The sequence below is a fragment of the Mustelus asterias genome, chromosome 11, assembly GCF_964213995.1.
Source record: "Mustelus asterias chromosome 11, sMusAst1.hap1.1, whole genome shotgun sequence".
NCBI lineage: Eukaryota > Metazoa > Chordata > Chondrichthyes > Carcharhiniformes > Triakidae > Mustelus > Mustelus asterias.
Window position 1 is genome coordinate 94,532,569 of NC_135811.1, and position 143,196 is coordinate 94,675,764.

General features: G+C 44.9%; 1 protein-coding gene across 1 annotated transcript; it reads right to left on the minus strand.

The window, feature by feature from the left end:
• Nucleotides 1-32,130: 32,130 nt before the first annotated feature.
• On the minus strand, nt 32,131-112,905 carry rnd2 (Rho family GTPase 2). The gene is made up of 5 exons (XM_078223985.1): nt 112,616-112,905; nt 111,932-112,019; nt 55,627-55,736; nt 38,483-38,617; nt 32,131-34,122 (listed from the first exon to the last, which is right to left on the minus strand). The coding sequence occupies exons 1-5, from the start codon at nt 112,754-112,756 to the stop codon at nt 33,871-33,873; spliced, it is 726 nt and encodes a 241-aa protein (XP_078080111.1). The 5' UTR covers nt 112,757-112,905; the 3' UTR covers nt 32,131-33,870.
• Nucleotides 112,906-143,196: the final 30,291 nt, after the last annotated feature.

The following is a 143,196-nucleotide window of genomic DNA, read 5'->3' on the forward strand; positions in this document are numbered from 1 at the left end:
CCCTTGTACTCTATGAATGGTATGCTGTGTCTGTATAGCATGCAATAAACAATACTTTTCACTGGATACCATTACATGTGACAATAACAAATCTTCGTTACAAATTGAAGCTGCAGAATTTGCAGGCATAATAAACTGCTTACTGTGATCAAATTCCATTTTAGGAATCATGGCGGACGGGATGGGACAGGACCATGCAAAGATCCTTTGACCTCAGGCGGGATTTTCTGGTCTTTGGGTGAGCACATCCCACCCTCCACTTCTCAGTTTTGACAAGTGGTCATGGAGCAGGAGAGTCACAGGAAATTGGCTAAGCAAATGGCTAGCAAAGTTCTCCCATCATTTGATACGAAAACAAAATTCAGCACATGCATTAGTCCAGAAAAACCAATGGATATTTCTTTACGACAATAAACTAAGCTAAATTCAAATGTGCTTTCACTATTGTTTTACAATTGCTCAAAGAAACAGAACATACTTGGTTCAATCCTAATAAGTATTGCTACTGAATTCACCGCATCAGTAAGAAAGGGCGATCGTTTGGCATTCTCAACATCACAGTTTGCACTAACTCCCTTAAGAATAAGAGTTGCTGAGGTTGTGTGTTCCATGCAAAGCACATATAACAGCTCTGACTGCTTGGCCTTTCATTACCTGGAGAGCAATTATCACCCGGGTGAGTCAACCCCACATGATTCTACTCCTGGTGATGAAGAAGAGATCGGCGCCAGTTTAACAGAGTTACTCATCATCCAATGAAAGGGGCAGTAGACTCCCAATTAGTTAACTAGTAAGTCAAAATGCAACTAACATTTCAATGAGGAATGGGTGTTCTTTCTCCTTGAATGTACTGAGGATTAAGCTATTATAAAGCCAGCAAATGAACAACAAGCAATTGATGTGCATGTTTGTGGGCCCCATAAAGTATTCATTGTGCTATTTAAGCTGGATATTTACAGAAAGTGCTTGGAACTTTGCCAGGAGGCTGGAGAATTCTTTAGCTCAAACCTCATTAAAGTTTTATTTTGTCCTTTGTGGTCTCACAAGATCTGATTTTAGTGCAGTCCTTATAGGATTTTAATTTAAACAGAGGCCCAGCCAGGTTTCGAAACCTAAAGCAAATAGGTACTTTTCTGGTTGCAACGTCATGGAATAAACTACAGGTACCTTGACTAACTTTTGAATGCTTTCAAAAATGTAAAGAGAATAAATTATATAAAATTCAATTACACAAAATAATCTAAGGATAGGTTAAGTGATCCATCATTTAGAGAGGGACACATTAGGAACACTTCAGTGGGTAGAAATTGTAATGTTCCAATATATTATGGGGTTTCTGTCAATACTTTACACTCAAAAAACCCCACAAAGGTTACTCAAAGATGGCCACCCAAGGACCACCTGACTTCTCTTGTGGATTGATCCATCCCCCTGCCTCAAGAGGGAACAAAAGGGATTTTCCAGACTGATACTGACTCAATGCCTAATTCAAAAGGGTAATTTCCAATTGAATGGGATATTCAGACACAAAGACATTAACTATCTCAAACTCTCAAGGTGTAAATGACATCACACAATATGTATAATTGAATTAGACACCCACCTTATTCGGAAAAGGACTTTGACTTGTAAAAGGTCACAAGCCATAAGCATGTTTATTCCCTGCTTGTAAAACAAGCAAGCGTCTGTCCTTCAGACAGAAAAATCTATCGGACAGCCATTGAATCAACTGCACATCAACTAGGCAGTGAAGGTAATAAACAGCCATGCCCTGAAAATTGGAGAAGCAATCTCCCCATCCTGTTTCCAACTGCGCCTGAGAACTAACCTCCTGGAAAGTTGGCTACAAGAAGCTTTGCAGCTTACTGAAAATCCTCTGCTTTACAAGACTTTCACTTCAACCACAGCATCAATTCATCAAAGAAACTACAGCCTGCTACGAAAGAGACTGAGATGATAATAAATTGTATTTGTATTACCTTTTTTCCCTGTCATCTGTATCTATTTTATGCACAAGTGATATTATGGGTGAGGCAAATAAGTGAGATGTCACATTTTAAACATCAGGGCAAATGTGTGAAAATAAATAATCTTTCTTATTTTTGAATTCACAAAAACTTGCTGCTGGAATTATTCAAATTGAGAGAATTGTTCTGAGGGCAAGAAAAATTAACACCCCTCACATATCCCAGTAAGGAAACATAAACATAAACATCCTGTCCATAACTAAATGAATTTCTATAATGTGTTGATTATCATAGGTGACATTGTAGCCACATTAAGAGGGAGTTTAGATTTTTGACTGTGTATTTTTGGAAGTTAGTACCTGTGGGGGAACGGTCTTTGGTTGATTGAAGATTGTAACATTTAAGGTACACAATATACTTAGCTTGAATACATTAAATTGTGCCTAAGAACGTGGGTGAACCGCTTTTGGGGGATATTAACAGCCACACAGATTGTTTAAGGGACAGAGTGAACAGCAGTCTGTGGGGACTGGACAGGGAGGAAGGTCGGCGCTATGCAGTCGAAAGGCTGCCATTAACTCCATGCTGATGAGGGTGCTGGGACTTAGAGAAGCCTCAGAGGCGTTGGTAGCTCCGTGTTTCTAAGAGCTGGGGCTCAGAGAGGCACAGGAGTAGTGGTTGCTCAGTGCAGCTAAAGGATGTGGCTCAGGGTAGTCCAGGAGCTGTATTTTCTTGGTGCAGCTGGAGAAATTGGGGCTCGGGAAAGCACAGAAGCAGTGTGGCTAAGAAGCTGAGACCATGCCTGTGTTTAGACACTGGAGAGCACCTTGGCAAACACAGATATGCAGTCTCAGAATTAGGTCTTCTCAGCTGTAACAGAAGGCTGGGATGGCTGGACCTGGGAATATATCTAAGCAAGTGCCGAGTAGTTGATGATTATACCGTGGCGGCACGGTAGCACAGTGGTTAGCACTGCTGCTTCACAGCTCCAGGGACCTGGGTTCGATTCCCGGCTTGGGTCACTGTCTGTGTGGAGTTTGCACATTCTCCTCGTGTCTGCGTGGGTTTCCTCCAGGTGCTCTGGTTTCCTCCCACAGTCCAAAGATGTGCGGGCTAGGTTGATTGGCCATTCTAAATTTCCCCTTAGTGTCCCGGGATGCGTAGGTTAGAGGGATTAGCGGGTAAATGTGTAGGGATATGGGGAGTAGGGCCTGGGTGGGATTGTGGTCGGTGCAGACTTGATGGGCCGAATGGCCTGTTTCTGCACTGTAGGGTTTCTATGATATTCTATGATACCTCTGGAACCCAGATGGTGTAGAGCTACTGTCACCTGGGGATCAGGAAATGAGCTGAAATTACTCATGTTTTAAAGAATCTTTGTGACTGATGTCTGGGTGGGTTCCTGAAATATTTGGGGATCTTTCAAAGTTGTATCTGCCATTTAATATGCAGTTTGTAGTGTAGCCAACCACAGTTTACCTGTTAATTTATGTTTATCTCATGTTACAGCACAAGATAGATAGGATTGGCTGTTTGCTTTGTTGACTCTTGTATAGTAAAATTTCTTCTGTTTGTTTCAAATCATGGAATTGCATGGCTTTATTCTCTGAGTAAGTAACTGGGCTTTTAAATTTCACCTACTTTAAAGAAAAAGTTCCTGGTCCCTAACCAGTTCTTTACAAGTGTGAGGGTCTTATCTGGCAATTCACCAATGTTAGAGGTCTGGATGATAGCAACATGGGCAATTGCTGAGTTACTGCCAAAGTATGCAATTTAGCCTCTGGAGCTGGTTCCATCATTCAATGAGATCATAGCTGACCTATATCTTGACTCCATCCGCTCGTCTTGATTTTTATATCCTTTAATATCCTTGTCTAGAAAATAAAATCATAGTTTTGTGCAGAATATGTAAAGTGGTGAATAGAATCTGATTTCCACACAGGAAACATTTACATATTGAGAGAGATTTCTGTTAAGTCCATGCATTCTGCTTAATTATGCTGTAACTCTGTGACAGATAATTAACAGAGCATGCAGATACTGATGTCGCAATTTGACTTCTTGTCAAGCAAAGACATAACATTTAGGTGGGCAAAGGGGATTGAAAATCCCTAGCTCTAGGTTCGGATGAAACTGATATGAAGGAACTTGTGGGTATGTCTGATTGAACCAAATTTATTGGCGATGACACTGGAGTTGTAAAATACTGACTTTTAAAGCAATTTAAATATTCACCATATATATTACTATCAGATTTTTACGATAAGAAAAAGCATCTCTTTGGATTGTGATAAAATGTAATCAAAATTGTAAGACCCCAGCGAGGGTTGTACAGATGGAGCTCCTTCTGAATTTATTTTTAACATTGCCAGTTAACACATCCCCATGGTTTCTACGAAACAGGCTTTTGCTTTTCTTGTGTGGCAGTGAAATGCGTTTTGGATCACCTCAGAGACAAGTTCAAATATTGCTAAATGTCACACTTTTTCCCATTTGCAAATCCATTTCAATTTGGTGTAAAATGTCACAATGAAGACCAAATCAAAACATTTAATCCATTTATACAAAAACACTGCTCGGGATAATCCAGATCCCGCCTACATTCTACAGGAATGCACCCATAATATTGAAGTAAGAAAATCTCAATAGTGGAATTCTAAAACCAGGTTAAAAGAGGTAGGAAAAATATAAAGTGGATTCTAGAGATTACCACTTTGGCTTGGTGGTTAGTACTACTGCCTCACAGCTCCAGGGAGCCGGGTTTGATTCCTGGCTTGAGTCACTGTCTGTGTGGAGCTTACACATTCTCCCCGTGTCTGTGTGGGTTTCCTCCGGGTGCTTCAGTTTCCTCCCACTGTCCGAAAGGCATGTTGGTGGGTACATTGGCCATGCTAAATTCTCCCTCAGTGTACCCGAACAGGTGCCGCAGTGTGGTGACTAGGGGATTTTCACAGTAACTTCATTGCAGTGTTAATGTAAGCCTACTTGTGACACTAATAAATAAACTTTAAAATTTATGTATAATATTTTAAATATCTTATATTTCTACACATTTGCTGCTTACAAACACTTGCTTTCTGCTGTCATAGAATGCTACTGTGCAGAAGGAGGGCACACGGCCCATCGAGTCTGCACTGACACTCCGACAGACATATCTAACATCTTAACCAGGTCCACTCCCAGCCTCTTTCCCTTACCCCACATATTTACCCCACTAATCCCCCTAACCTACACATCTTGGGACACTTGGGATGGACGGTGGCGCAGTGATTAGCATTGCTACCTCACAGTGCCAGGGACCTGGGTTCAATTCTGGCCTTGGGTCACTGTGTGGAGTTTGTATGTTCTCACCGTGTCTGCGTGGGTTTCCTCCGGGTGCTCCGGTTTCCTCCCACACTCTAAAAATGTGCGGTTTAGGTTGATTGGCTATGCTAATTTGCCCCTCAATTTCAGGGATTAGCAGGGTAAATACGTTGGGTTACAGGGATAGGACTTGGGTGAGATTGTTGACAGTACAGGATCAATGGGCTGAATGGTCTCCTTCTGCACTGTAGGGATTCTATGACTAAGGGTCAATTTAATATAGTCAATCCACCTAATCTGCACATCTTTGGAGTGTGGGAGGAAACCGGAGCACCCAGAGGAAACCCACACAGACACGTGGAGAATGTGCAAACTCCACACTGACAGTGACCCAAGACTGGAACCCGGGTCCCTGACGCTGTGAGGCAGCAGTGCTAACCACTGTGCCACCGTGCCACCCAAATGGTAGTAGTTTCTCATCATCTATCCTACTAAATCATTGACTCAGCTTGATCACCTTCAAACTCGATAGAATACGGCCCAAATTTATGCAAAATGTCCATAAGCCTTGGTATCTTTTTAGTGAGTCTGCACTGTACTTGCTCTGAGACCTTGCGATGTCCAAAACAACACAATATTCCAGATGGCGTGTAACCTCCCTACTCCTGAGACTATCAGGAAAGACCTACCTACATCTGACTATAGGGTAACGGAATATGACCCTCCTACCCCTGTCTTTAAAGTTAAAGTTTATTTATTTATCAGTCACAAGTAAGGCTTACATTAACACTGCAATGAAGTTACTGTGAAATTCCACTAGTCGCCACACTCCGGCACCTGTTTGGGTCAATGCACCTAACCAGTGCATCTTTCAGACTGTGGGAGGAAACCGTAGCACCCGGAGGAAACCCACGCAGACACGGGGAGAACGTGCAAACTCCACACAGACAGTAACCCAAGCTGGGAATCGAACCCGGTGGGAGGGGTTCCCTGGCGCTGTGAGGCAGCAGTGCTAACATCTGTGCCACCGTGCCTCTCATATATATCTATATAAACCTTTTCCATTATAAGTTCCCACGCACACAATAGCAAATGCCCACATAAACTTGTGACACTTTAATCACATTCTCCAGCAGTGGTGACATTGTAACAATAATCTGATATGAAGGAGAGTCATTTTCGACTCAAAATGTCAACTCTATTTTTCTCTCTCTATCAATGCTGCACAGACCTGGAGAATATTTCAGTTTTTATTTCAGATTCCAGCATCCGGAGTATTTTACTTTTATTATTTTGTTGTGTTGTAACACCTCAGTAGGGCCTCTCTCAGCTCCTTAGCTCTGCACTGCAGAGAAACTCTGACGTCCAATTATATTTAATTATCTTTCTCCCAACATCCCAGACATTTTGATATTTAAGAGTAAATTATCATTTTATAAATGAACTGCTATATGTAACATAAGAACAGATTATAATTCAAGATGTGGACTGGACTATAACTGTGCACCCTCGTCTATTTCTTCCACATTGTCTTGAAATCCTGGAGTGGATTTTATGGGGTGCTGGATTACAAAAGAAGTCCAACAGTGTGTCAACCAGAAACCCGGCTGCCCTGCAGCGATAATACATTTGGTGCAGCCTTAATCGAGCCACACAAGGAGTTGTGAATCTATGAAATTCCCTGCCCAGTGAAGCAATTGAGGCCACCTCATTGGATGTTTTTAAGGCAAGGATAGATAACTTTTTGAACAGTAAGGGAATTAAGGGCTATGGTGAGTGGGCAGGTAAGTGGAGCTGAGTCCATGAAAAGGTCAGCTATGATTTTATTGAATGGCGGAGCAGGCTCGAGGGGCCAGATGGCCTACTCCTGCTCCTGGTTCTTATGTTCTTAGGTTCACCCAACGAGTGGTGAGCCTGTGGAATTCATTAGCACAGGAAGTATTTGATGCCAAAACATTGAATGTCTTCAAGAGGTGGCTGGATATAGCACTTGGGGCGAATGGGATCAAAGGTTATGGGGAGAAAGCAGGATTAGGCTATTGAGTTGGATGATCAGCCATGATCATGATGAATGGTGGAGCAGGCTCGAAGGGCCGAATGGCCTCCTCCTGCTCCTATCTTCCATGTTTCTATGTTTCTATGACTGGGACTTCGGCCTCCGCCTGGGAGGAAGTTCTGCCCGAGAGAGCTGCTGGCCAATTTAATTGGCCAGTGATTCTGTAGTGGTCAAGAGCTTCAGGTTTTTAGGTGCCAGATCACCAACAACCTGTCCTGGTCTCTCCACACTGACGCTATAGCTAAGAAAGCCCACCTCTACATTCTCAGGAGGTTAAGGAAATTCAGCATGTCCGCTATGACTCTCAGCAATTTTTACAGATGCACCGTAGAAAGCATCCTTTCTGGTTGTATCACAGCTTGGTATGGCTCCTGCTCTGACCAAAATCGCAAGAAATTACAAAAGGTCGTGAACGTAGCCCAGTCCATCATGCAAACCAGTCTCTCATCCATTGACTCTGTCTATACTTCCTGATGCTTCAGAAAAGCAGCCAGCTTTTCCGAGACAGCGGGAAGTGTAGACAGAGTCAATAGATCCGAGGCTGGTTTGACCCCACACACCCCGGACACAGTCTCTTCTACCTTCTTCTGTCGGGAAAAAGATAGAAAAGCCTGATTCAAGAACAGCTTCTTCCCTTCTGCCATCAGACTTCTGAATTGACCTGCCTTATATTAAGTTGATCTTTGCCTACACCCTAGCTATGACTGTAACACTAAATTCTGCACCCTCTCCTTTCTTTCTCCCCTTTGTACTCTATGAATGGTATGCTTTGTCTATAGTGCGCAAGAAACAATACTTTTCACTGTATCCCAATACATGTGACAATAATAAATCAAATCAAATCAAATCAAATTGAATAGTGGCCATTGCCAGGACTACAGACTATCCATGAAGAAGAGTCATGGATCCCCAACTTCCTGACATTCCCAAAGTCATGGATTTGGTCGAGCCTGGCTGGCAGATCTCAGCGAGGATTCGGGGAGGGGGTGGAGGGCATGTTTTAGAGACCATGGAAGGAGGCTTAAAGGTGGGGAAGGGTGTCTCCAATGGGCAAAGGGGACCTCCCAAGTGAGGTAACCTCTCCTTCTTGCCTGTCTGTAGTCCATTCAATGAAAATTGCTGGGTTGCTCACCTTGTTCCCGCCTTCTCCAACCAAATGCCGTAAATTGGCTACATAAGGGTCTCATTAGATCTAAGGGCTGTCTGATGCCTTAGCTGCCTATCACAGAATGGGAGACAAGTCAGAGATGGGTGGGCAGTCCACCGTTTTATTTTATGAACCCCAGGCTTGAAGTACACCAGCAGGGGGTCATAGAATTCAACCCCCATTGTTCAATAGGAGATCGATTCATTCCCTATAGAAAGAATTCTGCCTGCGTACATTTCTTGTCAACAAACTTTACTTCCTCCTATTGCCAGCACTTTCCGTCACGTGCTTTCCCACTCTAAATTATATGTTCACCTTTCCCATTTAATTTTCCTTTGCCAACCCGCATCTATCACTGTTCAATTACAGGCTCCAGCCACTGGGTATTATTAGCTGCAGCCAAGTATTATAAAGGTACAGTATTTCCAAATTTAGTTTATTCACAGACTGAGACATTTATGGTAGCAAGCAGTAACAGCGATTGCTGCAATCTATCCAGCAAACACAGCAACTTGAACCAATTCAGGGAAGGATTGAACAGGTAAGTAGTCAACCTCGGAGGATGATTTTCTTTCCAGGTCTCTCAAAACAAACAATTGGAAAGCACTTCTTAAAAGGGAACACCTACCCAACCCGAGTCTTTCTCAGAATTGTGGGCGGTATGGTGGCACAATGGTTGGCATTCTCGGCTTGTCTGTGCAGAGTCTGCATGTTCGCCCTGTGTTAGCATGGGATTTCTTTGGGTGCTCCAGTTTTCTCCCACAGTCCAAATGATGTGCTGGTTAGGTGTATTGACGATGCTAAATTCTCCTTCAGTGTACCCGACCAGGCGTCGGAGTGTAGCAACTAGGGGATTTTCACAGTAACTTCATTGCAGTGTTAATAAGCCTACTTGTGACACTAATTAATACTTTAAATGGAGCCACGAATTGCCTCTGTGATGGTTGGGGTTGGGGTATTAAAACATGGGCAAATATTCTTAGTGTTCAATTTGTGTGCTCATGAAATCTTTTGAAGTATGGTTTCACTTTTGAGAAGAGGCTCTGTGAGATATTAGCATTCTGCTCCATAAATGGACAGCAGATTCCACGGCACAAAACTGTACCAATGGCAACCTGTGAAGCTTCAGAAGTGCTGTCTGTTTTCGAATGATCCTGACCAGATGATATCACGGTCTAATAAGCCAGTGATAAACATTAATTGTCCTTAGCATCTGGAAATGTTCACTGATTGTTTCTCCAGATGTAAACATCTGTTAATAATCAACAGAGTTTGTTTGAACGGCTACTTCTTGACATACTCCATGAAGCCAATTTCCCAGTATGCAGGCACAGGTTTAAAGGTTATCCCTTCCTTCAAAACAACCTGTTCTTAAGCTGAGAAACGCAGTCCATTAACAATGGACAAAAAAGATCAACTTCGGCCACATTATAGAACTGAGGGGCACTCTCTTATTGAAGGCTACGTCTGAAATATCCAGGCAGATGTAGCCAAGTGAGCAATGCATGCCCATAGGTCTGAGGAATGAATAACCACAGGATGAGTGACAATGAAAAAGTATCGAGAATATACTTCCTCAAAGTATATCAAAGTATATAGGGTGGCACGGTGGCACAGTGGTTAGCACTGCTGCCTCACAGCACAGGGACCTGGGTTCGATTCCCAGCTTGGGCCACTGTCTGTGTGGAGTTTGAACGCTCTCCCCGTGTCTACGTGGGTTTCCTCCCTGGTTTCCTCCCATAGTGTGGAGATGCCGGCGTTGGACTGGGGTAAACACAGTAACAGTGCCCTGTTTCCACTCCAGGTTTCCACTCCATCTGACGAAGGAGCAGCGCTCCGAAAGCTAATGGTATTTGCTACCAAATAAACCTGTTGGACTTTAACCTGGTGTTGTTAAAACTGTTACTGTGTTCCTCCCATAGTCCAAAGATGTGCGGGTCAGGTGGATTGGCCATGTTAAATTGTCCCTTAGGGTCAGGAGGACTAGCTAGGTGCATGGGGATAGGGCCTATGGGGATCGGGGCGGGTGCGGCTCACAGAACAGAATTCTCCGTTGGCCTTGGGCGTGATTTTACAAGCCTCGGCCGAGTGAGATCGTAAAATACCGGCTGCTGGCATTGAAATATGCTTTTATTGCCACTAAATAGATCTTGCAAATTGCACCTTCAAGATATGCACTCACACAAGTTATATGCAGCATTCACGAACCTAACTTTCATGTCTCCCCTTGTCAGTCCATGAAAATGTGGCATGCGCGTGGACAATTTGAATCAGTTTACAAAAAGAAGCAGAAGAACTCCTCCGTATTGCAAACCCCACCAAGGTGCCTGTCTCTGCGCTGCTGGAGGGTGCGGGTGAGCACTGTGACGGTCCTTCCTGAGGCCCCTCATCCTCAGACATGCTTTGGAGGCTTGGAGAGTTGCTGGGCTGACTCACTGGTGCCTGCAAAAGACAAAACGGCAGTCTTAGTGGATCAGCTGAAACTGATTCAGAGTTCATGGCACTCAGTGTAAATCGTAGCATTGGGTGAAGTGACGGCACTGAAATCCCTAACAGGTTGTTGCAAGAGGACGGCACGGTGGCACAGTGGTTAGCACTGCTGCCTCTCAGTGCCAGGGACCCAGGTTCAATTCCAGCCTCGGGTGACTGTCTGTGTGGAGTTTGCACATTCTCTGCGTGGGTTTGCTCCGGGTGCTCCGGTTTCCTCCCACAGTCCAAAGATGTGCGGGTTAGGTGGATTGGCCATACTCAATTGCCCCTTCGTGTCCCAAGATGTGTAGGTTAGAGCGATTAGCGTGGTAAACACTTGAAGTTGCGGGGAACAGGTCTGGTGAGATTTCCCCTTAGTTTAAGGTGGATTACGTGGGGTTACTAAGATAGGGCTTGGGTGGGATTGTTGTCGGTGTAGACTCGATGGGCTGAATGGCCTCCTTCTGCAGGGATTCTATGATTCAAAGAGGCCAAGCTCTGTGTCACCACAGGAGTGATCCCAATCTGCATCAGCCTCCTCAAACTCAGTGAGGTCGATGACCTCTGTCATCCCTCCCCCTGTCTGGGCTCACTCGCGCTTGTGCAAGTCTGCAGTAAGGTGCCACAGGGATCAATGCTGGGCCTCAACTATTTCCTAAAGATCAATGACATGGGGGAAGGGGCTGAAGGGATTGCTAAATTTATTGATGACACAAAGATGGATAGTGGAGTAAGTTGTGAAGAGGATATGAAGAGTCTGCAAGGGGATAGAGATGGATTAAGTGAGTGAACTAAAATAAGCAGATGAAGGGAAAATATGGGACCAGATTCTCTGACCTCCCTCGCAACCGCGATTCCCCCGTCCCGCTGCAGTGAATGGAGATTAGGCTGAGCGCCAAGTCCGCCATCCTCGCTGACAGCGACGGCAAGGTATGAACGGCCGGAGAATTCCAACTGTGAACTTGTCTACTTTGGCGGGAAGAGTAGTAAAGCTGCATAATAATTAAATGGTGAGAGATTGCAGAACTCTACAGTTGAACAGAGGGATCTGGGTGTCTTGGTACATGAATCACAAAATGTTAGTATGCAGCTACAGCAAGTGATTAAGAAGACATTGGAATGTCATCCTTTATTGAAAAGGGAATGGAATATAAAAGTAGGGACATTTTAGGGGAAGAATAAGAGGTGACCTTATTTAAACATAGAAGATCCTGACAGGATTTAACAGGGTGGATATTGAAAGGATGTTTCCCCCGTTGGTAGATTCTAGAACTAGGGGACAGAGTTTAAAAATAATGGATCTCCCATGGACAGAGATAAGGGTTGTGAGTCTGTGGAAATCTCTTTCTAGGGAGCGCTGAAGGCAGAGTTATTTAATATTCTTAAGGCTGAATTAGATAGATTCTTTATTGATAAGAGAATCAAAGGGTTTAGGAGTGGACAGGGTAGTAGAGGCCACAATCAGGTCAGTCATGATCTTGTTAAATGGTGGAGCAGGCTGGAGGGGCTGAATGGCCTGCTCCTGCTCCCAACTTGTTTGTTTGAATGTGATCAATAATTTTGATTAGGTTTATTTTCAGTACTGTGGCACAGTCAGAAAATTGCAGAGATTCAAACGTGGAATGGTGGGAAAGTTGGTCATGGAAGCAACAACACATCCACGGAAGTGAAATTGGCGAGAAAGCGAAAGTGGTATTGGAGTTGGGATGTTCGTCTCCGAGGACAAAACTGTTGATAGTGGGCTTTCTTTGATGAAGGGTGCCATTTTTCAAAGGCATCTGGAGAGGACCTGAGTGAACCATTTACAATATCAGCAATCATGGGGGGCTAGGAAGGATGGATGAGCATTCTGTGAGAACGGGGTGAAGGGATTAGATAATCTGTCCATACAATAATGAGGGGCATAGATCAGTTAGATAGTCAATATCTTTTCCCAAAGGTCAGCGAGTCTAAAACTAGAGGGCATAGGTTTAATGTGAGGGGAGAGAAATATAAAAGGGTCAGAGGGGCAATTTTTTCAACAGAGGGTGGTGAGTGTCTGGAACAAGATGCCAGAGGTAGTAGTAGAGGTGGGTACAATTTTGTCTTTTAAAAAGCGTTTAGACAGTTACATCGGTAAGATGGGTATAGAGGAGTATTGGCCCAATACAGGCAATTGGGACTAGCTTAGGGGTTAAAGAAAAAGGAGCGGCATGGACAAGTTGGGCTGAAGGACCTGTTTCCATGCTGTAAACCTCTATGACTCCATGTCTCATGGGCAAAAGAATCTCAGAAACTGCATAAGGAAGGATACAGACTGGAGAAAGACAACCAGGGATGGGGAAAAGGCGAACATGAGGGGAACTTTGACATGGTGGACAAGGAGAAAGTTGCACAGGACATTGAAGAGATGAATCATTGTCATGGAGTCATAGAGTTGAACTCAATGTTAATGATACATGAGTTCCTCACACATGTTTTTGGTGGAGAGGCCACAGAAGGGGGGTCGATACTAGGTTTACTTTGGTTAAACAGAATGAGCATTTGTAAGATCCAGGCACTACAACAGCATTTTTTAAAAATGTATTTTTAATGGGGTGTGGGCATTGCTGGCAACAAGGCCAGCAACTGTTGCCCATCCCTAACTGCCTCTGAACTGAGTTGTTTGCCAGGCAATTTCAGATGGGGCAGTTAAGTGTCCACCACATTGCTGTGGGTCTGGAGTTATATGTAGGTCAGGGCAGTATGGTGGCACAGTGGTTAGCACTACTGCCTCACGGCACCAGGACCCGGGTTCGATTCCCATCTTGGGTCACTGTCTGTGCGGAGTTTGCACGTTCTCCCTGTCTCTGCGTGGGTTTCCTCTGGGTGCTGCAGTTTCCTTCCACAGTCCGAAAGATGTGCTGGTTAGGTGCATTGGCCATGTTAAATTCACCCTCAGTGTACCCGAAGAGGGGCTAGAGTGTGGCGACTAGGGGATTTTCACAGCAACTTCATTGAGGTGTTGCTAATTGTGACACTAATAAATAAACTTTAAACTTTGATTTCCTTCCCGAAGAGAACGAGATGGGGTTGTCCAACAATCAATAACAGTTGTCAAGGTCACCATTACTGAGAGAATCTTTATATTTCAGATATATTAATTTAATATAAATTTCACCCACTGTGATTTGAACCCGTTCCCCCAGATCATTAACCTGAGCCTCTGGATTGCTAGTCCAGTGACATTACCATGGTGCCACCATCTCCTTGGGCAGTGCCATCCTGACATGGCACCTCCGAAAGGGTTTTTTTTAAACAGAGAACTGTTTTGTCAGGAATTGTGCCAAATGGGACTTCCCCTTTAACATCGCTTTCCATGACTTTCTTCCTTTGCCACATAATTTATTCATTAAATCAGTCCATGAATTGGATCTTTGTGGATGCAAATCAACAGTTTCATTCTGAAAGCACTTATATTGCTGTTTAATTGCATTTCACCAATTTGATTGTTGCAATTATGATACAGATTCTGCAACAATCATAAGTTGCACGTCTGGGAATTGGCGCTGCAATGTAACATTTGCTACAAAATGATGTATTTTACTGGTTCCATGATTGTTCTGTCGATAAATGTTCTTGACGTACAAAACTGGGCCATGCAGACCAAGAAGGTATCAGGTTCAGTTCCTGCTTTGTGATGGGGAGAGAGCTCCACTGTAGCCAGAATACTGGGAGGGAGGGGATAGTACAATCACTGTCAGTGTCCTTGGGACAGGGAGTCGGAAGAAATCAGCCAGGACATTTAATTCTGCTTGCTATCCCGTGATTCCTTTTCATATGTGGGCAAAAATAAGTACAAGATTTGCAATATATAAGCCAATTCCATTAATCGTGTTTTTAACAGTGAGCTACTCTCCCAGAAATCTTACCGGTGTTGCACAGCCCAGGATTTCCCATCCATTAAATGGCTGCACGTTCATGGGTTCCAATCCCTTCAAGGTGGATGCCCTTGGTAGAAATAGCCCTTATGTCCCCATTTATGCTTGAAACATGACCACTGAATGGGGGGGATCTAAAGGAGGCAGTGAACTATGACATTGGATTACAACCTGTCACTACTTTCAGCTCAGGAATGGACTTTCCAACAATTGACAATGGTTTCATAGTCATCAGTAGATTCTTAATTCCAGATTTTTTTAATGGAATTCAAATTCCACCTCCTGCCGTGGTGGGATTCGAACCCGGGTCCCCAGAATATTAACTGACTTTCTGGATTACTAATCCAGCGATAATACCACTAAGCCATTGCCTCCCTTCAGTAAACAATCTGTAGCATCATCGAGATCCCTTCACTAGGGGAGTAGTGAGAAGAAAGAAAATTGTTCTAATGTAGATCTCCCAGTTCAGCCCTTCTGAAGAGATCTGTGACTTGTCAACGTTAATTTAATCCAATAAATCATACCGATCCATCTTGATTCATAAGCCAGCACCTCTGTGAAAAAAATTCTAAAATAACTAATTATTAAACATCTTGATAGGAAATCTGGTTGTAAAGTAGACTATTTCAATTTACCACCGCTAATGTTGGGTTTCCCAAAGGAGCTCATTTCGACATTAATGTAAGTCATTAAAAAAGGTTTGTTTTTGTAGTTATGTTAATGCCCTAAAATATCATTAATGTATAATGAACTGCAAATTTAGGCAGCTGAAAAAGCTTATTGTACTAATCCTCTTTCTTTAGAAAAACAGAAGACACTGTTCTACACAGTATAGCACTTAACTTGAGGGTTCTAATAGGGTTCTAATATAAAGGTCATCCTTTTCTTCAGCTCCAGCACTTCATTTCCTTTTCTTTCTAATGTACTCGCCTGCCATGCAAGTGCCATACCTTATTAACAAACCAGATCCCTGATTTTTATTGATGCCATTTTTGAATGAGACCATATACAAAGTGGGAAGGTGATCAGTGATCTTTGTTCCACCCCTTCACCGATCGAGGCTTGCTGTGTAAGGAATATGTACCTGTATTTGAGCATTCCACATCATCGTATTGTGTTGGAGTGGCTACAGCAGACCGATGGTGTCTTTACAGCCGTCATTGAGATTTATTCTTTATTAATGTCACAAGTAGGCCTATATTAACATCGCAATGAAGTTACTGTAAAAATCCCCTGGTTGCCAGACTCCGGCGCCTGTTCTGATACACTAACCTAACCAGCACGTCTTTTGGACTGTGGGAGGAAACCCATGCAGGCTCGGGAAGATCAGCAGACCATGCAGATCAGCACGGAGAGGGACCCAAGCTGGGAGTCAAACCCATGTCCCTGCCATTGTGAGGCAGCAGTGCTAACTACTGTGCCACCTGTGCCAGAGATCAAGTCTTATCAGACATTTTGACATATTTCCTCTTTTTCAATCACAGAATAGGTTTGGATGAAGGCAACCACTTTGGGGCATTTAATCTCATTCTTCCACATCACATACTGCTGTTTCATTCAGTGTTTTAATATCCAGCTGAACAGATGGGGATCTGGCTTTTGCATGTTATTAATAGAGGAACATTCGCTATGACCCAGCTCTTGTTCAATGCTGCACTGGATCCAACATGGCATTATTTCTTCACTGCCCCCATCGGGCCTAAATGGGAGGCAAAAGTTCAACCAACTGACCCAACGGATTGAATCACATTCAGGGTGGAATTTTCCATCCTGGATAAGTCCAGTGCTGGGCAGGAATGTCAGCGTTCATTCCTGCTGGGTGGTGGGGCAGATGAATACACACAATCGTCTGCTTTTAAACTCATTAATTATGCATCCGGAAGGAGCTTGGTGAATTTTGTGGTGAGGCCGGCAGGAAGTCACCCGCGCACCATTACCTCATTGGGTCAATGATCCTGCTGCCATATTTAAAGGGCAGTTGGAAATACATTCACTCATTACAGTCCTGGTGCTCCACATTACTCCTCCAGAGTCCTTGCAGCCATAACTCGTATTGGAGTACCATAGAATAATAGAATTCCTACGATGCCAACTGGCCCATTTAGTCTGCATCGACCCTCCGACAGAATATCCCACCCAGGCCCTCCCCTCCTCCCCTTCCCCTGCCCCACCCCCACAACCCCACACATTCATCATGGCTAATGCCCTTAACCTGCACATCTTGGGACACTGTGGGGCAATTTAGCATGACCAACCTAACCCATACATCTTTGGGCTGTGTGATACATTTAGTGAGCATGTCTTTTCCAGGTTTCTCTTCATCTCAAAGCCAGCAGGCAAGTACTACACCCTCCACCTTGCCTCTATCTAGATGTCAAATTCCCACCCCACCCATTCCAGACAAAGACATCTCCCAGGACCAGAGGTGGGTGTTCCTCCCGTTCATACATGACTGTGTATGGAGACATTGCTCAGGGTGATGAGAACCATGTGCAAGAAGCCTCATGCGGACACCTTTCCGCTTCTCTCCATCACCCTCGAGACTCTATAGCGAGACCATTGCCTTGGCAGCACAGGAAGACAAAACATGTGATCCCTTGTCAGCCAAGACCATTCACACGGGAGGATGAAGGTTTGGAGCTATGCGTTTGCTGCCCTCCACCAACTGTGCCCATTGGAGGCATCGACCTCCCTTCAGGCCTGTTTCTCTGACATCAGCTGGTGGCAAATGGCACAGAATGAATAGCAACTCCACGCCTTGCTGGGGTCTCGATGTTAAGAGACCTCCATAATTGTGAACAAACCTGCTGCACTGTGAGCTTCCCCATGAAGAGGAGATCACAACTGAATATCTTTGACATCCCATTCCTTCATGGTTATTAGGGTGTCCCTTTAGCCGGCCATTTCTCTGACCTTGACTCCCACCCACCTCCTCCCATTTCCTGGGTTCTCACTGACTGACGAACTGTATAATCAATTTGCAAAATCATCTTTCAAACTCATTCCACCAACTGCTACCCTCCAACATCCCCCCATCACCATAGACCTACTAATATCACCATTCCTCTCCCCTCTTTCACTGTTGAATCTTCAAGGGCCCTACCAGGATCCACCTCCACCTGCCTTTCCCCCTTCAGAGCCAGCACCCATTACTGTCCCCATGCCTTCCATTATCCAAATTACCTGTCTCCCCACCCCTCCCTCACCCTCCCAATGAACCTCCCAATGAGAGTTTCATCTACTAGGCTCTCACTTTGGACCTTCCACCCTACTATATACCACTCCCCACTCTGTGAGTTTCCTCTTATCACTGTACTCTGACTTCTCCCCACAGGACCCCACTGTCAACACAACTGCCCCTCACCCTCTAAGACACTTCATCCTCCCTTCCCCATACACTACCCCCCTCACCTCCCATAAGCCTGACTCTCCTGCCAACCTTTAATCTAACCTACAGCAAATCCCACCCCAACTTGCACTGTCTGCCTCACCCCTCGCACCACCTTTCAGCCTCTCTTGCCCAGCCTTGGCAATGTGCTTGTTATTGACACTCTGGTGAAGTTCATAGAATCATAAAATCGCTACAGTGCAGAAGGAGGCCTTTCGGCCCATCGAGTCTGCACTGACCACAATCCCACCCAGGCCCTATTCCCATAACTCCACATATTTGCCCGGCTAATCCCCCAATACTAAGGGGCAATTTTGCATGGCCAATCAAGCTATCCTGCACATCTTTGAACTGAAGGAGGAAACCGGAGCACCCAGAGGAAACCCACGCAGACACACGGAGAATGTGCAGACTCCGCACAGACAGCGACCTGAGGCTGGAATTGAACCCGGGTCCCTGGCGCTGTGAGGCAGCATTGCTAACCACTTTGCCACCGTGCTGCCCACTTGTGTGAGGTTCCCCCCAGTCTATGGCCCTTGAAGTCATTGATGAAGCGAATATTGCCAGGTGCCACCACTTATATACATTCAGGAAACAGACCATTAGGAATTCGCTGGTGGGGCACTTAATTTGCCGGCAGAACATAATTCCAGTGAGTCAGCCTTTTCACGAGATCCAAATGCAAGTCAGATCAGTGGGAAACTAAGCCTGCCCCATCAAAGTCAGGAGAACAAAATTCCAAACTCCTTTCCTGTCGGGGGGAGACTTTTTCTATCGCGCCAAATTTAGTGCCCCCACCCATCATGATTCCCGCTACAGGCGGGAGAGGAAAATTCCACCCAATGGATCAGAAAGCCACTAAACTTGGGATAGGAGAATAGAAGTCAATCAGGAAACAGTAAGGAGGAGAGGTCAAGTTTTAGTTTGAAGTGCAATCGGTCTCTAGCAGAGATGGAAAGAGGGCAGAAGATTAATAGTTTTGAGGTTCTAGGAGAGAAGGAATCGGAATCGGGGGTGGTGCAAGGAGGCTGCTTTGTCTACTTCTACCTTCATTCTCAGCATCACTGACTGATATCCGCAATCCCGCCAACATCTCTTTGGGTAGCACTAACTAAATCAGGCATGGCCTGCTGGGATGGTAGCCCTGATAATGGAAACTTTTAAAAGGAAGATGGGTCTTGAAGATTTCCAGATGGGGCGGTGACTATCTCCTCTGGCCACTTGCTCAGGGATTCTCCTTGGGAAGAGTCATAGAATCCCTAAAGTGTAGAAAGAGGCCATTCGGCCTGGTTCATCGAGCCTGAACCAATAACAATCCCACCCAGACCCTATATCTGTAACCCCATGTATCTACTCTGCTAGCCCCCCTGACACTAAGGGGCAATTTGGCATGGCTGATCATCGTAATCCGCACATCTTTGGACTGTGGGAGGAAACCGGAGCATCCGGAGGAAACCCACACAGACACGGGGAGAATGTGCAAACTCCACACAGATAGTGACCCAAGGCTGGAATTGAACCTGGGTCCCTGGCGCTGTGAGGCAGCAGTGCTAACGCCAGAAAGATTGCTGATATACCGGGCCCTATTTTATCACTTTGATTCTAAGTGCTGGGTGGACATGAAACTGGGTGTGTTTCAGATCCGACTTTTAGACCCGTTCTCAGGCGTCCCCATGCACACTCTGCCTGAAAAAATATCAGCGATTCTGAATCGCGCTGCAGAAGCCTGTGGATGGGGCTTAACGCACCCAAAATCCTGCAGCTCCGATCAGCGTCTCCAACTGCGCATGCGCAGGAAGAAAAATAGAATAACGCTCCCCTGCCACATCGCTCCTGGGCCGGATAATGTCTCCCCCTGGCCCCCACAAACATTGCCCCACCCCCACAACATTACTGACCACCTTATCCCCCAAACCCCCGCCACCCAGACCGATCACGGCCCCCTCCCCTCTTCCCCCCACTAATCACAGGCAGAGTGGCAACGGACCCCCCCTTCCCCCTCACTGATCACAGGCAGAGTGGCAGCGGACCACCCCTCCCCCCGCCTCACTGATCTCAAGCAGAGAGCCATTGGATGGTCGGCATTTACCTCCTCACTAACTGGAGTGCCCAAATCGGACTTTTGTGGAGCATGTCTCTTTTGCGTTGAATCTGGATGGGCGAACACGGTGGTAGAGGGGGAAGTGCCGGTAAGGTTGGGGGTGCAGCCATTAAGTCAATTTAAACACATGCAAATGCATTTAAATGGCCATCGCACCCGTTTCGGGCGTGGTCCCGATCGTGGCCATTTTCGGGCCTTGCTAAAGAGAGAAGCAGCGTGAATCACACTACTTGCCTCACGCCCGACTTTACCAAGTTTTCACGCACGAAAACGGGCGCAACTTGATGGTAAAATCGGGCCTACCGTCTTGGAAACAATTGGTCTTTGTAGTTTGTGTAGATGACAACCTTGTGTTTTGTCATTGGCAGAGGGCACCATAGGTTCTTATTTCTGTCAATCCCCACCAGTCCATTCTATATTTTATAGAACATGGCCAGTCTCGTTTTCTCCCCCATTTTGCTGTAGCGATTCCCATTCCAAATCTTTGATCAAGGATGTGACATTGGTGCATTTCCCATGCCGATTCAGGCAGCTCGAGCCTTGATTTTCTTTTTACACAATAAGGGAAGGAGAACAGCACAAAGGATGGCATGTGTCAAAATGAAGATAATTTTACGAGACAGAAAATACGGCAGCAAGAATTTTAGCATTTTTTATTTGGCACAAGGAAAGCCCATTTGTACTGTCCAAACGCTTATTTTTTGGAAGTAGTGTGACAGACAAAAGCAATTGGCTTCCCGCGTCTCTTCTCACTTGACTCTCTGTCAGTTTACTTCAGCACAAGAAGAGAGATTTCACAGCTCAGCATCCACCTTTGACAGCGGTAGTTTTAAACTTTGCTGTGAGTTATAGTTGTAAACATAGAATATAATTATCAAGGGCCACAGCCTGGCTTCTTGCTGCTTGAGCCTAGAAAGAACATGGAGCCACTAGTCATGATTTACAAGCTCTGCGCACAGATAAAATACAACGAACTTCTCGGCTGCTCATAAATTGCTAGCATTGCATTACATTCAAAACCAAATATTACAGCGTATTTTGGAAAAGGACCCGACACTCCCTGGACATACTCTCTTCCAACTTCTCCCATTGGGATAAAGATACAAAGACTGAGATCATGTACCAACAGATTCAAGAACAGCTTCTTCCCTGTTGCCATCAGACTTTTGAATGGACCTACCTCGCATCAAGTTGATCTTTCTCTACCCTATCTATGATTGTAATACTACATTTTGCATCCTTTCCTTCTCTATGAATGGTATGCTTTGTCTGTACAGCAGGCAAAAAACAATACTTTTCACTGTATACTATACACAATAAATCAAATCAAATCAAATCAAATCAAATCTTGCTTGAAAGGCCTGTTGGGAACAGCGGACAGTTTGCAGGTGCTTTCAACTTTTGAGTCTTAAACTCTTACATTAAGAACCAATGCCAAGCTTATCCCATGGCCAGACCGCATTTGGTGAAATCCATCTCAATGGATAGTCTAGCTCAGTAGTCAATCTGTAAGAATTGGCCAATGTGCTTACAGTGAGAACTCCCCTCCTCCATCACCTCAGACTGTTAGACTCGTGTCAATGAGTCAATATAAACGTCTGTAACTGCTAGAGCACATGATTTTCTAGTTTCTCTTGAAACTCAGAGCCCCACCGCACATCAACAGACTCATGTGTGTGATCACATCATAATACGTGAGATTTTGGCACACCCAGTGACGACTGGATTCCAAAAAACAAGTCATCAGAAGCATGAGTAAGGTGATAATGGTTATTGCACTCACTGCACCACATGTTACACAATAACTTTGCATTTTTTTTGGGCAGATGGTGCAGTAGTGTATTGTTACTCGACTAATAATCCAGAGATCCAGGGTAATGCTCTGATGACCCGAGTTCGAATCCCACCATGGCAGATGGTGAAATTTGAATTCAATAAAAATCTGGAATTAAAAGTCTAATGAAACCATTGTTGATTGCCGTAAAAACCCATCTGGTTCGCTAATGTCCTTTAGTGAATGAAATTGGCCATCCTTACCTCGTCTGGCCTACAGGTGATGCCAACATGTGACTCCATAACCACAACAATGTGGCTAACTCTTAGCTGCCTCTGAAATCATCTAGCCACTCTGTTCAAGGACAATTAGGGATGGGCAATAAATGCTGGCCCGGCTAAAGCCACCCATGTTCCATGAATGAATAGGGGGAAAGAAATCACTAAACCAGGGAGCTCAATCACAATAACCTTACACATCCTACAATAAGGCAAAGAGAGCCTGAAAACATTTAATGTAAATCCGTATTATCCAAAAAAATCGTAAATAAACATTAGATTTTATACAATTATCTTGGCTGCCATATTTCTAAGTAGAAAATATTGTTTCACTTTGGGACATGTATAGTTGAGACCCGCGGTCAATAAAGAATTTGGTCTAAAGAAACACTTGCTTTTATAAGACGCTTTAAGTCTGATCAGCCATGATCTTGTTGAATGGCGGGGCAGGCTCGAAGAGCCAGATGGCCTACTCCTGCTCCTATTTCTTATGTTCTTATGCTTTTGTGCCCCTTGGAGGTCCTAAAGTATTTTATAGCTAATTGATTACATTGGAAGTGTGCTCATTGTTATTTTATAAGGCAGTATGGTGTGGAATTTGTGCACAGCAATGAGATCAATGAGCAGATAATATTTTGGCAGTGCTGTTTGAGGAACAGATGTTGGCCAGAATGTCAATTGCTTGTTTTTTTTCAAATGCGCCCTCAGATCTTTATGTCCATCTGAGAAGTTTAACATTGCAACCAAAAGCCATCAGAGTGGCCCGGTGGCATAGTGGTTAGCACTGCTGTCTCACAGCGCCAGGGACCCGGGTTCGATCCCCGGCTTGGATCACTGTCTGTGTGGAGTCTGCACATTCTCCCCGTGTCTGGATAGGTTTCCTCCAGGTGCTCCGGTTTCTTCTCACAGCCCGAAAGACGTGCTGGTTAGGTACATAAATTCTCCCTCAGTGTACCCAAACGGGTGCCGGGGTGTGGCCACTAGGGGATTTTCACAGTAACTTCATTGCAGTGTTAATGCAAGCCTACTTGTGACACTAATAAATAAACTTTAAACTTTTACCCAGCAATGCAGCAACCTTTCCCCTCTTTCCCTTGCTACCTCCCCCGTTGTGCTACGATGAAGTGACACCTGAATAGATGCGTTCAAATTACAAAGAAAAGCTAGGGTCCATAAAACTTTGGACTCACGGATAAGAATGTAAGTTATAAGAGGTCAAGTGGAGGTCTTGTGGAACAGTGGGTAGTGTCCCTGCCTCTAAGCCTGAAGCTCTGCATTCGGGTCCCACCCCAGGACTTAGCCTCAGAAGGTGCGTTCATAACACAAACAGGTTGAGTGTCAACCTGCAAATCCATCCAAACAGACCAATGGCTGGTGGTAAGAGCAGGAGAGACTCCTGGTCAGCCAAGCTTGATGTGGAGTGCTGCCCCTCAAGCTATAATCCCCTGGTGATAAGACTAGTGACCTGTTCTTGGAATTACTAAACAGGTGGAAGCCTGACTTAGTGCACAACTTGGAGTGGGAAGAGGATTGGAATTGGAACATTGTCAACAATAGGACACTGATCACTTTTAAGGAAGTAATGACCATGTATCCATTTTAATTGTCTCAACCAGTAGCAAGATATTTTAATGTCTGTCCTCAAGAAGGATAGGGCATGGTTATAATCTAACTGGAGAACTCTTGGATCCCAATTACAGATGGTCAGTTTTCCTCCATCTTATGATTTTCAGAAACAGTAATTCCTCATTTGTTTCATTGTAACCTTATTGACAGAAAAAGGCACAGATATCTTTTCAACACTACTGTCCCCTCTCCCTTCTGTCCCTCAGCTAAGGTGCAGCCGGCAGACACTGCTATTGTTCTCCTCAAGCCACTGCCAGAATGGCCTAGTGCCCGGGTCTGGCAGTCTCAGCTGCTCCCGCTTTCCTCCCATATCCACTCTGCTCCTCTCACCCACTCCTTTCTCTCCCTCCCCCCCCCCCCCCCCCACCTGCTCTTACCTCTGAAGTATCTGGTGTCTGCCCTCAGTACCAAGGAGAACTCCTTCAGTTCCTCCAACACCGAAACCATCTTCTGCCGTCAGATGTAGCCCAGTCGCTCCGAAACCAAGCAGCTGGCTCATTTGCATTTATATCTCTTCTACTTTTATTCATTTATTTTATTTTAAAAGTGATTTCATTTAGGAATGGAGGAATTTAGGAATGTACAGTATTTCAGCTCAGTATAATGCTTTAATGTTTATTTTTCCTGAGGAGAATTGTGCAGAAGAACCTAGCTACAGTTTTTAACATCAGTTGCCAAGGGAAAAACTGATTTGTTTAACATTAATAAAGTCATACTTTTCAGTGACATAAACACAACGTTAAGTGGGGATTTAATGTACTGTTTGTCTCCGAGTATCTCAAGCTGCATGGATTTGAAGCAGTGTCCAAAACAATCAATATTATCAATGCTATAGGGGAGGCGGTGTGGCGTCATGGCATTGTCACGAGACTAATAATCCAGAGACCCAGGAAAGTGCTTTGGGAACCTGGGTTCGAATCCCACCACGGCAGATGATGAAATTTGAATTCAATAAAAATCTGGAATTCTCAGGATACTGATGACCATGAAACCATTGTCGATTGTCAGGAAAAACCCATCTGGTTCACTAATGCCCTTTAGGGAAGGAAATTTGCCGTCCTTACCTGGTCTGGCCTGCACGTGACGCCAGACCCACAGCAATGTGGTTGACTCTTAAATGCCTTTGGCCCAGCCAGCGACGTCCACATCCCATGAATGAATAAAAAGAAAATCCAGACAAGATTGGGATATGGAGATCATTTCATCCGGGATACTTTTGCTGCAATTTTGCGGGGTAGAGGTTCCAGCAGCACCAGTGGAATTGCGACAGAATACCCGCCCAGAGGTTTCACATTGATCTAGCCGCATCCCAAATTAGATAGCACCAATGTATGTAACTAGCAAAGCCAGAGCACATGACTTCCTGGTTTCTGTTGAAACTCAGAACACCACTGCACATCCACAGACTCATATACATGATACACAAGATCTGGACATATCACGTGACAATCAAAAGGAAATATTGTCAGAATTATGAGCAACACGGTAATGGCTATTGTACCTCACCACTGTAGGCCTCACACTGGGGTGGGGGTGTTGGCAGCAGTGGAGCCTGATATTTATCTTCAGCGATCAGTTGTCTCTGTAGGAATAGCAATTTGTCCTTCTGGGGTTGAAATCTGTTCAAGCCACTCTGAGGTCCCACAATGGAAGCCATTCCTGCTGTCAGCATCCATTGAATCATAGAATCCCTACAGTGCAGAAAGGGGCCATTCGGCCCATCAAGTCTGCACCAATCACAATCCCATCCAGGCCCTATTCCCATAACCCCATGCATTTACCCTGCTAATCCCCTGACACTAGGGTCAATTTAGCATGGTCAATCAACCTAACCCGCACATCTTTGGACTGTGGGAGGAAACCGGAGGACCCGGAGGGAACCCACGCAGCCATGGGGAGAAAGTGCAAACTCCACTCAGTGACCCGAGGCCGGAATTGAACCTGGGACCCCGGCGCTGTGAGACAACAATGCTAACCACTCTGCCACTGTGCTGCCCAAGGGGTTATCTGGAGCACTTCTACAGAACATTCTCAGGATACTGTCATGACTAAGTGGTGGGGGCAAAGAAGGCGTCCATTTCTACAGGACCTTCTGAAGAATCTTCGAATCCTTACCGTGCAGAAGGAAGCCATTCGGCCCTTTGAGTCTGCGCTGATTCTCTTATCCAGGCCCTCTCCGCTGCCCTATCCTCATAATCCCGCACGTTTTACCAAGATTAATCCATCTAACCTACACATCTTGGGACACGAAGGGGCAATTTAGCATGGCCAATCCACCTAACTTGCACATCTTTGGAATGAGGAGGGAGCCGGAGATACTTGGTGCACTTGGGTTCTTCACCAGAAACCAAACCTTCCCACACTTCCAACTTGCATGATTTTTCTCCAATTTGTATCAAGTAATTGTGATTTACCCCAATATCATGTCCACGTGCTATCAAGAAATAGCTGAAGACACTGGATACTGCAAAGGCTCTGGACCCTGATAACATCCCGAAAATAGAACTGAAGATTTGTGCTCCAGGAGTAGCCAAGCCCCCGACTCAAGCTGTTCCAGTGCTGCTACAACATTGGCATCTCCCTGATAATGTGGAAACTTGCCCAGGTATGTCCTGTACACAAAAAGCAGGACTAATCTAATCCAGCCAATTCCTGCCCCATCTCCTCTCAATCAGCAACAAAGTGATGGTGTTGTCGACAGTGCTAGCAAGTGGCATTTACACAACAATAACCTGCTCACTCATGCACAATTTGGTTACTGCCAGGGCTACTTGGCTCCTGACCTCTCCATAGCCTCGATCCAAACATGGAAAAAATAGCTGAACTACAGATTGTGAGGTGAGAGTGACGGCCCATGACATCAAGGCAGCATTTGACTGAATGTGGCATCAAGGAGCCCTAGCAAAACAGGTTAGTGGAAATTGGAGGACAATTTCCACTGATTGGCATGGTGGCACAGTGATTAGCACTGCTGCCTCACAGCTCCAGGGACCCGGGTTCAATTCCCGGTTTGGGTCACTGCCTGTGCGGAGTCTGCAAGTTCTCCCTTTGTCTGTGTGGGTTTCCTCCGGGTGCTCCGGTTTCCTCCCACAGTCCGAAAGACTGGTTAGGTGCATTGGCCATGCTAAATTCTCCCTCAGTGTACCGAACAGGCACCGGAGTGTGGCGACTCGGGGATTTTCACAATAACTTCATTGCAGTGTTAACGTAAGCGTACTTGTGACTGATAAATAAACTTTACTTTATTGTGGAGTCATACCTAGCAACTCGCCAAGGCTCTTTCCACTCTTTGATATCTAGAAGAACAGGACAGCAGACGCATGGGCACACCACCACCTGCAAGTAGCCCTCCAAGCCACACACCATCCTGATTTGGAACAGTTCTTCACTGTCCTGGGATCAAAGTCCTGAAACTCTCAACCGTGCAGGTGTGTGCGAGTACCTGCAGCAGATGGACTGCAGTGGAGTGGTTGAGATGGTAGCTCACGACTATCCTGTCAAGGGCAATTAGGGAAGGGCAACAAATGCTGGCCTTGCTAGTGTCACCCATGAAAGAACAATAATAAAGTGATATTATGGAGACTTTCAAACATGAAGAACAAGATTTATTTTTCTCCCCCATCAGCAGCTGGCCAGCCCACCAACCCATTTTGCAGCCTTCACTAAAATAATTTAAGTTTGGCTTTTCAATCTTTTTTCTTCTAATTCCACTACTAAAGTGATTAAAAGTAAAATATTTCAGATACCATTTAATCACAAGAAGATCAAAATTTATTTCCTGCAACAGTAACATTGCAGAAAGGAAGTTGGAAAGCAGCACATACAAACAAGCTTAGTATTAGCCTGTAGGTGCTCTCGGCAGGTGTTTGCTGTTGTAAGGGCACATTCCTCTACAAAAACCAACTAGCCCCCCACCCCCAGTATTCATAGTTTATGTCCCAGTTGCTTTTAAATTTAAGTTTATTTATTAGTGTCACAAGTACATTAGCACTGTGAAAATCCCCTAGTCGCCACACTCCAGTGCCTGTTCGGGTACATTAAGGGAGAATTTAGCACGGCCAATGCACTTAACCAGCACATCTTTCGGACTTTGGGATGAAACTGGAGCATCCGGAGAAAACCCACAGTACACATGGGGAGAATGTGCAGACTCTGCACAGGCAGTGACCCAAACCGGGAATCGAACCGGGGTCCCTGGCGCTGTGAGGCAGCAGCTCTAGCCACCGTGCCACCGCGCCATCCCCAGTTGGGGAGCCTTTTGAATTCATGTAGATTTTCCACTCTTAAAATAGTTTCCTTTAATCAGCAGAATTTTAAATGAGATAAAATAATTAATGGTGGACATTGGAAAAGATTTCCAACAAATTCAGAGGACGCTCAAACATTTGGAACTGTGCCAGAACATGGTAACTTCTCGTCCAATCTCAAGTCTTTTTGATAGGTTTTCAGGAATTGGATGGACAGAAGTTGGGAGCATAAATTGGAGTTTGCATTTGTGACGAGCGAGAGTCCGGCTGATCGAAGACCCTCGCATTAGCTGCCTTGGATTTCCATTGACCTGGGGAAGAAACGCGTTAACACATTTGCATGAAATTCCTTTTGTCTGATCTTTTTAAAAGAGTGCGCTAAGGAGTTTATTTTAAATGGTGTATTAGCCTTGTTAGAACAGCAGACAGTGTAATTACAGACATGACATTCATGCATTCGTGCTGATATCGCACAGTGAAATTTCAATGCACAAAGAGGTAAACCTTCCAGTGACGGATTTTAAGCGGAAAGATCAGCGCCGATACAAAATGAGAATCCCATTTTGAACCTGTGACCTTTGCGCCAACAGTACATTTGCACAAAAAAAAGGAGAACACTTTGCAGTGATTCTGCAGCCGTAGTTTAAACACAACCTCAAACCAGAGCGAGGGCCTGACTGGCACTGTGCAAAAACCACCTGAAAGAGGGATCGCAGACCGTGCTTCAGTCAGCGGAAGCCTTGTTTCACACCTGACTTACCCCTCTAAATTCAGCAGGAGCCGCAAAGTGGTTTTGGCTTCAAACCAAATGTGGAACGTGAACATGTGGCAGATAACCGTGTCATCTTGGCAGTGAAGCAAATCGAAAGATGGGATCATTTGAATAATGCAATGTAAATATCGTGGCAAAGTGACAACACAGAACTAAAACAAAAATCAAATTGTCGAGATAATTTGTAATAAATGACTTTGAATTAAAAGGAAAAGGCCGCAACAATAAGAACAAGAGGAATTTGACCCTCCCCAAAGTTCAGACTTTGCTGAAAGATTAATGCTCAGATCGATTGGCTACTGTGAGTGAGGAGTGAAGAAGTGGGATTTCCTCTTTGACTGACCCATTATTAAATCAACCCTGAAGCTCACAACAGAAAGGACACACCCCTCAAATCGAATCCCTTCCATTTGAGAACCATTTCATTCCCATTTGAACTGATTCAGATTGGCAGTGCCTCCTGATTAAGTTCAAGGGAAAGCTTTCAAAGTGGAGCAAGCCTTTTACAATGACAGAAATTCAGTAACTTTGTTGCAGAACTCAAAACAACAATGGGTGTGAAATAGTGGAGTTTTTGAACTGCACCTTGCTTGTGATCAAGAAAGATGAATGGTCTGACTCGCATGCAGCACAAGGTCAGGGTAACTTAGATCACAAAGCCATGGCAAGATGCGACTTCTGTGAACTTACTGGGATTTTATGAAATCGATTTTAAAACCCACAAATTTAATGAAGACATTTTGCCACAAAGACATGAAGCTGTTCATGAGGGTCTAGCTCCTATAGAAGCATAGAATCCTACGAGGAGGCCATTCAGCCCATCGAGTCTGCACCGACCGCAATCCCTCTCAGGCCCGATCCCCATGCATTTGCCCTAGCTAGCTCCCCGACACTAAGGGGTAATTTAGAATGGCCAATCCACCTAACCCGCACATCTTTGGACTGTAGGAGGAAACCGGAGCACCCGGAGGGAGCCCACGCAGACGCGGGGAGAATGTGCAAACTCCACACGGACCCAAGCTGGGATTCGAACTCGGGACTCTGGCACTGTGAGGCAGCAGTGCTAACCATTGTGTCATCATGCTTCCTGTAACATATTTGAGAGTAGATTTCCACACTAATCCAAAAGGGTATCAACTGAAAGATAAACTGCGAAAGCTGGGGCAGGGGGAGCAGTGGAGTCTTGTTTGAAGAGCGGAAACTTTGGGCAGGATTTTCCAGCCCCATCACCTCCCCCTTCACGGTGTGTTCTGCAGCCACAGAGGCGGCCCACCATTGGCTGGCTGGTGGGATATTCCAATCCCGCCACTGTAAATGGGTTTTCCCCTTTTTCTCACACACTGCTGCTGGAGAAACGGTGGCGGGGAAGGGGGTGGCGCCATCAGCAGGCCAGGAAGATCCCACTGCTGGGAATTGCTGGGAAACTTTGCTGTAGGGTGGAATTGTACAGCCCTGCCATGGTGGGGGCGAGGCCGGAAAATGCAACGAACCATTCAAATGTCCATTGTCTTCAGCAAGAAGAGCTGGAAAATCCCACCTATAAACTTGTTCTTTAGGGACAGGTTTATGATTTCATTTCAATTACCTCATAGAATTAGAGAATCCCTACAATGCAGAAGGAGGCCATTCGGCCTGCACGTACAACAATCCTACCCAGACTCTATCCCCGTAACCCCTTGTATTTACCCTGCTAATCCCTGGACACTAAGGGACAATTTAGCATGGCCAATCAACCTAACCCGCACACCTTTGGAGTGTGGGAGGAAACCGGAGCACCCGGAGGAAACCCACACAGACACGGGGAGAATGTGCAAACTCCACACCGACAGTGACCCAAGGCCAGAATTGAATCCAGATCCCTGGAGCTGTGAGGCAGCAGTGGCAACAACAGTGCCACTGCGCCACCTCAAAGATAACTCTTCTTAATGGGCAAAACCCCTCCCTCTACCTGGGAAAGACTTCTGTTCAAATTGCCCCAATTTGGCACACGTTGAATAGGCAGGTGTTAGCCACAGGTGCCCCCCTCTGCAAACCCTGCTTATCGAAAGGGCTTGCAGTCCCGTTCATTTATCTTCATTTAAAATGTGCTTCAATTTAAAGCAGAGCAAATCTAACAAGGAGATGTGCTCTGTTTTCCCAGTGCAAGTGCCAACAGGTGACTGTTTCGTAAGCTTATAATGAGCGATTACCATGGAATGTATGTGTAGATGAGTTGTCATGCGCCACGGCTAATCATCATTGTGCTAAAGGGGATATTCAAGCATGCAAAGAATAATAAATACCGGGGAGTGGCTAGATGCAAATTAAAGCTAGATTTCCTGCATAAACTGGAGGTGAGAAAGGTCAATCAGTGTCCCCGCTCCCATTTAAATCTTAGTGGTTGCTGTATTGGAAGCTGGGAACAAGCCTAAGTTGGATGCCTCTCACATCCAGCCATGGTGGCACAGCGGTTAGCACTGCTGCCTCACGGTGCCAGGAACCTGGGTTCAATTCCCGGCTTGAGTCACTGTCTGTGTGGAGTCTGCACGTTCTCCCCGTGTCTGCATGGGTATATTCCGGGTACTCCGGTTTCCTCCCACAGTCCAAAGATGTGCGGGTTAAGTGGATTGGCCTTAATAAATTGTCCCTTAGTGTCAGGGGGGCTAGCTAGGATAAATTTTATGGGGTTATGGGTTAGGGCCTGGGTGGGATTACAGTCGGTTTGGACTCAATGGGCCGAATGGCTCCTGCTGCCCTGTAGGATTCTATCCTTGTATAGGAGCTAAACCGTCATGAACAGCTTCATGTCCAGTGTGAGGGGGGCTAGCTAGGGTAAATGTATGGGGTTATGGGGATAGGGCCTGGGTGGGATTGTGATCGGCGCAGACTCTAAGGGCCAAATGGCCTCCTTCTACACTGTAGGGTACCTATGATTAAGTCAGCTTGCCAAATCCCATTGTTCAGGCTCACACACAGAGAATAGACCATTTGGATCAAGTGCACCTGGGATCATATTGCAGCCTAAGTCAGCACTGCTGGCCACTCTAATCCCAACTCCAAAAAGGAGGTTGTAACTCACTTCAAAATTATTTAGTGTAAAGAGAGAAAATGCTGGATATGCTCAACTATTGGTTATTTTATTGAAGGTGCATTTTGTTTCAAATAAACGATAGCTTTTAGCTACCGTGCAGTATACAGTGAATCAACAGCGTGATGACAACGCTGAAATGTCGCTCCAGCCCTGGGTTAAATTGACCAGAAAAATGCCCGAACACGACAGGAACTGTTAGAGTAATACAAGAATCCTTTAACCGTTCTCCAATTGGTAACACAGATCAAACGTTATTTAGAGAGTTATTTATCGTCAAGTTGCAAACACCAAAGCAGTTGGAGCTCGAGTGACAGCACTCAGTCCGATATCAGAGCACTTTGAGCGCTGGTGTGTGCGGTCAGCTCCGCCTCACCACACGCCCTTGAGGAGGAATGACAAGGTGGTTCGATACTCAGCTCAAGTGCGTCGTGAAATGATCATACAATTTCATCCCAGCGGAGCAAGTCTGGAGAAGACTGTCACAGGAAGCTTAGGTTACATGCAAGGGTCACCTTTGATTTTTTTTCCTTCACTTGCAGTTGTGCTACTGAAGTGCCCACGGGCAAATGATAAAAATGTAGCTATTTTAACCAGGAATTGTCCATGGGCTAACTCTGACAAATAATGCATTGGCTACTTAAGAGCTTTGTCTTCAGGAGGGCCATTCATCAGTGCCAGTTGCTGATACAAATCCAACCTTGCGCCCCTGAACCTCGGCGAGTCTCTCGAAGCTTTGGACGAGGGGACAAAGTCATCGATCCACTGATCAGTTAAACTAATTTATTAATGCGGTATGTTCTGAGGTACTTCAGCTGTCTGGGTTGGGGCGCTGAGCATACGATTGAGAAAGCAGAATTTGCCACATCTAGGGTTATCCATTCAACTGCAGATTCCCAAATGGAAATTTCAATCACTAATATTTTTAGTGTGATGCACGGCCACAGGAAATCTACCCCGATCTCTACACATTTGGAAAGAGAACTAATTTAGAAAGAAACATTTAGTGCTTTATTTCTGTAAAGGAGTGCTTCAGGGCCTTTCTTTAGCAAACACTAGGGAATAGGCCCCCACATGTTGCGTCTCTTTACCGTACCACAGTGTAGCCTGGTACAGGATCAGTATTAAGCCCACCATTAAGGGTGATGAAGGCACAGTTACACTAGAGGGAATTTAAGTTTTTTTTTTGTAAGTTCTTTATCATTAAGAGGAATGTGGAGTTTCTCGATGAACTAGAATGATAAGTGTGCACAAAGGGCTCTATTCGAGTCCACGAAAGTTCCATAGAAATAACGGCGTAATGCTATAATTCTGAAGATAATGAATCAAAATATTATATTTGGTGCGTATTTGTTAGAGTCCAATAGAATTTGTTTTAAAAGGCAATACCCCAAAGTGACTATCATATATTTTTACTACACAACACAAAGTCTATCACTGCCATCAATCGTTCGCGCAGTCCCTGTAGAAATCCAACTTTCAATACAAACAAACAGCCCACATCTCCCTTAGCAACACAGTATCACAAACATTCAAACACTTGGTTAGTCTTCCTCTTCATTAGTTCCTTTCCACAAGAAGCCAACACAGCAACAGTCAATCTGCAAGCCTCATAAATAAGCAACAGCTTTCTGGATTCAGAAATAGCCAGATTTGAGGCCTAGGCTGAAGGAAAAGCCTTGGATACCGACCTTGGACTAGGCAACAATCCTGTTGCTTCTGTGCCAGTTACTGTACAAAATGCACAATAAATACAAGTAATTATGAGTCCGTTCTTCACATCACTGAGCAACTTTTAGCACGGTCCTTTCTGATCTCGGAGTCATCCACCAGTATGTCAGTCCGCCCAGGCATTTGCGACACCCTCTTTAATCCTCGCTTGGAATTGCTGCGTTTCAGATTTTTTTGCATCTTATTTACAGAAGCCAGGGTCGTAACGTGAAAGACGTCACGGACACTGTTCTCAGAAACTTTGGATGAACATTCCACGTAGGCCGTAGCTCCTATTTGACGAGCCACTGTGCTGCCCTGCAAAAAGGAAAAAGGGAAGGAGGGGGAGAAGAAAATACCATAATGTCAACCTTCACTGCATAAGGAAAAGCATGAAATGTATGCTTCACATTTAATTAACCTTCATCCATTATGTTGTCCAACACAAGTAATTTGAGCACAGCATGAAATGGCATCCAAGCAGCATTAATTCAAGAGCATGTCAAAATAGCTGAAGTAAAGCTTAGGCTCACTGTGTGTTTTTAACACTGCTTTTGGAATTGGGTGACCTTTGCGTCTTTTTTCTTCAAGAGAACAGAAGCTCGCTTGTGAGAAACGTATTACGGTGAAAATCTAGATTAAGTCAAGCTTGGTCTTTCCCTCCCAGCGTCCCATCACTCTTGCCCCACCTTCCGCACAATAAGGAGCGCTGAGGATCCCATTTAACGTTCGTACGTGAGCGTAATTCCATGCTCTTGGGTGGGGAGGAGTGGGGGGGGGGGGGTGGGAGACGAGGGCCTTTGTGAGGGTGAACACCCAATTAAAGGCTCAAAACAGAATCATCGCCTTTTCCACTCGATTGGGTAAACTTTTTAATGACCACGCTTCGACAGAACAAGTGAAAAGAACGAACGTTTATACACGGGAATTACTCAGTTTGTCAACAGATTACACTGAGGTTTTATTTATTCGACAGATCTTGCATCAATTCAAGTTATTGCTCGAATCCCTTAAGGGGGGAGTTCATGGCTGTTAAGGGAACAGCTATTGCGGTTCATACTAACGGTATGCTTTCTCTGTGAAAAAGACAGGAACATATTTTAATCCAAGCGATGGGTTTGTGAAAAGCTGGCTGATATATAAATAAGGCCAGGCTTCTGTGCAAAGAGATTTGTGCAGGGCGTAACAATATTAGTATAATTAGTGACAACCAGCCACCTGTGGACTATCATGTACTGTTGCAGCTGCTGGAATTAAAAAGCTGGAATGCAAAATAGCCACATACTTTGTTAATTGTGAGATGTGATAGACTGGTTCTACAGTCAGTTTTACTGGTTGCTTGTTTATTTTGACGCCTTACAGAGGGAGACGCGAAGCAGCGAAAATAAAAACCATACCAAATGAATTGTGAATAGAGATGTCACTGCACAATGTTTTGAAACTCCAAAAATAACAGTTATTGAGATGGAGTATATCGGTGTTACTTGCCAGCTACCAGCTGCTGTTTAACACTCAGTACATGAGCAGTCATGAAATTCGAATAGTCAATATTTTACTAAGAGTGCTGACATCCAGATTTTGATTTGATTTGATTTTGATTTGATTTATTATTGTCACATGTATAAGTATACATTGAAAAGTATTGTTTCTTGCGCGCCATACAGAGAAAGCATACCATTCATAGAGAAGGAAACAAGAGAGTGCAGAATGTAGTATTACAGTCATAGCTAGGGTGTAGAGATAGATCAACTTGATGCGCGGTAGGTCCATTCAAAAGTCTGACAACAGCAGGGAAGAAGCTGTTCTTGAGTCGGTTGGTACGTGACCTCAGACTTTTGTATCTTTTTACGGACGGAAGAAGGTGGAAGAGAGAATGTCCGGGGTGCGTGGGGTCCTTAATTCTGCTGGCTGCTTTTCCGAGGCAGCGGGAAGTGTAGACAGAGTCAATGGATGGGAGGCTGGTTTGCGTGATGGATTGGGCTACATTCATGACCTTTTGTAGGTTCTTGTGGTCTTGGGCAGAGCAGGAGCCATACCAAGCTGTGATCCAACCAGAAAGAATGCTTTCTATGGTGCATCTGTAAAAGTTGGCCAGAGTTGTAGCTGACATGCTAAATTTCCTTAGTCTTCTGAGAAAGTAGAGGCGTTGGTGGGCTTTCTTAACTATAGTGTCGGCAGGGGGGGACCAGGACAGGTTGTTGGTGAGCTGGACACCTAAAAGCTTGAAACTTGAAAAACTTGAAAATCGCACCAGTCACAAAAAATAAACGAACTCCAAGAGTTCGGGGCAGCACAGTGGTTAGCACTGCTGCCTCATAGTGCCAGGGACCCGGGTTCAATTCTGACATTGGGTGACTATCGGTGTGGAGCCTGCACATTCTCCCCGTGTCTGCATCGGTTTCCTCCCACAGTCCAAAGATGTGCAGGTGAGGTTGATTGGACATGATAAATTGCCCCCAAGTGTCAGGAGAATTAGCAGGATAAATATGTGGGGTCACGGGGATAGGGCCTTGGTACAGTTGTGGTCGGTGGAGACTCAATGGGCCAAATGACCTCCTTCTGCACTGTAGGAATTCAATGATAAAGACCAGTATGATAGAGGGAGTGGGAATAATTGGTTGGCTTTTTCAAAGAAGAGGCACTAACATGATGGGGCCGAATGGCCTTCTGTGACGCAAGATACTTTTTAAAAATATAAAACTCGCCAAAGTGATTACAAGAAATAGTCTAATCTTGTGGTTCACATATGTCGCTTAGACATTTTAAACAAAAGTCTGATGTGAAGGAGATCGAAAGGTAAGGGACTGAATTTAGCCAAAAGGCAGGGAATGTGAGTAATTCATTCTACAAAGTGCTTACTGGAGGTGGGGTGGGAGGTGGGCATGGTTGAGAGCGGTATGCAGTTTTATCACATGGAGCTAGATTCACAGAGATTGAAAAGGCTACAATGGCATTGTGTTTTCTGGGATTACTCATTCAGGGACACAGCCAGAATATATGCAACAGTGCCTGCACGTCAGCTCCAGAAGCGTATACACCGCTCCAACGAAAAAGTGATTTCGATGTCCAGAGAACTATAAGTGCATTGTAAAATAAAAATTTACAAGCACCAACTGGGAAATGTCACCGTGTTATGGATTAGCCCTCAGTGCGCTCAAGCTTCTTCACAGTTTTCAAAAGACGCACGCATTTTCTATCACCCAGCAGCTGAAATGGGGATGATTTATAACGCATTTCAAATGGTGGTGGCGTGTAGAGAACCTACACGGGCTTGACTGGACTCGAGTGGACAATCAGCTTTCCCATCCACTTGTACAAATGACCAATTACTCAGAGGCACATCTCATTAAAACGGGTTCCGACATTACTAACAACCTGCCCCTGCGCATCCTCCATATGCTGCTGTTTGCTGTCTCTCCAGTTTTCTTATTTAATCGCAGCGTGGATGTCTGCAAGAGCAACTCGGCCAGTCCCACACCCCCTGCACCTTTTCTCTTTTCAGATAATGAACCAAATCTCTTTTGAATGCCTCAGCTCAATCTATCCTCACCACACTCCTAGCCAGAGCATTCCAGATCCTAACCACTTGCTACACAAAAACATTTTTCCTCTTGTGGCTGTTGCTGCTTTTGCCAATCGCCTGGCATTAATGCCCTTTTGTTTTTAATCCTCCTGCCAACTGGAATGTTTTCTTCCTCTCTACCCAGTCCAGACCTGACATGATAGTCATCGATTTCAGGAAACATAGTGGAGGACATATCTACATCAACAGTGATGAAGTGGAGATGGTTCAGAGCTTCAGGTTTCTTAGTGTTGAGACGACCAACAATCTGACCTAGTCCCTCCACGCCGATGCTATAGTTAAAAAAGCCCCCCAACGCCTCTACTTTCTCAGGAGGCTAAGGAAATTTGGCATGTCCACTACGACTCTCACCAATTTATACAAATGCACCATAGAAAGCATCTTTTCTGGATGTATCACAGCTTGGTGTGGCTCCTGCTCTGACCAAGACCACAAGAAACTACAAAGTGTTGTGAATGTAGCGTAGTCCATCACGCAAACCAGAATCTCATCCAGCGATTCCATGTACACTTCCCACTGCCTCAGAAAAGCAGCCAGCATAATCGTGGACCCCAGGCACCCCGGACATACTCTCTTCCACCTTCTTCCGTCAGACAAAAGATACAAAAGTCTGAGATTACAGACCAACCGACTCAAGAACAGCTTCCTCCCTGCTGCCATCAGACGTTTGAATGGACCTATCACATATTAAGCTGATCTTTCTCTTCACCCTATCTGCAACGACAACACTATATTATGCACCCTCTCCTTTTCCACTATGTACTCTATGTACAGTATGCTTTGTATAGCACTCAAGAAACAATACTTTTCATTGTATCCTAATACAATTGACAATAATAAATCAAATCAAATTTTGAGCATCTCTATACCAAATCCCCAATTAACCTTCTCTTCTCCAATGTACCCACGTTGCTGAATTCCTCATCCTTGGGACATTCTCGTGAATTGTTTCTGCATTCTCTCCCGCCTTCATAAAGTGTGAGGCACAGCTTTCCCTGAATGACCAACCTCAGAGAGACAAATGTTGCCAGCTTGCCTCAAAAGTTCAGTCAACTTTAGGTACAGGAAGACGGGGAGAAATAAATACTCTTGTACCTGTTCATGTGTAACTGGAATAAGCCGCTGCTTTGAAAGTTCCCTCAGCACATTCAGATCTGTCCTCATGTCGATCTTACACCCAACCACCAGCACTTTGGCACTGGGACAGAACTCTTGAGTTTCACTTTGCCACTGGAAAAGAAGAAGCAAAATGGTTACATCAGACTGTTTAGTGCTGAGATGAAGTAAGCTCATCTCAAATCATCCACAAGTTAAACTATTACAATGCTCCAGATTGTTAATTGCCTCAGAAAGGGGGTAATCTGATACTTGCAAGATAGATTGGAGTTTACTCTTCATAGTATCATAGAATCCCTACAGTGCAGAAGGAGGCCATTCAGCCCATTGAGTCCGCACCAAAAACAATCCCACCCAGCCCCTATCCCCGTAACCCCACATATTTACCCTGCTAATACCCCTAACTTACCCATCTTGGGATACTAAGGGGGAATTCAGCATGGCCAATCTACCTACCCGCACATCTTTGGACTGTGGGAGGAAACTGGAGCATCCAGGGGAAATCCACTCAGACACGGGGAGAACATGTAAACTCTACACAGACAGTCACCCAAGGCTGGAATCGAACCCAGGTCCCCGGCATCGTGAGGCAGCAGTGCTAACCACTGTGCCACGTGCCACCCTTGCCATCTCATTATGGGAATATTCTGCAATGCACCTTCCAAGCTTTGAGTACGTTTGTGTGGGAGACACATGTTTAAAGTTAGCTACTAAAAGGTCAGTCCCAAATCGGCCAAGGTCTCCTGAGTACAGCAGAACTCACGGGTCAAGGACTGTGGGAGACTGGGTAAATGATCCGCCCATTACAAAACTTGGTGTGCAAACAATGCTGGATCAACATAACTGACAGGGGACGGCTCCCTCAGGACAGAACCACAACAAGCAGCGAGATTGCAGAACACACTACTGACAAGGGGGAGCGGAAGTGAATAGCATAGGTGCGTTTAGGAGAAAGCTGAATCAACGTATGAAGGGGGAAAGGATAGAAGGATAATGTTGATAGGGGCAGATGAAGAGGATAAGAGGAGATTCCTATAAACACCAGCATCGATGACGCTAATTGGAGGTATAGGGTTTGCAGTTTCATCAGCAACTTTGATTGTTGATTGTATTTGTATGGAGTCTCGCGATGAGAGTGAATTCATCTGAAGCGATTACGCTGTCTAGTCCAATTTAGACCTGCTCATATCCACAAGTGGATTTCTACACAGTTCCGCTGGTCAGACCTGCCGGCACGGAACACACCAGGCCAATTAACCCTCTAAATTGCAAAAAAAGCTTTTAAAATATCAGAACCCGCAGGAAGCCAGTGGGATCGGTGTGGGTAGGTCAGATTTTAGCCGTCTGTCCCACAGCTGTAGCACCACCACCACACGCACTCCCAGCCCCTCCCACCCCCAAAACAAGTGACCAAGGCTAAAATCAGCCATTTCGACTCTCGAAGGACTTTGGCTCCTCCAAAATCTACAAGATTCCTTTTATGGATGCACCACAGAAAGCATTCTTTCTGGTTGTATCACAGCTTGGTATGGCTCCTGCTCTGCCCAAGGCAGCAAGGAACTACAAAAGGTCATGAATGTTGCCCAATCCATCAAGCAAGCCAGCCTCCCATCCATTGACTCTGTCTACACTGCTCGCTCGGCAAAACAGTCAGCATAATTAAGGACCCCGCGCACCCCGGACATTCTCTCTTCCATCTTCTTCCGTCGGGAAAAAGATACAAAAGTCTGAGGTCACGTACCAACCAACTCAAGAACAGCTTCTTCCCTGCTGCTGTCAGACTTTTGAATGGACTTACCTTGCATTTAGTTGATCTTTCTCTACACCCTAGCTATGACTGTAACACTACATTCTGTACTCTCTCATTTCCTTCTCTATAAACGGTATGCTTTATCTGTATAGTGCGCAAGAAACAATACTTTTCACTGTATGCTAATACATGTGACAATAATAAACCAAATCAAATCAAAGATTGACAACCGGAATTTACACAAACATAAAGTACTGGACTTTTAAAGAAAAAGTAGCAAACAAACTACATAACGTTCTGCCTCTGTGTGGAAACATCCTACCTTCACCCTGATGTTAATAAGTGACCAAGTAACTGCCTCAGATATCACGCAATGCTATTTCGCATGCTTTGCTTTTGTTTGACACTACAAAAAGGGTTCAGAAATAAAATGATTCCCCTCAACAGTTACGAAAATGCCTGGGCATTCTGCTCTGCAGCACTACTTTCTCATAATGCAATTTACATCATAAAATTAGTGTTATGTCTCCAGCCCTAGGGAGCCTTGCATAATGAACCATGACCTGGATAATGACCCAAGCTCTCAATTATCCTGCTGTTGGCTCCCATAAGTGTTGACAGTTCAGGAAGCTGGAAAGGGATGAGAGTTACTGTGACCCCCCCCTAGAAAGGGGCACTGGAGTCAGGAATTTGGCATGCTGGGTCACGGATCATTTATAGAGCAGTTGATTTGTGACTGGTGGGTGTCCTGACCTCTCTTCTCCACACGTCTCATCATTTTCTTTGAATCCCGAGCATCTTGGGCCTCAAACAGCTACCCAGAGACTCTCGTTCCATTGACCCATTGTGGAATTAGCAGTTCATTGGGCATTGTGCGGGAAAAGGCATCAAGGCACGTCATGGCGAGCGGTCATGTGTAATGACAAATGAAGAGACGGTGCAGGACAGCTGTGTCGGCAACTGCGAGCCCGGTTTACACAGCTCCAGTCGCTTCCTGCTTACAGGAATATAGCTGATTACTGATGTCCAAATGCCACAACACGAAGAGTGGCAACTACTTTCCTGATAAGTGTAGGAGAACCACACAGAATTGCCAAACAATCAAAGTGAAACTTGCAGCATTTGATTCAAAGGACTGTCTGTCAATCAAATTCCCTTGTCATGGTTGGGTGAGAGTTCCCAGCAGCTTGCTAGGGAATGGGATGGTGGGGCGGGGGTAGTGTGTGGAAGAAAGGAGAAGTGGGGGACAGGAGAAGGGATTATATTAACACCACCCAATATATCCGGGTCATATCCTAACTCTTTCAATGAATTATTATAACAGGGGCATATTGCCATCATGAGCTAAACTTGGAATGAAACAGGAGGAAGAGACAATGAATTATATCAATTGCAGCAATCGGTCTCCCTCAGTTCTGAGCGCAGCAGAAGAAATGCAAAGCAGCAAGGTGGCACAGTGATTAGCACTTCTGTCTTATAGCACCAGGGACCTGGGTTCGATTCCAGCCTCGGATGACTGTGTGTGGAGTCTGCACATTCTCCCCGTGTCTGTGGGTTTCCTCCGGGTGCTCCCGTTTCCTCCCACACTCCAAAGATGAATTGGCCATGCTAAATTGCCTGTTAGTATCAGGGGGGTTAGTGGGGTAAATACATGGGGTCATGACGTTAGGGCTTAGGTGGGTTGCACTGTCAGAGAGTTGGTGCAGACTCGATGGACCAAATGGCCTCCTTCTGCACTGTAGCGATTCTATGATTCCGCAGTGGGATGAGAGGCCACATTTCACATTCAGACCTCCGATGCAGAATGATGCAGTCAACAAGCAACACTTGAGATGGTGAAATTTTTAAAGTTTATTTATTTGTCACAAGTAGGCTTACATTAACACTGCAATGAAGTTACTGTGAAAATCCCCTAGTCGCCACACTCCGGCGCCTGTTCAGGTACACTGAGAGAAAATTTAGTATAGGCAATGCACCTAATCAGCACGTCTTTCAGACTGTGGGAAACCCACGCAGACACGGGGAGAACGTGCATACTCCACACAGACAGTGACCCAAGCCGAGAATCAAACTAGGGTCGCTGGCACTGTGAGGCAGCAGTGCTAACCACTGCCACTGTGCCGCCCTGAAAGTTATCCCAATGTTTATCCTTAGCACAGTGGAGGACACCAGAGTCACTTATTCCTGCAACTGCTGCCAGGCTGTAACCCGGGCCACTAACTTTGCATGGAATTCCTGGAATCCCACTCGATAAAAACAAAATTAGATTTACTCTGTCATCATAAGTTATCAGTGCTGACTGTGACCGCTGACTGCAAGCAAATCATGTAAAGCTTGGAAAGACTTGCCAGAGAAGGTTAGTGTCAGGACCGAATTTTAAAAGTCAAAAAGACTCAGACTTCCCAGGGAAGTAGATCAGTGATTCCCAACCAGTGTCCCCTGAAGACCTCCAAGTGTGCCATGAAAAAACATTCAAAGTCATTGAAAATTCGTGTAATTAAACTAAAACTAACCTTCATGTTCAGCTCTGTGTTTGGGATCTCCAAGACCCAATGAATCTTGGGCCTCCCACACATGCGCCGGTTAGGAAAGAGCCGTACATGCGCGGTTTAGATTTTATGATGGTCAGGCCCATGCGTATGACCAACGGGACTTGGAGCTGAAGGCAAAGGCCTCTATGTGCCCACACAAAATGCAAAAACTCAAAAAGGGCGCAAAAACCTTTGGAGAAGCGAGAGAGACAGGGAGAGGCTAAAAGCGAAGTTTCCAGTAAGGGAAGAAGACAGAGAAAATAGAAGGAGTGCCTCAAAATATTCTGATACTGCAGAGGTGTGCCATGACATAAAAGGTTGGGAACCATTGAAGTAAATAACAGAAGGTTTTAACTGTGCAAGTTGTTTCCTTGCCCTCTTCTGCAGGCAAAAGGTCTTTGTGGGTTGGATGGTTGGTGGTGGTACAGTTTAATTATACTGATATTTGTAATTCACACAAGTACAGTGGCAGTGGTTAGCACTGCTGTCTCACAGTGCCAGGGGCACAGGTTCGATTCCCGGCTTGGGTCACTGTCTGTGTGGAGTCTGCACGTTCTCCCCATGTCTGCATGGGTTTCCTCCGGGTGCTTGGTTTCCTCACAGTCCAAAAGGTGTGCTGGTTAGGTGCATTGGCCATGCTAAATTCTCCCTCAGTGTACCCAAACAGGCGCCGGAGTGTGGCAACTAGGGGATTTTCACAGTAACTTCATTGCAGTGTTAATGTAAGCCTACTTGTGACACAAATAAATAAACTTAAACAACTTAATTGGCCATTATTTGTACATGTACCACAGTGAATTTTATTGGGTTATTTGACTGTAGGGGAACAGAGCCCAGCCTGATCCTGTGCTCAGTTGACATCCAGCACCTGGAGGTCAACAGCAGCAATGCTGGCCAACTTCTCTCTCCCCAAGATTGGATACTGATGTCAACCCATGGCACCTTCATCTTGATCTTGCCCGACTTCAGTTACTTTAATGCAGAATGGGCATTTGCAAATTGGCAACCTCCTTGCTTTCATGGAGCAACCAGGTATCAGGGGAGTCTTTTAATTGAGAAACTCAGTAAAGCGTCAAGGCTTAATGTGCAAGACATCTTAAAAGGGTCAAGTATTACAAAGAAGGCAGGGCAAATCTGGAAACAATTTCCAGGTAACTTACAACTTTAGTTTAGAAGTCTGAATTGTAGGGGGAATAAGTTAAGAAATTCCACAGTGCTGAGGGTAGGATGAATTGGGTCAGGACACAGCCGACAATTGACGACAATAAAGTAAGGGTGCCAGGAAGAGAAATAGCTTCCTGTGTTTGCACGGTTAGGAAGGTTAAGAGGACTGAGCATAATTCCATTGCTAAACTAGATTTTTAAAAATTCACTGCTGGGACATGGGCGTCGCTGGCTGGCCAGCATTTATTGCCCATCCCTAGTTGCCCGAACGCAGTTGAGAGTCAACCACATTGCTGTGGCTCTGGAGTCACATGTAGGCCAGACCAGGTAAGGACGGCAGATTTCCTTCCCAAAAGGACATTAGTGAACCAGATGAGTTTTTTTCCGACAATCGCCAATGGTTGATTCTTAATTCCAGATATTTTTTATTGTATTCAAATTCCACCAGCTGCCGTGGTGGAATTCCAATCTGGGTCCCCAGAAAATTTGAGGAGTTTCTGGATTAATAGCCTAGCGATAATACCACTGGACCATCGCCTCCCCCAAAGAAATTTGATCAAATACTCTTCATAGAAATCATAGAAACCCTACAGTGCAGAAGGAGGCCATTCGGCCCATCGAGTCTGCACCGACCACAATCCCACCCAGGCCCTACCCCCACATATTTACCCGCTAATCCCTCTAACCTACACATCCCAGGACTCTAAGGGGCAATTTTTAACCTGGCCAATCAACCTAACCCACACATCTTTGGACTGTGGGAGGAAACCGGAGCACCCGGAGGAAACCCACGCAGACACGAGGAGAATGTGCAAACTCCACACAGACAGTGACCCGAGCCGGGAATCGAACCTGGGACCCTGGAGCTGTGAAGCAGCAGTGCTAACCACTGTGCTACCGTGCCGTCCTGTCTTGTCTTAACTACAGTAGTTGCTAGCAGTTGTTAGACAGGACAAGACCCATTTTGCTTCCCGCAGATTGAACCAAGATGAGAAAATGGATGTGGGAGAACAGATTTAGCCATTGTCCATTTCTGGTGTGCTTTATCACAGAGGACGGCTGAGCAGCAACCTCATTACAGAAAAAAAAACAGAGCTCGTGATAAACCCAGAAAGTAACCCCAGCTGCTGAAAGAGATTAACACAGAGGGACAGGTTATTGACAATTACCGACAGAGGCCAGAGGAAGTAAATGCACACCATCCCTTTTCTCCACAGGGACTCTATGCTCATTTCCCACATGTTGGCCATGCCTAGGCCCATCATGTCTAAGCTTCTAATCTAACCAGGTCTCAGGAGACCTCAACAAACCAACTCAGGCATGGGGGAGTGGGGAAGGCGGGGGGGGGGGGGGGGGGAGACACATACTGGTCACAAACTGGATCAAACGAGCTGCTGACAGGAACTAACCTTCCCTCACAGTTGCCAAAGCAACAGTTTGAGTTTATAATTTATTACATTTAGTGCAAATGAGGACAATAAGGCCGACAAAAGCCATTGAAGCTCAGGTATGGATGGGGCCCATTACGACCAGCCTTCAATCTTTCAGGGACACATTATCAGAATTTGATTCACACATCAATTCCTAACCCTTTAAAATTAAGTGTTTTTCCTTTATTAAAAGAAATGCACGGCTGAACTGTCATCGAATGAACACTTCACACAAATCTTTGAGGTAGTTTATTTTCAATTTTGAAATTTCAAAGTTGACTAAACTGCTTCATTGTCACACATTCAGTGACTTCAGCTCATCAACATAATTACATCCCACAAATCACCATCAATTATCCTTTACACCTCTTTTAATTTGTACCTCTGAGCTGCCGATACATAATACTGAAATCATGATAATAGATTACTTCATGTAATCTTCTCCAGGTAGCATCCTCAATTATCTGAGGGTTGTTGAACTGTGCCATGATTTTATGAGAGGGAATGATGAGGAAGCAGGTCCAAAGTCTATCTCAGCCGGAATGGGAATTGAACCATGTGCTGTTGCCATTATTCGGAACCACATGCTAGCCATCTAGCTAACCGAGCTAAACTCCCTCCACCCGCCCCCCCACCTCCACCCGCCCCCCCACCTCCACCCGCCCCCCCACCTCCACCCGCCCCCCACCTCCACCCCCCAGTTTAAGTGGTCTTCTTCATGTTAAATCTCCTGCATTGCCCCAGTGGTTAGCACTGCTGCCTCACAGCGCCAGGGCCCCGGGTTCGATTCCCGGCTTGGGTCACTCTCTGTGCAGAGTCTGCACATTCTCCCCGTGTCTGCGTGGGTTTCCTCCCACAGTCCAAAATACATGCTGGTTAGATGCACTGGCCATGCTAAATTCTCCCTCAGTGCCCGAACGGGGAGCCGGAGTGTGGCGACCAGGGGATTTTCACAGTAACTTTATTGCAGCGTTAATGTGAGCCTACTTGTGACACAAATAAATAAATTTAAACAGTGTGAAATGGTAATATATCTCCACTGGTGAGCTGAACTAGATAGTTGTGGCCAGTTCAAAGGCCAGAGTTGATGTGTGCACTGTATTTACTGCACAGAATATATTCCATGATATTTGCAGTAAATTTTCAATTGATATAAATGAAATAGCTGTATTGTTTGGTAGCCAGAGGACAGAACAGTGGAAACAGCATTATTAATTTTATATTTGTACCAGTTATGCAAATAATAGTGTGCATCTGTACAGTGCTGAAATATTTAAGATCAAAGCTGAATAGATTTACTGCAGTAAAAACAATGGTGTTCATCTTTAGTATGCTGGTGGTATCATCACAGTTATACATGCAAAAGCTGCCAACATTTTTTTTCTCCTCCATTTCAATAGAAGCTGAAGCCCTTTCAAATGAAGGCTATCCAGACCATTATCGCAGCTGGCATTTACAATGGAGATTCTTACAAAACAGTGGTTCTGTTTTTAAGTGGGAGCTGGAGGCAGTGGGTTGGTTTGTTTGCTGGACAGACTACAAATTTCTCTCGGTTTTTCCGCATGTACGCCCACCTTTGTGCCCCCCTTCCCCCCCCCCCCGAAGAGAATGTACGAGACTTTCAAAACTTGCCAACGATATAACTCAGCATCAGTGAAAACCAGCAGCTACAAGAATTGCCATAACACCAGGCCATGTTTTCAATTGCCAGCAGGGTTGGCAACACACTACAAATTTTCAATGGGGAGATGAGGGGTTCTTGCCCCAAATAAGCAACTTATCATGATCCCTGCGGAGCTTCTGAATGGGCTGGGAGAGTGGGAGGGCAATTTTCAATGCAGGATTTGATGAACCCGAACAGTCCAGCACATGGTGGCGCAGTGGTCAGCACGGGACCCGGGTTCAAATCCCAGCTTGGGTCACTGTCTGCGTGGCGCCTGCACGTTCTCCCCGTGTCTGCGTGGGTTTGCTCTGGTTTCCTCCCGCGCTCCAAAGATGTGTAGGTTGGGTGGATTGGCCATGCTAAATTGCCCGTTAGTGTCAGGGGGTCTGGCTAGGTTAAATGCATGGGGTTATTGGGATAGGGCCTGGGTGGGATTGTGGTCGGTGCAGACTCGATGGGCCGAATGGCCTCCTTCCGCACCGTAGGATTCTATGATTCTATGCACATTTGTGCACAGCTCTTGGGTACAATAAACTGAAAGTTTGATTTTATACACAGAAAATCCTCGGGACATGAGAAATAATGTACTAGATCATGTACATTCCCTTTATTTTGGCCGCACGGCCATTTTCAAATGCTTTAATGCTGCTAGCCCTCTGAGGAACTGCTTGCTCCAATCAGCAAAGCAGAGGCAGGCCCCATCATGGCTGCTGTCTGCATTTGATGCAAGCGCTCTACAGGCAGCTCCTGCCTGCTGGAGATGCTCAGAGCCACAAACTGGGTAGTGAGCTGGCCTCTTGCCCAATTTGGCATTACCATTTCACAATAGCGCAGTGTGGCGGTATACAGTGTTGGCCAGAAACTATCTGGGATATCAGTTTCCCGCTTTGAATATCCATGTTCTTTTTTATATAATTGGAATCTGCTCATCAGCCAACTTGCACAGCGTACATAAAGGTACAGAGATATACAATCTGCAAAGATTTGGTTCAGAGTAAAGCTGACTTTTACTCAGAGTCCTGTGCTATGGGCATATTTTGTATCCAGCTGTTAAATGTATTTATTTTATGAAACTTTACTTTTTTTAAACAAGTTGGTATAAAGAAATTTGTCAGCAAAGTTTAGGAATTCTTGGGAGGAAGCTTTCATTCGCATCCACTTTAAAGTTCTAAGTTTATTTATTAGTGTCACAAGTAGGCGTATATCAACACTGCAATGAAGTGACTGTGAAATTCCCCTAGTCGCTGCACTCCGGAGACTATTCGGGTACACCGAAGGAGCATTTAGCATGGCCAATGCACCTAATCAGCATGTCTTTCGGACTGTCGGAGCAAACCCATGCAGACACGGGGAGAACGTGCAGACTCCGCACAGACAGTGACCCAAGGGGGAATCGAATCCAGGTCCCTGGTGCTGAGGCAGCAGTGCTAACCACTGCCACCATGCTGTCCATTTAGGACAAACCCTCCTGTCTATTGCAGTTCGGGTGAAATTAGGAGAGGAAGCGAAACCTCTCCGTCAGTTATCTGAGCTGATTTGACATCCAGTGATTCCTTTGTTTGGAATTAAATCTATTAACTGCAACATACTGCAATCGTAACGCTCTTAAAATGTTGGTTTTAAAATATGGATTTTCTGATCACTGACATTTTTTTTTAGAATATCTGCAGATGCTCCCTCCATCACTGTCAGTTACTGCCTCTTTACACTTGATTTATGCAAGTTATAAATGCATCAAATGCTAACATAACACACACTTCTACGCTGTTAACAAAATCTAACAATGTTTTACTAAGGAGCAAAATAATCTTCAGGGTAAAAGTGGATCTCATGAAAAATAGAAAGTTGCATTATAATAAGAAGATCTCAGGAACATAGTCAGATGTTCTTACAAGTTGGCTCTGTCAGGGAGCCTAGCACAGCTCAAACTATTAATCCTGAGATGCCTGTCAGGAGGGTGTTAGAGACACTTATGTTTGAAACACTGTCGCATTGATCTGAACACCCTTTGTCCACTGTTCTGCTCTCTCAGCTTCGGCAGTTCCTTTGTAAAGCCCAGTGCAGCAGGAGTGATTGGGCAAGAAGGATTTTCTACATACTTAGTAGCTGGCAGGACTTACTGGGTCAACAGGCCAGAGACTGCTGCCTGCATTGCTGAGAAGCACAGAGTTTGGTTTAATTTGACTTCTAATACTTGCCATTTAAGGCAAGGTATTTCTACCCTTAACCAGATGCTTTTGAAAATGTTCTAAAATATAAAATCAGAACAAATAAAGGTCTGTAGAGTTTTCTTTCACACAAGGACACAGAGAAACATGTTTTAGTGAGGAGCTGAAGGAAATTAGTATTAGTAGCGAAATGGTTTTGGGGAAATTGGTGGGATTGAAGGTGGATAAATCCCCTCCTGATAATCTTCATCCCAGATTACTGAAGGAAGTGGCCCTGAAAATAGTAGGTCCATAGGTGTTTATTTTCCAAAATTCTTTTGACTCTGGGATAGTTCCTACAGATTGGAGGGTAGCTAATGTAAGCCCACTATTCAAAAAAGGGAGGTAGAGGGAAAACAGGGAACTATAGACCAGTGAGCCTAACGTTGGTACTGGAGAAGTTGCTCGAGTCTATTATCAAGGATATCATAACTCGGCATTTGGAAGGTATCATCAGACAAAGTCAGCATGGATTTGCAAAAGGGAAATCATGCTTGACGAATCTATTGGAATTATTTGAGGCTGTAACAAAGTAGAGTTGACCAAGGAGAGCCAGTGGATGTGGTTTATTTAGACTTTCAGAAGGCTTTCGACAAGGTCTCACATAACAGATTACTATGTAAAGTTAAAGCACATGGGATTGCACGTAATGTCTTGAGATGGATACAAAGCTGGTTAGCAGATAGGAAGCAAAGAGTTGGCATAAATGGGTCTTTTTCTGATTGGTAGTCAGTGACTAGTGTGATTCCGCAGGGATCTGTGTTAGGACCCCGATTTTCACAGTAACTTCATTGTTAATGTAAGCCTGCTTGTGACACTAATAAATAAACTTTAAACAACTGCTCACATTATAGATTAATGACTTGGAAGGGGTAACTGAATGTATTATCTCCAAATTTGCAGATGATACAAAGTTGGTGGGAGGGTGAGTTGTGAGGAGGATGCAGAGATGCTTCATGGTGAATTGGACAGGCTGAGTGTGTGGGTATAATGTGGATAAATGTGAGGTTATCCACTTTAGTAGCAATAATAGGAAGACAGATTATTACTTGAATGGGTGTAAATTGAGAGAGTCTCAACGAGACTTTGGAGTCCTTGTGCATCAGTCACTGAAAGTGGGTACACAGGTACAGCAGGCAGTAAAGAAGGCAAATGGTATGTTGGCCCTCATAGTGAGAGGATTTGTGTATAGGGATAGGGATGTTTTGCTGCAATTGTATAGGGCATTGGCGAGGCCACATCTGGAATATTGTGTGCAGTTTTGATGTCCTTATCTGAGGAAGGATGTCCTTGCTATAGAGGGAATACAGCGAAGGTTTACCAGGCTGATTCCTGGGATGGCAGGTCTGTCATATGAGGAGAGACTAAGTCGGTTAGGATTACATTCACTGGAGTTTAGAAGAGTGAGCGGGGATCTCATAGAAACTTACAAAATTCTAATAGGTTTAGACAGAGTAGATTCCGAAAGAATGGTGGGGGAGTCCAGAACTATGGATCATTGCTTGAGGAGAAGGGGTAAACCTTTTAGAACTGTGGTGAGGAGAAATTTTTTCACCCAGAGTGTGATGAATGTGTGGAATTCAATACCATCAGAATGTAGCTGAGGCCAAAACATTGTCTGATTTCAAGACTTCAGTAAGAAGTCTTCTTACTGTGTTTACCCCAGTCCACCGCCGGTATCTCCACATCATGACTACCATCGACACTGCAAACTGCCGGCTCCAAGTGGAGAGGATCTCCAAGAAGATAAGACTTCTTACTGTGTTTACCCCAGTCCAACGCCGGCATCTCCACTTCAAGACTTCACCCAGCTCATAGCCCTGTAGCTTACAACACTGAAGATGCAAATCCAAGCATTTCTTTTAAAAAAGAGTTTAGGCTCTCAGGCTCCACCTCCAACTCAGGCAGCGAATTCCAGACACCCACCACCCTCTGCGTAAAAAGGTTCTTCCTCATGTCTCCTCTACAGCTACTGCCACTTATCTTGAGTCGATGTCCTCTGGTTCTAGAACTCTTCATCAAGGGAAATAACTTTTTCCTGTCCACTCTATCTCTTCCCCTCAATTTTGAACACCTCTATCAAGTCACCCCGCAACCTTCTTTGTTCCAAGGAAAATAACCCCAACCTATCCAATCTCTCCTCATAGCTACACTTCTCAAGCCCTGGCAACACTCTTGTCAGCCTCCTCTGCACTCTCTCCAGAGCAATTATGTCCTTCTTGTAATGTTGTAACCAGAAGTGCACACAATACCCGAATTGTGGCCTCACCAATGTTTTATACAAGTCCAACATTATATCCTGACTTTTAAATTTTACACCTCTCTCAATGAAGGAGAGGATTCCATCCGCCTTCCTTACAACCTTGTCTACTTGAACTGCTGCCTTTCGGGGCCTGTGCACTTGTCTCCAACCTATTTGAGGTTTTACCTGTTGTGGGCGGCACGGTAGCACAGTGGTTAGCACTGCTGCTTCACAGCTCCAGGGACCTGGGTTCGATTCCCGGCTTGGGTCACTGTCTGTGTGGAGTTTGCACATTCTTCCTGTGTCTGCGTGGGTTTCCTCCCACAGTCCAAAGATGTGTGGGTTAGGTTGATTGGCCATGCTAAAATTGCCCCTTAGTGTCCTGAGATGCGTAGGTTAGAGGGATTAGTGGGTAAAATATATGGGGGTAGGGCCTGGGTGGGATTGTGGTCGGTGCAGGCTCGATGGGCCGAATGGCCCCGTTCTGTACTGTAGGGTTTCTATGAATCTCTGTAGGGAAGCTTTGAATGGGCCACACCCCCAGCTTCCTAGCCAAGAGGGGGCGGCGGCAGCAGGTGCCAAGTGCACGATAAAATCCAGCCCCTTGCTTTTGGCGTTGGTGGAGGGATTAGTAAGGGACAGCATACCCAACTAAACACTCTGCTCTTTTCGTAAGCGACATTGGGATCACGTATATCTCCTCAGAGGTCAGATGTACCTTGTTTTGCCATCTGTTTTAAACAAATTGAGTAACATTTCATTGTAGAAGCTTATCAGTTTACAGCACAATGTGGCCCATCGTATTTACGCTGAATCTTGAATGGGTTGCAATTGTACTGCCCAGCAATCTCCCAATATCCACAAAAATAAAATACTACAGATACTAGAGATCTGCAACATAAACGGAAAATGCTGGAAATGCTCAGCAGGTCAGGGAGCGTCTGTGGAAAGAGAAACAGAGTTAGTGTTTTAGGTTGATGACCTTTCATCAGAACATGGTTACAACTCCATCTCTCCTCACAGAAGCGACACGGTGGCACAGTGGTTAGCACTGCTGCCTCACAGCGCCAGGGACCCAGGTTCAATTCCCGGCTTGGGTCACTGTCTGTGTGGAGTCTGCATGTTATCCCCGTGTCTGCATAGGTTTCTTTCGGGTGCTCCGGTTTCCTCCCACAGTCCATAAGATGGGCGGGTTAGGTTGATTGGCCATGCTAAATTGCCCTTTAGTGTCAGGGGGACTAGCAGGATAAGTATATAGGGCTATGGGGAAAGGGGCTGGGTGGGATTGTGGTCAGTGCAGACTTGATGGGCCGAAGGCCTCCTTCTGCACCGTAGGGATTCCACGATTCTATGAAGCTGCCTGACTTGCTTTAGTATTTCCAGCATTTTCCATTTTTAATCATCCTGGACCTTCCTCAGCTTCAAACATCTTGAAAGGCCATTTGAAAGCAATATTAAAAGTCACTCTGTGAAAATTATTTGCTTACACATTTATGATGACATTTCCAACACTGCAGCACTCACTTAGTGATGCACTGAAGGATTGGCCCAGAAAATGGTGTTGACCTCTCTGGACTGGGACTTAGTCCCACTGTTATGTATTTAAGTGGCTGCAGGATTGCTTTAAGACCGGGTCACATGACTTGACCATGAGGTCATTGGGGTGTTGCACAAGCTTTTGTCTTGGTCTCATTTTCTGTTCTGTACACAGAGCAGCTCTTTCAATAAATCTATTGTGTGTTACTTCGAATATACGCGTGCAAACTACATCTATTTTTATTTAAAACCCGCAATCCCCAACATAGTTAGGACATTATACCTACAGTCCTCACAGAGGCAAGAGTAATACCATTGAGCCAAGGCTCCAGCCCTTACCCTACTCTTTCTTATCACCCAAAGTGACCTATTTGATTAACACAGGGTCTGCAGGCACACTTGACCAAAAACCCTAAAGCAGCAGAAACATAGAGCAGTCCACATCTGTAAGAGAGAGGCCAACATTTCTTTTCTGACCTTGCGTCAGAACTTAGCATTTTCTGCTATCCAGCACTTGCAGTTTGTACCCTCTGGTGCAACCGTGAGTGATATGTAAATGCCAGCAACGCATGGACTCGAATCAGTGAGCATAGAAAAATGCTCGGAACAGAAGACTGTGAAAACATACCACCGAGAATGGCTTCTAAGCTTGCTTCCTGAAAGCTATGAATGGCTGTATCGTGAGATCTAACCCTTTAAATCATAAGAATGCATCATTTTCAAGAGGTCATCCAAAAGCATGTTCTATTTTTAACCTCTCCTCTCTTGTGAGTTCACATTTCAGAAGAACAGAAAGGTTCAGGATTTTATTCATGGCCCTTTCTAAAATTAAAATTTGAACATTTTATTAAAGATAATAAAAATCAATCCCAGAAGGGAATCTGTAAAAGATTTACCTTGCGTTACCTTCAAACTTTACTCTTGACAGGCTCTGGAAGTATTTTTAAGATTTACTTAAAGGTTTACACACAAAAAAGTGACTTTTAATATTAGGAGTACCACTTAAACACAAATGCAGTAAAATGTAACTGTGGAATTATGTTATAATGTGGCCCATCATATCTGTGCTGGCTCTTGAATGGAATGATCAAATGGGCGGCACGGTGGCACATTGGTTAGCACCGCTGCCTCACAGCGCTAGGGACCCGGCTTCGATTCCGGCTTTGGGTGTGTACACAAACCCTACAGAGATTCTCCCAGTTTCTGCATGGGTTTCCTCCAGGTCCTCCAGTTTCCCCCCACAGCCCCAAGATATGCAGGTTAGGTGGACTGGCCATGCTGAATTGCCTCTTAGTGTCCAAAGATATGTAAGCTAGATGGATTAGTCATGTTAAATGTGTGGGGTTACGGGGATAGAGCCTAGGTATGATAATCTGTCAGACAGTCATTGCCGAATGGCCTCTGCTGCACTATAGGGATTAGATGATCCTATGAAATACTCTCTCCCAATTGCCCTAGATCTTCAGAAGTTTATTTATTTATTAGTGTCACAAGTAGACTTACATTAACACTGCAATGACGTTACTGTGAAAATCCCCTCGTCGCCACACTCCAGTGCCTGATTGGGTACGCTGAGGGAGAATTTTAACATGGCCAATGCACGTCTTTCAGACTGTGGGAGTAAACCAGAGCAGCCGGAGGAAACACACACGCAGACACGGGGAGAACGTGCAGACTCCACACAGATGGTGACCCAAGCTGGGAATCAAACCCGGGTCCCTGGCGCTGTGAGGCAGCAGTACTAACCACTGTGCCGCCCTGTAAAAAACTGCAGATGCTGGAAATCTGCAACAACAACAGAATATGCTGAAAATACCCAGCCGGTCAGGCAGCACCTGTAGGGAGAGAAACAAATTTAACGTTTCGGGTTAATGACCTTTCATCGGAACATTGTTATTCGTTACAACTCCATTTCTCTTCACAGAGGTTGCCTGACCAGTTGGAGTATTTCCAGCGTTTTCCAAACCCGGTGTCTTCCCCATCTTCGAGCTGTTTCGAAGGCCATTCAAAAGCAGTTCACTCTGTGGAAGCGACTTGCTTGCCACATTTTAAAAATTCATTCATGGGACATGGGCATCGCTGGCTGGCCAGCATTTATTGCCCATCCCTAGTTGCCCGAGGGCAGTTGAGAGTCAACCACATTGCTGTGGCTCTGGAGCCATACGTAGGCCAGACCAGGTAAGAGTCAGATTTCCTTCCCTAAAGGACATGAGTGAACCAGATGGGTTTTTTTCCAATAATCGTTTCGTGGTCATCAGTGGATTCTTAATTCTAGATTTTTTTTTAAGCTGAATTAAAATTCCACCATCTGCCATGGTGGGATTTGAACTCAGGTCCCCAGCACATTAGTTGAGTTTCTAGATTCGTAATCTAGCAATAATACCACTAAGCCATCACCCCCCCATGCACAGGAGGTTCACTACTTCAACTGGTGAAAAATAGCACAGACTGAAGTTTTATCCCAGTGAGCAAATCAAGCTTGTTAAAATGAACACACAAGGTAATTCCTGCCCTCCAGCTGCGCCTAATTCTTTTCCTTTCAAATAGACACACACCCGACTTACCTACTTCCTTAAAAATGCTCAGAGACAGACACCAACCTTCTTTAAAACACTGTCGAGAGTCTCCGGACGACTGATGTCAAAACAGATTAGCACAGCATCCGAGTCAGGGTAGGCTAGCGGGCGAACGTTGTCATAATATGCTGATCCTGGAAGGAAAGGAAGAAAGATGTCAGAATGAGATGTATAAGGAGAGTCATTTTACACGCCTTGTGAGAGCGCCTGTCAGGGCTAAACAATAGGCAGTTTCTTTTTTTAAAAGAAGCACAGTTAAAGTGAACATAATTTTTGCATCAGGTCAGAAATCAGCAAAACAAGATCACTCAACGAATCTTTTGCCAAAATGCTTGGATTAGGAAATCCATAAAGTAGGAGGTGAATGGCTGATTGGATTATATATTTCGGTGGCTACAACCAACTAGTTATAGAGGGAAATGAGTTTGATTTTGATACAGTGTTATTAAAAAGAAACAAAATTCACATTTGGTGGTATTTTATGCTCGTCCCCATGCTGAGTTGGGAAAGAGGAAGGGCATTTAAATCAGGCAGAAGGTTAGCAGCTGGGACCTCACCACATTCTTGCCTCTACCCCAGTTAGTCTGCGCTAGGGAGATTCGTGGTTGGCCTTACTGCCCTGCTGCCAGTTGAGGTCCTTGAGTAGGCAATTAATGCCCGATTAATCCCATTGCAGCAGGTATTAACTCAACAGCAAACAGCCAAGCCACCATGAAGGGAGCACTACTGCGGCACAGGGCTTAGCACTGCCGCCTCACAGCACCGGGGACCCGGGTTCGATTCCCGGCTTGGGTCACTGTCTGTGCCAAGTCTGCACGTTCTCCCCATGTCTGCGTGGGTTTCCTCCGGGTGCTCCAGTTTCTTCCCAGAGTCCGAAAGATGGGCTGGTTAGGTGCATTGGCCATGCTAAAGTCTCCCTCACCCTCCTGCCATTGCCACCGAACCCAGTTTCCCGTCCCCAGAAACCCCCACCTCCGTGTCCAGGAATGCAATGAAGATCCTGGATCGCCGATGGGTGTCTTTCCACCAGCAGCCACTGCCTCTCTGGTGGCGCTACTGAGCAAAAGAACTGTCATTCTGTGATGGACTAACAGCTCTTGAGGTGTAGCACTTCCTGTCCCGGGGTCTTTGATGCCATGGAGACAAAGATCCAAAACACCGACATGTGAATTAGGAGCAGGAGTAGGCCACTTAACCCATCAAGCCTGCTCCTCCATTCAATAAGATCATGACTGATCTGATTGTAATCTCAACCCTACATTCCTGCCGACTTTGATAACCTTTCACCCCCTTGTTAGTGATTAATCTGTCTAGCTCTATCTTAAAAAAACTTTCAAAGATTCTGCTTCCACTGCTTTCTGAAGAAGAGAGTTCCAGAAACTCACAACCTTCTTCTGTCTTAAATGAGCAACCCCTTATTTTTAAACAGTGACCCCTAGTTTTAGATTCTCTGACAAAAGGAAACATCCTCTCCTTATCCAATCTACCAATCCCCTCAGGGTCTTAAAAATTTTTGATCAAGTCGCCTCTTACTTTTCTAAACTCCAGTGGATGCAAACCAAACCTCACCAATCTTACCTCAGGAGACAACCTGACCATTCTTTGTATTAGTTTGGTAAACTTTCTCTGAACTGCTTCTAGTGCATTTATATATTTGCTTCAATAAGGAGACCAATAGTGTACATAATACTACAGGTGTGGTCTCACTAATGCCCTGTTCAATTGAAGAGTAACCTCCCTACTTGTGTAATCAATTCCTCTCACAAACAACAACATTCTATTAGCTTTCCTATTTACTTGTTGTACCTCAATACTAGCCTTTTGTAATTCATGTACTGGGGCACTCAGATCCCTCTGCACCTCAGCACTTTGCAATTACTCACCATTTTGATAACAAACTTCCTTTGTATTCTCCCTGCCAAAATGGACAATTGCACATTTGCTCACATTATACTCCAGTTACCAGATTTTTGCCCACTCACTTAGCCTATCTATGTCTTTGTAACCTTCTTATATCCTCTTCACAATTTACTTTCCCACCTATCTTTATGTCATCAGCAAATTTAGCAACCACACCTTCATCCAAGTCATTTTTATAAATTGTAAAAAGCTGAGGCCGCACCATTGACTCCTTTGGCACACCACTTGTTACATCATGGTGCACCAGTGACCTCTCAATGGCCAGAATGGCCTGTAATACAGGAAGGCCTTCCGAGGAGGTGGCGCCGCAGGTCTTTCACTGGCTCTCCAGCCAGTGGCCAAGACCCCTGTTGTCTCCATAAAACTCCCTCCATTAAATGAGCTTTCTCTTTTTCAAAGAAATATTGACCACTATCCTTTAACATCACAGTAACTACAGCCAAAGATCAAATACCCACCGAGACATACTAAGAACTTTAATTAGACAACCATAACATTTTTTGGTAATTAAAACATCAGTATTTTCCTTTGCCTATAATTGTTGTTCAAATTACACTTCAAAAATGTCAGAGGCGGATAAAAGTCTATCAAAGGCAATCCCTAATCTAGAGGGTTGAAATTGGCAATATTTTCTTAGATTTCCACCTATAAATTACCAGGAATTGGGAATAAAATAAAAGAGACCTTTGTTGACTTTTCCACCAACTTGTACTCGATTGGGAAAACCAGTGTTCACTGTAACAACTCGTACAATAATAGCTTGCACAAATTAAACAGCTGTCATTTGTGGCCTATACATTTCATAATCATATCTCTCTAATTAGCCACAGATACTAAAGACAACTGCAAGGCTACTAATTTCTGACTTTAACTACCAAAGCAAACAAATGCCGAAGACAGAAATGACTTTAACACGAAACGTCACTGTAGCAATCGGCCTCCAGCTACAGACACAAACTCATCCAGTAGACATGAAGCAGTAGCAATAAAAGGCCAGTTCACCCTGCACAACAGTGAGGTGATGGATTCAAAACCATAATTAGGGTTTACATTTGGCAGTTCCTTCCAACTGTGTCAAGTGTGCGACAGTTTGGGCATTGAAGAGATGAAACATAGAAACTAGAAGCAGGAGTAGGCCATTCGGCCCCTTGAGCCTACTCCACCATTCATTATGATCATGGCTGATCATCAAATTCAATATCCTGATCCCCCCTTCCCCCCCATATCCCTTTAGCCTCAAGGGCTATGTCTAATTCAAAGAACAAAGAACAGTACAGCACAGGAAACAGGCCCATCGGCCCTCCAAGCCTGTGCCGCTCATTGGTCCAACTAGACCATTCATTTGTATCCCTCCATTCCCAGACTGCTCATGTGACTATCCAGGTAAGTCTTAAACGATGCCAGCGTGTCTGCCTCCACCACCCTACTTGGCAGCGCATTCCAGGCCCCCATCACTCTCTGTGTAAAAAACATCCCTCTGATATCTGAGTTATACCTCGCCCCTCTCACCTTGAGCCCGTGACCCCTCATGATCGTCACCTCTGACCTGGGAAAAAGCTTCCCACTGTTCACCCTATCTATACCCTTCATAATTTTGTACACCTCTATTAGGTCTCCCCTCATTCTCCGTCTTTCCAGCGAGAACAAGCCCAGTTTACCCAATCTCTCCTCATAGCTAAGACCCTCCATACCAGGCAACATCCTGGTAAACCTTCGCTGCACTCTCTCTAAAGCCTCCACGTCCTTCTGGTAGTGTGGCGACCAGAACTGGATGCAGTACTCCAAATGTGGCCTAACCAGCGTTCTATACAGCTGCAACATCAGACTCCAGCTTTTATACTCTATACCCCGTCCTATGAAGTCAAGCATACCATATGCCTTCTTCACCACCTTCTCCACCTGTGCTGCCACCTTCAAGGATTTCTGGACTTGCACACCTAGGTCCCTCTGTGTTTCTATACTCTTGATGGCTCTGCCATTTATTGTATAACTCCCCCCTACATTAGTTCTTCCAAAATGCATCACTTCACATTTATCTGGATTAAATTCCATCTGCCATTTCTCCACCCAATTTTCAAGCCTATCTATATCCTGCTGTATTGTCCGACAATGTTCATCACTATGCGCAAATCCAGCCATCTTCGTGTCATCTGCAAACTTGCTGATAACACCAGTTACACCTTCTTCCAAATCATTTATATATATCACAGATAGCAGAGGTCCCAGTACAGAGCCCTGCGGAACACCACTGGTCACAGACTTCCAGCCGGAAAAAGACCCTTCGACTGCTACCCTCTGTCTCCTGTGGCCAAGCCAGTTCTCTCCTCATCTAGCCACCTCTCCTTGTATCCCATGAGCCTTAATCTTCTTAACCAACCTGCCATGAGGGACTTTGTCAAATGCCTTACTGAAATCCATATAGACGACATCCACGGCCCTTCCTTCGTCAACAATTTTTGTCACTTCCTCAAAAAACTCCACCAAATTTGTAAGGCACGACCTCCCTCTTACAAAACCACGCTGTCACTAATGAGATTGTTCCGTTCTAAATGCGCGTACATCCTGTCTCTAAGAATCCTCTCCAACAACTTCCCTACCACGGACGTCAAGCTCACTGGCCTATAATTACCCAGATTATCCTTGCTACCCTTCTTAAATAACGGTACCACATTTGCTATCCTCCAATCCTCAGGGACCTCACCTGTGTCCACTGAAGAGACAAAGAGACAAATTCCTTCTTGAAATCAAACAATGTTTTGGCCCCAACTACTTTTTCTGTTGTAGTGAATTCCACAGATTCACCACCCTCTGGGTGAAGAAATTTCTCCTCATCTCAGTTGTAAAAGGTTTATCCCTTATCCTTAAACTATGACCCCTAGTTCTGAACTCTCCCACTATTGGGAACATTCTTTCTGAATTTACCCTGTCTAACATTGTTAGAATTTTGTAAGTTCCTATGAGATCCCCTCTCACTCTTTTAAACTCCAGTGAATGTAATCCCAACTGATTTAGTCTCTCCTCACATCACCAGTCATCCCAGGAATCAGCCTGGTATACCTTCACTGTACTCCCTCTGTAGCAAGGACATCCTTCCTCAGATAAGGACACCAAAACTGCACACAATACTCCAGATGTGGCCTCACCATTGCCCTATTCTATTGCAGCAAAACATCCCTATCCCTGTACTAAAACTCTCTCACTATGAAGGCAAAACATACCATTTGCCTTCTTTACTGCCTGCACACTTACTTACATAGAATCCTACAGTGCAGAAGGAGGCCATTGGGCCCTTCGAGTCTGCATCGACCACAATCCCACCTAGGCCCTGTCCCCACAACCCCATGCGTTTACTCTAGCTAGTCCCCCTGAGGGGCAACTTAGCATGGCCAATCCACCTAACCCGCACATCTTTGGACTGTGGGAGGAAACTGGAGCACCCGGAGGAAACCCACGCAGACACGGAGAATGTGCAAACTCCACACAGACAGTGACCTAAGCTGGGAATCAAACCCGGGTCCCTTGCGCTGAGAGGCAGCAGTACTAACCACTGTGCCACCGTGCTGTCCTTTCAGCACGAGGACACCAAGGTCTCATTCAGTATCCACCTCTCTCAATTTAGAGCCTGCAAGATGAATTGAACATTATTTTTGTACTTCTGCTTTGTGGATTTCTATCAAAGCTTCTTTCCATCAGCACAGAGCTACAGCAGTTATTTTCATTTAAATACATGGCTGGGATTTTCTGGTTCTACCCACCACGGGACTGGGCATTCCCACCTGAAATCAACAGACCTCTGCCTGGTCCGTCAAAACGTTCTGGGAAAATCCGTTTTTACAGTCCACAATTCGATAAGAGTGGGGGAATGTGACTGGCTGGCTTGGTCGACAGACAACAGGAAGAGACATGGGGAGAACATGCAAACTCCACACTGACAGTGACCCAAGCCGGGAATCGAACCCAGGTCCCTGGCGCTGTGAGGCAGCAGTGCTAACCACTATGACACCATGCCTGCAGCAAGCAATCAGGAAGGCAATTGTCATATTGGCCTTCATTGCAAGAGGATTGGAGTACAAGAATAAACAAGTCTTGCTCTAATTGTACAAGGTTTTCGTGAGACCACATCTGGAGTTGTGTGTGCAGTTTTGGTCTCCACATTTAAGAAAGGAAATACTTGTGTTGGAGGCAGTATAGCGAATTGTTCATTAAATTGGTCTCTGTCATGGGGGGATTGTCCTATGATGAGAGGCTGAGAACATTGGTCTTATATTCTCTGGAGTTAAGAATGAGAAACAACCTCAATGAAATCTACAGAACACTGAAGGGACGCGATTGTTTCCACTGGTCGGGGAATCGAAAACATATGGACACATTCTCAGGATAAGGGGCCAATTATTTAGGACTGAGATGAGGAGAAATTCTTCCCTCAAAGGGTTGTGAATCTTTGGAATTCTCTACCCCAGAGGGTTATGCATGTTTAATCATTGAATATATTTAAAGCTGGGACATACCGATTTTTGGTCTCAGGCAACTCAGGGATATGGGGAGGGGGCAGGAAAATGGAATTGAGGCCCAAGATTAGATCATATTAAATGGAGGGGCAGGCTTGAAGAGCCACATGGTCTATTCCTGCTCCTATTTCTTGTCTGGCCTTCTTCTGTGTGTTAATGACTCCAAACTCCAGGACTACAGTTGGAATTTTACACCCCTCCTGGGCATGGATTGACAAGTGGGGGCATGTAAAATTGGACGCTATGGTACTGGCGTAAAGCCTATCCATTACCTACAAGAATTTTGCCGGCAGCAGGGGAGATGCCAGCATCCAATTGTATGGTTTACCAGGCTGATTCCTGGTGTGGCTGGTCTGTCATTAGAGGAGAGACAGACAACAGGAGTTGTATTCACTGGAGTTTAGAAGAGTGAGGGGGGTCTCATAGAAACTTATAAAATTCCAACAGGGTTAGGCAGGGTAATGGATAATTCCTCCGATGGGAGTTGTTAATGCCAAATGGCAAGGTTGGGGTGTAGGGGCGGGTGAGGGACGTAGTGCCTCCCGTTCAGTCACCACACCAAAGTAGTCCCTGCCGCTCAATTGCTCCCTCTGCCCTACCAACGCCAGTACTCCCCAACCACTCCCGAGCCTCTTCGCCTGGGCTGACTAGCCTGGCCCCAGTGAGACCCCAGACTGATATTTGCCCGGGCTCCATGCTGCCCCTCCTCCTTTGGACTGCCTGCAGTCCCAGCAGTGGCCACCAGTGGCAATACTGGGCTAAGAGAGCTGCCAGCCATTTGATTGGCCAGCAGCTCTCAAGAGGTGGGTCCTGCCCTCCTGAAAGCCCGCCTCAGGACAATTAACGACCACACGGACATTAAACAGCTGCAGGGCGAACTGTCCAAACTCCTAAACCCACCGCTGCCAGAATTGGTTTGAGTTTTTGGGGCGGCACGGTGACACAGTGGTTAGCACTGCTGCCTCACAGCGTTAGGGGCCCGGGTTCAATTCCAGCCTCGGGTCACTGTCTGTGTGGAGTTTGCACATTCTCCCCGTGTCTGGATGGGTTTCCTCCGGGTGCTCCAGTTTCCTCCCACGATCCAAAGGTGCGCAGGTTAGGTTGATTGGCCATGATAAATTGCCCCTTAGTGTAAGGGGGTCTAGGACTGTAAATATGTGGGATTACGGGGATGGGACCTGGGTGGGATTATTGTCGGTGCAGGCTCGATGGGCCAAATGGCCTCCTTCTGCAATGTGGATTCTATGATTCTATCAGCATATGGTTTTGACTTTTCAGATGTTCATGACAACCTTCTATGAACAATATTTTCTGCTTTCATTTCAAAGTGTTTTCACCTTGACAAATATTCACTACTCGATTCTGGCTAATGTAGATGAGTACTGGGGATTTTCAAGCTGTGATCGCGACACAGCATCAATCCATCTGACAGTTCGAGCCCCGGTCACACTCCAAATGTCACACTTTGGTGTAAAACAGTAAATCACAAACAACAACCTTCAGAAAAATGTACAAACAAGCAAAAGAAAACCAGCCATTTCCTGGAGATTTTTTCCTGACCTTGGGAGGTATCTGGTCTTTCCTCCAGGAAGGAGCCAAACACCATAAGACCACAAGACCATAAAACATAGGAGCAGAATTAGGCCACTCGGCCCATCGAGTCTGCTCCGCCATTCAATCATGGCTGATATTTTTCTCATCCCCATTCTCCTGCCCTGTCCGCATAACCCCTGATCCCCTTATTGATCAAGAACCTGTCTGTGACCAAAACCTTGGTCATCTGCAGAAACTTCGAATAGTGATTACATTTGACATCAGCTCAGGATCTATGTAGACTGCTTGCTTTCTGGGAATAGAGGAACAATGACATTCATACAATCCCTATAAGGCAGAAGGAGGCAACCTGGCCCATCGAGTCTACACTGAACACAATCCTAACCAGGCCCCATCCCCACATATTTACCCTAGCTAGTCCCCCTGACGCTAAGAGGCAATTTAGCATGGCCAATCCACTTAACCCACACATCTTTGGACTGTGGGAGGAAACCGGAGCACCCAGAGGAAACCCTCGCAGACATGGGGAGAATCTGCAAACTCCACACAGACAGTGACCCAGGGCGGGAATCGAACCCGGGACTCTGGCACTGTTAGGCAGCAGTGCTAACCACTGTGCCACCGTGTCTGCTCCGACTCTCCGACAGAGCATCTTACCAAAGCACCACCCCTCCCACATTTACCCCACTAATCCGCCTAACATCTTGGGACACTTAAGGGACAATTTGCCATGGCTAATCCACCTGACCTGCACATCCTTAGCAAGGGATAAAGCGCATTACTACCCAAATGCCACAACCAAGCCACCGAGACTGACTATCAGTGCACAATACCACAGCGGCTCAACTGCTATTCAGCTTGTTTATTGTTTGGAAAATGGATGGATTATGTTTTCCTCTTAAATTGAATAGCAGAATGAAACAATGCATAAAGTCACACGGGGTGCCAGGTGTAGTCACAGCATTGAACCAGGGAGGATTATTTTACTTTCTGCTGCAGGTGAGAAGGATAGGCATTCCTCCCTAGTCACAAAACAAAACAGCAAAAAGACGACAAGCCAGTTAGCTGAGATGACCGCATTTTCTGCTCCACCCATTGTCACGCTAAGCCTATTTTTGTGGTTCACAGCCCAATTCATAACTAGGTCTCCTTCTGTTCACATATACTTAAAACGGAGAATATGTTCATTTGTTTTTTTTAAACCAATGGCACCAAACAACAAAGACGGATTTGCATTTATATAGCACCTCTCACGGCCACTGGATGCCACAAAGTCTTTTTCAGCCAATGAAGTTCTTCTTCTAAATGTACTCACTGTTCTAATGCTGGAAACCCCACAGCCATTTGTGCACAGCAAGCTCCCACTAACAGCAATGCGATAATGATATGCAGCTTTTTCATAGAATCCCTACAGTGCAGGAGGAAGGCATCCAGCCCATCGAGTCTGCACCGACCACAATCCCACCCAGGCCCTGTCCTGTAGCCCTACGTATTTACCCTGCCAATCCCCCTAACACTAAGGGGCAATTAGGCATGGCCAATCCACCCAACCTGCTCATCTTTGGATTATGTGAGGAAACCGGAGCACCCGGAGGAAACCCACGCAGACATGGGGAGAATGTGCAAACTCCACACAGACAGTCACCGCAAGGCCGGAATTGAACCTGGGCCCCTGGTGCTGCGAGGCAGCAGTGCTAACCACTGTGCCATCATGGTGGTATTGATGGAGGGATAAGCATTCACCAGGTTGTCAAAGGGGACACTCATGTTCTTCCACGAAATGGCATCGTGGGATTTTTGATATCCGACTGAAGGGTTTAATGTCTCATCCAAAAGGTGGCACTTCCAACAGGGCAGCACTGAGAGAATGCTGCCCTGTTGGAAGTGCTCGATTCCTGGAGTTGGACTTCAATCCTGACTCAGAAGGCATAATTGCTAAAACAGAGTCACGGGGGACCCTCTAATTCTATGAGAGGCTGATAGCTTTTAGTAGAATTGGAGCCAATTAAGCAAATAGACCAAGGAATATCAGATTTCAATGCAAATCTAAATGTGAAACTTTGAAACATTGGAATAAGTATATTAAAGAAAATAAATTTGCATTTATCTTGTGTCTTTCATGATATCAGGACATCTTAAAGTTATTCAAATCTAATGTAGTGTTTTCACCTTCTTGCGTAGAGGCATCACTGATCCAAGGCTAACACCAAAATATATAAGGAAGAAGTATTAGGATGGCACAGTGGTTAGCACTGCTGTCTCACGGCACCAGGGTCCCGGGTTCAATTCTGGCCTCGGGTGACTGTCTGTGTGGGGTTTGCATGTTCTCCCTGTGGGTTTCCTCCGGGTGCTCCAGTTTCCTCCCACAGTCCACAGATGTGCAGGTCAGGGGGATTGGCCGTGCTATAATTGCCCCTTAGTGTCCCAAGATGTGTAGGTTAGATGGATTAGCCATGGTAAATGCACAGGGTTATGAGGATAGGGCGGAGGGGAGGGCAGGGCCTCTTTGGGAAAGTTGGTGATGGCTTGATGGGCCAAATGGCCTCTTTCCACACTTTGGCTCTGTTGGAAGCCACGGTAGCACAGTGGTTAACACTGCTGCTTCACAGCTCCAGGGACCTGGGTTCGATTCCCGGTTTGGGTCACTGTCTGTGTGGAGTTTGCACATTCTCCTCGTGTCTGCGTGGGTTTCCTCCGGGTGCTCCGGTTTCCTCCCACGGTCCAAAGATGTGCGGGTTAGGTTGATTGGCCATACTAAAAAAAATTGCCCTTAGTGTTCTGAGATGCGTAGGTTAGAGGGATTAGTGGGTAAATATGTAGGGATATGGGGGTAGGGCCTGGGTGGGTTTGTGGTCGGTGCAGACTCAATGGGCCGAATGGCCTCTTTCTGTACTGAAGGGTTTCTATGATTTCTATGATCTTGCTGAATTCAAAATTACATTCACAACTCTCCTGTCATCAACCCATCCAATTCAATATCTCCTCAGCTAACAATTGATACCAAAACTTAGATGGGTTACATCAATTGCTTGTCATGAGCTTTAATCTTCCTTCTACTCGTACAAGTCAGAAAATAGAAAGGTTTTTTTTAACCATACGGCATCTTGCACAAAGATGATAACTTTACCTGACACCATTAAAACTGCTGGAATGCATTTTCACTCAGAAATGAAGAAGAAAAGCTATGTTATTATTTCAGGTTACTTCTGACAATCTCTGGGGAGCCTGTAGCACAAAGGCCAGCTTCAAATAACCTGCCATTTACACAGAATTATTGGATATTGGAAAACCTCTTCATGCCACAAATCTTATTCTGGGATTAGGAAGTCAGCTTTGACACGTATCTTGCTGTGCAAGCTAAACACATGGATCACTCCGGCACAGAAATATGACATTCGAGTATGTTGCTGGTGTTGGGACAACTAAAATCGACACCTTTGACGTGTGCTGTCTTTCTTTAGGCAAGTTATGAAATCAGTGAGATGACATGTCACCACTGCCTTGCACATCTTTCTCAGCTACCTACCCAACTGCATTACACAGCCCAGGGTTTATTTTTTATTCCTTGCCATATGCCCGACAGTCCAATGGATGGTGGGCTGCCCAGTTAGGAAATGGTCGAATTGAACAACTAGTCAACTCAGAAGGGTTAGAGGTGGATAAAAGCAGATTACTGCGGGTGCTGGAATCTGAAACCAAAAGAGAAAATGCTGGAAAATCTCAGCAGGTCTGGCAGCATCTGTAAGGGGAGAGAAGAGCTAACGTTTTGGGTCCAGATGACCCTTTGTCAAAGGGTTAGAGACGGCTTGCCTTAGCGTATTTGGTAAATAGATAACATTGTAAAATATGTGAATGACAGTATGGATTTATTAACTTTGACGTGCTTTGTCACCAGCTAGATTTTCGCCTTTACGAGAATCAGGCTGCTGGAAACTGTAGAGACCTGTATAATCTGTATAATCCTAAAAATACTGTAGTCTAATAAACAGTCACGTGGTGATTCAGACCCTGAATATTGCTGAGAAGTGAGACATATTGTTGAAGCTTCTCTTCTTGCTCTCAACAGGACAAATGCAGGAAAGTCAAATTTCTTGCTGATGCGCGATTGATTCACACGGGAGGCTAGGACGTACCCGGGAATAAAGGCTTTTATTCACAACAAGAATAGAGCATACTGCTTAACAATACTATCCCAGACTAAGGGCTACTAGGAAGTAGCAGTGACCTTTATACTCCTGTAAGAAGGCGGAGCCAAACGGAGCGTACCACAGAACAATGCTAACAGGTGGAACACCCCAACCCTAACCCCAACAGTAACAAGAGTAACATATGTACAAGTACCCATAGTGGTAACCATCTATGGTTCACCACACTTGCGATCACTACGATTTGTAGAAGACAAAGGTGCGGATTTAATGGCAACACAACTCCAAGACCAGCGAGATAAATTATGGGCCCGGATGCTTCTCCTGTTTCCCCTGCCATCCCCTTACCTGTCCCCTCACAACCTTCGGGTACCCAAAATTGTGAACCATCTCTTTTTTAAGCAAAACCTCTTGGCTTTTGTACGCTATACCTCTATTTTTAAAGCCCAGGTTTCAGTGTGATGCATTTTATAACCCTTACCTTGTCAGACAATTAGACGCAACTTGGTCATTCATATTATGCAGCCAATGCCACTTCACCAAACTTAGCCCTATGTAATACGCCCAGACAGGAATATCCAAAAGTCTTGAACTTCACAAGCATTGCAAACAACAATCCCATGCACAAATGAGAATATCTTGAACTAACAGTGACATATTCTATTGACAAATAACGCCTGGTTTCACTCCCAAGTTTAAAATTAGCAAAATCTCCCAGTAAATCAGCACCAATTAATTCCCCTGCAATAACGTGTTATTCTATCCACATCCAGGGGCCCCGAACTGCCTATCCAGGGGTGGCACGGTGGCACAGTGGGTAGCACTGCTGTCTCACAGCGCCAGGGACCCGGGTTCGATTCCCGGCTTGGGTCACTGTCTGTGTGGAGTTTGCACATTCTCCCCGTGTCTGCGTGGGTTTCCTCCGGGTGCTCTGGTTTCCTCCCACAGTCCAAAGATGTGCGGGTTAAGTGGATTGGCCATGCTAAATTGCCCCTTAATGTCATGGGGGCTAGCTAGGGTAAATGCATGGGGTTATGGGGATAGGACCCAGGTGGGATTGTGATCGGTGCAGACTCAATGGGCCGAATGGCCTCCTTCTGCACTGGTCGGGATTCTATGAATGGGCTTTGGAGATATTTATTTTCTCATGTTTAATTGAAACTAACCACACTTACAAATGCCCCAAACATGTGCAACATACATATAATAGGAATGTAAAGTACTACAGATTCTGGGAAACTGAAATACAAACAGAAAATGCTGGAAATACACAGCAGGCCAGGCAGCATCTATGAAGAGAGAAACAGTCAATTTTTCAAGTCCACCATTCAGTCCCAATGCCTCCATGGTCACACACCATCAAGAAATAATCTATTTTAAATGCAAGAGCCAGTTCAAATGAAAAAATAATTCTGAAAAGAGTCAGATAATTGAACTGGAAGTATAGTTGCTGAGAAAAGTCCATGTAGATCATAGAATCCCTACAGTGCAGAGTGAGGCCATTCAGCCCTTCGGTCCTGCAGCAATAACAATCCCAGCCAGGCCTTAACCCCACATATTTACTCTGATAAGCCAGGCCTTAACCCCACATATTTACTCTGATAAGCCCCTGCCAGTCAACCTAACCCGCACATCTTTGGAGTGTGGGAGGAAACCGGAGCACCCGGAGGAAACCCACACAGACACGGGGAGAATGTGCAAACTCCACACAGACAGTGACCCGAGGTTGGAATTGAACCTGATTCCCTGGCGCTGTGAGGCAGCAGTGCTAACCACCGCGCCACCCTCTAAGCACAATCAATCGTTGAGGTGTACAGCATGAATTCCTGACATCGCTTCAGTAACACGTCCCTCTTTTCAGCAATAAAATTCTCACAGTGGAATCCAGAACCGACCACGTAGAAGATAAGGAAATGCAGATATGAATGTGATAAGGGTACAGACTGGCACCAATGGTTGTACAGTGCCAGAACATACATATGTATGGACAATCAGAATGAGATTATAAATTATTACAGTTTCAAGTCCGCTATGGCTAAATTGGATGACTCACTGGGATGTAGCCAAGAATTCAGACATGGGGAAGGACAAAGATTAACTACATAGCAGCAGGTAAAATATTCAAACTGGACGCATCTAATCTGCAGCTTTGGTTTTGTTCTCCAGTAGAATTGTTTCCATTTTAAAAAATGCCTATTAAAGCAGAAATAGTGAAAGTTTTGATTTGTTTTTAAATGCAAGTGTCAAACTTCACCAATTTTTCCACCACATATGATGCACGGGACTGACTAGTAGAGCTTCTGAGTGGAAATGAAAGCCTGAGTGAATACAAACTTGAAAAAGGGCTAATGAGTTCTTAGATACCAATGCAGGAAATAAAGGAAATCAAAGCTGAGAGATATGGACAATGTGATCAATGTATGTAAAAATTAATTAGTTCCACCAGCAAAACAAAGGGAAAATAGTTTTTCAGAAAATTGCATTTCCACTTGAAATTTAAAAGCCTTTTTGCAAAATTATTAATTGGGACCATTAGGTTAGTACTCTGATGTCCCTACATCAGTGAGGACAAGAGGCCTAAGGATTTAAATAGTCTGACTGGACTAACTCAAAATGGCTGAATTTGAGTCTTATTTTCTGAAACAAAATCAGTGATCCCTACAACTACTTGGAGTGAAAAGATTAAGGAATGTCATTGTGTTCAATGCAGTTTTAAGTTTTACTTAATAACCAGCATCAGAATTTATCAAAAGCAGTGTAGGTTGGAGAAATGAACCACAAGATTAAAAGAAAATCCTTAATTATTCAACAGGTAAACAAATGCTTTAGAATCACAGAATCCCTACAGTGCAGAAGGAGGCCATTTGGCCCATCGAGTCTGCATTGACACAAAGCCACCCAGGCCCCATCTCCGTAACCCCCAACGTATTTACCCAACTAGTCCACCTGACACGAAGGGAAAATTTAGCATGGCCACTCAGCCTAACCCGCACGTCTTTGGAGTGTGGGAGGAAACCGGAGCACCCGGGAGGAAACCCACGCAGACACAGGGAGAATGTGCAAACTCCACACAGACAGTTACCAAAAGCCATGCCAACAAAGATCAAGTTCATCAATATCGGAGGTTAAAAATGTCTGAGAAGTAATCAACAGGTCTTTAAATCATTTTATTTATTATAAATCCATCGATACTTCCAGTAGAGAGAAATTTGAGCATATCGACAGCCTTTAAATGAGCTCAAATCTCTCCAATAAAGGACATTTACATTTCAGTATTAATGGGTTTAAATTAAATAATTTAATAATAAATTATTTTAATACATATTATAGATTATCTGCTGTAAGATTGGAGAGGGAAAGGAATATTAACACACCAAGTATTAATACAGTAGCAGTTTCTATCTGATCTTGTTTATAATTGTATGAATTTACAATGATGCCTGATTGTATACTTGCAAGGTGTCGTTCGGTTATAAATTAATGTAGCCTAAATATTAGCATCTTCTTTGATTAGCATGTCAGCCACGTTACTTCAATTCTGTTAATCATAGAATCACTACAGTGCAGAAGGAGGCCATTCAGCCCATCGAGCCTGTGCCGACAACAATCCCACCCAGGCCCTATCCTCAAAACTCCATGGGGGCGATTCTCCCAAAAAGGTTCAGATTGCTGAATTCACGGGAAAACTGGTGTAAATCACAATTGTTTTTTCAGTGGGAGTTCAGACTCGAATATCCCACACTCTGTGCAATGCAGAGGCCACAATTGTGGCATTAAAAGCTCAGGGGAGGGGCCAATTCACGCCAGAGTCTGACATTTCTAGAACTCTGCGCATGCACAGTGGCCCCGAACTGTCAGCCTGCAGATTGCTGGCCAGCCGGGACCCTCGCAGTGCTGCCCCTCCAGGACCCCGCCTCCCCCAAGGCCAAATGGCAGCTCCCACAAGCATTCCCGGGACAGCCCCACCCTCACCATCCCAGAGTACCCCGATCTCCAGCCCCTGCCCCAGCAGTGACGATCCCCCCCACCACCCCACCCCAGCAGAATCCCCCCAATGGAAGTAGACCCCCATGGCAGACCACCGCCCCCACCCCCCAGGCCGCCCTGAACGCTGGCCTCCCTCCAGCTCCAATCGATCCCAATGCAGTGTGGTAGCGGGAAACCCCACCCCCACCGATTGTCCCTAATCACTGCCCCTAGGCCCCTCCCCTTGGCACTGCCCGATGTCCAGTGGGCAGTGCCAAGCTGTCCCCTGGGCATGGGCACTTTGCCCCTTGGGCAGTGCCAGGGGACACAGGCAGGCCCTGCCAGGGTGCCCATGCCCAGGGGGCACCACCACTGTGCCACCCGACCTCCTGGGGGGCTACGATTGCCCCCCCCCATCACTCCACCTGGGTCTCCTGCTAGTTCCCCGAAAGTGGGAGCTACTCTAAACCCGGAGTGAAATTGCACTGGCGGGGTGGGAAATGCTATCAGACCCGGAGAATTCAGTCCTGGGTCCGATAACCACATTTAAATTACATTCAAATAAAAGATTAAAATAACTTACCTGCTGTTCCCGCCGGTTTCCAGTGTGATCCCAACTGTGCCGGATATCCGTTGCTCGGAAATGCGCGCGCGTCGGGAACACATGCACGAATCTCCCAAATCGACACACAGGCAATTAGCGGGTTGCGATGGGAGAATCACAGCCCACATATTTATCCTGTTAATCCCCCTGATACTCAGGGCAATTTAGCATGGCCGAGCAACCTAACCTGCACACCTTTGAATGTGAGGGGAAACCGGAGCACCTGGATGAAACCATACAGACACGGGGGGGAATATGCAAACTCCACACAGACAGTGACCCAAGGCTGGAATCCTGGGTCCCTAGCGCTGTGAGGCAGCAGTGCTAACCACTGTGCCACCCTTACTTATTAACATCCTTACTGAAAGCATGACTAGCGAATTCCATTCATTCATTATTAATGGACATTTATACATCTTTAACAAAAAACAAAGATTACAGCACTGCTACTGTCATTACAGTTTAGTCAATAAACAGGGAGAAACTCATTAAATCAGAGCAGATTACAAGTTTCTTGCTAAATGGGTTAGACAGTGTCATGTTCCGCCCATTGCACTTTTGCTTCTTGTGTCCATGTTGGAACCCAACACTGATAGCCAGGAATCGAAATGGATTCCAACTTCCAGCATCTCTATTTAAGCCATTATTATCCATCAGGCTAATGCAACGTGCAACATTTTATCAAAAACATGTTTCAGTCATTGGTTCTTAACTCAAGTACAACCTCCCTGAAAACAATCACTGAGGTTTTAATAAAAGGGATAGAATTAATTAGTGCGGGCTGAAGGGCATTCAGGGATAACTGGAACACCTGCATTTTGTGCGTAAGAGGAGGAAAGGAGGAAGAGCAAATGTATACGGTGCAGGTAATTTTTTACTGTTGAGAGGTGGAGAAGTGGAGGAGTGAGTTGACCCATTGGGCATTATATCATGGAGCGCCACAGTGGTAAGCACTCAACGCCAGGGACCCAGGTTCGATTCTGGGCTTGGGTGACTGTCTGTGTGGAGTTTGCACGTTCTCCCTGTGTCTGCGAGGATTCCTCCGGGTGCTCTGGTTTTCTCCCACAGTCCAAAGATGTGCAGGTTAGGTGAATTGGCCATGCTAAATTCTCCCTCGGTATACCTGGACAGGAGTGTAGCAATTAGGGGATTTTCACAGTAACTTCATTGCAGTGTGAATCTAAGCCTACTTATGACTAATAAATAAACTTTAAGTTTAGATGTGTGATTTAGGTTGATTGGCCATGCTAAATTGCTCTTAGTCTCAGGGGGACTAGCTAGAGTAAATACATGGGGTTATGGGGATAGGGTCTGGGTGGGATTGTGGTCGGTGCCGACTTGATGGGCCAAACAGCCTCCTTCTGCACTGCAGGATTCAATGGTTCTAAGCCCCATGCACCCCAGACATTCTCTCTCTCTCTCACCTTCTTCCTTCTGGAAAAAGATACAAACGTCTGAGGGCATGTACCAACCAAATCAAGAATAGCTCCTTCCCTGCTGCTATCAGACTTTTGAATGGACCTACCTCGCATTAAGTTGATCTTTCTCTACACCCGAGCTATGACTGCAACACTACATTCTGCACTCTCTCGTTTCCTTCTCTATGAACGGTATGTTTTGTCTGTATAGCACGCAAGAAACAATTCTTTTCACTGTATGTTAATACATGTGACAATAATAAATCAAATCAAAATCAAATCGGATCACCTGCGTTAACAGATACAGAGTAGCCAGTGTTTACTGGATAAAGTTCATGCACAAGAATGCTGACATATTGGGCTTTAAGTTCACCTTTGCTCCATCTGCACTATCAACTGCCCTGGTACACAAATGCTGGTGGTCCTGGGTTGATTGAAATGTTAATAGTCTTGGCATCCTTCAGTGGTCAGCGCCATTCCTCACCCAGTGTGCTATGAATGTACAATTTGTCTTCTGGCGGGGAGAAAGGCTGGCACCGGAGAACGGCACTCAGCACTAGATGGCCCTTTCCTTGTGCTTAATCTTGTGAGCGAACCAAAAATAAAATGCTGGTGGCTTCAACTCCATAACTGGAAGATGAGAAGAAATACTGCAACCTCCAGCAAAAGACTGGAGTTGGCAGGTAAATCACTTATGTATTGCTCATTTTTAATTTTCTAATGGCATTGTTGAATGGCTCCCATTGTTTGTGCTTTTTCTTCACAGATTGCTGCACAGTTTAGACATTTTTATTGATGGTACACGCTTAAAATATAAGACCTGCTCCTTCCTGCAGCCATTCATTGTCGGCCAAGTTTAGATGTCAGAAAGGATAAACTATAAAGAGGTGGCAATACATATAAAGAGGTGGCAATACAAAATTTATGGAAATTTGAAGCTCCGATTAAGCAGAAAATGAATCTATTTAGCCCTTGATTCTTTAAAACATTCAAAATTTCATTGCCCAGACTATTGGACAAAACAATGGCAGATGGAATTCAATATGGGGGAATGTGGAACTATCCAATTTGGATGAGAGAAAGATAAATTCAGATTATTCTCTTAATTGTGGGAAACTCAGAACTGTAGGATCACAGAATCCCCACAGTGCAGAAGGAGGCCATTCAGCCCAGCGAGTCTGCACTGACAATAATCCCACCCAGGGCCTACCCTGCAACCCCATGTATTTACCCTGCTAATTTCCCCCCCCCCCCAACTAACCTACACATCTTGGGACACCAGGGGACAATTTAGCATGGCCAATCAACCTAACCCACGCATCTTTGGACTGTGGGAGGAAACTGGAGCACCTGAAGGAAACCCACACAGACATGAGGAGAATGTGCAAACTTCACAAAGACAGTGACCCGAGGCCGGAATCGAACCCGAGTCCCTGGTGCTGTGAGGCAGCAGTGCTAACCACCGTGCGAAAAGAGCAAAAGACTTAAGCATCCATGGATACGAAACACCAGGGGTGGAATTTTTCTGCCCCTGCCCGCCATGGGAATCGTAGCTGGTGGGACACAGACCTTGCAAAGGTCCGTTGACCTCAGGCGGGATTTTCCAGCCTTGGTGCAAGTCGTGGCCAGAAAATCCCGCCCTAAAAGCTAGTGCACAGGTACAAAAAGTAAATCAAAAGCGCTAATGGAATTTTAACCATTAACTCAAGAAGATTGGAATATGATGATAATTCAGGACTAGATGGTGGAGTTTGCCTTCTTGCCATCCAAGAAGTCAGCGGCAAACACATCCCCGCCGATACATGCTGCTCCGCAGCTATTTAACACTTCAGGCAGCGCAAATTGACTGGAAACGGGACTTGTTCTTCTCAAGTCCAGAGAAGGTTCCCAGGAATGAAGAGCTTGACGTATGAGGAGCGTCTGAGGACTCTTGGTCGGTACTCGATGGAGTTTAGAAGGATGGCGGGGGGGAGATCTCATTGAAACTTACAGAATACTGAAAGGCCTGGATAGAGTGGACATGGGGAAGATGTTTCTGCAAGTGGGAGAGAATAGGATCCGAGGGCACAGCCTCAGAGTAAAGAACGACTCTTTAGAACCGAGGAGGAATTTCTTCAGCTAGAGGGCGATGAATCTATGGAACTCATTGTCACAGAAGGCTTATTGAGTGTATTTAAGACAGAGATAGATAGGTTCCTGATTAGTAAAGGCTATGGGGAGAAAGCGGGAGAATGGGTTTGAGAAACTTATCAGCTATGATTGAATGGTGGCCCAGGAGTAAATTTTCAGGGTCTCAGGACAGGGAGAGGAGGTGGGGCCTTGGGGTTGCGGCTGGTTGTCACGGCGGTTGGGTAGCCTGGACTAAGGTGTTGGTGGTTGGTGGAGAGGCCAGGGGGTGGCACGGTGGCACAGAGGTTAGCACTGCTGTCTCACAGCACCAGGGACCCGTGTTCAATTCTGGCCTCAGGTGGCCGCACATTCTCCCCATGACTGCGTGGGTTTCCTCCGAGTGCTCTGGTTTCCTCCCACACCCCAAAGATGTGCACGTTAGGTAGATTAGCCATGGGAAATGTATAGGGTTACGGTGACAGGGTGGGGGAGGGGGCCTGGGTGAGATACTCTGTCAGAAAGTTGATGCAGACTCAGTGGGCTGAATGGCCTCTTCTGCGCTGTAGGGATTCTATTGCTGGATCAAGTAACCTACACTGGCCAGACCTGCTGAGGGTCTCCTCATGTTAAAAGGAAGCCAGTGATGGAGGCCCTAGCGCCCATAGTTAAATCAGTAATGATCTAACTAAATGGCAAAATGAGTTTGAGGAGCTGAATGGTCTACTCATGTTTCTATTGCAGTTCTTGTTAATACAATCATTTCAGAAAGGATATAATTGTGCTTTTTACAATTTCCTCCCTCAACCACTCTGTATTGAAGACTCTTGTTACTGCTGCAGTTCTACAGGGCAGGCCCTCAGTACCTAAGACCATAAGACATAGGAGCAGAATTAGGCCTCTCGGCCCATCGAGTCTGCTCCGCCATTCAATTATGCCTGATACTTTTCTCATTCCCATCCTCCTGCCTTTTCCCCATAACCCCTGATCCCCTCATCAATCAAGAACCCATCTATCTCTATCTTAAAGACACTCAATGACCTGGCCTCCACAGCCTTCTGCGGCAAAGAGTTCCACAGATTCATCACTCTCTGGCTGAAGAAATTCCTCCTCATCTCGGTTTTAAAGGATCGCCCCTATAGCCTGAGGTTGAGCCCTCTGGTTCTAGTTTTTCCTACTAGTCCACTCTATTCAGGGCTCACAGTATCCTGTAAATTTCAATAAGATCCCCCCCTCATCCTTCTAAACTCCAACGAGTACAGACCTCAGCAATAGACCATTCTTCAGGAATAGACAGTCAATGTCAGCCGTCAACGCAAACATAGAGGGGTGATGATAGAAAAGTCCAATTCAGTCCTTCAACATATGCTGTCATGAAGGGGCTTTATAGATAGCAACGAAATCCTGATGCAATGCAACTGTGCCATACAACACTGCAGTATAAGACTATACTGTGTAGCACCATGCGGTGCAGCACCACACATGCAGTGCTGTGCAGAATTTTTTTATTCATTCATGAGACATGGGCGTTGCTGGCTGGCCAGCATTTATTGCCCATCCCTAGGTTGTCCCTGAGAAGGTGGTGATGAGCTGCCTTCTTGAATCGCTGCAGTCCATGTTCTGTGGGTTGATCCACAATGCCGTTAGGGAGGGAATTCCAGGATTTTGACCCAGCGACTGCGAAGGAACGGCGATATATTTCCAAGTCAGGATGTTGAGTGTCTTGGAGGGGAACTTGCAGGTGGTGGTGTTCCCATGTATCTGCTGCCCTTGTCTTTCTAGATGGAAGTAGTCGATGGTTTGGATCAAATATTTAAATTACTGAACAAATATGTCCAATGTTTCACAAATTCTGATGCAAAATAATGTCCTGAAAGATGTCACAGGCCGATCTCATGTCAGGCAACCCTTGTAGAGTTGTTTTATCCGCACTGGAAAGTCTAAATCTTGTTTTAAATGTTTCCACTTACTGAGCGATTGTCTCACTGAAATCTATCTTCATAATAAAGAGACTGTCTTCTTTTCTCCTCGGAGCAGGGGGAACAGCGATTGTTCCATGGTCGCGCATGAGAAATTCCTGCAAGCCTCACAATTGTCAGTGTTACTTGGGAATTTGTAACACTTTGCACAGAGAGAGTGGAGCTGTGCCAGTGATGCAGTGCGGGACCTAACAGTGATTGAGTGGGATCATTTTAATCTCCTGTATAGTTATAACTAAACTATTCATTAAGTGCTTAAGCAGAAGTGGCTCCAGCAGCTCCGACGTGGAACAAAGGGTCAACACCTCAGCCATGGTCCAAGGACACAAGCCAATTTCATCCCTCACCCCGCCTTCCCAGTAATTCCTTGCCAACCTTAAAGCAGAACTGTCCACCAGAACCAGTAAATGAAAGGCGAGAGGGAAAGATTGGTGCGGGGAGGAAAGCAGAATAAATTTCTTCCATTGACAAAATATTTAACATCGCTACGAATTCATTCATTTTCTTAACCTCCAGTAATTGAATTAAGAACATCTGACCCCATCGTATTGTCAGGAGAGAATTGAACTGCCTTTGAGTAGCTGAATTTCTTCTGAAAGGTAGCGTAGCAACACTCTTTCGAGCAGACATGATGGATAAGATTGTTCCTTTGTGGGATGGTGGACATGAATAGTGGAAGGGAATCGGCAGAATGGAAAAGTAAACCCACAGCCAGAGGAAGAACGATTCCACTGAATAATCACAAAAGCCGGACACCTCTTGTCATTTGGTGCATCAGCGATTGTGTGGACATGTCCCACTGCAGGAAGTGGCTGCGGCTTCTCTTGGGGATTTTGTAAAGCAGTGAAAGCAATAATGACACAATTTATTTTACAGTATGTTTGAGACCAGATTTCTGAAACCACCACAATTCCTTTTCGAGAAGAAGGGAATAATGCAGCATGATTATTATTGCATTACATTGCTATAGAGGAGCAGCTCTTTAACTGTACAACGTCAGTACGGTACTTTTAATTCCCAATTTACTGCCTTTTACTAAATTACTCCCAGGCCAACAATGCACCAATTTTTAAATCCTCATCCTTCTTGAACCCCCTTCATGTCCTGGCCCTAACTCTCTGAGATCTCCGCATTTCTCCAATATTAGATGCCTCTTGTACATCCCTGATTTTTCTGACAGTGGTGCCTTCAGGCACCTAAGCTGAAGTTTTGGAGTGCTCGAGGCGAATTACATTGATGCCCTTAAGGGCAAGTTAGAGGAAGAAAAGATTAGAAGGACATGCGGATTGGACCAGATCAGATGAGATGAGGTAAAGTGGATGGCGGCTAGTGCAGAGTGTAAACACCACCGTGAACCAGTTGAATCAAGTGGCCTGTTTAGAATAGAAGAATAGAATCCCTACAGTGCAGAAGGAGGCCATTTGGCCCATCAACTCTGCACAGACCACACTCCTACCCGAGGTCCAATCCCCATAACCCAATGTATTTACCCTCCTAGTCCCCCTGACATTAAAGGGCAATTTAGCATGGCTAATCCTCCAATCCTCTCCCGTCTCCATCGACGACGCAAAGATCATCGCCAGAGGCTCTGCAATCTCTTCCCTCGTCTCCCACAGTAACCTGGGGTACATCCCATCCGGACCCGACAACTTATCTATCTTGATGCCATTCAAAGATTCCAGCACAACCTCTTTGTTAAAGTCCACATACTCAATCTTTTCAGTCCACCGCAAGCCCACAGTACATCCACCCAGGTCCTTCTCCTCTGTGAAAACCGAGGCAAAATACTCATTAAGCACCTCTGCCATTTCTACTGGTTCCGTACTGATTTTCCCGCCTTCACCTTTTATAGGCCCTATTCCTTCACGTCTCATCCTTTTACTCTTCACATATTTATAGAACGCCTTAGGGTCTTCCTTAATTCTACTTGCCAAGGCCTTCTCGTGACCCCTTCTGGCTCTCCTAATTTCCTTCTTTAGTCCCTTCCTACAAGCCGTACACTCATCTAGATCCCTATCTTCGCCGAGCATATCCTTTGGACTGTGGGAGGAAACCGGAGCACCCGGAGGAAACCCACACAGACACGGGGAGAATGTGCAAACTCCACACAGACAGTGACCCAAGCCAGGAATTGAACCTGGATCTCTGGCGCTGTGAGACAGCAGTGCTAACCACTGTGCCACCATGCCACCCAAATTCAGTGCAGTAAAGTCGACACAATTCTGCGTAAACCCCACTGTACAGCGTTTTGTGCGGCACAGTGGCACAGCAGTTAGCACTGCCGCCTCACAACGCCAGGGATCCAGGTTCGATTCCCGGCTTGGATCACTGTCTGTGTGGAGTCTGCACGTTCTCCCTGTGTTTGTGTGGGTTTCCACCGGGTGCTCCGGTTTCCTCCCACCGTCCAAAAGACGTGCTGGTTAGGTGCATTGGCCATGCTAAATTCTCCCGCATTGTTCCAGAACAGGCGCCAGAGTGTGGCGACTAGGGGATTTACACAGTAACCTCATTGCAGTGCTAATGTAAGCCTACTTGTGACACTAATAAATAAACTCAAGTCCTTCCTGTAGTCCAGTTCCATGATCGCTGGGCACTTGACACCAGGTGGAGATGAACAGTGAGTGCTGGCAGGTCATTTCACCTTATGGGGCACCACAGCTGAGAACAATCCTGTTCTGACTCACTGCTCACTCATTCACTATTCAACTGGAATCACAGTCTCCAAACGGTATGAGTCACTAATCCCCCAATAGTTTCCCTCTAACCCATAGGGGAGCTCAGATACAATTGATCAGTGCCTCTGACCAACTGGCAATGCTAAATTGCCCATTAGTGTCAGGGAATTAGCAGGGTAAATACACGGGGTTACGGGGATAGGGCCTGGGTGGGACTGTGGTCGGTGCAGACTCTTTCTGCACTGTAGGGATTCTATGGGCCCTCTTGGTGCCACTGCGACTCATGACTAAGACCAATCAACTCAACACCAACCAGGTAACTGAATCTGGCACATGAAGGTGCCATGGACCATGAAGGGTCCACGGGACTCGACTATCCTAAAACATCCCCTTGAAATTGCTCGTTAAAGCAAACAGCTCATTCCAGTCTGGCAATTTTCTTCAAGTAAGAAGTTTAACAACACCAGGTTAAAGTCCAACAGGTTTATTTGGTAGCAAAAGCCACACAAGCTTTCGGAGCTGCAAGCCCCTTCTTCAGGTGAGTGGGAATTCTGTTCACAAACAGAGCATATAAAGACACAGACTCAATTTACATGAATAATGGTTGGAATGCGAATACTTACAACTAATCAAGTCTTTAAGAAACAAAACAATGTGAGTGGAGAGAGCATCAAGACAGGCTAAAAAGATGTGTATTGTCTCCAGACAAGACAGCCAGTGAAACTCACTGAAATCCACATCAATTTTCTTCAAAACAAGGAAGTCACAGCTGAAATATTTTCTGTGCCATCAAAAAAAGCATTTCCTGAAAGAAATACACTTTAAGTGATGCAGGTCGGAGTAACAAAATTACAGCGGACCACAAAAATCACCTCCAATTTTTAAAAATATGATTTCACAGCTGATGGGAAAGCAAATCCCCAACAGAATCATTACTGTTCAAACCAAACGAGTGTTTTATTCTGAATACATGCGACGCTCACGTGATTTGGCAAGGAAGACAGAGTCGAGAGTTACAGACATCACTGACTGACGTGTCAGTCAACAGTTACTACAGCGTCCAACTGGCGTGCTCGGAAGTCTGCAGAAATCAATGTCAGATCATTCTGATTTAATACTGGGCCAAAATTGCCATGGGCTGTGGATGTGTGCAAGAAAAAGTAGAAAATTACCGTAACCCACCGAGCAAGCCTATTTTCAAGCGCATTTGGCCATTATCCAAGAAGACAGGATTTAATTTGGCCCTCCTTCTCAGTGCCTGATGGGACTGGAGGCTGATTGGGTCTGCCAGACTGTTAGAAATACCACCCGAATATTGTGGGTAAGTATGGTCTTAATGAGGAATATTACACTGGAGAGCCAGCAGAGATGAAAGAAAGACCCCCTACTCGGAAAAGCTGTTCCCTAACAGCGGCACACTATTCTTATTTGCGACACCTTTGAAGATTTTTTTAAAAAAAAATACAATTTGGCCAAGCTGGTGAGAGAAAACTATTAAATCTAGAATGAAGCATCTGGAATTAGACTACTTTCAGCATAAGCATTTTATAAGTTGTAAAGTGCAGTGTCTCTCAAGCCCGTTTGCTAACAGCAATCAGTTGTGTTAACGCTCCCAAAGTAGCAGATTTGTTTTATGGAACTCAGGCAGAAAAACTACCATGCATCATTAAATGTTTCAAGGTTCAATACTCGAGGTGGTGCATAAACCAAAAGGGATCTTGGGCCAAGTTTATTAATAATAATTAAACAACAACCCAAAAAGTTGTTGAAACAGTAATGGTACTGTGACTCCAATGTTGCGAGATTTTCCAGTTTGCTACTCAAAAGATTTTTTTTAATGAAATACCCATTCAGGGCAGGAATCGACCTGGCTGCTTTTGCAGGCAGTGACATTCACCGATGTAGTCTCACCTCGTGGTCTATTAATTCAGTCTCCCCGACGATGGATTGACTGAATTTTACCATGGTAGACAGGTGCCAGTTTAATCTTGGTTCTGTTACAAAGTTTTGGCCATTAGAGTGAGGAAAGTGGTTCTCAAAGCAGCTGGCAGTCAAATCACATTAAGGCGGATTGTCATAACACGCTACGCGTATCTGCCTAAGAAGTCATTCTTCTCCTCTCCCATTCAATGCACTTCTAAAGAGCAGCTGTCAGCATTCATGCTAGCCTGTCATTAAGAGTCAGATCTACAGATGATACCCCAATCATTGTACTGCAGATTGACCAAAATATATTTGCGACCTCCAATCTCTCAAAGCCTGCAATGCAACTAAACACATATTCTACTCCACAACTGGTGGCAAAGTCTTCATTCACCTTAACCCAATCCTCTGGAACTTCCTTCCTAAACCTCTCGTGACACCTCTCTTCAAGTGACAGGGGCAGCACAGTGGTAAGCGCTGCTGCCTCACAGCGTCAGGGACCCGGCTTAAATTCCGGTCTCAGGTCACTGTTTGTGTGGAGCTCGCACATTCTCCCCGTATCTGCATGTGTTTCCTCCGGGTGCTCCGGTTTCCTCCCACAGTCCAAAGATTTGTGGGTTAGGTTGATTAGTCTTGCTAAAGTGCCCCTTAGTGTCTCGGGATGTGTAGGTTAGAAGGATTAGCAGGGTAAATTTGTTGGGAGGGGGCCCGGGGTGGGCTTGTTGTCGGTGCAGACTCGATGGGCCGAGTGGCCTCCTTCTGCACTGTAGGGTTTCCAAGATCCTATGATTTAAAGTGCTCTGCAGCCAATGAAGTACTTTTGAAGGGGGCAGTTAGTTGTAATGTAAGACATGCAGGAACCAATCTGCACACAGAAAACTGCAACAAACGACAATGTGACAATGATAATCGACTTTCTTATTCAGTGCTATTGACTGAGGGATAAGTATTGATTAGGAGCCTGCAGATGACTTCACTGCTCTTCATCAATATAATGCCATGGGATCTTTTCATTGAGAGCAGGCCTCAGTACACAGCCTCATCCAAACGTCAGCACTTCTGAAGGTGCTGCGTTGAAGTGTCAACCTAGAATTTTCTATTCAAGGCTCTGGAGTGGAATTTGAACCCAAAACCCTTTGCCTAAGAGGTGAGAGTATGAACAACTGCCCCATGGCAGACACAGGCATTGTTTAGTCAGAATCACATCACCGTATGATGAAAAACTCTAACGCCCCATTGGGAAAAAGGTGAAGCAGAGTGATCTGACCTTTGAGAAGCTTGGAGCAACCAGGACATTTTGGTTGGCCCACATTCAAATAATTAGGGCATTCCCTGCAGGTCTACCGAATCAGACTCATGTTGAATGGTCAGTACATACCTGCAACACTGATGAGCCTGATTGTGTGTAGACTTCTCTCTCAGTGACATTGTGCAAGGAGACTGGAAAACAAATTTGATTATCCCTACTATGATTTAGCTTTCTGAGCTACAAGGGAGTCAAGTGTTATACTGGGGGCAGGGAAAAAGTAACTAGATAATCGAATCAGCCATGATCTTATTGAATGACACAACAACTCCTACTTCTCTTTCTTATGTTCACGTTTCCTGACTTGCTGTGCAACTTACAGAAATCTTTCTCCACCTTTTATCTCCCCACTTTCTCAGGAGACTAAGGAAATTCAGCATGTCCACTACAACTCTCACTAATTTTTACAGGTGCACCATAGAAAGCATTCATTCTGGATGTATCACAGCTTGGCTATGGCTCCTGCTCTGACCAATACCACAAGAAAGTACAAAGGGTTGTGAACATCCATCCAGTCCATCACACAAACCAGCCTCCCATCCAATTGACTCCGTCTACACTTCTTGCTGCCTCAGAAAAGCAGCCAGCATAACCAAGGACCCCACGCACCCCGGACATTCTCTCTTCCACCTTCTTCCGTCGGGAAAAAGATACAAAAGTCTGAGAACATGCACCAACAGACTCAAGGACAGCTTCTTCCTTGCTGCCATCAGACTTTTGAAGGGACCTAACATATATTAAGCTGAACTTTCTTTACACCCAATCTGTGACTGTAACACCACATTCTACACACTACATTTCCTCTCCTTTCCTTCTCCCCTATGTACTCTATGGACGGTATGTTTTGTCAGTATAGCTCGCAAGAAACAATACTTTTCACTGTATCCCAATACATGTGGCATTAATAAATCAAATCAAATCTTCTCCGTCTCTGAAGCCACTGACTATTCTGGTGCTGCACTCCAGAAGAACCATCCCAGAGCGCTAGCAATCCTTCAGCAGCTCCTCTAATGACCTTTCTTTGTAAACAATTGGTTTCAGCAGACTATTTGACCGCAGGCACCCTTGCAGTGAAGCCCAATCCCATCTTTGGGTGATGCCCACGAGTACAGACTTTCCCACGGGTGGAAGGGACAGGGAGAGCCTTGGTGGGGAGCCCTGCCTGATTTCCCTTCTCTCGGGACCCCAGGTGAGATTGTAGCAAAAACTAAAGTTCCCGCTAAACAGTCAGTAAGGAACAAAGGAGTGACAGGGGGAGACACTGGTATATCATCTCTTATAATATTTATGATTACGTAGTAATTCATGTGATTACCACCAACACCCTGTAATTAAAGGATTAAAAAGTGACACAGCACCAAGGATACATCTGTGCACAAATTGAGGACCCACCTTGCATTCAGTCAGCCTAATTGCAGGTGTTATTTTGCTCAGCATATTCCTGTTGGGTTGGGTCCTATGTGCTGTGTGCATGTTCCAACTGTGGAAATGGGCCCACAGCTTACGGCGGTAGTTTAGATGTTCCAATTGTGTCAATGCTAGTGAGATGTGATTGGTATTCTCAGCAATGCACTACTGACTACTGCACCAGGAACTACAAGAAGTGGTTTGGGTTATAGAATAGGCAAGTATTATTTCTCCCACTGGAGTTTTTTGAATATAACATTTCCCCATATTTGTCTTTCAGTATTGTATTGGGATTGTTGTGATTACTTCAGTTGAATCTCCTTCCTTCCCACCTTTCAATTGGAATTTGCCTCGAGATACTTGCGGCATTGTGAAATCCGATCACAAGGCACAACGCACAAGGTGAAAAGAAAAAAATTTACTCTTCCGTTGACAGCAGTTTTATCATTGGGACATTGATTCCCTTGCTGGGAATTTCCTCAAGGGGTCTCCTGGCTGGCTGCATCAACTTTAGTGGGGTAGCAATCTATCCAAAGGCCCTGGGCTCAAATCACACTCCCAGGACTTGTGCCCTTACTCCCACCTAACACTTCAGTGCAGAGACTGCTGCACGGTTGGTAGCTCCCACACAGTGGTTGCAAATGAGGCCCTGTCTGCGCAGACATAAGATTCGAGAGAAGCGCAGGATAGCTCACTCCAGCATCCTGACCAATATTTATTCCTCAACTGATTCCCAAGACATGTTATCTGCTCATTATTTGATTGCTGTTGATGGGACCTGTCTCTGTGGACATTGGCTGCCATGTTTCCTACATCACAGCAACAATCCTGACTTTAATTTCTACAGCGCCAACACGTGTAGTAAAATGTCCCAGGCTCTTTACAGCAGCACCAAACAAAATAACACCTCATAAAGCAGATGACCAAAAGTTTGGTCAAAGTCATAGGTTTTTGAGAAGAATCTTAAAGGGGGAAAGAGGTACAGAAGCAGACAGATGTAGGGTAGAAATTCCAGAGTTAGGGCCTAGGCAGCTGGAAGGACGTATGAAATGGTGAAGCAATTAAAATTACAACAGTGGCTACACTTCACTTCAATTGAATATTAAGCACTTTGGGGTGTCCAAAGGCCATTGAAGGCACTGAATAAATGCAAGATGTTTTTTTCTCTTTTCAGTCAATGGAAATGTATAAATTCACTCAACCTTTCATAATAGTCACCATGCAGAGAAAATGCAGCGGGAAATCCCCCCAAGGACATTTTTCAGTGATGTTTTTTGTCCTACAAAGCCCATCCATCCTGTAATGTTATCTCCTCAGACTTACCTAGGATGCCTGGGGGGGGGGGGAGGGTAGAGAATGGCAGGGAGGCACCACATGTACAAATGGAGGTCCTGTATCACGGTACTCCTCCCCAACCTAGATTTCCTGTTCTCCTGAACTAGGTCCCAAATCCCTCCCCGCCCGCCCCTCCTGGGGTCTGCGAGTCTGGCCCTGGGACAACCTCCTACTCATCTTTTCATCTGGATCCGTGGCTCCTCAGAGCGAGGGACTGGAAAGCAGCCAGCCATCTGTAAAACCCTCCCTTGATGCCTCCCGAATTGCCATTTCCTTTTCAACTCCCTCATCCTTCACTCGGGTTTCTCAGAGATCCAACAAAAATAAGAAGTTTAAAATATACATCAGTGCAGATGAACAGCGGAATGTGGAATTGTTTACACAACAGGAGGGTGTGGTTATCCTTTATGAAGCATCTCTTGATGACGGAGGCCATTACATTCTTTCTACTTTCAGCTGCTGCTTTCCCTAAAATAACAAAAGCCCTTTCATCATTTTCTTTTTAAAAAGGTGTGCACATGAATAGCGCCTAATACAGCCAGAGAGGGTCAGTGATCACTTCTGGATCACAGACAGGTGGCTTCAAGAACATAAAATACTAAAGGAGCTTGATAAAGTGAACGTGGAGCAACCAAGAACAAAGAGGTCACAGGTATAGGTTGAGGGGCGGTGGATTTAAAACTGAGATGAGGAGGAACTACTTCTCGCAGAGGGTGGTGAATTTGTGGAACTCGCTGCCCCATAGATGTGGGGTGTTCAAAGATGTGCTGGTTAGGTGGATTGGCCATGCTAAATTGACCCTAGTGTCAGGGGGATTAGCAGGTTAAATATGTGGGGTTACAGGGATAGGGCCTGGGTGGGATTGTGGTCGGTGCAGACTCGATGGGCTGAATGGCCTCCTTCTGCACTGTAGGGGTTGTATGATTCTATAGTGCGGTAGAGTCTGAATCATGAAATGGTTTCAAGGAGACAGATATATTTCTAATAAAAAAGGAGGGATAAGAGGATATGGGGAACAGGTGGGGAGGTGGATTTGAGACCAGAAAGGGATCAGCCATGATTTGATTGAATGGCAGAGCAGGCTCGAAGAGCTGAATTGTCTGCTTCTGTTCCCAGTTCCTATGTTGCTAAGTACCCGGCAACCATCCGAACATCCCCTCTAACATTTACAGCCATCCCTGTCAGACCTCACTGTCAGTATAAATACTCCTGCTGAATCAGAGCCCCGAGTTGAATTTTACTTTGATTTCCCTTCACAATCATCTCCATCTTTCTGGCTGCCAATATCAACACAGATCTTATTACTTGAGATCTGTGTGCGCAGCTTTAGATCAGACAACTGAAAGCAGCACTTAGCTCCAGAAAAAAAAATGTCCTAAGCTACCGTCCCTCTCCTTAGAAACGCAGTCATGTTGAAGATTGCTCTTGGCAGAAAGTGTCAAAGGCAGATCGAGAACGAGTTTGTAGGCGCCTTGGAAATAAGATCTCAAAATCAGGTACAGGGAGGAGAGATTTTGGCTATCAATCTTAGCAAAGCTGCTTCAGTGGCCGGAATTCTCCGACCTCACTCGGGGCTGGGATTATCCGGTCCCGCTGCAGTGAATGGAGATTTGGCTGAACGCCAGATTCTCCATTCTTGCTGGCAGCGGTAGCGGGAGAGAATATTTTGGCAGAGGGTTGTCTTGATGACCATTGCAGGTTATCAGACGCAACTTCCACTTCATACAAAAACTCTGCAGTCCTTCACAGTCACAAATACTGGTTAATTTTTTCAGTAAGGATTTTGAAGGCTGCTCGGTAATTAGCCATGTCCCACGAGGGGCTGTAGATATCTTTTTATATTAGAGAGAGAGACAAAAATGTTTATAGAGCTTGAGAGGCACCAGTCTGAATCAAGCACAGTGCAGGTCAAGCAGGTCCCTTACTACCTAAGCTGTAACAGGAATTGAACCCTCGCTGTTGGTGTTATTCTGAACACTAGCCAGCTAGCCAACTGAACTAACCAGCCCTTAAGCCTTTGAACAGTCTACAACAACTGTTCAAAATTAGAGATATGTGTGATAGTTGACAAACAGAGGACAAACAGATGAGTTTTCTCAACCATAAAGTGAATGGATGATGCAGCCCCCACATATTGCAATTAACTTCAAAGCAGCAGAAATGTCATAGTGATGGACTCTCCATCAAACAGAAGGCCTGTCAGGAATATAGCGGAGGTTCCTCCAAACAGGAATTTATGAATATTTTTCTCCTCCAATTTTTTTCCACTTAGTCTGCTTCTCCCAGAGGCAACATACTTCTGAGGCCCTCTGGAATATGGAGTTCTGAAAATGGGGTCTGGACTTTCTTCCACTCAATAATTCTAGTGACAAAATAGACAGTAGGTGTGGTGTTGCGACAGTAAAGAACACTAATGGACAATGCGACACTCAACACATGACACTGCTCCTTCCTTATCAAGAAAGAATTTGCATTCGGCAGGAAAAGAAGAGGAAGAAAATGTGATTATTGCTCTATAACATTATGAGTGATAGAATCATAGGCCAGGACTTTGTGGCTCTGTCGTGGGAGATTCAACAGCCCATCCAAAAGTCCATTTGGTATGAACAGGTGATCCTGGCAGTGGGCGGGACTGGAAAACCCTGCTCAGAGTTATACAGCCATTCAGCCCATCACGGCTGTCAAACTATCAATAGAAGTATCAATTTGCTCACCAGCGAATTACAAATGTTTTAGCCATTCGAGTGTTTATCTAATTCCCTTTTGAAAATCACAACCTAATCTGTATCCACTATCCTTTCAGGCAATGAATTGCAGACCGCAACAACTCACTGTGTAAAAAATATTTTCCTCATCTCTCCTCATGTTTTTTTTTTGCCAATTACATTAAATCCGCATCCGTTGGTTAACACCTCCTGCCAGTGAAAGCACTTTCTCCTTATTTACTCTATTAAAACCCTTTGTTATTTTGAGCACCGCTATTAAAATTTGCATAGCCTTCTCAGCTTGAAGGAAAATAATCCCAGCTTCTCTGCTCTCTCTTTGTAATTGAAGGCCTTCTTTCTCCACATCATTCTCTGCAGCCTCTCCCCTAGGCATTAATATTCTTCATAAGTGCCCAGATTTAGGCCCACCATTCTAGCATCGTTTTAGCAGAAAAATCAGAAATAGTGAGTCATTTACTCAAGCAAGGTCAGACCTGATGTCACCAAGTTTCGCAAAGCAAAGGTTTTTGAAGTATTACCCCGACAGTATGCTCAGCATGTACCATCTACAAGGTGCACTGCAGCAACTTACCAACGCTTGGGCAGCAGGGTGGCACAGTGGTTAGCACTGCTGTCTCACAGCGCCAGGGACCCAGGTTCAATTCCCAGCTTGGGTCACTGTCTGTGCAGAGTCTGCACGTTCTCCCCGTGTCTGCGTGGGTTTCCTCCGGGTGCTCTGGTTTGCTCCCAGTTAGGTTGATTGGCCATGCTAAATTGCCCCCAAGTGTCAGGGGGACTAGCTGGGGTAAATGCATGGGGTTATGGGGATAGGGTCTTGGTGGGATTGTGGTTGCTGCAAACTCGATGGGCCAAAAGGCCTCCTTCTGCACTGTAGGGTTCTATGATTCTCTGACAGCACCTTCCAAACCCTGGGCTCCGACTAACTGGAAAGTGAGCACCGCCACCTGCAAGTTCCCCTCCAAGTCACACACCATCCTGACTTGGAATGTACTGGCATTCCTTCACTGTCACTAGGTCAAAAACATGGCATCCCCTTCAAACAGCACTTACCACCAACTTAAAGACAATTAGGAATGGGCAATAAATACTGTCTTTGCTGATGACACCCACTTCCCAAGAACAAACAAAACAAAACACAAATAGCACAGGAGAGTTTTTCTTTCTGAATTCAAGGCTAGACATTTACCTCAGTAGTGGAAGAACAAAGGAAAACCCCAAGCATGGAATGTACCACAACTGAGGTCCTATCTGGGTAAGGCAAGTCAACAATCTATAGGTTCACAAAGAAGATTTGAACTGAGGTGTGCCACTGATGCATAGACACCTGCATTCAGTATGAATCATCGCAAAGCAACTTTACGCTGCAGGGACTTTGGATAGACTTCAAAATTTCATAAAGGCAAATTAATTTGACTGGGTTGTTTTGATGCTGTAGTAAAGTAGTTTAATAAGATTTTCTTACTCCTTGGTTGTGGCTCATTTGCTGATGGAATAACAACTATTTAGGTATTTCATTGACAATACAGATAGCCTTATGCTCTTGTCCATACTAAGTATTGATTTAACATATCATGCAATTCATAGAATACACTATTGCTATAGTAGATATCAGTAGCTTTGTGTGCCCATTCTGCATTCCCAGTCTTTTTTTGGATTCTTCCATTCCAAATAAGTCCCAGATGTTATTTGTTCCAATGGAGGTGTTCCAGCCAGATCATTACCACCCTGTGTGACATTATTATGTGTCAATACTTTCTTTAAATACAAAAGTTGTAAGGATGGAAGTCTGGTAATGTGGTTCCTACAGCACAGTGAATGTTTACCAGTACCTTAACACTAAACCTTCTTGTTTGAGCTGGCCCAGTTGCAAAAGGTTTTCTTTTGGTAGATTTCCGAGCATTCCCTAGATGCTTTTCCCACAGCTGGTATCTCTTGGAAACATCCAAAACCACACTCTAAATTCACTATTCTTTTAATTGCAGAGCAAACACGCAAGTTCCTTAAACTCGATCCCCAGCAGACTTGCAGTATTTCCTATCAGAGAATTTAGGACTCCTGTCTTCCATACATACTCTGAGCTTCTTTTTCTTCTTTCCCCCTACCTCTGTGCGTCACTGGACCCCTATTGCTAGGCAACAGCAGTTTTTTTTCTACCTAGTGTTTTTCCCCCCCTCAAAATCACTAAACTATTAACCCCTTTGTAACCCATCTTTTCAATTCAAGGGTTGTAAAACCTGATTAGAAATGGATATAGTCAAACAAATCCAAAAAAACTGACCATTTTACTAGGAGACCTCCAATTCCCAGCAACAAGCTCACAGCGAAAACTAGATGAAACTGAAACCATCTTCCACCTTTCTTAACACAAATATAAATTAAACTTAAAGTTATACATTGAAAACAACTTGTTAGGAACAGTTATTTAAAATCAGATTATTCATAGATGGGTTAGATACATTGATTAAATATGCTTATTTTTCAGATAAACCAACTTTCACTTGTATTAACTATGCTCCATCAAATTACCACTCAATTTTTGTAAAGCAAATTATTATTTTTTTAAATGCTGCCCAATTGCGCTCATTCATGGCTAGTTTTACATTTGCCAATATGCAAATATGTCTCCCAAACCAGCACAATTTTGGATGCAATTTGCAGCTGCACCACTGATTGCATCCAATGTGAAAATTCTTGGCCCTGGATAATTAGCACCACTGCCTCACAGTGTCAGGGACCTGGGTTCAAATCCTGGCTTGGGTCAATGTCTGTGCAGAGTTTGCACGTTCTCCCTGTGTCTGCGTGGATTTCCTCCGGGTGCTCCGGTTTCCTCCCACAATCTGAAAGACGTGAGAATTATCTAGGGCCAAGAATGGTGTACTGGCCATGCTAAATTCTCCCTCAGTGTACCCGAACAGGCGCCAGAGTGTGGCGACTAGGGGATTTTCATAGTAACTTCATTGCAGTGTTAATGTAAACCTACTTGTGACACTAATAAATAAACACCAAACTTAAAACTAAATACGAGGGTTTCTCTAACATTTCTCTAATCTATACATTTGAATGTTATTGTCAAACGGTCAGAGAATAATGCACCTTAAATATCAAAGGTCTTTCAAGCGACATAGACCAGTATTTTAGAAAAAGCTTTGAATGGGCTGGTCATCGCAACAGGATACTTTTTTTATTTATTCATTCGTGGGACATGGACGTCGCTGGCTGGCCAGCATTTATTGCCCATCCCTAGTTGCCTGAGTTAAGAGTTAACCACATTGCTGTGGGCCTGGAGTCCCATGTAGGCCAGACCAGGTAATGACGGCAGATTTTCTTCTCTAAACCAGATGGGTTTTTCTGGTCGTCAGTAGATTCTTAATTCCATGTTATTTTTTATTGAATTCAAATTCCACCATCTGCCGTGGCGGGATTCGAACCCGGGTACCTATTACCAAACATATTCTGCTCTCTCTTTCCTCCTCTCCTGGAACCAATATGCACACAGCTAGATTCTATTCACCTTTTAAACCATAATTCCTGAGTTGAGAAATCAGGGATGTATTAAGGCTGCACTGTGTCTATCTTTTGTTAATTTGTTTTTTTTTAAAAAAGGTCTGAACATCTACATTCTCACTGAGCTCTTGAATAAAGATTTTTAATAAGGTTAAAAAAAAATATTGGCCCACAATTTTTAATAAAATCTGAATGATTTGCTCCTTTAAATCTGAAGTACAGACCTCAGCAACTTCAGAAGTTAATATTCAACAAATCACTATGTCAGCATAAAGAAAACCACAGACTATTATCATCCTTTCTGGGAACAATTCTTTGACATTAGCTAACTGCGAAATAGTTGCCAAATGGCACAGATACAAAAAAAACCCGTCCAGTATTTGCTAGGACGGACAGGCAGAAGCAAAACCTACCAATCTGATTCGTAACATATTGTTATCATTCGTATCTTTAAGGCAAATTAGTTCAGTCGCCCATTGTCTAATGGTGCTGAACAGTTATTTGCCTGCGAATGTTTTGTTTAGTCTTGGAAACTGCTGCCATGTATCTGAATCTGTAAGAGTGGGAAGAGGAGGACTGCTTTACACAGCTTGCCCTCAAGAATTGAGGAAACCAGGACATTGTTAACGCTGCACTGACATACGGGCTACAAAATATTGGTACGACACGGCCGTGTATAAATCTCTCAACAAAAAGCAGATATAAAAGATTAGTTGGGAGCTGCAAGCAAAATGGCTGAGAGAGACAGATAGGATAGAGATAGAATAGAGAATGATGGAAAGGAGGGAGTGGAGGGTAACATTGGCATGTCCCCAGATCTGCACCATCAGGCAGCTTACGCCTCCAGTAAAGGTTTGGTTTGGCCGGTCTCATAGGACTCCAGAAAAAGGCCATTCAGCCCATCGGGCAGGATTTTCCAGCCATGTCTGCAATGACTTCAACTAGGCCGAGGAGTTGGGCCTGTTGGAATATGAACTCCCTGATGGAGGTCATAATTGCCTGCCCAATCAGGGAGTCTCAGTTGTACATAAATATGGGAGTGTCAGGTCCACTGACACTCCTGATTCTGACTGTGTACCTGAAGTACCTTAGGAGTGGAACAAGGTTGAAACATCGGCCTCTGAGGAGTTATTTCAACGTCTACCGGGAGACAGGAAATTCCCCCCGCGGTTAACAGACCTTTAAATGGTCTGTCAAATTTTCCGTCCCGCCTGCGACGATTCCCACAGCAGGAGCGACAGGAAAATTTACCCAACGTGTCTGCACTGGCCGAGAGGGAGAAAATAAAAAACTAGCTGCCGGTTCTAATCCCACCTTCCAGCACGTGGTCTGCAGCCTCGCTGGTTGCAGCGCTTTAGGCTTAGATCCTGTAGCATATTATCCACTCAATTCTGCAACTGAAGGTTGGTTTCAAGTAGGAATTTTTCTGAGACTGTCTTATCTCCATTGGACAAATAACCAAACATTTTGCAATAGTGAAACACCTGAGTTGTTTTCTTCCTCGTAAGCAATTTGAGGTGGCGATGACCTTGCTGCCATTATGTGCAAGAGACATCCAGTCATGGAATACATTTGTAAGGCATACAGCAGGCCAAAAATAATCATTTTCTCTAGTAATTATCCAGCCTAGTCTCATATCTGGATCAGTGGTACTCGATGACATTGTGGTGAGGTCGACATGCTGTGATAGTCAAAGATCCACTCCACTGCACATTACAATATCATCGTGGCATCTGTTAACAAGTTCATTAAATGCAGTGCTCAGTCCAGCCATTTAAATATTTCCAGGAACAATTGGCACGAGAGGTAATTCCTGTTACAGTTAATGCACGCGTTAAGTGTTAGGCCTGCTGGGTTCTTCCACCCATCTGTGCTCTGCACTTTTTGTACAAAGGGGAAAGAAAATGCGCCAAGCAATCAAATAACTTTACACTATGCAATCTAAACAGCACAATCATCATGTGGATCCCATTCAGACCGTACCTCAAATACCATGGACAGTTCTGGGAGCTGAGAAACAAAGGAGACAAAACAAAAGACAAGAATAATCCCTGATATCAACAATTGGAGAAAGAAGGAAAGACTAGGGACATGATCTTACCAGCCATGCCTGGTAAGCTCATGCCTAGCTCTAACTATGACTGTAACACTATATTCTGTACCCTCTCCTTTCCTTCTTCCCTATGTACTCTATGAATGGTATGCTTTGTCTGTATGGCACGCAAGGAACAATACTTTTCACTGTTTACCAATACAATAATCAAATCAAATCAAATCAAATCAGCGAGCTCGGAGAATTTGGCGGCCAGCCAAATCTCCGTTCACTGCGGCGGGATGGGAAAATCTCGCCAGCGTAAATGGCCGCAAGATTGCGGCCTGGCTTTTCTCATATGGAAGTCAGAGGATTGAGGTGTGATCTAGTAGAGGTACATAAAATAGGCAACAGAATGGAATTATTATGCTATATTACTTTAAGTTAAAGTTAACATGACCAGGTATTTTGGGAAGATACAAAAGGGGCAGTCCTTTTTCCTCTAGCCTAGGCAAAATGAAAAATTATAAGTATGTTGGCCCATTTGATGTCCAGCTGCCAATAGTCCCTTGGTTAGCTTGCTCAATGCTGGAAACAAATAGCGTCTGCACTGTGTACACCCCATCTATTTGTACCATAACTTTGCAATCTGGGTCCTACAACTGGCATTGAACCCTGATTTGCATACTCAAGCAAACTCCTGGAAGTTCCTGCAGGCAGGTTTTGTCCACTTACAGGCCTGCTTAAAGAAACATCCTGTTGGGTCCTCAATATTAATGGGGTGGCCAAAAGGGGCCCACTTGACTTTCAATTGCTGTTTGCTGGTTTTCTGGTTGAACATTGTCCCCAACTAGTGTTCAATATACAGAATAACCTTCCAAGAAGAGTAGTCGCAGAGGTGAAAATCCTCTGATCCTTTCAAGATCAATTGGCGCTAAAATGGAGGGATTTAAGAATCTTTCCAGATGAGTGAGTAAAATGGTTTTTACTTGGACAACACTTACTAAACAATCCTGATTGTGCTAAGAATTACGCTAACAATCAATTTAAGATTATTGGGCTCACAGTGTGGCTCACTCCCACATGCTAGAAGCTTCATACATTCATGTACAGGACTAGGTACACAGACTCAAGGATTCATATGAACTTGAAATGTCAACTCAGTTTCTCTCTCCATAGCTGCTGCCAAACCTGCTGAGGCTACCTAGCATTCTATGTTTTTATTTCACACACATTGCCCTGTGCTTTGCAAACAGAAAGAACACGTCCACACAATTCACCTTTTCCCATCTAAAGGAAAGCTTGGGAGCAGCCATTCTTTAGTTCATTCCCCATGACAATTCCTTGACCAGAGTCAACCTGTCTGGTTTGAATTTAAACAATAGTTTGGCAGTTAACCGTTTCCCCTCATGCATTCTTCACGGCAACACTTCTACCAATCAGAGCCTACTTGCCAACCAATCAGCACTCTCTTCTCATGCAGTAAATACTGTTGCTCCCCTTGAGATTTTTGGGATTCTTGCGAATTTGTCTTGATGAGGCGAGGGTAAAAAGCTTTGAAAGGGTGGCACGGCGGCACAGTGTTTATCACTGCTGCCTCACAGCGCCAGGGACCTGGGTCTGATTCCCGGCTTGGGTCACTGTCTGTGTGGAGTCTGCACGTTCTCCCCGTGTCTGCGTGGGTTTCCTCCGGGCGCTCCAGTTTTCCTCCCACAGTCGGAACGACGTGTTGGTTAGGTGCATTGGCCGTGCTAAATTCTCCCTCAGTGTACCCGAACAGGCGCCGGAGTGCGGCAACTAGAGGATTTTCACAGTAACTTCATTGCAGTGTTAATGTAAGCCTACTTGTGACACCAATAAATAAACTTTATAAATTCTTTTTTCCACAATACAGAAATGGTTTTCCTCACTTCACAACAACTGAACTCAGTGTAAGCCATACAGAAAACCCACAGAAAGTTAATGAGAACATTTGAGACTGGTTGAATACATGTAATCGTCAGCTAAATGTAGAACTAAAATTGGCTTGAATTGTTCACTTCCACATCATTCTAGAATCTCCTTTTTAATGCTGCGCTATATTCATTACTTCCTCTTGTGTTGGGTTTACAGAAGGTGACTGATCAATTTGAGTTAAGTAATCTAATGTACTCAAGCAACCACATCTGACATCTGCAATTATCTTTGATTGTCATCAGAGACCGTTTAATATCTGGGAATCTTCATATATGACAGACTACATCCATTCATTCCCTTCATTTCTCTGCTTTTCTCGGAGGCTGGTAATTTTTTTCCCCTTTGGAGCTCTCCTGTAGACTATGAGCTAAGGTCCTCCGTGATGGCCTCTCAGCCACTGGGCAGTGTTGGACTGTCCTTCCAATCTGAAGACAGCACTGCGCTGTGACGTCAGGGATTTACAAAGACCGGCCCATAAATCTTGTTTCAAATTCTCTGCGCTCCCCTCACAGTTCTCTCAGAAACTGTGCACCCCACAATACACCATCTCTGACGAAGGGTCATCCAGACTCGAAATGTTGGCCCTATTCTCCCTCCACAGATGCTGTCAGACCCGCTGAGTTTCTTCAGCATTTTCTGCTTTTGTTTCAGATTCCAACATTTGCAGTATTTTGCCTTTACCATTTAATAAGCTAGTTAGGCCTAGCAGTTGCACGGAGTAAAGGTTAGTATCCGTAAAGTGGATATGAAGGGGACAAAACCTCCATCTTGTAAAATGCCTGTGAGCCAAGAGTCACCTCGCCCTTTCAATTTCTCAGCACTTGATGCGGCACGGTGGCACAGTGGTTAGCACTGCTGCCTCACAGCGCCAGGGACCCGGGTTCAATTCCAGCCACGGGTGATTGTCCGTGAAGTTTGCACGTTCTCCCCATGTCTGCGTGGGTTTCCTCCGGTTTTCTCCCACAGTCCAAAGATATGCGGGTTAGGTGGATTGGCCACGCTAAATTGCCCGTCAGTGTCCCAAGATTTGCAGGTCAAGGAGATTGGCGGGATAAATATCTGGGGTTACAGGGATGGGGTCTGGGTGAGATGCTCTGTCAGAGAGTAGGTGCAAACTTGATGGGCGGAATTCTCCCATCCTGCCTGCCATGGGAATTGTAGCTGGTGGGGGTGTGGACCATGCAAAGGTTTGTTGACCTCGGGCAGGATTTTCCGGTCTTGGGCAAGCGCGGCGGGAAAGTCCCACCCAATGGGCCGAATGGCCTCCTTCTGCAGTGTAGGGATTCTACGATTCCTAAATGCAGGGGCAGCATTAAACATCTCCAAGAACGCAACAAGCTTTACTGAAACATCCGGATTTGACCAAGGATAAAGTTGACAGCTCCACATTTAGGCCCATCTTTTGACCCCTTCTGATTTTGAGAAACTGTGAGCACACAGCGCACAAGTCACTGAATGGGCTATCATCGTCTTCACATTTATACTTAAACACAACAAACGAGATTGCCCTAAAAGAAGAAACGGTATCTGGCTGTGCCTCATTATAATTTCTTTATTGATGTTTAATGTCTTTGAGCTGGGGAAACGAGGAGTCAATCCTTTTCTGAACAGACTGCAGTCAACAGGAAGAAAGACAACTTCTAATACTTCCTTGTACTCCAAAGTGGCTGCGTGAATTCACTCATCTTCCAAGCCCCCCTAAACAATCTGACGGCACGGGCATTTTAAGGGTTAAATCTTCTTCCAAATTCCTAATGTTAGCCCAGTGAATGTAAGTGAAAGACTGTCAGCACAGTTATTAAATCCTGGACGATGACTTCAGTGAAATACCATACTGAGCTTTCCATTTTTCCCAGGCCGCACTATATATAGAGAATTGGTTGCAGCACAGTCTATTTCATTCTCATGGCATCCTCGAATACTGAGGCATTCAAAATCTCCAGTGTAGCATTTTTCTAGCTTAAGTGCATGCAGCTCACAACGATATGTTAGGAAAATAAACCATCGAACGGCGCCAAGCTTCATAAATTAAGAGCCCTGGCACAAGGAGTTTAAATTGCTCCTACTTTATCCTCATTTTTCCAGAGAACCAGAGGCCAAAGAACAAAAGGCAATATTAGGGGAAATGTTTTTTTTCTGTTACACGGCGAGCGGTTCGAATCTGGAATGCACAGGCTCAGAGGCAGATTCAATTGCGACCTTCAAAAGGGAATTGGATAATTATCTGAATTGAAAGGATTTGCGAGGCTGGAGGGAATAGACAGGGGAAACAGGACGTGTTGAATAAAGCTCTTAAAAAAAAACCCAACACGGACACAATGGACCAAATGGCCTCCTTCTGTGCTATGCGACTCCAGGTGACATGGCGACACGGTGGGTTAGCACTGCTGCCTCACAACGCCAGGGACCTGGGTTCAATTCCCGGCTTGGGTCACTGTCTGTGCGGAGTCTGCATGTTCTCCGCGTGTCTGCGTGGGTTTCCTCCGGGTGCTCCGGTTTTCTCCCTCAGTCGGAATGACGTGTTGGTTAGGTGCACTGGCCATGCTAAATTCCCCCTCAGTGTACCCGAACAGGTGCTGGAGTGTGGCGACTAGAGGATTTTCACAGTAACTTCATTGCAGTGTTAATGTGACACCAGCAAATAAACTTTATAAACTCTTTTTTCCACAATACAGAAATGGTTTTCCTCACTTCACAACAACTGAACTCTAATAACAACGCTAATAAACAAACTTTAAAAAAAACAGGCTTCCAGGCACTACTCCAATAGTGGGCAACATGGTGGCACAGTGGTTAGCGTGCTTCCTCTCAGCATCACGGACCCGGGTTCAATCCCGGCCTTGGATTACTTTGTGTGTGGATTTTGCACGTTCTCCCAGTGTCTGTGTGCCTTTCCCCCGGATTCCTCCCTCGTGTTTCTCCCCCACAGTCCCAAAGATGTGCAATTTAGGTGGATTGGCTGTGCTAAATTGCTCCTTATTGTTCAAAGATGTGTAGGTTAGGTGGATTAGCCATGGTATACGTGCAGGGTTGTGGGGATAGGATGGAGGGGAGGGCCTGAGTGGGATGATCTGTCAGAGAGTGAGTGCAGACCTGAAGGGCTGGATGGCCTCTTTCTGCACTGTTCTATGGTATAACCACAATACTGTACCCAATGATTCTGTAACATAATATTTGACATTTTCTTCTGCTTGGTGACAGTTGTGAGGCTGGAAGTTGGCAGTACATGAGCGTTTTACTTTGAACTGAAAATGACGGAGATTCATCTTGACCCACTGTTATCAGCCTAAAGCAAATACCCATACTGCTAATTGTCTCCCAATCCGGCAGCCACAAATTAAGATAGTCACTCCACATTTATAAACTCTACATGACTTGAACGAGGACTATTACTGCATATTTTCCGTTCTTGCTAATTAAAAGTGTCAAGGGGGACAGCCTGTTTACAGGAGGTTTTGTTGCTTGAATCAACTCAATGTTACTTCACTCAGAAGCAGAGTTTGGTGGGATTAAGGTCCGGGATAAGGAGAAAGGGGGTTGTGAGAGCAATCTGACTAACATTCTCCTCATTTCACCAACAGCAAAATATTTACTGACAATCAGGAAGAATCAGAGATACGGGACATTACGATCATATGTACAATTTATTCTACTGCTTGTGAGGTAACGGTGTGAAGACAATAATGGAGGAATCTAAAGTGATAAAGTATTCCAAACCTATTTCAATCACTTGAGTGATGATTCATTAATGATCCAAGGAGATGCTTCTGCTGTTGTTCTTAAAAGGAAATCTACCTAGTTCTATGGTACACATCCTCCTCTTATAATAAGCATTCTTATTTTGCTTAGCATCTTCAAAGTGAAGTCATTAAACTTTTTTTGTGGCTTGAAGTGCATTGAATGGGATTATAGAACAATGATAAAATGGTTCAGGAAATATTAGCATTTATCCTCTCACCTTCTCTGTATCACATCATCATTAATGAACAGCTCTTGACATTAAAATGGGATCAATATTTTACACATTAAACCAAAATGCAATTGATATGCTCTGGCGGAAAGTTGATTTTTGGGCAATTTTCACATGTGTTTGCTTTACTCAAGGGAGCTTTAGGTTTTAATTTGACTTGGTTAGTGATATAATCCCTTCCAATTAACTTGCTGGGGAGTCGTGCTCGATAACCCACTAGGACTAGCACAATGAATGGGGCCAAGCTTAGCACGCTTTCCTGCAGCTGTGCCTTCCGGCCCACCTGCAGTTCACACCCCGGTTCCCAGGCAGCACATTACACAGCGACAGATGCATTAGGCTCCTCAGTGCATCTATCACTGCAGCTGATCCAAAACACAAGGTGGAAAGAGATGGGGCTGCGTGTGATTGAGGGGAATGAGATCCCTCATTATTATTTTTTTTAAAATAACAGCCTAATGCTCCCAGGAATGAGGGTACGTGCAAAATCCGAAAGCAAAACATACTATTTGTTGGAAAAAGTTAGCATCTAGTTTTAGTGCTCAAGTTTCTTTTGATTGTAAGAAGTGTCCACAGAAAGCTTTTTGTAAATAAATAAAAGGGTACATTCAACTCAAGGGTACATGACACACTCCTTGCTCCCCTATTATACATGTCGCCGTATAAAGCAATGTAACCTGGGGAGGAACAGTGAGAATGAGGATGTTCAGAATTGAGCGCTTTTTAACTTTAAGTACAAAGAACAAAGAACAATACAGCACAGGAACAGGCCCTTCGGCCCTCCAAGCCCGCGCCGCTCCCCGGTCCAGGATTGAATCCTGAATCCAGGATCCCCGCCCAATTTTCCAGCCTATCTACATCCTAATATCCTATCCACCGAGCTGTCCCTCACAGCTACGATGCTTTGTTCATCACAACCTATTAACTCACCCCCACCCCCCCATTCCAGACCATGTGATCTCCAGGGAGAGGCGAAAACCCAGAGTGAAAACCCCAGGGCCAATATGGGGAAATAAAAATCTGGGAAATTCCTCTCTGAGCCCCTGAGGCGATCGAAACGAGTCCAGGAGATCACAGGAGATCAAGTAAAACAGTAAGTGTCACAAATGTACAGCCCTGTCAGTGATTCCATTACAAGCATTAATCTATCATTTCTCTTTCATTGTTAGATGCTGACTGTGGGGTGGCACAGTGCTTAGCGCTGCTGCCTCACAGCGGCAGGGACCTGGGTTCGATTCCTGGCTTGGGTCACCCTCTGTGTGGAGTTTGCACGTTCTCCCCGTGTCTGCGTGGGTTTCCTCCGGGTACCCCGGTCTCCTCCCACATTCTGAAAGACGTGCTGGTTAGATGCATTGACCCGAACAGGCGCCGGAGTGTGGTGACTAGGGGCATTTCACAGTAACTTCATTGCAGTGTTAATGCAAGCCTTACTTGTGACTAATAAATAAACTTTAAACAACTCCCACTTTTCTGTTATTATTACACACATTTCCAGCATTTGATGCTGCCTTCTTTTCTCCAATTTCTATTTAAAATTGGGTCTCTTTTCAGATTGCAGTGTCAAAGAAAGGGTAAACTTTGAAGGTCCCGTCAACACCCTATGATTACAAATGGATAAAATATAGGAGTATTAAACCGGCAGCTTTCTGACAACTTGTCCTCACTGAAGTTAGCTTTATGTATTGGGATAAGAAGCCTCCTGATTGCTGCACTACATCACCACTGTAAATATCTTTATGAAGGTTTTGTCTGCTTGGTATTTTTAGCAATATAAACTCTGCTACACATCAGGCTGGAAATGACTTAGCTACATTAGTAGCCAAACACTCAACATATGTTCATATTCAATCAATCTGTTTGTACAAGTTAATGCTTTACTAAAATATGATACAGAGGAAATGTTGTGCAAATGTTAAGCATTCATCCGCTAATATTGCCAACAGTCATTTCTACAGTGAACTACGGAGATTCTTGATCTATTGCTTTCAACCTGACAGGGATAAGCTTTAACACTCAGATTTGTGAGCGACACTGAATGCCCAGAGGACTTCCAACTCTATCTGAAAATAATAAGGCCAGCGGAAACTCCATTGGTCCAACCGAAACGGTAATAGAGGTTGTATTGTCCGAATGACGTTTCCTGTTTGGGTCAGGGTTTGGAGGAGCATTGCTGTTTGAATTGACACGAGTGTCATTAGGCCCTGCCATCGGCCTATGATTTATTAAAAACACAATACAATCCTTGTGCAGCAAATGAAGTATTGATTGTGCGCGGGGCAACTGCTTCCTGTGCAGTAATAATCCAGCTATTGTTCATAGGTTTGGTTCCTCTTTATTAATCTGCAGTCCTAGCCATTGATCAATTAATAGGCTTTGCTAATCAAGAGGCCAGAGTCTTGGCCTGTCATCTGACCTCAAGAGAGAGGCAGACCACATTGAGGGATCAAGGGGTTGCGACCTTTGTAAGTTCTCAAGCTGACGAGCAGCTTTGGCCCCGCAGTCCAGGATCAATCTGCTCGGAGGACAGGCTGTTCGCACTCAAGTTTTGGGGCCCTGGCTGCCTGAAAAGGTGAAAATTTCAATCAAATCTATATGGCAAGTTCGAATAAGGGGCAACGGGGGTTGTAATAAGAGAAGAATTCAATCTCTATGCTCTATTTATACAGCCAGCTCAGAATTGAACTGTGTTGGAACCATGTGGGAGTTAGTTTAGTTTATGAAAAAGGCAAAAAAACAATGTGACAGACTTTGTCCTGGCAGGATTGAGCCCTGGAACAGCTCTTTGGCATAAATTGAATAACCGCCTGCACTCCAGAGATAACACAGAAGCTCATTTACAAAAATACGTCAATGAGGCAATTGCAACATCTTCACATCAGGACAAAGTGTTGCCCTCCCACCCTCCCCACCACCCATAAGTATCATAGAAACATAGAAGATAGGAGCAGGAGGAGGCCATTTGGCCCTTGGAGCCTGCTCTGCCATTCATCACGATCATGGCTGATCATCCAACTCAATAGCCTTATCCTGCTTTCTCCCAATAACCTTTGATTCCATTCGTCCCAAGTACTATATCTATAGAATCATCACCTTGTCTTACTAGTATAACTACATGATTGCTTCCCAACTGACCCTCGGTGTAATTTACAACCAACTTTTCAAGACCAAGGTCAGTCTTCTCACATGTGAAAAGAAGACAGCAAAACAAAGCTTAAATACCACCACTTTTACAGTGGTTAGCGCTGCTGTCCCACAGTGCTAGAGACCCGGGTTCGATTCCCAGCTTGGGTCACTGTCTGTGCAGAGTTTGCACATTCTCCCCGTGTCTGCGTGGGTCTCCTCCAGGGGCTCCGATTTCCTCCCACAGTCCAAAAGACGTGCTGGTTAGGCACGTTGGCCATGCTAAATTCTCCCTCAGTGTACCCAAACAGGAGTGTGACGACAAGGGGATTTTCAGAGTAACTTCATTGCAGTGTTAATGTAAGCCTACTTGTGACTTGAGTAAACAAACTTAAAAACAGAAATTTTAGCATTTCCTTGTATTCTAAGAAATTGTTAGGATATGTTAGCAGCCTGCTATAACCCCACGGGTGGAGAGCATCAGATAAATTCCCAATTTCAGCCTTGAGAGGTCCAAGGCACTGCCCCATGGGGGAAAATAGGCAAGAGTAATTGTGTCTGGAGGGTTGATAAGCATTTGCAGCCTGTTACCTATCTGTTCTTTGGGCTGTATTGTCCAGCGAATTCCACATGGAGAAAAAGATAATTAGCTTGGTGAGTGGAACTTTGAAATAATGGACAGAACCTTATGCTCTCGTTAATGGCGCGCTTGGCAGCAGGATGGTCATGTAATTAGGTGGAATGGTGGCACACTCGAACCACCCCGCCTCCACCAGAAATAAATTCTGGGCAGGAAGACTCATGGTCAACTTTCCAACCCCACCACCTATTGAGGCCCTTAAGTGGCCCATTAATGACCACTTAAGGGCCCATTCTTCCCCTGCTGATTTTAACCCATTGGGTAGGCTTGTCACCATGACAACAGGTAAAGCTATGCAGTCAGCTTGTCACATCTGGGTGGAGGGTGGGGGGGGTGAGGGGGATCTTGGTTGGGGGGGGCGGGGGGGGGGGGAGGTGGGGTGCCTCAACCAAAAGCATTTTTGTCAAGTTCCTCAATCTGACACTCAGTATAGGGAAGGAGGGGACCCACTGAGAGCCACCCCTGCCCGCCCCCTTGCACCCCCTTTCCCGGTGACCCCTATCCTGTGAAAGCCACCTCCACCTTTCCAACCTGTGGTCTGGGTCACTCTGGGATTCCAGTACCTGTCCTTCCAGCAACAGCCACCGCCTTCCAGTGGCGCTACTGAGCACAAGAATAGACAGCTTCTGATTGGCCGGCAGCTCTCTGAAGGGGAGATATCCGCACCTTGGGTCTTGATTCTAGGGGAAGGCCCGCATCTGCCTCCCGCCACTGCCTGACTGGCTTGTACTTTGACAGACCTTCCCAAAAAGGGGCAATGTGGGTCTCTCACTGGCTCTCCAGCCAACAGGCAAGCTCCCCTCCAAACCCAGATCTCAATAAAATTCTGCATTTAGAAAAAATGCTTTAAATAGTTTATAAAAACGTTGTACAAAGTCTAAATGTTGAAATAATTTTGTTTGATATTTTGGGGCATCATTTGCTTCCGCCATTGTCTCCTTTCCTGTAAGCAATGACAGTGCTGAAATTTGATTCCAAGGGTTCTGGCAAATCTCTGGTAGTTTGTTGAAATATGACAGGACAGCAATGTCTGATCTAAGCCTGCTCAACACCCACACACTTTCCTGTAAGATTATTGCATTGTGAGTAGTCCTGAGGCCAATTGCAATGTTCCTGCTTTAATTTTTTTTATTTATGCATGGGACATGGGCGTTGCTGGCATTTATTGCCCATCCCTAGTTGTCCTTGGAGGACAATTGAGAGTCAACCACATTGCTGTGGCTCTGGAGTCACATGTAGGCCAGACCAGATAAGGACAGCAGATTTCCTTCCTTAAAAGGACATTAGTGAACCAGATGGGTTTTTTCGACAATGGTTTCATGGTCATCAGTTCTGACTAACACCAGCTAACTGCACGGACCCAGAAACAAACACATGGATCTCATGTTTTTCGCCCTTACAGCCAAACAGATATAATGTTGCAAACTTAATGAGTACATGACTAAGATCAGTTCTTTGTACAATCCGAGACAACCATTGGAAAATTCTGACCTCGCTCGCAGCTGGGATTCTCCAGTCCCGCTGCAGTGAATGGAGTTTTGGCTGAGCGCCAAATTCTCCATTCTCGCAGGCAGTGATGTTGAACGAGATCAAAGAACCCACTTCACTTTTAAACTAAAAAACTTATTCTAACTTCTCATTAGAAATGTAACTTTAAAAACTACTGATTTTATGATAAAGAGGATTAGTAAAACTGATAAAAGCTCATGCAGTGTCTAGGTAACTTACTGCAGCTCAAAATACACGGTCATCTCGCAAAACCTTCTCAAGTTTAGCACTGATAATTTCAAATAATAAGCTACAATATGATTTTGGATTTTTGAAATAAAACAATTGTTTCCATTTAAAATGACAACACAAGTTAGGAGAAATAGAACCAAAATTAAAGTTGCGCTTAATAGCAACTTCAGTCGATGAATTTTCTATCGACACAGGGTGCTTATGTCTCTGGGAACCAGCGAGGGGTCAGAATTAAACCCGAGGCTATTCATGTACCAAATCTCATCAACATTCCTCAAGCACTCTTGCTGAAGGGGGGAGGAAATTTGTTATCAGGAATCACAGGTTCCCACACTACAGACTTCTGTGAGGGGATAAGTTCCTATTCCAAGATATTCTGCTCATTTACGGAGAGAGGAAAACACATTCAATTATTTGCCCATTTTATAAAGAGGCACAACTCTCTCCACTTGCTTTCAAATCCCCTTGTGAAACCTCAAACCACATTTCTAGTTTAACTTGTCGACTACGCCACTGTAAAGTTGGACTCGATTCATCACAATGCATAAAGATTCAACAAATAGTTACATTAATGGATTTTTCTCATTCTAGAGAAAAATCCATTAAAAAAGACATACAATTTATAACAATAATTGTACTTAAAATCATTCTGAATGCCATATGGTGAAGCATGTAATAGGAAATTAGGAAGAGTCATACAGACTTGAAATGTCTTTGTGCATTGTGATGAATGAAGTCTCTCTCCACTGATGCTGCTAGGCCTGCTGAGTTTTTCCAGCATTTTCTGTTTTTCTTTTCAGATTCCCGCATCCTCAGTATCTTGCTTTTATCAATACAATATTCATTGTATGAATACAGAGCCAATGGTTATCAAATACTTTTGTCGAAAACTACCAGGGCAGCACAGTGGTTAGCAATGCTGCCTCACAGCACCAGGGACCCGGGTTCAATTCTGGCCTCGGGTGACTGTCTGTGTGGAGTTTGCACATTCTCCTCGTGTCTGCGTGAGTTTCCTCTGGGTGCTCCGGTTTCTTCCCACAGTCCAAAGATGTGCGGGTTAGGTGGATTGGCCGTGCTAAATTGCCCTTAGTGTCAGGGGGACTAACAGGGTAAATATGTGGGGTTATGGGGATAGGACCTGGGTGGGATTGTTGTCGGTGCAGGCTTAATGGGCCGAATGGCTTCCTTCTGCACTGTAGGGATTCTATGATTCTGCCACAAAATAAAAGTGTAATAAAAACAGAAGATGCTAGAAATTCACAGCAACTCCACCAGCATCTGAAAGGAGAAATGACGATTCAGGAGACAAGTCAAAGAGCTTCTCGGTCAGAACTTACCAACCTTTTCTCCTTTCAATGTCCAGTCAGGCATTTCCAGAAGTTTCTATCATTTCAGATTTATATCCTTCCTTGAAGTGAAGAGCTAGAATTACTTTATTCTGATCATTTTCCCTTAAAACATTAATCCCAGTTTAAGGGGAAGCAGTGGCGTAGTGGTATTGTCACTGGGCTAGTAATCCAGAGACCCAGAGCAAGATCTGGGGACCCAGGTTCAAATCCCAGCATGGCAGATGGTGAAATTTGAATTCAATAAATATCTGGAATCAAATGATCATGAAACCGTTGTTGATTATCGTAATAACCCGTCTGGTTCATTAATGCCCTTTCGGCAAGGAAATCTGTCATCGTTACCTAGTGGCCTACATGTGACTCCAGACCCACAGCAATGTGGTTGACTCTTAAATGCCCTCTGAAATGGTTTCACAAACCACTCATTTCAAGGGCAATTAGGGATGGACAATAAATGTTGGCCCAGTCAGCAACACCCATGTTCCCTGAATGAATTAAAAGAAATTCACGGCCCGGGTGGCACAGTGGTTAGCACTGCTACCTCACAGTGCCAGGGACCCAGGTTCGATTCTGGCCTCTCATCACTGTCTATGTGGAGCTTGCACGTTCTCCCTGTGTCTGTGTGGGTTTCCTTCGAGTGCTCTAGTTTCCTCCAAAGATGTGCGGGTTGGGTTGATTGGCTATGCTAAATTTCCCTTAGTGTCAGGGGATTAGCAGGGTAAATATGTGGGGCTTCAGGGATAGGGCTTGGGTGGGATTGTTGCCGGTGCAGGCTCGATGGGCCGAATGGACTCCTTCTGCACTGTAGGGGTTCTACGATTCAATTATTTAACTTTTTAAAAAAGGAAAGATCGGAAACTGATATCTCACTGCCAAGTGGTACCAAAAACTGAATGTGGCAGAAACAGGTACAACACCTAGCTGTAATTGGTTTAACTGAAGACTACTATTGAAAATAAACCATGTAGAGTCCCTTTATAAATCTATTACATTTAATTGGAACCTTGCTTTATAAATCAATTACAACTGCCCTAACTTGCCCTATTAAGCATGCCTGGGTAACACAGTATTTCCCTTCTTAAGGTCTAGCAGATTTTATGGTCACCGAATCCAAGTAAATCGATGCAAATCCTCGCAGTTCATATTTCCTGAAAATGAAATCCTCAGGAGACAGAGAAGCAAAACATGGGAAGTGCAACCTTCCTTTTCAGTGCAACACATATCGGGCACTTTAAACATGAAAGATGATCCTCATGTCAAAAGCAATGGTTTCAACCTCTCTTTGGGCTATTGATTCAGGAATTTGGCTTTGGAAAGGCTCATTGTGGCTTCAGACAATACTCCACATGGGAAAAGAGCACTGAAAGGGACAGCAGGGAGTTGCTAGGCTGGAAGAGACCGCCGCTGGGTCCTAATTCCTGTCCAGCCCCACTGATGGTAGGTCCCTTTTTATAAGGAGATTCTCTAAATAGCAGCCGGTGGAGGAGAAATGCATTCCATTAATGTCAAAAATGTCCATTAATACAAACATAGAATGCAATTATAATTTTGAAAGGAACCACTGTAACCTGTAAGGAATGAGATTTTCACTACAGGAATCAGCTAATATACTGACTTTGCCATTAGTATACGTAACGCAATGGTTTCCCCCCCTACCCACCCCCAAATTTAGAAAGAAATGGCCTGTTCAAATCATTTTATTGAGAATCCAGGGTGAAGGGTCAATGCCCACAATGCAAAGCATCCTCAAGGTTGAAAGCATTAGAAGAGAGAAGTTCAATCAATAAATTCCAAATAGCTGACGCCAAAGTTCAGAATTCGCAGAGGGAGGCTTGTATTTCCTGGTTAGGAATGCACGCACCCCCAACTCTTCTGCCAGTGCAGCCTTTGGTTTTACTCCTGAGTGAGAACTGGAAGTTCTCACCCCATTGCAACCCGCTCCTGTTTTCATGCCATCCTGTGATAGTGACTGACAAAATTCAGCTCATTTACATATCGATCACTGAGCCACGAGGATCAGAGGGTTAGAGGAGCAAGTGAATTGCAGCATTATAGAGAATAAAGGCAACAAACTGGAATCTGAAACCAAAACAGAAAATGCTGGAGAAACTCAGCAGGACTGACAGCATCTGTGGAGAGAGAATAGAGCCAACGTTTCGTGTCTGGATGACCCTTCATCAGAGCTGAATAGAGCCAACATTTCGAGTCAGGATGGCTCTTCATCAAAGCTCACGTAAAGAAAACCTAGTTAAACAATGTGATCCATTTAATTATAGCCATATGAATACATGACCATCAGCTCACCTCCATTTATTCACCTGCAGTTAAAGTGCTTTAGTTCAATGTTGAACCAACATCTCAGGTAAACACTTTATAATCAAATCAAAACTCCCCATCTGCCTCAGCATGCGGTAGAGGGATATAAAGTTAGGTCAGTGGGCCTAGATTGGCCCTTGAAAGTGCTGCTGAACATCAGGGCAAGCTGAACAGCCTGAATATCCCATGTTATTATCAAAGCACAAATACATTGAAACACCACCATGGTTTAATAATTAAATATTACCAAAGCTCCTGTGCAGCACTAATTTATAGGAGGTAAAACAGAAATAGACTTTGACCTCTATATCATCTCCTTAATCTGCACCTGCCTCAGCTGTAAGGCCGCTGTAAGCCTCCACCATGCCTTTTGTTACCTTTAGGCTTGACTATTCAAAATTTCCCCTGGCCAAACTCCCAGCTTCCACCCAAACAGGCTTGAGGCCATGGATAACTCTGCTGCTCATACCCTAACCCACACCAATCACCTCTTTGCTTTCTAACACCCCTCCCTTCCCCCCCAGCCCCCCTCCCCTTCCCCCCCACCCCTCCTCCCCACCCCCCGTTCCCAGTCTGGAAGAGCCTCAATTTTAAAATTCTCATCCTCATTTTCAGATTCTTGTCCCTCCCTATCTGTGTAACCGCCTCCAGCCCTACAACCATAGAATCATAGAATCCCTACAGTGCAGAAGGAGGCCATTCGGCCCATCGAGCCTGCACTGACAACAATCCCACCCAGGCCCTATCCCCGTAATCCCACCTGTAGCCTGTCAGATTTAATCAAACTTTCTATTAAGTTCTCAGTGCAACCTTTGCAGGGCAACTTTGGGATGGACAATAAATGTAAACTTGCTAGTGTAGTTCACAAGACAAAAAGACACTTTCATAGCCTTTTATGCCCCCCCTCATTGTTACTGATCTGAATTTACATTCTATAAGGTTAACTTTCAAAGGGGAACCAGTAAATCTATTCCCCACGGAGAGGACACATCCCAGTCACTCTTCCCCAGGGGAAGAGGCAGACAAAAGTGGTGAAGGGCTCCACACAGTCACTCGAACGCCTCCAAGTGACCAGTTTCAGAGCTGCAGCAGTAAGACCCAGCAGGCAGGATAGGCACCACCACTGCAGTTACAATATCTGAAATCTCTTGCTGTGCTCCACAGCTGAAAGATCTAAAACAAAAGATACAGTTGTTTAAGTTTTTTTCATGGAAAGGAAAGAAAGTGTTTGGCAAAACCCGTTGTCTGGGGAAGGGAAAGCGATGTGGGCAAGATCTTTCTGAATGACAGCGCGCAATGTACATGTTACTGTCACAGAAGAGAGGGGTTTGGACAGGGTTTCATAAGAGCTGCCTTTTAAAACGCGTTTCTTTAAGGATGTATCATCGGCCAATTCCCCCCAAAAGTCGTTTGAGACATCTCCTCCCAAAACCTGAATAGACCAGCAAGCGCCCATGTGGGGGGGGAGGAGGACACAGACACCGCATGGGTCTGTCTGCAACTCAAAGCAACCTCACCACCTTCCAAAACCCTTCAAAGTTTTATTTTTCTCGCGCGTTTGTGATGAATTAAGTACGACCCTTTTGGTTCTCACCAGCTTATCTGCAATGACACTTTCCATCTCAAACTGCCCAGGGATCTGTTGAACTTAAATCACAGCCCGATTAATAAAGGGGGGTTTATTAGGACATGTCCCCCCTACCCCCACCCCCCATTCCTCCCCAGCCTGGTGGCTAGCCCTCCCCTCTCGATTCCCATGATTATCAGAAGCAAAACTATGCTGCATTTTACTCTGGGCAGTTAGAATTTGCACATTTCTTCGCTGAAGCTGAAACTGCCTGGGTTCAGGTGTTGTATCCGATTTGCGCATTGGCGCACAGTTTGTTTGGGGGGGAGTGGATGAAGGGGGGGGGGAGTGGATGAAGGGGGGGGGGAGTGGATGAAGGGGGGGGGGGAGTGGATGAAGGGGGGGGGAAGAGTGTACATGGAGGTGGGGGGGGGGGGGGAAGAGAGGATGGGGGGGCGGTTCTTAGCGTGTTCTTCCCACACCAGGGGACCAGTCATTCAGAAACACAGCAGCAGCGACCCAAAAATAAAGAGGGTCGCCCCATTCCAAACAGCAGCACTCACCTGAAGTATCCCACATATTCAATTCGATTCTTTGTTTGTCGATTTCGAAACTCGCTGTATAATTCTCAAAGACAGTGGGGACATAATTCTGGAATTTAAAAAGTGATTGATTAAAGAATACATGTTTTGAAAAAAATAGATTTTAGTTTTTAAAAAGGAGAGGATAATATTTGAATGGCAAATTATTTGACGACAGTTAATTGGACAATTTGCTGGTGTCTTTTTTTTTAAACTTGCTATAGAGTGTTCTTAAACTGCTGCAACAAAAACAGAAAAGATGTTTTTGTTTCAGATTCCAGCATCCGCAGTATTTTTGCTTTATTTCTTAAACTGCAGGATCATTTGCAAAGCACCACAAGGAAATATTTCAATCTAAAAATCAGTATGAACTTTCATACTTTTCAGCGACTCAAGCCCGAGTTGATCTTTAGCAATATTTTAAGAAGTAAATATTGATAGAAGAATGGGTGATGTTTGGAATGAGACGCTCTAGTTGGTCTGTGTACGGGTAATCGGTTAAGTAAATACAGATTGGAGACAAAACTTGACACAAATGGAAAATAAGAGTAGTTTCTTATTGGGATAATGCGGACGCGGAGATCTTAGCAAAATTGAGAGTTTCCAGCAGGTCTGTTCAAATTTTAGACTAGTGTGTAGAAGAATTCTAAAATAAATTATATTTACCTCGGGATAACAATCCTTGGCAAATACGTGTAATAAAGTAGTTTTTCCACACTGTGAATCCCCAACCACAACAATCTTGCAACGAGCGATTTGATTCTCCATGGCTTGATTCTGGTCCTGATGGCTAGTCCCTTCTTTCATCAACGGTGTGACGGTTGTAGCTTCCAACCAGTAATCCCGAGTGCGAGAGGAGAGTTTCCCTGTGCTGCCCTGTGTGCCTCCCAGCTCCCCTGTGCTTGCACTATGTGCCTCCCAGTTCCCCTACCCTGTGTGCCTTCTTCGGTCTGACTGCCTTGCTTTCTCCAGGCTGTTTGACTAGGAGCCCGGCAGCTCCTCATTGAGGATAGAGTCGCCAATCAGTGCAATGGTCCTGGAGATATGCAAATACCCTGGGAGGAGCCAGCAGTTGGCAAATAATTCAATTAAAAATGAGTGAATTAAGTCAAATCGATTCAAGCCTGCCCTCCAACTTCACACCAAAGTGTGAACGGCACTCTATAAAGTACTGATTCTGAACGGAGATACCAAGAGAGACCATTTTTAGAAAGATTCAAACAAAAAAATGGGCTGGAATTTTTGTAAGAATGGAATGGAACAAATTGGTAGTCTTTTTTTTTGGGGGGGGGGACTGACACCTGAAATATTAGCTACGAAGAGGATGGGCATTAAAAACATGTAACAAAATTTGGGAAATAAAAGTAGATGATATCATTTGACAATCCTACTGTGTGGACACACAAAGCATGTAGAAGGAGAGAAAGTGCCAAGTGGTTCAACACCAACATGCAGTGCCACAGTGTGGTGAAATGCGGGATTTCCTTTGTCCAATTCCAATCATTTTTTATTTGTCCGTGGCATTTAGGTATTGCTAGCTAATGCCAACATTTATTGCCCATCCCTAATTGCCCATGAGAGGGTGGTGGTGAGCCACCTTCTTGGACCGTGGCAGTCCCTGTGCTGTAGGTACACACCCACAATGCTGTTATGGAGGGAATTCCAAGATTTTGACCTAGCGACGATGAGCAAGCAGAAATATGGTTCCAAGGCGGGATGGTTTGTGACATGGAGGGGAACTTGTAGGTGATGGCTTTCCCATAGGTTTGCTGCCCTTATCCTTTCTGGTGATAGAAGTCATGTGTTTGGGAGGTGTCTTCAAAGAAGTTTTGGTTACTTGTAGCACCTTGTAGATGGTACACACAGCATTCACAGTGGGCTGGTAATGGAAGGAGTGAATGTTGAACGTTGTGATAACATAGTTGACTTGAAACCAGGTGGTTTTTGCTCTTAAAGGGGAAATGGTGGGTGGAATAGTAATTCACCTCATTCATAGAATCATAGAATCCCTATAGTACAGAAGAAGACCATTCGGCCCATTGAGCCTGCACTGACAACAATCCCACCCAGAGCCTATCCTCATAACCCTACATGTTTACCCTGCTAGTCCCCCTGACACTAAGTGGCAATTTAGCACAGCTAATCAACCTAACCCGTACATCTTTGGATTGTGGAAGGAAACCGGAGCACCCGGAGGAAACCCACGCAGACACGGGCAGACCGTTCAAACTCCACACTGACAGTGACACAAGACTGGAATTGAACCCGGGGTCCCTGGCGCAGTGAGGCAGCCGTGCTAATCACTGTGCCTCTCATGCCTCATGAAAAGCATGTCTAATCCATGCGTCAGAGGAAATCTCAGTGTTATGTGATGTACCTCTGATGAGCACTCAGTCTGAAGATAACAAGTTCAATCAAATTAATGGAGATCAACATATACCTTGGAGTATTCTGTTGAGAAAAGGAGAACAAGAGCATCAGCTTAATAAAAATGCTGTGATAACGGTTTGCATTGGTGGAGCACTTTCAATTTAAACATATCCCATAGCGTTTCAGAGAGGAAGCAAAGGTACCAGAGAATTTTGATATCCTATCACTAGGCAGATTACTAGCAACGTTTACACCTGCTTTGGGATCTACTTGCATTTACGATACTTATTAGAATTAATATGATCTTATTTGATTCCCAACTGGGTGCTTGCTTGAATTGGATAAACAGAAGAACAGGAGTGAAATTACATTTTAGCACTATTAATGTATGAAAATGTATCAAAACAGTTCACAGGAGAACAACTGAATGTTGAGCGTTGGCGGGTGGAGAGTTGGACTGACACTCCAGTGCAGTAATGAGGGAGTTCTGCACTGTTATGGGTGCTGTCTTTGGATGAGACAATAAACTGAGGGCCCCATTCAACTTCTGGGGGATGGAAAGGATCCCGTGGCTTTATTTAGAAGAAAGCCATGTCAGTTATCCCTTGTGTCCTGGCGGATAGTTACCCCTCATTTGATTTGATTTGATTTGATTTGATTTATTATTGTCACATGTATTAGCATACAGTGAAAAGTATTGTTTCTTGCGCGCTATACAGACAAAACATACCGTTCATAGAGAAGGAAATGAGAGAGTGCAGAATGTAGTGTTACAGTCATAGCTAAGGTGTAGAGAAAGATCAACTTAATGCAAGGTAGGTCCATTCAAAAGTCTGACAGCAGCAGGGAAGAAGCTGTTCTTGAGTCGGTTGGTACATGACCCCAGACTTTTGTATCTTTTTCCCGACGGAAGAAGGTGGAAGGGAGAATGTCCGGGGTGCGTGGGGTCCTTAATTATGCTGGCTGCTTTGCCGAGGCAGCGGGAAGTATAGACAGAATCAATGGATGGGAAGCTGGTTTGCGTGGTGGATTGTAGTTTCTTGCGGTCTTGGGCAGAGCAGGAGCCATACCAAGCTGTGATACAGCCAGAAAGAATGTTCTCTATCATGTATCTGTAAAAGACACTCAAACTGCTTATCTGCTCATTACCACATTGCTGTTTATGGGAGCTTGCTATGTGCAGATTGTCTCCTGTATCTCCTACGTGACAAGTGCTTCATTACCCCTTGGGACAATAATTGCAAATCTTTTGCTTTAGGGAGAGAATGCCAAAGTGTGGGACCACGATAGCTGAAGATCCTGTGGCTAAGGATGAAATAAAGAGACGAGAGGATGGGAAGGAAACCTGAGTTTTTAAAAAATTCATTCTTGGGATATGGGCGTCGCTGGCTGGCCAGCATTTATTGCCCATCCCTAGTTGCCCTTGACAAGGTGGTGGTGGGCTGCCTTCTTGAAACACTGATACAACTGAGTGGCTTGCTAGCCCATTTCAGAGGGCAGTTGAGAGTCAACAACATTGCTGTGGCTCTGGAGTCACATGTAGGCCAGACCAGGTAAGGACGGCAGATTTCCTTCCCTAAAGGACATTAGTGAACCAGATGGGTTTTTCTGACAATCGACAATGGTTTTACGATCATCAGTAGATTCTTAATTTCAGATATTTTTATTGAATTCAAAGCATCTGCCATGGTGGGATTCGAACCCGGGTCCCCAGACCATTTGCTGAATTTCTGGATTAATAGTCTAGTGATAATACCACTAGGCCATTGCCTCCTCTAATGTTGATGAGTCATGGCAAGGAGGATGCTAGATTAGTTGGAGGTAACAAAGACAGGAATGAGGTTTTATCAACCTATGGATGAGGTAAAGGGATTATACAATGATCAGGCAGGGGACGAGGCTCGCCCATTGCACTGGGGTGTGTTGATGCCTGCGATTGTGGTTTGCCCAGGCTGGGGTAGAGTAAAGGATCAGGGTAGCCAATGAGGTTAAACCAAGTCTTTACCTGATGCAATTTTTTAAAGCCATCTTGGCCTTTTGGCTAAGATGAAGCGTTAGATCAAGCCCGGGAGGGGGTGAAATGCCTCATCCTGTCAGCTTGGATCTTGTTTGATCGAGCTCAAGATGGGATGCAATGTCTTGTCTTGTCAGCTTGGATCTGGTTTGTTCCTCATGTGGGGACCGTGATTGGACTTAATTCGAATTGGCCTTTTTTGATTAGAAATATAGTACTGAAAGGTACCAAAAAGAAAGGTGGAGTTAGGTTGGGTGGTGTTTTGAAGATGGAAATAGATAGTCTTGGTAATGGCTAGCAATGTGGAGCTTCAAGCTGGGCAGTGAGGCTGTGCATCATAGAAATCAGTCCAAGTGAGCAACCAGTGACAAGTCAGGGGCTAGGTTCAGAGATTTTGGGAACTGTAGAGAAAAAATGAAATGACCCAAATGGAATAATAATTCAGAGGGATTGTAGAGCAAGAAACTAAAGGAGAAGAAGACCAATAAAAGCAGAAACAAACAAAGAAACAGACTGAATTCTAGAACAGAGGCAGTGTAGGGAAAATTTAAAAGTTTAATCAACGTAGATAAGAAGAGTAAGAGCAAGCGACATGAACAATGGTAAAGATAAATAGGATGATTAAAAAGGCTGAGATAATGCTGACAAAGTATAAAAGAAATGAACAATTGTAAATGGAAATGTCAAAAATGAAATGCTGCAAAAGGTAGTGTTTGTAATGAAAATAATGACAATGCAAAGCTGTGAATTAAATCGCTGAACTGAATGTAATAGCGGTCATATCTCTTGTATGAAAAGTCAGAAATGAAAATACAAGATGTGAAAAATGGTTTGGGGGCCAGCTGGAACATCCAGATGTTAATTTTGTAAATTATATTGCATTGTACACTAACAAAAACCCCTCCCGCAACCAGCTTTAACCGACAACGTGTTTGCTTCTTACATTTTAATTAAAAGTTTTCATTTTACCTTCCTGAAAACCGCTGCCTCCTCTTTGAAACCATTTCCCAAACCCTCTTTGACCAAACTTTTTGTCAGCTGTCCTAATATCTCCTTATGTGGCTCAATGTCAAATCTTAGTTTGATAACGCTCCTGTGAAGCGCCTTGGGATGTTTTATTGCATTCGAGGTGTTACATAAATACAAGTTGTTGTGGTTGTTGTTGCTCCATGCTGGGGTGTGATTCCATTGGTGGCAGCTGCCTTCTCCAAATGGTCACAAATCTGTGAGGCTCAGCAGCGAGTGTGAGGCAGGGCTAAGAATTCACACTTTGTCTAGAACAGATTGTTCTTCACTGCACCACTACCCTGATCACATCTGCATCAAAGTCAGGGTTTGTGTCACTCATTAATGAATGGGGCATTCACCCAATGATCCATCAGAAAAATGAGTAAACTGATTTAGAGCAAAAACAGAAATTGGTGAAACTGCTGAAAACAGAGTGATTGCTTCGGATCAATCATCTTTTGTCAGAACATTTTGATCAACTGGCATTAGCCTGAAACATTGGTCAAGATTTTCCAGTCCCCCTGCGGCGTGTTTTCCGGTGGAGGAGGCAGCTCGCTATTGGCCACCAATGGGATCTTCCAGTCCCACCAAAATCAAGGCGGCACGGTGGCGCAGTGGTTAGCACCGCTGCTTCACAGCTCCAGGGACCTGGGTTCAATACTGGCCTTGGTGGTAACTGGCTGTGCGGAGTTTGCGCATTCTCCCTGTGTCTGCGTGGGGTTTCCTCCGGGTGCTACGGTTTCCTCCCACAGTCCAAAGATGTGCGGGTTAGGTGGATTGGCCATGCTAAATTGCCCCTTAGTGTCCCAAGATGGATCAGCCCTGGGAAATGTGTGAGATTACAGGGATAGGATGGGAGAGAGGGCCTGGGTAAGATACACTGTCATAGAGTTGGTGCAGACCCAATGGGCTGAATGGCCTCTTCTGCACTGTAGGAATTCAATGGCCAGAATTTTACCGCCCCACGGGAATCGGAGCGGGTGAGGGGTGAACCATGGAAAAGTCCGTTGACCTCTGGTGGGATTTTACTGTTTCGGGACAAGTGTGGCTGTAAAATCCTGCCCTGTAACTCTATGAATGCCGATCTGCCACCGGGGAACCCGCCACAGGAGGTCACCTTCAGTGGGACTGAAGGACACCTTAGACACTGCAGCACTCCCTCACTACTGCACTTACGAGATTACCAAGATTGATGTGTTCAAATCCTAATGCAGAGCTGGAGCCAATCTTCTGACTCAGAATTCACTGCTGTCACTGACACAAGCTGATCCTAATATATCTTGCTCTCTGAGATTCTTTGAAGAGGGACTTAATTAATAACACTCGGGTAGAAATTGGTAGGCTTCATGGCTGCAAAGCATAGCAATTTAACAGCAGGACAATCTGCAAAAGCTTAGGTGAACTGCTGTGCTGTTGTAAACAGTACTTAAAAGGTTGAGAAAAGCCCAAATTAGAACGCTGCTCACTCATTTATTTGAAACTCATTAGTTTTTAAGGCCAAAACTAGTTATCAATTCTTGGCTTCAAATCAGGAGAAGATATGAAATGGATTCTTAGAGGAATATACATTTCAATCCTTGCACCTAAAATTACACTTTCACTGCAATACTCGTCCTGTGATCAATGCAGTGCAGAAAGTACTGTTCAGCAAATCACCCTATCACAATCTTTGCTGTTCCTAATTATAATTGGAAGATTTTCGATAGTGTAAACAGTTCATTGAATGATACAAACGTCCTTTGTCGTACTTTGTAGGTAAAGTACCAGCAAAGGACTTTACTAGTCCTTTGTAGTAACTTGTACCATCTACAAGTTACTTGCTGTATTAGGCGTACCTTGACTGAATGTTGAATTCATTTGAATCACGCAGCATGTGAAACAAAAATTCACTCAGGTAATCTGATCTATGGTGTGGTCAGCTACAAAGTCTGCCCTACACCCAGGAACTCAACCAACAGGAGATAATGGATAAAATGGTTAAGACAATGGGTGGAGATAAAATGATTTCAAATGGTTCTTGTCAATTTGTTTAAGGCAGCTCTTCACTTATTAATGGTGGGCAGTTGAAATTCTATAATCAAAGGTCAAACTAGTCTAGGCATTGGCTGAATGAGGAAAAACACAGTCCTTTGACCAAATTACAGCTTGCCAAGATAATTGATTGAAATGCGGCTATAATGGGGCCATTGTCATAAAATTTAAATTACTTGAATTATTTCTCAAATTTCCACTTGCACAGAGTTAAAAACTAACCCACTGTCTTCATTTACTAAAGCTAACATTGGAAAGATATTGACGTGACACAGTGGTTAGCACTGCTGCCTCACAACGCCAGGTTCAATTCCCGGCTTGGGACACTGTCCGTATAGAGTCGGCACGTTCTCCCTGTGTCTGCATGGGTTTCCTTTGGGTGCTCTGATTTCCTCCCACAGTCCCCAGGACGTGCTGGTTAGGTGCATTGGCCATGCTAAATTGCCCCTCAGTGTACGCGAACAGGCGCCGGACTGTGGCGACTAGGGGATTTTCGCAGTGACTCATTGCAGTGTTAATGTAAATCTATTTGTGACACAAATAAATAAATAAATTTGATAACATTACCTGTGGTTCAGAAGACGAATGGAACATTCTTGGAATCATACTGTTTGGCATGGAATCTTCTTATTTCCCTCAGATCAAAAGAATGGTAATGGTAAAATTAAGTCAAAATGTGTTAATGGTGATATTTAGAAACAAATTAAACAAAAACAAATATTTTATCAGATTCAGGGAAAGTAGTTATTAAATTAATAGAGTTAGGTATAAAGGTTAATGTTGACCGCAACAAAATCCACTCTCAGATTAACCAGCAGAGTAATGGGAAAAAGGATTGTGGATTGACGCAGCAGGAATTGTGTGGATTTCCCCTTGACATTCAATGGTATTACCATTATTGAATTCCCCTGATGCCCCAACAATGTCCTGAGGGTTACCATTGACCAGAAACTGAACTGGACCAGCCTGTAAATACTGCAGCTACAAAAGTAGAACAGAGGCTGGGAATTCTGCAGCAAGTAACTCATCTCCTGGCTCCCCAAAACCTGTCCACCATCTACAAGGCCCAAGTCAGTAGTGTGATGGGATGCCCTCCACTTCCCAGATTGAACAAAACTCAAGAAGCTTGACACCATCCAGGACAAAGCAACCCACTTAATTGGCACTCCATCCATCGCCTTAAATACACACCCTCTCCACCAGTGGCAGCAGTGTGTACCGTCTACAAGATGCACTGCAGCAACTTGCTAAGGCTCCTTCAACAGCAGCTTCCAAACCGGCAATCTCTGACACCTGGGAAGACAAGATCAGCAGGCACATGGGACTACCACTGCCTGAATTCCCTTCCAAACCACAAACCATCCTGACTTGGAACTGTATCACCGTTCCTTCACTGTTGCTGAGTCAAAATCCTGGAACTCCCTCCCTAAAGCACTGTAGGCGTGCCGACACCACACAGATTGCAATAGTTCAAGAAGGCAGCTCACCAGCATCTTGTCAAGGGCAATTAGGGATGGATAATAAATGCTGTCTAGCCAGCAACGCCTACACTGCTTGAAAAAATGTCTGAATGGGTTATGTTGAAGTGGCTGTAAAATTAGTCCTTGTGCAGATTGGATCTCTTAAGGTGAACTGAGTTATTATCCCAAATATTCTTCACCCTTGAATATTTGTGGCAGCCACTGTCTTACCGATGCTCTCTGGCTTGGGAATGTTCCATACGCTGGAGGGAGACCCATGTAGTGCCAATATAGATACCCACCCTCCCTCTCACCTCATCACTGCTCCAACTCTATAAACAGAGGCCAGTGGATCTGGGAGTGGCAGATGTAATGCAATGTCAGTAAATAATATGGGGATACAGACGGGTCACAATAATTCCAGGCTTATGGCCACCTTGTTGAACTACCTATTGAGAGCAGGAGAGAGAGAGACTGTTCATGAAATGTTGAAATTTCATAACCAATGTTGTTTTGTTGTAAAATAAGTTTAGGATGACTAGGTTGTTAGATTGCACATCTATGACAATGAAAAACAAATGCAAAATAGGAACACTTTATAGCTCCATCTCAAATATTGTGCCCAATTGTTCTTGCGTCAAATTGTGGGAGGGAGCAAGGCCTTGGTGAAAGTCAAGAGGAGGACAACAGATTAATAGGATGATAAGGTTGACCCTATTTTGAGGCCATTACTGCCTTCTTAATGTCAATTTGTGGGTGGGCTAGTTAACTCAGTTGGCTAGATGTGGTTTGGAATAACACCAAACACATGGGGTTCGATCCCTGTCCCAGTTGAGGTAGACTTGGGGCCCACCTCCTTGCTTTGGCCAGTAGTTGAATCACAGCATAAGCCATATTCAGTGACCCTCGAGGAATAGAGATTGCTTCCCAAAGAAGAGGAATGCCAATTTGGTCTACGGACATTAACCCCATTGAATTAGTCTTAACATTAGCAAGTGCTACTTTCACAGATAATCGCTGAAATCATCCAAATGTGCAGTGAGTACTGATTCAGCCAAGTCCCGAAGGGAGTCAAACAAGTTCCTGGAAGTGGAAGCTATCTTGAACCAGCCTCTCATCCATTGACTCTGTCTACACTTCCTGCTGCCTCAGCAAAGTAGCTAACATAATTAAGGACCCCACGCACTCCGGACATTCTCTTTTCCACCTTCTTCCGTTTGGAAAAAGATGCAAATGTCTGAGGCCACGTACCAACTGTCTCAAGAATAGCTTCTTCCCTGCTGTCATTAGACTTTTGAATGGACCTACCTTCCATTAAGTTGATCTTTCTCTACACCCTAGCTATGACTGTAACACTACATTCTGCACTCTCTTGTTTCCTTCTCTATGAGCGGTATGCTTTGTCTGTATAGTGCGCAAGAAACAATACTTTTCACTGTCTGCTAATACATGTGACGATAATAAATCAAATCAAATCAAATCAAGGTAGGTGGAGCTGGCTGTATTGCATCAATTACCTTCAGGGGTCAGAGAGGAATTTCCCACTTTGTTTTCCAAACTAGCCTGGACTCTCTCCCAGGCGATATATTGGAGGAGTGCGAGCATTGTTGATGATGCATCAAGATTGACAGGGACAAGCTGGATGGACCAGGGGAGTCCTTCACTGCCTCACCTTTTCAGAAGTCCCCATGTTTAGAAGCAATTAAAAGCTTGCATGATGATCAGCATAATAAAGTTAGTGTTGTTCTACAGTCTGCAAAGAACTGGAGCCTCTCACCTTTTCTTTCTAGTCTCAGTGTCAGGAAACCCATTTGCGGTTTCAGTGATACAGCTGCGTCCTAATCACATTATTGTGCTTATGATCAGGCGTCGTTTCAAAACCATTTTTGTTTGGACGTAGCTGAGCAAATTAGTAGTGGATAAACACTGGTGAGAGTTAACGTCATTTATTAAGAGTTTTTCCTAATCTGGCGTCATTGTTTGATCAATATACCTTCACATTCCCCTGCAGGTGATAATTTTGATTTCTGTGAGTTAAATAATCATATTTCATTTGATTTGATTTATTATTGTCACATGTATTAACATACAGTGAAAAGTATTTTTTTGCGCGCTATACAGACAAAACATACTATTCATAGAGTACATAGGGGAGGAGGAAAGGAGAGGGTGCAGAATGTAGTGTTGCAGTTACAGATAGGGTGAAGAGAAAGATCAGCTTAATATAAGGTAGGTCCATTCAAAAGTCTGATGGCAGCAGGGAATAAGCTGTTCTTGAGTCGGTCGGTATGTGATCTCAACAAAAGAAGGTGGAAGAGAGAATGTTCGAGGTGCGTGGGGTCCTTGATTATGCTAGCTGCTTTTCTGAGACAGTGGGAAGTGTAGGCGGAGTCATAGCTAGGGAGTCAATGGATGGGAGGCTGGCTTGCGTGATGGACTGGGCTATGTTCACAACCCTTTGTAGTTTCTTGTGGTTTCGGTCAGAGCAGGAGCCTTACCAAGCTGTGATACATCCGGAAAGGATGCATTCTATGGTGCATCTGTAATAATTGGTGAGAGTCGTAGTGGACATGCTGATTGCCAAATTATTTACATAACCTCTGGACTGTGGTGCAATAATTGTGATGGCAAAAAGTTTGTGTATTTATTTATTAGTGTCAGAAGAAGTGGCTTCAAGTTTGTCTCTAAACCATGTGTAGCAGTACCATCACAATACCAGTGTCGGTCACAGGACATTAAAGACGGCTTCTTAGATGATTAAAATTATAAGAAAAACTGAATGTTTTACCATAAGGGGTATTGGAAGACAAAAAATATAAGAGACAAATAAAAAATGAGCAAATATAAAATCTTGAAGCCAATGGAAAGTAAATATCAGGAGGAGTGCAAAGTAGTCTGGTTGATTCAATCCCCACGGGTGGAAGGGTTAAAATTACCCCATCGAGTTGATTCAATGCCGATTCACTGGGGGTCTGCCTGGGATGGGGAAATATATATAAGAAGAAAGACTTGAAAAAAATAACCGTTTGGTTGTGCAGGATTTGAGTATCATTGAGAAAAAGCACACATCAAAGTTTTTTCTCATGCACACTTTATGTAAACACTTGATGATTTTAAACACCTCTATCAAATCTCCTCTTAGCCTTTCTCCACTCCAAGGAGAACAACTCTAGCATCTCCAGTCTATCCACATTACTGTAATTGCCCTCCCTTGGAATCATTCTAGGAACACATTCACAAGAATACCAGATGTAAAGGAAACATTTCTACGCCTCTACCAGTCAGAGACCACTTGTCAACCAGTCAGCACTCTCTTCTCATGAAGTGTAAATTATTGTTTGCTTCATATTTGGCATTCGTACATATGTCCTAATGAGCACAAAACACTGTTTACAGTCAGGCTTGAAAAGAAATGTAGAGGTTCTTGTTAGAACAATGATCAAAGTATTTAAAATTAAGGAAGGAAATAGGATGGGGTAGATAGAAATAGACTGCAATAGTTTAAATTTATTCATTAGTGTCACAAGTAAACTTACATTAACAATACTGCGATGAAGTTACTGTGAAAATTCCCTAGTTGGCACACTCTGGCCCCTGTTCGGGTACACTGAGGAGAATTTAGCATGGCCAATGCACCTAACCAGCACGTCTTTCAGACTGTGGGAGGAAACCAGAGCACCCGGAGGAAACCCACGCAGACACGAGGAGACAGTGCAGACTCCACACAGAGTCTGCACTTTCTCCTCGTGTCTGCGTGTTGTGAGGCAGCAGTGCTAACCACTGTGCCATAATGCCCCCTAATAGTTGAAGCATCTAAAATGAGGAGACTTACTAGCAGAGCAAAATGAAGTAACTTTCCACAGGGATTTGTGAGGATTCAGAGTTCATGTCTAGGGTGTGAGGCAGAAACTCCATCAATGTCCAGTAGAATCACTTATTAAAGAAAAAGCAGCTGAAGAGATATGGGAACAGGACAAGTGAAATCAAGACTATTTGATTGTGTGGAGGGTAAATGCTGACATGGGCTAATTGAATCAAAAGTCTTATTTCTACATTATAGCATCTGTGGATTAAAGTGATGTACATAAGAACATAAGAACTAGGAGCAGGAGTAGGCCATCTGACCTCTCGAGCCTGCCCTGCCATTCAATAAGATCATAGCTGATCCTTTCGTGGACTCAGCTCCACTTACCTGCCTGCTCACCATAACCCTTAATTCCTTTACTGTTCAAAAATGTACCTATCCCTGTCTTGAAAACATTCAATGAGGTAGCCTCAACTGCTTCACTGGGCAGGGAATTCCACAGATTCACAACCCTTTGGGTGAAGAAGTTCCTCCTCAACTCAGTCCTAAATCTGCTCCCCCTTATTTTGAGGCCATGCCCCCTAGTTCTAGTTTCACCTGCCAGTGGAAACAACTTCCCTGCTTCTATCTTATCTATTCCTTTCATGTCTCTATAAGATCTCCCCTCATTCTTCTGAATTCCAATGAGTATAGCCCCAGTCTACTCAGTCTCTCCTCATAAGTCAACCCTCTTAACTCCGGAATTAACCTAGTGAATCTCCTCTGCACCCCCTCCAGTGCCAGTATATCCTTTCTCAAGTAAGGAGACCAAAACTATACACAGTACTCCAGGTGTGGCCTCATCAGCACCTTATACATGATGGAAAGAAAGAAATTGAGGTTCTATAGATCTTTTTCAATTAGGATATACCAAATGTGTTTCTTTAGAAGTGTAGGTACTGCTGTCAAACATGGCAACAAACATAGCAAAATTTCTCAAACAGCAAATGAGATAAATAGCCAGGTAGTCAATTGTGGTGACATTTGTTGATGTTGGAATGTTTACTACGTTACTGACAGAGTCCTTGCTCTTTAAATTGTGCCATAGGGTCTTTATTAGCTAACTGAACAGATGTACACAGCCTTCCCTTAACATCTCATCCAGAAAGGTGACACATTTGACAATGTTGCCCTTCCTTAACACTGAACTGAAGTGTCAGTCTAAATTACGTGCTGAAGTCCTGGAATAGGGTTTTAAACCTACAATCTTTTGACTCAGAAACAAATGTAACCGCGGAGTCAAGGTGACACTTAGTAGAAGCCAACAAGGTACGCTGTCAGTTCTGTATGAATCTGTACTCAACCGAGCCCGCTCACCACTGTTGTGATGCCAGTGGATTTGTTTAATGCCTTGTTAGCTCTTTACCAACATTAAAAATAGGAATTTCTTGTGTTGTGTGAACAGCAGGTTTTGAGGATTTTTATTCACCCCTGCTTGGTCCTTTGACTCTGCATTCTGCAGGCATTCACAGAGGCCCTCCATGAGGTCTTGTAGAGCCCTCTGCTGCACAGTGGAGTATTTTCTTGGCATCTCTGCCTCCAATTTTGCAATGGAGCTTCTTTCAGATAACTTCCCTCCGTATCTATACTTCAGTTGTTATCAGTCAAGTCAGAATACATTTATTTTACAGCTTTTGAATTTCTGCTCCAGCTTCTCTGATATTCTGGGGGGGTGGTTTCCATTCACTGCCACCATGTTGTATGTTAAGACGGTCTGATGAAAAGGTTCTGAGTCTTGTACGGTGGAACATTAAGTGCGGAATTCTCCCGTCCCGCTTGCCATGGGAATCGTAGCAGGCGGGAAACTCACCATGTAAAGATCCATTGATCTCGGGAAGGAGTTTTCAACCTTGGGGGAAAACGTGGCCGGAATATTCCACCCTAAGTGTTTATTGCTAACACATAACTATGTACATATATGCAGGGGCTGGGAGCTAACTCCATGCTTGCTTCTACACCAGTCTCTGTCCAGTCCACAACTAATCTAGTCTCAAGCCATGTGTCTCCTTACATCACACTGTGGGCTGTACTGTTTCCCAGTCCCACATTAACTCTTGCTATGATAGATACCCAGATACCCTGAAACTACACCTTGGGCTTTGTAAACTTTGGAAGTAAATATTTAAAAGATGAGTTTGAATTCACAACAACAATGCTTCAGCCAGAGTGAAGGTTGAGTGGGAGAAGCAGCCTTAGCTTCTTGAAGTAATCTCACACTTGCCAAAATTCAAACTGCCCTCATGTTTTGCAGCTCCCAGTGATAATGCATGGAAACTGCAATAGAATTGACTTTCTCACTGAAATCATAGAATCATAGAATCCCTACAGTGCAAAAGGAGGCTATTCGGCCCATTGAGTCTGCCCCAACCACAATACCATCCAGGCTCTATCCCTGAACCCCACATATTTACCCCACTAATCCCTCTAACCTACGCATCTCAGGACACTTAGGAGCAATTTAGCATGGCCAATACACCTAACCCACACACATTCGGACTGTGGGAGGAAACTGGAGCACCCGGAGGAAATCCACGCAGAAAACATGCAAACTCCACACAGACAGTGATCCAAGCCAGGAAGCAAGCCCAGGTCCCTGGATCTGTAAGGCAGCACTGCTAACCACAATGCCACCGTGCCGCCCTAAATTTCCCATGAGTGGGTCAAACAACATTATTTAAAGTTCTTTGGAAAGAGCATAACCAGAGGACATCATTATAGGATAGTCACCAAGAAAGAAGAAGAAACTTCTTTACAATCCTGAGGGGTCTTGACAGGGTTGATGTGGAACGCATGTTTCCACTTGTCAGAGAATCTAGAACCAGGGATCACTGTTTACAAATAAGGGGGTCATTCATTTAAGATAGAGATGAGGAGAAATGTTTTCTCGCAGAGGGTCATGAGTCTCTGGAACTCCCTTTCCCAAAAGGCAGTGGCAACAGAATCTCTACATATTTTTAAAGCAGAGCTAGATAGACTCTTGATTAACAAGGGGGCGAAAGGTTATGGGGGGGTTGGCAGGAATGTGAGGTTGAAGTTACAATCCAATCAGCCATGATCTTATTGAATGACGGAACAGACTCAAGGGGCTGAATGGCCTACTCCTGCTCCAAATTCATATGTCCATAGTACACTAAAAGTGGAGAGAATGTGGAACTCACTGCCACGGACAGTGGTTGAAACAGAGAGTATAGATGTATTTAAGGGGAAGGTAGACAAGAGGTTGAGGGAGAAGAGATTAAATGGTTGCAGTGGTAGATTTAGACAGGAAAGGCTCAAATAGAGCATGAACTTGTGGGACCAAATGGCCTGTTTCTGTACTGTCTATCCGGTCTGTGTATCCGACGTATATAAAATAGGAATGATGAAATAATTAAACACCAGCCTTTCACATTTAGCTTTTGAATCTTAATCTATCCTGATTAAATAGAATAGATTCCTTTAATTGCTGTGAGTGGCTCTAATACTAATCTTTAAAATATTAACGTTTTCTTATCACTGGAAGTCAACACTCCTTCCTACCTTGAGACCATTTGGGCAAAAGTAGAAAATAGCAATGCTACACTTGTGCAGCAGAGGGTGCTATTCTGAGGCTATCACAATGCATTCGGGACTCAATAATATATTGTAAGTAGTGAATATTGAGGTAGTCTTTTCCACTTCTTTATTCGAGTAATCTTAGCGCAGCTTTGTTGGAATCAGCTAGAGAATAGAGAATTTTAAATGTAAGTGCGCTGTGCCCAAATCCAATTATGTTTATGCTTTCCACAGTCTTTTTCCACTGGTTCCAGATTCGATTTCTTTTGACCAGGCCCTGAAATCTGTGTTGAAATTGAATAATTCCAGCAATTACACTGATTAGAGAAGGCTCTACAAACTACATTCTTTCTCTGAGGGGCACTGGCACTAGTAGAGTATTTTAAAATTATTTTGTCGTTAAAAATATTTAACTTTGGTATACAACACACAGCTCCTGCGACACAGTGGGTAATAACCCAACCTCTGAGCCAGGATTTCCGGGTTCAGATCCCACTCCATGACTTCATGATCAAGGAGGTGTGTTCACCACAGCTCAGATCCCCTGTTCCTGGGGAGGACACACACACACACACAAGCACCAGTGAGCTACTCAGAAAATGTGCTAGAAGTTCCCATTCGAGAACTGCATGAGAAGGTCAAACTACTAAAAGGACAAAAAACAGTACAGCATACGAACAGGCCCATCAGCCCACCAAGCCTGCGCCAACACATGACACCTTTAGGTTCTAAAAACATTTTGCCTCTGCGCAATCCGTATCCCTCCATTCCCTGCCTATTCATGTATCTAACAAGATGCCTCTTAAACGTTGCTATTGTATCTGCTACTACCATCTCCGCTGGCAGCGCATTCCAAGCACTTACCACCCTCTGTGTAAGAAACCTGCCTCTCACATCTCCTTTAAATTTTTCCCCTTTTACCTTGAACCTATGTTCCCCAGTAATTGACATTTCTACCTGGGAAAAAAGACTCCGACTATCCATCCTATCCATGCCTCTCATCATTTTGTAAACTTCTAAAAGGTCGCCCCCTCAGCCTCCAATGTTCAAGTGAAAACAAACTAAGTTGGTCCAATCTCTCCTCATAGCTAATACCCTCCAAACCAGGCAACATCCTGGTAAACCTTTCCTGTACCCTCTCCAAAGCCTTCTGATGGGCAATTACTCTACATCCTGGAACTGTCCGACACACTGCGACTGATCCAACTCGCTGAGCAGAATAGTTACGGATGACAAGTTAGTTCTAACTCCTGGGTAACCATGGTATTGACACCCCCGACCACTTGAGTACCCCTGACTTATCCGACATACTTATCTCCTCTCCTGCCAAAGTGGATGGGTACCTTTAAACATATTGGTGTATGGCGACAAGTGGCTTAAAAAGAGCGCATGGTTTTACTTGCCCAATCCTGCTGCCCTGCACCTGGGGGAGTCTGGAGTTATTACGCTGCACATTTCTCACTAGGTCTGGATCAGAGTTCTGGGTGAGAAATGTGCAGTTTCCAACTTTGACAAGTAAAAAGGAGCAGAATGGCAGTCTGATTGCCATTCCACTTTGGGTCAATGTAGCCAAACCAATTGATTATTAATCCTTCCAATCCACCATGGGACAGCACAGTGGCACAGTGGTCAGCACTGCTGCCTCATAGCGCCAGAGACCTGGGTTCAATTCTGGCCTCGGGTAACTGTCTCTGTGCAGTTTGCGCATTCTCCCTGTGTCTGTGTGGGTTTCCTCTGGGAACCCACGCAGACACGGGGAGAACATGCAGACTCCGCACAGACAGTCACCCAAGCCGGGAATCGAATATGGGTATCTGGTGCTGTAGGCAGCAGTGCTAACCACTGTGTCACCGTAAATGATGTTCAGATTATGTGGATTGGCCATGCTAAATTGCCCCTTAGTGTCAGGGGGATTAGCAGGGTAAATATGTGGTTTTACGGGGATCGGGCTTGGGTGGGATTGTTGTTAGTGCGGGCTCAGTGGGACGAATGGCCTCCTTCTGCACTGTAGTGATTCTATGATTTGACAAGTGGTATAGACTGGAAGACTAGGAAGTCCCCTGATCAGTCATGCTTGGTGCAAAGTTGCGTCCATCAAGCTATATAGCCTCTGGCAACAAGTCAGCGACTTGTTTCAGGAAATACTGTCATTGGAAACAGATTTAAGCACGTGCTTTGCCTACTTCAGGTGCCACTAGGCATGGCAAGAGAAAAGAAGAGTGTACAACAAGACATGGGAACACCACCACCTGCAAGTTGCCCTACAAGCCACTCACCGTCCTGACTTGGAAATATATCGCCGTTCCATCGCAGTCGCTGGGTTAAAATCCTGGAATTCCCTCCCCAATGGCATTGTGGGTCAATCCACAGAACATGGGCTGCAGCGATTCAAGAAGGTAGCTCACCATCACCTTCTCAAGGGCAACTAGGGATGGGCAATAAATGCTGGTGAGCCATTGACGCTCATGTCCCACGAATGAATAAAAAAAAGAAAACATACACTCACATGGTTCAGCATCATTTTCTAAAGACACTTCCGATGATTTTCAATCAGTTTGCTCACAGGTAGATGACTAGAATGCTGATTAAAGATGTCTAGCCTTGCTAAGGAACCCATTTTCACTGTATTGAAGTTTAAAGTTTACTTATTAGTCACAAGTAAGGCTTACATTAACACTGCAATGAAGTTACTGTGAAATTCCCCTGGCCGCCACAGTCTGGCACCTGTTCAGGTCAATGCACCTAACCAGCACGTCTTTCAGACTGTGGGAGGAAATGGGAGCACCCGGAGGAAACCCATGCAGACACGGGAAGAACGTGCAAACTCCGCACAGACAGTGACCTGAGTCGGGAATCGAACCTGGCTCCCTGGGTGCTGTGAGGGAGCAGTGCTAACTACTCTGCCACCGTGCAATAAAACTGTGCCAGGTTAACACTCTTCAACATATCATTTTTAACAGAAAGAAGAAAAGGAAATAGCCCCATTCTATTACAAAGCCCAGTTGTGATAGCCCATGAAACATTTAACACTTGCAAAAGCATTATAGCAGAAATGTGAACCAGAAATGTGTCCCCGTAAAACTATTGCCTTAAACATTAATAGGATTTAAACACTCTACAAACACTTGACCAAATGATAGTAAAAAATGAGACAAGTCGCATTTGTATAAAATAAAATTGCCCTTTGCTTCAAAGCTCAGATTCAAGATCAGTGAAAATCTATGGGTAGCAGACACATAACTAATGTTAGCTTTTATACATACTGAGGGCATATAGTCAGGAGCAGCAGGAGTGCATTGGTCCATTTACACAATAGGCCGGTTTAAAGAATTGAACACTTCATTTATTATTCCAAAAGACAGTCAGATTCAAATGCTAATTTGCTGAATCAAACATCCTTTTTGAATGCTAAACAATCTCATCCTAACCACCGTGCCCCTTCGCAACCATTTGTTCTCAGTTTCATTTAGCGCTGTGCCGTGGTTAAGGTACTCAAACGGGGATCCTGACCTATGACTGCCATTCTCCCTGTTATTGTTCACATTGTGCAGCCAAGTCCCCTCTGCAGGACCGAAACGCCCGATGGCAGATTTCAACAGGCATGAAAACTCATGCCGTGGACTGTCTCACAGGCCTCAAGTTCACTTACTCTCCACTGTCTGATGCCATCTGCAGTGAGAGGACCATGTGGGTGCAGATAACAGCAAATAAGGGGGAAAGAAAATAAAACAGATTGCTGCCGCAATCATTCACAGCAACCGGGAGTCTGGAGTTACATTGCTTGTTTTAAAAAGGCCAAGACTGCGCTGCCAAATCCCACGTCCCTAGAGACAAGGCTGTTGTTTTCCTAAATCACTCATTTATTCTTGCAGCTGCTTCACAACCTTGTTCTGATACTCCTTTCCTTCAGTCAGTTCTGTCGGGACCAGATAAGGAACACTACAGTTCCGACTGTAAAAAGGTATCAAGCACTGCACACAAATGCAGAAACACACAGAATGTAACACACACACAGATATACTGACGCACACACACACACACACACAGGGATATACTGACGCATACACACACACACACACAGATATACTGACGCATACACACACACAGATATACTGACGCATACACACACACACACACAGATATACTGACGCATACACACACACACAGATATACTGACGCACACACACACACACACACACAGATATACTGACGCACACACACACACACACAGATATACTGACGCACACACACACACACACAGATATACTGACGCACACACACACACACACACAGATATACTGACGCATACACACACACACAGATATACTGACGCACACGCACACACACACACAGATATACTGACGCATACACACACACACAGATATACTGACGCACACACACACACACACACACACAGATATACTGACGCACACACACAGATATACTGACGCACACACACACACACAGATATACTGACGCACACACACACACACAGATATACTGATGCATACACACACAGATATACTGATGCATACACACACACACACAGGGATATACTGACGCACACACACACACACACACAGATATACTGACGCATACACACACACAGGGATATACTGACGCATACACACACACACAGGGATATACTGACGCATACACACACACACAGATATACTGACGCATACACACACACAGATATACTGACACATACACACACACACAGGGATATACTGACGCATACACACACACACAGGGATATACTGACGCATACACACACACACAGGGATATACTGACACATACACACACACACACACACACAGAGATATACTGACGCATACACACACACACAGGGATATACTGACGCATACACACACACAGACATACTGACACATACACTCACACACACAGAGATATGCTGACACATACACTCACACACACAGACATACTGACACATACACTCACACACAGACATACTGACACATACACACACACACACACAGACATACTGACACATACACACACACACACAGATATACTGACACATACATTCACATGAGTTTTAAGTTTATTTATTAGTGTCACAAGTCGGTTTACGTTAACACTGCAATGAAGTTACTGTGAAAATCCCCTAGTCGCCACACTCCGGCGCCTGTTCGGGTACACTGAGGGAGAATTTAGCATGGCCAATGCACCTAATCAGCACGTCTTTCAGAATGTGGAAGGAAACCGGAGCACCCGGAGGAAACATGCAGACTCCACACAGACAGTGACCCAAGCCGGGAATCAAACCCAGTTTCCTGGCGCTGTGAGGCAGCAATGCTAACCATTGTGCCACCTGCACATATAGAAAGGCACACACACAGACACACACACAGACACAACAGACACACACACAGACACACACACACACACATCAATGGCTCCTTGCACATGTGCAATGTGTCGATCAACTTTGTTCTAATGACTACTATGCTATATCCAATATATGTAGAGAAAAAAATAGCCGTCTGGGATACAAACTGCACACGAAAAGGAAAGAATGAGCTGGGAGGGGGAAAGTCATGACAATTCTAGAAGAAAGAATGCTGTACACCATGTACAAGATTTAATTTGCAAGTTAGAGGGAGTGAGGCATGGAGGGGGCAGGACCTAGGGAAATGAACCCCCGAAATCTGACGATGAACACTTGATTGGGTGTGTGACCAGCATGGAGTAGACTGTTTACAGACATTCAGATAGTTAATAACATACCACCTCATAATGTACAAAAACACACCATATCATTAAAATGCAAAACCCCAACTTCCCTGATGTCTTGGTGAATCTATCAGGTTAGAAGCTGAAACATATAAACAAGGAGGAGACAGTTAGTCCACAATGAGTCCACAACCCAGCTCAGTCAGTCCCTGTCAGTCCACAACCAACCCATAGTTAGTAACACAAGCAGGAACTGGGCAACAACATTACATTTAGATTACAGTACTGACTGTATTTGACATTCTACCGGTATTAGTCTTAGACTCTGTTTGTTGAAGAACACAAGACCAATACCTCCTCTTGGAGTAAGCTGGTTGCCATGGTGCCAGACAGTTCTACTTCCCTTTGGGATGCTCTGACGCATCTTGGAGAATTCCTGTGACAAGTTGTCGCCTCTAGTCATTACCTGCTTCCTTCTATCATCATCTTCACTTCCCAGCTTTTGCTAACACTCTATTAATTTCTGCGGCGCTTATACCATGATGACACAGTGGTTAGCACGGCTGCCTCACAGCGCCAGGGACCCGGGTTCGATTCCTGGCTTGAGTGACTATCTCCGCGGAGTTTGCACATTCGCCCCGTGTCTGCGTGGGTTTCCCCCTGACACTAAGGGGCAATTTAGCACGGCCAATCCACCTAACCTGCACATCTTTGGACTGTGGGAGGAAACTGGAGCACCCGGAGGAAACCCACGCAGACACAGGGAGAACATGCAAATTCCACACAGATAGTGAACGGGCCAGGAATCCAACCTTGGTCCCCAGTGCGGAGAGGTAGCAGTGCTAAGCAGTGTGCCACCATGCCGCTCCATTGCAGTGTTAATGTAAGCTTACTTGTGACACTAATAAATAAAATTTAAAGTTTAAGTTTTACCTCATTTCTCTCCATGTTTAAAGCTCATAAACTGTATCAATACACCCAATGAGTTTTGCGTACATTCAGGCAAAATTTGCATATGTTTTTGAATATCTGTCATTCTTCACTGTTCAAAGACACCATGTTTTGAAAAGTCCCCATGTCTGCTCAAGATCTAAGTCCTGCAAAAACCATCTGACTTTGAAAACCTGCTGGCCTCCCAGAAAGGCTTCTGAATGGGGCTAATCTCTACACCACCTAAACTATTTTAACATATCGCAAAGAAATAATAACTAAATGTCATGGCCGATAGATAGGGGAGGCGATGGCCTAGTGGTATTATTGCTAGACTATGAATCCAGAAACTCAGCTAATGTTCTGGCGACCTGGATTCAAATCCCGCCACGGCAGGTGGTGGAATTTAAATTCAATAAAAAATATCTGGAATTAAGGATCTACTGATGACCATCTGTCGATTATCTGGTTCACTAACGTCCTTTTAGGGAAGGAAATCTGCTGTCCTTGCCTGTTCTGGACTACATGTGACACAGCAATGTGGTTGACGCTCGAGTGCCCTCTGAAATGGCCTGGCAATCCACTTAGTTCAAGGGCAAGTAGGGATGGGTAATAAATACTGGCCCAGCCAGCGATGCCCATGTCCCACCAATGAAATCAAAAATAAAATGGCCAATTCCAACACTTGGGTTCCCTTCCATGGAATCACTCGATTGAAGGAAGTTAGGTCAGACACTGTAATTGCCAAATTTCAATTAGTCTGACAGACAGCAAATTCCAAATGAGGCATTTTGCGCCTTCCTTTTTCGAAGTGCTTGGATCAGGATAAGAAGACGTGCTTTCAGATCGTGGTTCGGTTCCAACATCTCGTTATCTTGTTCATATACCACGTTAATCACTCTTTTATGTTTGAAGGTTGGCTGCCTTGCTCAGGCTGGTACAAGCGTGTTAATTAGGAACACCTGGCTACATCAGAAGGTGCGAACACCTTTTCTGTTTTCCTGAGATTTTTCCGAATGCAAAGATGAAGCATTTTAACCGAGGTTCTCTCCGAGTACCTCCGCCGACCGCCTCGCCAGAGACAGCAGCCACGAGACAGCTGGCAGCAAAGTGAGTGGCAGCAGGCTACAGGAGAGTTGGCACACGTGAGAGTGGCACAGCTACATGAGAGCTGGCAGGTGTGGCAGGGGAAGCAGCAGAATCCGAAACCTGGCACCGTCAGGAACAGGACAGCCTGGAGGCTAGGGGTGAGAGAGGCAACGCAAGCACTTGATGTAGTGGCAGACAATATAATTACAGAACTGGCAGCAGCATGAGAGATCCAGAAGGAGAAAGACTTACATTTATATTGCGTTTTCCATAACCAGAGGATGTCCCAAAGAAATACTTTGGAAGTGTGATTGCTGTTGTAACGTAGGAGATGCAACAGCCAACTGGTGCACAGCAAGATCCAACAAATAGCGACATGTTAATCAGCAGATTGTTTTTTTTTGAGTGGCATTGATTGAGGGATAAATATTGTCCAGACCCTGGGTATCACTCTCTTCTTGTTTGGAATAGTGCCACGGGATCTTTCACATTCAGCTAAGGATCTGATCTGTCGGATGAAACTCAGCGGCTCACGAGGAAAGTCAGCATACAAAATTTACAAGAGAATCCCATTGTGCCTCATTCCTATTCCAGATGTTTGCTCCTCTCACACTTTGTGGTCACCCTAACATTCCATTCTCTCTGCAGCTCGGGAGAAATTCCATTGGGGAGGTGACTCAGGCAAGCTTTGGTGGTGTTGGCAGCTGCCAAGATCTGAGCACATGCTTGTGACCAATATTAGAGTTAATTTTTGCTGTGAGTGCAGCATCCGTGCAAGGCAGAGCTACTTCGCATGAACGCTCTGTTACAATTGCAACTTGAATCTAGCTACAGTTCAGTCTGACATGGAAAAGCCGAGTGAAATCCGATTTACCTTCCCTCTGAAGTCATTTTGTGACTTAACACCTTACTTATATCAGACAAGCTTATCCAAAACAACATTGCACTGACGTCAGACTGATAGTCAAGTATGTTCTGAAAATGGATAAATGCATTATACCTGTACATCCTTGACCGCTCACCTGCAATCAAAGAATCCCCGACAGTGCAGAAGGAGGTCATTCAGCCCATCGAGCCTGCGCCCACCACAATCCAACCCAGGCCTTATCCCCATAACCTCATGCATTTACCCTGCTGGCCCCCCCTGACACTAAGGGGCAATTTAGCATGGCCAATCCACCTAACCTGCACATCTATGAACTGTGGGAGGAAACTGGAGCACCCGGAGGAAACACACGCAGATGGGGGGAGAATGTGCAAACTTCACCCAGACAGTGACCCGAGGCTGGAATTGAACCCGGGTCCCTGGCATTGCGAGGCAGCAGTGCTAACCACTGTGCCACCCCTCAGGTGGGATTATATGGGATGGACCAGACCACCAAGAAAGGCATTGAGGACTGACTAATCCTGAAATTCAAGAGAGAATTGGTGGACGTCTGAAGAAACATTTGGAAGATGGATGCAACTTGTACTGTGGAACATGTATCCCAAAGGCTACAACTGACTGCCTATTTCCACCAATCTTGTTTATTTCTATGTTCCAGTGTTTTGTACCTAATTTATTCTCCTGATTACTGCAATGCTTGCTTTGGGGAGATAAGCAAAGAAAAATGTTCATATCACAGATGATGTGAACACTGAAATAGGAATATTGCTCACCTCGTTGTAGCTGTGGAGATATTTTATAACCTGTATTGCAATATTGTGAAGCAAATAAGAGACACAGAAGTGCCTGGAATTATAATTTTATTTCATTTAAGCAGCGGCTGAGAATAACTAATTATATTTTGACAATCATGAATAAACATCTACTACTCAACACCAACTAGCAGTAAACACACAAGGGACGGAGTGGACTTTTATCTAATCAAATTCTTGCCTTTTTTCTGCATAAATTAATCTTTGAAGCTAAATTTCTTTTCTCTAAACTAGCAAGAATATTATTGCCTCGAGAGAGTACAGGGATAAATAACAAAAATGATTCTGGGTATCAGGAAATTCAATTTATGAGATAGTGAGAAATGGAACTCAAGCCAGCACATTTTTACAGTGCGCACATACACGGCTTGTATGGTATGATTTATTTGTCAAGTCAAATTGCTCCCATCGCCAATGGCAGACACGTAACCAAGGCTCAAGAAGCTCGCTCCAGAAACGGCTCAACCTTGGAAAGGATAAGGGCTCATGAAATTTGCAGAGAAAACTGGAGTGGAGTGCAATGGAGTGGAGTGGAGTGGAGTAGAGTGGGATGGAGTGGAGTGGAGTGGAGTGGAGTGCAATGGAGTGGAGTGGAGTGGAGTAGAGTGGGATGGAGTGGAGTGGAGTGGAGTGGAGTGCAATGGAGTGGAGTGGAGTGGAGTAGAGTGGAGTGCAATGGAGTGGAGTGGAGTGGAGTGGGATGGAGTGGAGTGGGATGGAGTGGAGTGGGATGGAGTGGAGTGGAGTGGAGTGGAGTGGAGTGGAGTGGGATGGAGTGGAGTGGGATGGAGTGGAGTGGAGTGGAGTGGAGTGGGATGGAGTGGAGTGGGGTGGAGTGGGATGGAGTGGAGTGGAGTGGAGTGGAGTGGGGTGGAGTGGGATGGAGTGCAGTGGAGTGGAGTGGAGTGGAGTGGAGTGGAGTGGGATGGAGTGGAGTGGAGTGGAGTGGAGTGGGATGGAGTGGAGTGGGGTGGAGTGGAGTGGGATGGAGTGCAGTGGAGTGGAGTGGAGTGGGATGGAGTGCAGTGGAGTGGGGTGGAGTGGAGTGGGATGGAGTGGAGTGCAGTGGAGTGGAGTGCAGTGGAGTGGAGTGGAGTGGAGTGCAGTGGAGTGGAGTGGAGTGCAGTGGAGTGGAGTGGAGTGGAGTGGAATGGAGTGGAGTGGAGTGGGGTGGAGTGGGGTGGAGTGGAGTGGAATGTAGTGGAGTGGAGTGGGGTGGAGTGGAATGGAATGGAGTGGAGTGGAGTGGAGTGGAGTGGAGTGCAGTGGAGTGGAGTGGAGTGCAGTGCAGTGGAGTGGAGTGCAGTGCAATGCAGTGGAGTGGAGTGGGGTGGAGTGGGGTGGGGTGGAGTGGAATGGAGTGGAGTGGAGTGGAGTGGAGTGGAATGGAGTGGACTGGGATGGAGTGCAGTGGAGTGGAGTGGAGTGGAGTGGAGTGGAGTGGAATGGAGTGGAGTGGAGTGGAATGGAGTGGAGTGGAGTGGAATGGAGTGGAGTGGAGTGGAATGGAATGGAGTGGAGTGGAGTGGAGTGGAGTGGAATGGAGTGCAGTGCACTGGAGTGCAGTGGAGTGGAGTGGAATGGAGTGGAGTGGAGTGCAATGCAGTGGAGTTGAGTGGAGTGGAGTGGAGTGGAGTGGAATGGAGTGGAGTGGAGTGGAATGGAATGGAGTGGAGTGGAGTGGAGTGCAGTGCAATGCAGTGGAGTGGAGTGGAGTGGGGTGGAGTGGGGTGGAATGGAGTGGAGTGGAGTGGAATGGAGTGGAGTGGGGTGGAGTGGAGTGGAATGGAGTGGAGTGGAGTGGAGTGGAATGGGATGGAGTGCAGTGGAGTGGAGTGGAGTGGAGTGGGATGGAGTGCAGTGGAGTGGAGTGGAGTGGAGTGGAATGGAGTGGAGTGGAGTGGAGTGGAGTGGAGTGGAATGGAGTGGAGTGGAGTGGAATGGAGTGGAGTGGAGTGGAATGGAGTGGAGTGGAGTGGAGTGGAATGGAGTGGAGTGGAGTGGGATGGAGTGCAGTGGAGTGGAGTGGAGTGGAGTGGAATGGAGTGGAGTGGAGTGGAATGGAGTGGAGTGGGGTGGAGTGGGGTGGAGTGGAATGGAGTGGAGTGGAGTGCAGTGCAGTGGAGTGCAGTGGAGTGGAGTGGAATGGAGTGGAGTGCAGTGCAATGCAGTGGAGTGGAGTGGAGTGGGGTGGAGTGGAATGGAGTGGAATGGAGTGGGGTGGAGTGGAGTGGAGTGGAGTGGAGTGGAGTGGAGTGCAGTGCAGTGGAGTGGAGTGGAGTGGGGTGGAGTGGAGTGGGGTGGAATGGAGTGGAGTGGAGTGGGGTGGAGTGGAATGGAGTGGGGTGGAGTGGAGTGGAGTGGAGTGGAGTGGAGTGGGGTGGAGTGGAGTGGAGTGGAGTGGAGTGGGATGGAGTGGAATGGAGTGGGGTGGAGTGGAATGGAGTGGGGTGGAGTGGAGTGGAGTGGAGTGGAGTGGAGTGGGGTGGAGTGGAGTGGAGTGGAATGGAGTGGGGTGGAGTGGGGTGGAGTGGAGTGGAGTGGAGTGGGGTGGAGTGGAGTGGAGTGGAGTGCAGTGCAGTGGAGTGGAGTGGGGTGGAGTGGGGTGGAATGGAGTGGGGTGGAGTGGAATGGAGTGGGGTGGAGTGGAGTGGAGTGGGGTGGAGTGGAGTGGAGTGGAGTGGAGTGGAGTGGAGTGGGATGGAGTGGAATGGAGTGGGATGGAGTGCAGTGGAGTGGAGTGGAGTGGGGTGGAGTGGAGTGGAGTGGGGTGGAGTGGAATGGAGTGGGGTGGAGTGGAGTGGAGTGGAGTGGGGTGGAGTGGAGTGGAGTGGAGTGGAGTGGAGTGGGGTGGAGTGGAGTGGAGTGGGGTGGAGTGGAGTAGAGTGGAGTGGAGTGCAGTGCAGTGGAGTGGAGTGGAGTGGGGTGGAGTGGGGTGGTGGAGTGGAGTGGGGTGGAGTGGAGTGGGGTGGAATGGAGTGGAGTGGAGTGCAGTGCAGTGGATTGGAGTGGGGTGGAGTGGAGTGGAGTGGAGTGGAGTGGGGTGGGGGTAGAGGGTAATTGAAATTTAATTTGATTTGATTTATTATTGTCACGTGTATTGGGATACAGTAAAAAGTATTGTTTCTTGCGCGTTATACAGACAAAGCATACCGATCATTGAGTACATATGGAAGAAGAAAAGGAGAGAGTGCAGAATGTAGTGTTACAGTTATAGCTAGGGTGTAGAGAAAGACCAGCTTAATATAAGGTAAGTCCATTCAAAAGTCTGATGGCAGCAGGGAAGAAGCTGTTCTTGAGTCGGTTGGTACGTGATCTCAGACTCTTGTATCTTTTTCCCCGACGAAAGACGGTGGAAGAGAGAATGTCAGGGGTGTGTGGGGTCCTTAATTATGCAGGCTGCTTTTCTGAGGCAGCGGGAAGTGTAGACAGAGTCAACGGATGGGAGGTTATGGGTTTGGAAGGTGCTGTGTAAGGAGCCTTGGTGAGTTCCTGCAATGTATCTTGTAGATAGTGCACAGAGATGTTATGTAGGGCCTTGGAGGGGGAGTTGCAGGTGATGGTGTTCCCATGTCAGTGACTGTGTTCCCATGTATCTGCTACTCTTATCCTCCTAGGTGGTAGAGTTCAATGTGGAGAAGTGTGAAGTGATGTTCTTTGGGAGGACAAATATGGAAAGACAGTAACATGATAAATAGCACCATTTTGAAAAGTATAGAGTAGCTGAGAGGCTTTGGCATTCACGGACTAAAATCTTTAATGGTGGCAAAGCAGATTGATAAGGTGGTTAGAAAAACACATGGGATACTTGGGTCTCTAAATAGAAGAATGGAATCTAAAAGCAAAGAAATCACTTTAGAACTTTCTAAATCACTGGTTCGGCCTTAGCCGAAAAGTTCTGAGCAACAAACTTCAGGAAAAAGATCTTAGAAGGGCTTCAAGTGTTGTTTACCGGGATGTTGCCTAAGAAGAGACTGGGAAAGTTAGGACAGTCCTCCTTAGAACAGGGAAGGATTTTCAAGATGAAGAGAGGTTTTGATAGAGTAGATAAGGAGTTTTTAATTCCCTCCAGCTATGGGTCAATAACTAGAAGTCATAGATTCAAAATCATCGGCCAAAATATCTGGAGCGGAGATGAGACAATTTTTTTTCACACAGAGAATTGTTGGAAACTGGAACTACCTGCTGCTACCTGACAAGGTGGAGGAAATTGATTCCATATATAATTTCGAAAGGGAACAGCGCAGGTACTTTATTGATGATCAGGAACTTACAGGGTTACAAACAAAAAACAGGGATGTGGGACTTAAGCACAACTGTTCTTTCAAAGACCCAACACATGTAAGATGGGCTGAATGGCATCCTTTTTTTGCCAGAAGTTTCTATGATTCAGTCGATATTCACTTAAGGTATTTTGCTTGTTCCTTCCCAGTTCGATTTACTGAGTAAAGCCATAGTTTTCTAATTACAAATCTTTTGTGTTATTCTTAACCACAAAATTTGCTCACAGCTGAAACCTCGCCAAAATTTTTGATTGAATTGTCTACAATTCCCGCTGCCTCGGCAAAGCAGCCAGCATAATCAAGGACCCCACACACCCCGGACATACTCTCTTCCACCTTCTTCCGTCAGGAAAAAGGTACAAAATTCTGAGAACACGTACCGACCGACTCAAGAGCAGCTTCTTCCCTGTTGCCATCAGACTTTTGAATATATTAAGCTGATCTTTATCATAGAATCCCTACAATGCAGAAGGAAGCCATTCGGCCCATCGAGTCTGCAGCGACAACAATCCCACCCAGGCTCTATCTCCATAACCCTACATACTTACCCCATTAATCTCTCAACCCATGCATCCTGGGACACTAAGGGACAATTTAGCATGGCCAATCAAGCAAACCCGCAGATCTTTGGACTGTGGGAGGAAACAGGAGCACCCGGAGGAAACTCACGCAGACACAGGGAGAACAAACTCCACACAGACAGTGACCCAAGCCAGGAATCAAACCCAGGTCCCTTGAGCTGTGAGGCAGCCGTGCTAACCACTGTGCCACCTTGCCGCCTTTTCTTTTCACTCTATCTGTAACTGCAACAATGTATTCTGCACCCTCTCCTTTCCTTCTCCTCTATGTACTCTATGAATGTTATGTTGTGAAGCGTGCAAGAAACAATACTTTTCACTGTATCCCAATACAATAATAAATCAAATCAAATCAAAAAGCGAAACATGATTATCAATAGACTTACTTGTCAACCCCTAATCCCCGAAGACTAAGGGCTCAAAGTCCAGCCTGCTGGTTATCAGTGGTCCTGACCCAGCCCCAAAACCTGGAATTGGATTATTTACGTAACAGGAGTGGGTGCCTGTGCCTTTTCTAGGGTTTCCTAGATGTCTACCTTATGAAGAGTGATGCGCGATTAATTCACTCAGGAGGCTGGATCGTACCCAGGAAATAAAGGCTTTTATTAGCAACAAGAATGGAGCAAACTGCTTAACAATACAATAAGAAGTTTAACAACACCAGGTTAAAGTCCAACAGGTTTATTTGGTAGCAAAAGCCACACAAGCTT

Bases quoted from the DNA above. Each gene is read 5' to 3' on its own strand.
- rnd2 (XM_078223985.1), bottom strand. From the start codon at position 112,756: ATGAAAGAAGGGACTAGCCATCAGGACCAGAATCAAGCCATGGAGAAT. The intron at 55,737-111,931 runs GTGAGTGCTGCT...CTTTCCTTCCAG, and splicing joins GAATATGTGGGATACTTCAG to GATCAGCATATTATGACAAC. The intron at 38,618-55,626 runs GTTGGTGTCTGT...CTTCTTTTCCAG, and splicing joins TCGACAGTGTTTTAAAGAAG to TGGCAAAGTGAAACTCAAGA.